The 122,756-nt window shown below is 41.6% G+C and overlaps 10 protein-coding genes and 2 long non-coding RNA genes across 28 annotated transcripts in view; 8 read left to right on the top strand and 4 right to left on the bottom strand.

The window, feature by feature from the left end:
• Positions 1–2,449: 2,449 nt before the first annotated feature.
• smyd1b (SET and MYND domain containing 1b) lies at positions 2,450–12,460 on the bottom strand. 4 transcript variants are annotated; one of them, XM_042101919.1, is made up of 11 exons: positions 12,177–12,460; positions 10,211–10,387; positions 9,651–9,864; positions 9,298–9,428; positions 8,357–8,395; positions 6,635–6,830; positions 4,661–4,753; positions 4,078–4,241; positions 3,389–3,557; positions 3,018–3,221; positions 2,450–2,981 (listed from the first exon to the last, which is right to left on the bottom strand). In XM_042101919.1, the coding sequence occupies exons 1-10, from the start codon at positions 12,296–12,298 to the stop codon at positions 3,066–3,068; spliced, it is 1,461 nt and encodes a 486-aa protein (XP_041957853.1). In that variant the 5' UTR covers positions 12,299–12,460; the 3' UTR covers positions 2,450–2,981; positions 3,018–3,065. The 4 variants fall into 4 exon arrangements, with proteins under 4 accessions (XP_041957853.1, XP_041957854.1, XP_041957852.1 ...); XM_042101920.1 differs by having other exon boundaries at positions 2,450–3,003; positions 3,040–3,221; XM_042101918.1 differs by having other exon boundaries at positions 2,450–3,221.
• LOC121715892 lies at positions 3,787–9,304 on the top strand. The gene is made up of 5 exons (XR_006033701.1): positions 3,787–3,844; positions 3,967–4,261; positions 4,533–4,769; positions 5,305–5,488; positions 7,654–9,304. It is a non-coding gene; the product is annotated as an uncharacterized LOC121715892 (long non-coding RNA).
• On the top strand, positions 10,689–11,913 carry LOC121715893. The gene is made up of 3 exons (XR_006033702.1): positions 10,689–10,796; positions 10,895–11,057; positions 11,612–11,913. It is a non-coding gene; the product is annotated as an uncharacterized LOC121715893 (long non-coding RNA).
• A 1,049-nt stretch (positions 12,461–13,509) lies between the features above and the next one.
• Positions 13,510–17,596, top strand: sprb (sepiapterin reductase b). Its single transcript, XM_042101300.1, has 3 exons — positions 13,510–13,642; positions 14,215–14,441; positions 17,389–17,596. The coding sequence occupies exons 1-3, from the start codon at positions 13,602–13,604 to the stop codon at positions 17,592–17,594; spliced, it is 474 nt and encodes a 157-aa protein (XP_041957234.1). The 5' UTR covers positions 13,510–13,601; the 3' UTR covers positions 17,595–17,596.
• Positions 17,597–17,661: 65 nt separating this feature from the next.
• Positions 17,662–27,892, top strand: lzts3b (leucine zipper, putative tumor suppressor family member 3b). Of its 4 annotated transcripts, none has more exons than XM_042101297.1 (8): positions 19,844–20,184; positions 20,594–20,943; positions 22,466–23,221; positions 23,579–23,778; positions 24,057–24,495; positions 25,461–25,781; positions 26,232–26,462; positions 26,977–27,892. In XM_042101297.1, the coding sequence occupies exons 3-8, from the start codon at positions 22,616–22,618 to the stop codon at positions 27,682–27,684; spliced, it is 2,505 nt and encodes an 834-aa protein (XP_041957231.1). In that variant the 5' UTR covers positions 19,844–20,184; positions 20,594–20,943; positions 22,466–22,615; the 3' UTR covers positions 27,685–27,892. The 4 variants fall into 4 exon arrangements, with proteins under 4 accessions (XP_041957233.1, XP_041957231.1, XP_041957230.1 ...); XM_042101296.1 differs by adding an exon at positions 21,644–21,871 and having other exon boundaries at positions 19,844–20,943; XM_042101299.1 differs by lacking the exons at positions 19,844–20,184; positions 20,594–20,943 and adding an exon at positions 17,662–17,693.
• Positions 27,893–43,189: 15,297 nt separating this feature from the next.
• Positions 43,190–52,428, top strand: ubox5 (U-box domain containing 5). 2 transcript variants are annotated; one of them, XM_042101293.1, is made up of 5 exons: positions 43,193–43,421; positions 44,254–44,321; positions 45,154–46,447; positions 47,552–47,671; positions 51,419–52,428. In XM_042101293.1, exons 2-5 carry the CDS (start codon positions 44,268–44,270, stop codon positions 51,619–51,621), a joined length of 1,671 nt encoding a protein of 556 aa, XP_041957227.1. In that variant the 5' UTR covers positions 43,193–43,421; positions 44,254–44,267; the 3' UTR covers positions 51,622–52,428. The 2 variants fall into 2 exon arrangements, with proteins under 2 accessions (XP_041957228.1, XP_041957227.1); XM_042101294.1 differs by lacking the exon at positions 44,254–44,321 and having other exon boundaries at positions 43,190–43,421.
• A 15,334-nt stretch (positions 52,429–67,762) lies between these two features.
• On the top strand, positions 67,763–69,525 carry ccl27a (chemokine (C-C motif) ligand 27a). The gene is made up of 3 exons (XM_042101154.1): positions 67,763–67,867; positions 68,583–68,700; positions 68,954–69,525. The coding sequence occupies exons 1-3, from the start codon at positions 67,804–67,806 to the stop codon at positions 69,084–69,086; spliced, it is 315 nt and encodes a 104-aa protein (XP_041957088.1). The 5' UTR covers positions 67,763–67,803; the 3' UTR covers positions 69,087–69,525.
• Positions 69,526–76,715: 7,190 nt separating this feature from the next.
• slc35d2 (solute carrier family 35 member D2) lies at positions 76,716–82,624 on the top strand. 3 transcript variants are annotated; one of them, XR_006033711.1, is made up of 13 exons: positions 76,716–76,920; positions 77,176–77,209; positions 77,304–77,390; positions 77,618–77,685; positions 77,894–77,965; positions 78,172–78,240; positions 79,037–79,139; positions 79,395–79,487; positions 80,608–80,675; positions 81,170–81,248; positions 81,862–81,944; positions 82,131–82,347; positions 82,505–82,624. XR_006033711.1 is itself a non-coding variant. In XM_042101976.1 (12 exons), the coding sequence occupies exons 1-12, from the start codon at positions 76,790–76,792 to the stop codon at positions 82,285–82,287; spliced, it is 1,044 nt and encodes a 347-aa protein (XP_041957910.1). In that variant the 5' UTR covers positions 76,716–76,789; the 3' UTR covers positions 82,288–82,624. The 3 variants fall into 3 exon arrangements, 2 of the variants coding, with proteins under 2 accessions (XP_041957910.1, XP_041957912.1); XM_042101976.1 differs by having other exon boundaries at positions 82,131–82,624; XM_042101978.1 differs by having other exon boundaries at positions 76,726–76,821; positions 82,131–82,624.
• Positions 82,625–83,797: 1,173 nt separating this feature from the next.
• Positions 83,798–89,006, bottom strand: znf367 (zinc finger protein 367). The gene is made up of 5 exons (XM_042102232.1): positions 87,682–89,006; positions 86,694–86,844; positions 86,379–86,498; positions 86,148–86,286; positions 83,798–85,597 (listed from the first exon to the last, which is right to left on the bottom strand). The coding sequence occupies exons 1-5, from the start codon at positions 87,955–87,957 to the stop codon at positions 85,345–85,347; spliced, it is 939 nt and encodes a 312-aa protein (XP_041958166.1). The 5' UTR covers positions 87,958–89,006; the 3' UTR covers positions 83,798–85,344.
• A 171-nt stretch (positions 89,007–89,177) lies between these two features.
• Positions 89,178–111,038, bottom strand: cdc14b (cell division cycle 14B). Of its 6 annotated transcripts, none has more exons than XM_042102230.1 (15): positions 111,020–111,038; positions 104,818–104,908; positions 104,563–104,638; positions 103,914–104,006; positions 101,631–101,707; positions 101,419–101,485; positions 101,269–101,331; positions 100,770–100,857; positions 100,103–100,333; positions 99,815–99,953; positions 96,061–96,232; positions 95,725–95,822; positions 93,064–93,159; positions 91,758–92,010; positions 89,178–89,743 (listed from the first exon to the last, which is right to left on the bottom strand). In XM_042102230.1, the coding sequence occupies exons 3-15, from the start codon at positions 104,602–104,604 to the stop codon at positions 89,723–89,725; spliced, it is 1,440 nt and encodes a 479-aa protein (XP_041958164.1). In that variant the 5' UTR covers positions 104,605–104,638; positions 104,818–104,908; positions 111,020–111,038; the 3' UTR covers positions 89,178–89,722. The 6 variants fall into 6 exon arrangements, with proteins under 6 accessions (XP_041958164.1, XP_041958161.1, XP_041958159.1 ...); XM_042102227.1 differs by lacking the exons at positions 91,758–92,010; positions 111,020–111,038 and adding exons at positions 90,519–90,584; positions 106,976–107,481; XM_042102225.1 differs by lacking the exon at positions 111,020–111,038 and adding an exon at positions 106,976–107,480.
• Positions 110,379–113,140, bottom strand: prxl2c (peroxiredoxin like 2C). The gene is made up of 6 exons (XM_042102233.1): positions 112,621–113,140; positions 112,320–112,388; positions 111,953–112,006; positions 111,709–111,814; positions 111,276–111,410; positions 110,379–111,132 (listed from the first exon to the last, which is right to left on the bottom strand). Exons 1-6 carry the CDS (start codon positions 112,807–112,809, stop codon positions 111,005–111,007), a joined length of 681 nt encoding a protein of 226 aa, XP_041958167.1. The 5' UTR covers positions 112,810–113,140; the 3' UTR covers positions 110,379–111,004.
• Positions 113,141–113,438: 298 nt separating this feature from the next.
• Positions 113,439–122,756, top strand: part of fbxl17 (F-box and leucine-rich repeat protein 17) — a 212,109-nt gene continuing 202,791 nt past the window's right edge. For 2 of the 3 annotated variants that reach the window (XM_042102223.1, XM_042102224.1), the window contains exons 1-5: positions 113,439–113,594; positions 114,590–115,353; positions 116,619–116,741; positions 117,465–117,722; positions 118,990–119,121. In XM_042102223.1, the coding sequence (XP_041958157.1) occupies positions 114,610–115,353; positions 116,619–116,741; positions 117,465–117,722; positions 118,990–119,121 (1,257 nt within the window). In that variant the 5' untranslated portion in view covers positions 113,439–113,594; positions 114,590–114,609. The remainder of the gene's footprint in view (positions 113,595–114,589; positions 115,354–116,618; positions 116,742–117,464; positions 117,723–118,989; positions 119,122–122,756) is intronic. The other variant, XM_042102222.1, reaches the window with a different exon arrangement.

Here is a 122,756-nt window from a genome sequence, read left to right as displayed (position 1 = left end):
TGGAGACACAATCCAAAAAAAAATGTGGAAGTGATCTGCCACAGGATCTCCAGCAGTCAGTTTGATCAAAATATTTGACCTTTTTGAGCAAAAAACAAATGGTATTACATTTTTCCAACTGAAGACTCTCCAAGAGGGTGAACTTGTGTAGTGGAGGTGAACCTCCATTGCTGTCTGCAGATTCCCTCCCACTGCCCTTGTGTTATGGTTAAATTGCCCTCTCTTTCCCACGAGCTTTAGTTGACAGTGTACTGTATGATCACCTGATAAAGCCTGAAGAGACATAACTGAACGATATTGTTTTGGTAACTGACATCTTGTCTTGCAAATAAAAAGATTTGCAAATAAAATTATCGTGATCCTGCAATACAAATTGTGTCTTTCAGCTCCTGCTTTCCATCCATTCAACAAATCCTCTGTCATAGTTACTAGGGATGAAATCAGTGTGTTAAGGTGTTTTATTGTATTGTTTTATTTAGTTTTAATGTCATTTTTATCCTGTAGCACTTTGAGGTTTCCTGAAAATGTAAAGTGTGTAAATAAATAAAATGTATTATTATATTATTAATTATAGACCCTTTCAACAATAAAAACAAAACAATGCTTGAACGTTCTATTTGGGCCCCAATCTACTTCCTCTGCATTAAGATAACATATGGAATGTTAAAAAGGAAGCCTTGTGGGGCCAACTATGATGCTGATAATGGAACTCTCTTGAAAGGGTCCATATTGTGCCATCTCTTGAGGGAGCTGTATATCCAGGGGTGGCCTAGGTCACAGAGCTGGTTAACCAATGAAGGATCACCAATCAAACATGTTGATTAGAAATCCCCCTCATTGAACATTCTATGTCATTCCACCTTGGCTTATAACTGTGTTTGCACTGCAGTGTCCTGAGTTGTGCAGCCCTATAGCAATCTTGTAAACATGGTATTTTGCTAGCTGTTGAGTATATTCTCTGGGTTTTTTCCCTGCCCAGATATATATCTAGATAAAAGTTTATCCCATCAGTCTGTGATTTATCTGTCTGTGCAACAGTTCCATCTCACTATGTCTTTTACTGGGATGTATCAGTTGGAATCCCATGAGAACTTTGTCCCTTTCATGAGATCAAATGGTAAGTGGGAATATTAATAACACATTCTTTTTTGTTTTTTTGTAATTTTTGGTAACTATTTTTGCCTCTTAATTTCTGTTGTTAACTTCTAGCAATTCTCCTGAGATTTCAAAACCAACTGAATAGTGTTTTGTGAATTGTATCTTGAAATAAACTTTTGTTAATGATAAGAATATAATTATAAGGCTGTTAGTCATTAAAAAGTATAATATGTGTCCCTTCTTCCTCCTGCCATGGGCTCACCTTGTGATTATTTACTAGACCTGATCTGTGAATGATTTTAGGGTTCCCAGATGACCTAATCGAGAAGGGCAAAGACATCAAGAGTGTCGCTGAGATGGACACTCAGTGACACAAAAGAATGGAGACCACTTCACAGAGAAAGTGACCACTGGCTCTCAGGTCCTTGTGAACTCATTCACTGCTGGCCAGGAGAGCGAGATTCATGACCATGTGACCAAAAGGTCAAGGTATATCTCTAAACAGGACAGATCTTGGGAGGAACCTGTTTTACATCATATGCCCTCAAACCAGCAGTCTAAAGGGATGGCATCTTCTGCTATTACTGTAATTATAGGACTGCTGTTTGCTGGCGCGGTTTTCCAAACTTGAGCGGCCCCGTTTACTGCACTGATTTACATCTTGCCAAAACCCATACATTTTGGGCTCATGCATTTTGTGTGTGGGTGTGAGTTCGTTCACACCTATGCAGTCATGTAAAATGACAGAGGTGACGTGTGTGTGTGTGTGTGTGTGTGTGTGTGTGTGTGTGTGTGTGTGTGTGTGTGTGTGTGTGTGTGCGTGTGTTCCACTGGCTAAAACATAATGTTTTGTAGAGTACACAACAGTGTGCAGATCTCTGTAAACATTCCATGGTGACTTATTGACTCCAGCACCTATGTGCTGGAGGTGTGTGCTTGCAAGTCACAAACTCAGAGGGATAATATTGTAAATCTTCAATCTACATTTCCCCTGTTTCTATTTCTGCCATGCAGGCTACCATCGTTATGGAGCGCAATCAACTGAAAGTGACTTTCCAAGGCATCCAGTCCATCACAGAGAAAGTTGATGATGACGCTATTGTAAATGTGAGTATAAATTCACTTACTCATTTACTAGATCATCAGTCATCTCAGATTGTATCAATAGTGCCTTTACTAAACATTTCTATGCCAGTGATTATTGGGTAATTTCCTTGTGTGTTTTGAACCATCTTAGTGCTGAATTGCATACTTGTATCTAGCCACTGAGTGACAGTATTGTGCTGTTTCAGATCCTGACAGTGGGTAGAATATCATACAAGAGGATAAGCAAACGTGTCAAAAGCTGAGGTCCATGCAGTTTGTTTGGAGATTTTATTAGTTGTAAATAAATTTAAAAAAAAAATCACTACAAATCTGTGACTGTGAAATGTCAAATATGTGAAATAGTTTGATGGATGTGTCTGCAGTGAACAAAGTTACTATTCCAAACCTGACATATAGAAAATAGGAACATCTACATTTAAAGAGCAAATTTAAATGTCAAAAAACTATATCGTAATGAATAATGTAGCTGCTCTAAATGCTAACAGGAGACATCAAAAGAAGTCCATGACTTACACTCCAGTGACAGAGCCTGTGTTTCTCTATATGTGACACTGTGAATCATTAAGACCCTCATGGATTGTCCAGGTGATGGAGGACGTTCCATGGGAACGGGTCAGGAGAGCTGCCCAAGTGCTGCGCCCCACGTCTGGAGCTCTCTGGTCAGGTGGGGCTCTTCTCCCCACCGGCCTCCTCATTAAGGGGACCACAGCTATAGCAGAGATGGGGATAGCTCTGTCCACACTATGGTTAATTGGTCTGTCCTGTGTGTTTGAACATGTGTGTGTGTGTGTGTGTGTGTGTGTGTGTGTGTGTGTGTGTGTGTGTGTGTGTGTGGTGAATCGGTGGGTGGACAGGTGTTCTCATTTCCTGCGGAACAGGTTCTTGATGCCCTCCACCATCGGTTCTGACTGCATGCTCATGGGCTGGTTCTTGAGCGCGGCCTCACGCATCTGGTGGTAGATGAACTCATTCTGCTTGAACATCCGGAGCTCCATCTCCGTCTGCTGCCGCATAGCCTACAGCAGCAACACAGACAGAACGTCAAGTTACTCACCCAAAACTCACTACATTTCCAACCAGATGTCTTTGGAACAACATACCACGACAATGCGTAGAGCTCAGGGACAAATTAAGATACAAAGGCATCAAGCAAGTGCTATGTTTTTCTATGGCTGAAGCGTACCTCCAGGTCTTTGGTGATGGGGTGTATGGAGCCATGTGTGATCATCAGGATGGAGTAGGCCTTGCAGATCATGCCATGGCCGACCTCAATGAGCCCTGCCTGCCAGTGGGTGACCCCTGCTCTCATGGTGGCCATGCCCAGGGATGCATGGTTTGGGTGGTACACCTTCCTGTGGAGAAAATAAAGACTCACCTAAGGAAGTCATTTTGCACAGCCTCATAGGATATAGCATTACAGTTAAAGTCAAAGAACTAAAGAGTCGGTTACACTTTACTTGACAGTATTGACATAAGAGTGACATGACACTGTCATGAACATGTCATAAACAGGTCATAAACGTTTATGACATAACGCTTCTGTTATTAAGTGACATTTGGTTTTTGTCATAACAATTTAGGATTAGGTTTAAGGTTAGGGTTAGGGATAGAGTCTGTTAGGGTTACGTTTAGGATTAGGGTAAGATTTATGTGGATTTGTGTGTCATGACAGTGTCATGTCCCTCTTATGTCAAGTCAAGTAAAGTGTTACCAAAGAGTTTTGTTTTAATTTTTATTTTTTTATTTTCTTTGAATCTGTAGATTAGAATATAGTCATGCAAATGTATGACAGGATGGACAAATGGAGCTGAACTGAAGGCAAGCCGAATGAGCCCGGTGAGTCTGTGCCACTGTGGAAGGTGAGACACTCACTGGTATCCCTCCACCATTTTGCGAGCGTAGGTGGCGGCCTCATCGAAGTACTGCAGGTAGGACAGCACCTCACTGATAGTGCTCCACAGCCGCAGCTGGTAAATGTGTGTATCGGCCAGCACTGGGTCTATCTTCTCCAAACACTCGCGGCAGATTTTTACCACCTGACCAGCGGACAACAGAGGTAGGGTTGGGGTTGGGTAGACAGAACACAAAAAGCAGCACTTCTGGTCAACTTTAAGTGGATTCATTTTAATCCAACCACATCCATTATTTTTTGTTACATTTCATGAGCAACTATCTTTGGAAAAAGTATACTTAAGTATATGAAACACAACACATGTAGTCAACATTACTTTAGTTCAGTTGTATGCTAATTTGATGTACAGTAACACTGAATAACTAATACTGAATGTGACCTCACCTGATTATTGCCTTTTATATTTTTACTGCAGTTCACAGAGTACCAGAGTTGCCAAAGGGACTGAGATGGACATATTCTGTGATGTCCTTGGAAGTGAGGCAAAACATCTAGCTGCTTATGTGCGCCCTACTGTGAAACTGCCATAAAGTGCAGTGGTACCTCATGGTATTTGCCATCCAAGCGAGCCTTCTCCATCTTCCTTAGCATTTCAAAGCTGTACTCTGTCATCTCCTTCACCTGCTCATCAGGCACCTGCGCATACAGCCCAGTAAGTTAAGTTGTCAAGTTAAGCTGTCAAGGAAGTTCCTACTGGAATTTTGTTCTCTGCATTTTACCCATAGGGGGGGTACAGAAGTGTACACACATTCATACACACACACCCAGAGCAGTGAGCTCACTAGGAGCACACACACACACCCGGAGCAGTGAGCTCACTAGGAGCACACACACACACCCAGAGCAGTGAGCTCACTAGGAGCACACACACACACCCGGAGCAGTGGGCTCACTAGGAGCACACACACACACCCAGAGCAGTGAGCTCACTGGAGCAGTGAGCTCACTAGGAGCACACACACACACCCGGAGCAGTGAGCTCACTAGGAGCACACACACACACCCGGAGCAGTGGGCAGCCCTTAATCCGACGCCCGGGGAAAGGTACAGCACAGCATGGCTGACAGATCAGTTCACAGTCACACCAACATCAGCCTACATCACACCATCAGACAATTATCACTGCAAAATACTGCCTCGCCATCTATACATAGGTGTCATATTGTACACATCATATTTACTCTCAGACCCCATGCTACTGTGATGTCTGATCAAACCAAATGACACCGTTGGGAGGCAAAGAGCAGTGAAAAACCCAGGCAGACTGGAGTCAGACAAGGTTACCGCTCTACCAGTCTAATCAGTCCTAACCTGTGTCAGATAATGAGACCAGAAGCAGAAGAACCTCGGGTCCAGTACCAGACTGATACAGTAAGTATTTATAGTCTTTTGTTCTCGTGAGGGAAATTTGGTCTAGTGGTGAAGCACACACTAATCCCGGCTACGACAGCGGCACTCAGGGAGCAGTGAGGGGTTACAGTAGGTGCCTCTCCTACTGGTCGGGGTTCGAACCGGCAACCCTCCGGTTACAAGTCCGAAGCGCTAACTATTAGGCCGCGGCTGCCCACATTAAGCAGTATACTGGATAACTCTGCGCCATTTCAGAATACACTTTGCATAATTATGTCTGTCTTCATGTCACATTTGTAAAGCATAACTGTCTTTCAATCTTAGTTACAGTAATCACCACATGTGCAAACGTTGTGTGTGTTTGTGCACACTAAATGTATCCGTGTTTGCTATTTTAGTCCACACTATCTTCTATCATTACTTCTAAAACAAGCCACTACAGCACCTTCTGCTTTAGGTGTTCTCAGAAGACTCTGACGGGACTAAAAATAACAGCAGCAACGCTGTCAGAATGCACAAGCCCAGTGACTGTGTGATAAATGCTGCAGTGTTTCTCAGACCTATCACTGCATCCTCTCACAGGTTTACACATTTGTCTCTTCTCAGCAGTATGCGGAACAGTTACTCGTCCTTGGCTGAGGTATTTGTACCATTGTATGTGTTTGCTGACAGAAAATATTGTCCTCAGATGGCTACTATCTTATGTTCCCTTTTCATCACACACACACACACACACACACACACACACACACACACACACACACACACACACACACAAAAGCCTGGGATTCCTCCATCATCAGAAGAATCAGCTTTTCCCTGGAGCAAGTGTGTCCCTCTGCTAAAATTAGCCCCGCACAAAGACTCCAGCGCTGACCTCAAGTGCAGCAGATAAGAGTGCTGACAGCACGCTCTCCTGATTCACCTCATGCTCTCCTACAGCTCCACCAGTCACTTGGGTCCCAGGCTTCTGTGTGTGTGTGTCTGTGTCTCTGTGTGTGTGTGTGTGTGTGTGTGCGTGTGCTTTTCCATATGCACATAAACAGTGTAAAACTTAACTCAAAACAAATTCCCAGGAATGAGCAAAAATCACTACCCTTCTGCCAAAATTCTGTAGTATTTTTGCAAATGATATTAAAGGTATCTACACATGAAGCTCAATCTCACCTTGACATCATCCACCACCTTGCCTGCCATCTTGAGGTCATCTCCAGTGCGGTTGGTGCAATGCTCACACGTGCAGTCAAAGAAGTACTGGTCCTTGAGCAGCTTTTTGCGCTCGTGAGACAGGTGCAGGTAGTCCACGTAGGAGATGGTGATCTCATCTCCCGCTTTAATGTTGCCCAGAGCCCTCAGCTCCACTCTACGCACAAAAACAGAACTCGGTATGAACACTGCAAGAGAAGACAGGGCGGACTGGTTTGGGTGTCTGACCTCAGTTCAGGTGTTAGATGACGGATAAAGAATAAGACTCTTATAGAGAATAAGACTCATTCCTCATCTCTAGATCCAACATGAAAAGCCATGACGCCTTACAAATCAATGAATTAGATAGTAATTCATTCCTCTGAACTGAACCCCTATAATTATATGGGTATTACTGCATTCAACTGTCAGCAACCAGAATTCTCAACAAGCAGATATTGGTGTGATTAGTCTATTTTTTAGTTTTTAGTTTTCTGTGATTCAACTTACAGTGTGAACATGCTGTGTGATGTTAATAATACTAGACATAAGGATTTTGTAAACAATTATGCTACTTTAAGAACACATCATTAAAGAAAGTAAAAACTTGTCAAAATAAAAATGGATAATGTCCACCTCCTTATCATAGATTATCAGGCTGAAGCACTCACATTTGACTGGTTTGCCATAAGCAGAATTGTCCTAGATAGCACCCAAAGCTATCACACAACTCATTGATTTAATTTCAGTGCATTCAAACATGTCATGATTCATTTTGATGAGCATCGCTCTGGATGTTTTACAGTGAAACTGAAGGAGTAGCAGTGAGAGAGCTCTTTGAAAAAGACAGTCAATTGATTTGGCTTTTAAGAACGGGTTAAAAAAAAAGGATTAAAAGGAAAAAGGACTAAAAGTCAACACCTAACACCTGTGGGGTAAATAGCACAATGCTTTTGGCCTTCATTTTGACCATACTGTATATTTCACACCCATCTTGCCAGGAACACCATACACACGTGTGATGAAGTGGAGCCATTGGGCAAGAAAGACAGAGGAAGAGAAGAGGAGAGAAGGACAGTCGATAGGCTACAGGCCTTTTTTATTCAAACTGCCATAAGGCACTGAGATGAACATGCAACATTTTGCCACACGCTGCATTCTGTCAAAAATGGGACAGTATGAAAACCAAAAGTGGCAAAATCCATGGAGTCACATGAGGGGATTAGAGGTGAAGAACTTGATGAGCGTTTATGACAGAGAGAGAGTCAACTTACCAACCACCCGCAGGCATTAACCAACTGAGACCCAGACTGTTCCATCACAGCACTACCATACAGCACTTTCTCAGTTCCGCACTTGTATTGGGTTATTGGCTACATCCTTTTTTATTTCTGTCAACCAATCAGTGGACTAAGGAAATCTGTGATTGGTTGAATCAGAGCAGTGGGATGAGTTGCACAGAATTGGGAACTGCAGGAGTGTCCAATGGAATCACCTGGGAAATACCAGTGTAATGGAATGGACGTGACGTGTATCTGTGGTGAAAGGGTCCTCCTGAGCGAGTAGTGGGTTAATTGTGCTTGGGTAGTTGATTGTGAGAGAGGGATGGTAGAAAGATGAGTGACGGAGACGGAGACAAATGGAAAGAGTTTACAGGGAGTGCTCCATGTGAGGAAAAGGACTGTTTGCTCTAGACTGACCCACCTCCTGTAGGAGTGATACATTTTGTTCACAGCCGACTGACTGAAAAACAAAACAACAATTGTTTTTTTTCTTTATGCAGTAGAAACACACCAGTTTGTCTCCCTCAGCTGTGGCTGTGCCAACACCCTCTCCACTCCTCCTCACCCCCCACACCCAACAACTCTGACTGAGGGACACCACCATGCTGTGAGAATCCGCACTCTTTGCAACGTGGGGATACACAATGTCTTTTAATGCGTTAAAGAGCGAAGACAGACCCTCCTCCTTTTTTGTCGACCTGGTTGTTATAGTTTGTGATGACTTTGCCACAACTGACTTTCTTTGCAATGGTTGTTTTTATAATCATGTGCCCTGGACCACAGAAAGGTCGTATTTTCATCACTTTATTTGGAATGACGCAATAATCCTCCACTAGCAGAATAACAGCTGAACTAACCAGTGATCATGAAAAAAAAATGAAACAGATATTTTTTTCATCTGGTCAGCTGTGAAGCAGAGATTATGTCATAAATCCTCTGAAACATTCATAGTATGGCACTATTTTGATGATAAGTGGGCTAAAACATCATAGGCTTATCAGAGGAGATGGCGTCCTCAGTCTTACATAATATAATGACAGTCAGCATGGGCCATTTATATGACAGCTGCTGGCTGACAGCTGACAGCTTTACCTTAACTAATATAATCTGTTAATTCTGTTTATGTTTATATTAACCATTATAACAATCTTTTTCCATTTTCTACTGTCCAGGTCAACTCAAATGACTTTCCGCAGTAAGTTTTCTGTTTCCTTTAAAGTTAATGCTAATTGTCATCACCAGTTACCGCTAATGGTCATCACCAGCCAGTCCCCCCTCGGAAGTACAGTACCACCCCAACTATCTGCGTGCATCCTTGGAATGCCAGACACAATTAAGTTCCCAGTGAAGGGTAGTACTCACTTGCCATTGTTGAGGATAACCGTGCAGTTTGGCCAGCAGTCGTGATTGACCAGGCACAGGTTGGGGAAGATGCCGACCCCTACTGCTTGCAACCCCCGCTGGTCACTGATGGTGAAGCCATTGCAGTTTATCTTGGCAAATAAAAATAAGAATTAATGTAACACAGGACAGATGTGTATTATTATTTATTTCAGTAAAAGAAATGGTCAATATGGGCACAATCTGATTTCTCTTTGTGTTTTTGATACACAAATGTGTTTGATCAAATAAACGATATTCATCTATAGTTTTTATATGTTATTATTCATTTATAGTGTGGGAAAGAGAGACAGGACAGGTGATTAAAGTCTTACCACTCCAAGAATGTGGGAGATGCTGTCCACGTTATGTGGTTTGCTGTTGCGTGGCCAATAGTCCAGGAAGTTGTGGATATCAATCTTGAGCTGCTTGAGGTCGTCCTCAGGCAAGTCTTCGACGTGGTCCTCCAGGTCATCTATGGTGGTCAGCTGATGGTCAGACACGATGCTTCCCTCCTTATCCAGCCTCCAGAAGATACGGGCAGCGAGTCTGATGCACAACAATGTACAATATGATCCTCAATCTTTAATATTTGAACTAAATAAAAGATATTTTGTGCTATGCATATTGAATAGGAGCAGTGATTTTTGCACCTTAATGCATCGTCACTTTTTTACTTTTTGCAAACTTAGACTCTAATCCTGATTATCAAAAGAAAGGAAAAAATAAATGTTGTTCACTTACAGCATGATTACTAAGAGCACATTACATTGTTCATGAAAAAATGATCCAATCTATCTCAATGTCAGTTTCAGTATCTGAATTTGTAAACACCCGATGGAAACTTGTCTTTTGCTCTGTGTGTTGAAGCCTGCGGTCAGGCCTCTGCCCTTACCGCACGCTCTCGTTGGGCACCTTGTCGTAGGCCTTGATGGCGGGACACTCCAGCTTATGCTCATCCCAGCCTGCTCTCTGACAGGTGCGGTCACAGTACTGAGCAAACTTACACGAGCCGCACCGATGCAGCTTCTGTTGCCGACGGAAGCAGCTGTGACACACGTTTGCTGCCATACTGGGTGACGACAAAGACAAATAGAACACATGTAGCCGTCAGGGACAAACAGGATAAAGACAATGCAAGTTATAGTAGTACAGTAGTAATGGAGCAATGGAGTAATTATGATGTCATATCGTAATATCAAATATGTACTGCAGGCATGTACAGTAGTAATGGAGTAATTATGATGTCATATCTTAATATCAAATATGTACTGCAGGCATGTACAGTAGTAATGGAGTAATTATGATGTCATATCGTAATATCAAATATGCATATGCTGCAGGCATGTACTGCAGTAAACTTAAAGCTTCATTTTAATCCAAAGTATAACTTCTGCACACAGTGACATATTTTTCACTGTATCTCATCTGAGACACTCAGAGCACACAGACGTATAGAGCACTGACATGCACTTCTTTGGGTGAGCTTTCTCTGTTACTGCAAATATCTTGTCACATCACCTGTACTCAAAGATATAACTTATGAAATTGAGTATGCGTTTGTTGTGTTTGTCCAAAGTCTTATTTTCTTGGGAAACTCTAATGTCCTCAAGAGTGTTTAAGACACACAAGCAACACACTCCTATCTAAGGCTTCTTCCACTGACTCTAAATCTGATCACCAATCTCTGGCATCTCATCTGGCTCTCCGTGTTTATATCTTTCCATTGCTTTCAAAGCCAGGTATGTATTATACTCTATTACATCACATGCATGATGCCATGTTGTATTTATGGCACAGTAGACATCACGTCCACTCCAACAAAGCAGGTTGGGCCATGCTACTACAGTATACCATGTGGAGTTCTACTGTATTCCATAGAAACACAACATGGAACACTTGCCTAGTAATGAAAGATCACATGAGCTGAATGAGCTGCATCTTGCAAATACCAGACACAGGAAATGAACAGTGTTGTGGGAAGAGTTATTCAATTGCTTGAGTTTGCTGGGCCCAGTGTCAAGACCATTTTAATACTGGAACAAATGCAAGAACAACTAACGCAGAGCTGTCCAAAATGTGTTGGAAAACTTGATTTACTCAGACTAAAATGATCCCAAGTCATGAACCCAGTTGAATTGCTGTGGTACCTTTAGATCATGTTACATTTCAGAGTGGGTTGCACTGTCCATTTCACCCATGTAACTAGTGGTCACCTATGTTAGGGGTAAGTCTAAACTGATCTGATGTGGTCCAGAGAGGCATTAACACCATATCCTCTCTCACACTTTACCAGATCAGCTATCTCTCACTATATTAGCAATGAATGGTGAAAGCCAAGTGTTCAGATGATACAGCAAGCAAGGACAACGTCAGTTCCAAACCCAATGTCAAAATGAAACCGAACAATGCAAAACAAAATGTCCCACTTCTTGTGAAAGACAACTGAGGAAAGTAAGTGAAGATGGTGCTTGTTCTAATACTCAGCTCAGGATCTATTAAAAAGAGTCAATTCAGCTCCACATTAAAGCAACACAATGCAGTACTTTCACCTTACAATAATGCCTTCAAACTCATTCTGATGCTACACTGACTTGTAATACGAAGAATGAAGTCTCTGACATTACCAATGTGTGCCCAGAACACTTGATATTGCACTATGTAACATTCGAGAAGTAGGATCCTGACCATTGTAGTAATTTGTTGACTAACTTTGTACCGTCTTGTCAATTCTTCCATTAAGGTCCTTTAGGACATGATATGAGAGTGTTTTCCTTTTCTGTACTTCACTTGATCTCACACAGTCCAAGCCAAAATGCCAACATGCCATGTGTCTCTATGGAGCCTGGCCTTTGTCATACCTGTCAAACACGACGGCTGCAAAGCTGGGCTCTATGAAGAGCACGTCTCCGGCCCATAGTTCCCGTACAGCCCTAAGGCCCCGGCCCTTCCCAGGTGGGTTAAACACCTCCACGTTGTCCATGATCTCTCCTGTGGTCCAATCTTAGATTCTGGACAGAGAACCCCGGCAAAGTGAGCGAGTGAATGAATGAATGAATGAATGAAGAATGAAGCACTTCTTGTGTCTCCCTGGCCAATCCTGTCCTTAGCTCTAAACCCTTGATAGGAGCAACTGTGCATTCCACCACCACTACCACACACTAAAATAGAACCCTCTCTTGAGCTGTACCATTGTGGGCACTCACAGGGGGGTGGGGGAGTTTTGGGGTGATCCCTACTCATGTGAATACAAACTGAGATCACTACTGGGCTCAGCTCACACTATCACAGGAGTTTTCCTAGCCTGCTTACTGTTTTACTTGAAAATATTTTGCCAAAACAGGGACATGTTTGGTTCAAAAATTGGAATTAGCCACTTTGGAGCCCTAAAGCTATTACTGTATATCAGCTGGGCCTGCTCATCAAATGTGAGGGGCGGAGACATCTGACAGCTGTGGCCACCTGGCAACACGCGGGACAGTGCTCATGTCTTCTGGCACTTTCTTGCTGTTTCCCTCCTGAACGTGTCCTGCTCATAAATCTATTTTGTAATGTTTCGGTTTCTAGGTGTTTCTAGACACTAACAGGACATTGTTGTTGTTTGTTGCTGAGTGTTTTTTCTGAATACTTTGTTGACTGGTTGGTTGGTGGTATATTCAGGCATCTGAAGAAATCTGTTTGATTTTAAACTCTTCTTTGTTCTGTTATTTGACTCTAAATCCTGTTCAACTACCTTGGATAAAAGCTCTCCACACGTGACTGAGACAGCCCTTTAGTCAGATCATCCTAAATCTTCCTAACACTGTGCTTATGTCAGACGTATCTGCTAATCAGCACTTCCTCTCTTGAAAGGCATTGATTTTACTTCAAGTTTTGAAAATAATACAACTCAGTTGCTAAAGAGTATGTTACTTTGTTGAATGTAATCCCATATGAACAGACAATTACATGTGTAATGTTACATGTGTGTAAATATGAATACAGTAATTCCACTACACTGCAGTACTGAAAATAGACCCTTTCAACAATAAAAACAAAAACAATGCTTGAACGTTCTATTTGGACCCCAATCTACTTCCTCTGCATTAAGATAACATATGGAATGTTAAAAAGGAAGCCTTGTGGGGCCAACTATGATGCTGATAATGGAACTCTCTTGAAAGGGTCCATACAGTGTATGGCGTAGGTGCAATTTGGAACACAGACAATATGCCTGGTTAACACAACTTTCAAACTCCCAAAGTGACAGATACCCTTCCCAGAGACATCACAAGACATCCCTCAGAATGGAAACATCAGGTGATCAGCTTGGGCCGATATTGCTAAGGTGAGCTTTCTCAGCCCTTGAAGAGTGATGATTGTATTAAGCGTGGTGAGGTCATTAAGGCATGGAATGACAACTCAACCAGGCTATCTGCTATCTGATATGGCTAGATGTGCTGTAAGCATAGGCTTGTACTGTAAGTTGTTTCAGTGATATAATTTCTGCTGACCATGAATGAGAATGCAAAAATTTTAACACAAAAACATTATTGAACACGATTTCGGAGTGCTGTTATTTCAGACCTCACTCTCAGCATGACCATCTTACTTTTACTATCCCCAGATTTTCACACCCAGGTCATGTATTATAACACACCACCTGTGGTCCTCCTACCTCCATTTGGCACCCACCACTTACATGAAAGGAGCCCTAAACATTTGTTTTCCTAACCAAGTAATTTAAAGATAATATAATTCTAAACATAATTAAGGATCTGTGTCTTCATGAAACAACCAGGTCCACAGATGGTTACAGAGAGTTCATTAGAAAAGACCAGGACCTGGGAAAGTCAAAGCAGTCATAAAGGGGACACATTACGAACAGGCTCCCTTGGGGATGTCTCTCGTTTCACTCAGAACTTCTGAGACCTCTTGTAGCTCGGCCCTCAGCCTGACGGCTAGCCTGCTGCAGGCGTTTCCACGGCACCAGGGCCTTCGGCGGACTGTGATAAACCTCAGCTCCCTCTGTGCACAGCAGGCTTTCCCCTCTTGGTTCCTCTACTGCACTGGCAAGGCCGCCCGCGACATGATGTTCCGCGTGCTGGCCGAGAAGCCTGATGCGAAGGTGCTAAACTACTCCCCCGGTAAGGAACCCTAACTTGGCCCTCAAACTGAACGCATTCCCTAACCCCAGACCTGGATGATGAACTCTAATGTTCTGCATCCCCTAAATAAGGCAAAGAATCCTGTTCAGTAATTACAGTAAGAATAGTTTTTAAAACTCCTGTACAACTACCTTGGATAAAATCTCTCCACATGTGGAAATGGAAATCTGACCGACCGTGTTTACAGTATGTCAGATTTATCAGTACTTCCACTCTTGTAGACAAGGCATTGATTGTACTTCAAAAATAATACAACTCAGTAGCCAAAGAGTATGTTACTTTGAACGCGGAGAGAGAAAAAGTGACTGCTTCAGTGGGTGACGGAGTAGAGTTCCAGAATCAGGTGCTCATCAGGATCAAAAGGAATGCATGTCAAAAAAGGAGAGAAGAGATCCGAGGCACTCTGATATATTAATAAAAGTCCTTTATTTTACTTTGGACCTGCCGACGCGTTTCGGTCGCTTCCGAACCTTCTTCAGGGCTTAATTACAATTAATGACACAGGTGCACTTAAAAAGGTAGAGCTCAGTCATGTGATATGATCACATGACTATCAACATATAACAATTGTACAATAACATACAATAGTAGCATGTAGGATTTAGGAACAGGCAATAACCACTCACATTTACTCCTTTTAAGAACAGGCAATTTAGGAACAGGCAATAACCACTTACATTTACTACATTTCAACCATGTATATATACAAACACACCAGTAAAGTTCAGTTAGACACTATGTATCATAATATATAGTAGACCTACAGTATGACAAGACAATCACAAAAACACAGAAAAATCAAGATCATCATTAAAGGAGAATTCCGGTGTGATATTGACCTAAAGTGTATTGAAACATGATACCGAGTGTGAACGTATGTCTCATAGCCCATCTCGGCTTGTCCCCTGCACTCCAAAATCTGGCGCTAGTTAGCCGATGCTACCAACATCTTTTTCAATAGTGGTGCTTCGGCATCGGGCTAGCCATGCAAATAAATCACTGTTTTACACCCATTTACGAGGCTCAATGTATCTCCACACTTCATTGGTAGACTTCCGAGGGCCCTGACATTTAAAACGAGACATTGAGAACTTTGAAAAAGCACTGGTAGTTTACTTACAAGACGATTTATACAGACAGTATCCTCACGAAGTTTAACGTTTGCAGCCATCTTGAATTTAGTCACGATAAGTCGAGCAACGAGTAAGAATGAACAGGTATGATAAGGGATCAGATTCCAAAAATAATTCAGTGGAAATGCATGGATTCCAGTTTCTTCCAGTAGCAGCAACTGGAATCCATGCATTTCCACTGAATTATTTTTGGAATCTGATCCCTTATCATACCTGTTCATTCTTACTCGTTGCTCGACTTATCGTGACTAAATTCAAGATGGCTGCAAACGCTAAACTTCATGAAGATACTGTCTGTATAAATCGTCTTGTAAGTAAACTACCAGTGCTTTTTCAAAGTTCTCAATGTCTCGTTTTAAATGTCAGGGCCCTCGGAAGTCTACCAATGAAGTGTGGAGATACATTGAGCCTCGTAAATGGGTGTAAAACAGTGATTTATTTGCATGGCTAGCCCGATGCCGAAGCACCACTATTGAAAAAGATGTTGGTAGCATCGGCTAACTAGCGCCAGATTTTGGAGTGCAGGGGACAAGCCGAGATGGGCTATGAGACATACGTTCACACTCGGTATCATGTTTCGATACACTTTAGGTCAATATCACACCGGAATTCTCCTTTAAGTCCAGGATATTTCAAAGCTTGTAGCGTATCAATCCAGTAGGTTTCCCTCTGAGCCAATTTTTTAAGTCTAAAAATCCTGTTGCTTCCTTGTTTTTTAGGTTTGGGTTTGAAAAGGCTCGCTCTCAGTTGATTTTTGACAATGCACAATTTAGAGTTTTGTTGTTGTAACCTCTTTGTTTAAAACGTTCATACATTTCAGTTGACTGTGTTTCAAAGACAGAGTCCGAATTACATATGCGTCTCAGTCTCTGAAACTGTCCATATGGGATGTTTGAAATCAGGCTGCTCGGGTGGAAACTGTCTGCCCTGAGGATGGTATTTCTGTCGGTAGGCTTCCTGTAGATGGTGGTATGAAGGATCCCCTCTGTATCCACATAGATTTTTAAATCCAAAAAGTTGATGGAAGTCATGCTGAATTCTAGGCTTAAATTTATGTTGTGGTTAATCCCATTAAGGTACTGGTGAAAGTCTTTTAGCTGTTGGGCAGAGCCAGAAAAAAATAAAAATAAATCATCTATATAGCGGCCATAGTAATGAATAAATTGTTTGTAGGGGTTGCTTGAACTTAAAACGTGCCGCTGTTCCCACAGTCCCAGGTAAAGGCCAGCATAGTTTGGAGCGTATGCAGCTCCCATTGCGGTTCCCTTGGTCTGTCTGTACAACTTGTCCTGGAATAGGAAAAAATTGTTGTTGAGGGTCCAACATGTTAGGTCGACAATGAAGTCAGTAGGGGGATTCTGATTATCAGGCCTTTCCTGTAGATAATGGTGAAGAGCCAAAAGTCCATCTGAGTGATCTATGTTTGTATAGGGATTCCACATCCATAGTGACAAGAATGTAGTCTGAATTGTAGTTTATTTCCCTTAATTGTTTCAAAACATGTGTTGTATCCTGGAGATATGCATCCAAAGATTGTGTAAGTGGTTTTATGTGGAAGTCTATGTATTTAGACGCTGGTTCAATGATGGTGTTAATTCCACTAATAATGGGCCTTCCAGGAGGAGTGAGAGGATCCAGGTTACTTTGTTGAATGTAATTCAATCCAATGTGACATGAACAGACATTCGTGTGAATGAAAAGTTACATCAAATATATGATTACAGTAGCACACTACACATACACTACACTGCAATATGCAACTTGAAACCCAGTCTCGGGCCCGTCTTCCTCAGGTCCACTGGACACAGACATGCAGGCCCAGGCCCGCTGCTCGTCAGGGGACGTGGAGCTGCGTCGCTCCCTCTGCTCCATGTTTAGACGAGGCCAGCTGATGAGCTGCCAGGAGTCTGGCGCCAAGCTCACGAGGCTCCTCCTGGACGTCGACTTCCCCACGGGAGCACACGTGGATTACTGGAGAGTAACTTGTCTGTTTTCATAGACTACCTTTTGCAAGAAACAATTCCAAGTCTGTTCTGCAAGTATGGAGAGTATTTTGATGACTGGATTTTCTTTCTCAAGAGTTACAGAACTCTGGGCAGTGAGTATTGTGATACTGTATTGGTCATATTTACCTCAAATGCAAATGTCTCCTAGCCTAGAAATCTAGACAGCAAATGTAATTTGCAGCCAGGATAGTCTAGCTACTCTCCGTTGGCTTGGGAGCTGGAAAAATGAAACTTCAATCAGGCCAATCACATCATGTACAGAGTCGGCGACGGTTCCGCATGAATTCCCTGCTTCTTGAAAACAATGAAGATGGATGCTGCTGCTGGCTCACCTAGCATTCACACTTTAGCTGTTAGTTTACCTGTTTACTTTTTACTACTGCACTGTTTACCTGTTTACATTGACTGTATTGCACTTCTTACCTGTTTACATTTACTCTGTCTCACCTATGACCTTGTGTAACGGAGGCAGACTGAGCTAGCGTGCTAGTTGCCCGTGTAAATCCTCACAGCCCTAACCTTAAGAACGCTTCTAACCGCTGAATTGGAAGCCTGGGCTTTTAGCTCAGTGGTTAGAGCGTTCGTCTCCCATGCCAGTGTGTATGTCAAGGTGGCGGGTTCGAGGCCCGTGAGCGGCGAACTAAACGACCTTGTGACACTTGCACTGCTAACACCCCATACTATCCATTATTATTGGGAAATAAGTCCCAACAGGGCGAACCGGATCCCGACGCGCCCTGAAGGGACTTATTTTCCCAATAATGACTGGCGTTCTATACATTATCCCGCTTATTACACGGCTACTTGCCAAAATGAAATAATAAACTCCCCACGATATGACTTTAGCCTACACAGCCTAGCCTAGCTAGCCTAGCTGAACTTGAATCAAACATTCTTTAGAACACAGCTGATTAACCGTCTGCTTTCACTTTTGAATGAAGTTCCAGTCCTTGCATAGTGATAAGAAATACCTGATAGAAGCACAAACTCTGTTGCCATTGACAGCGGTCAATATTTTTTTCAGAATATATATATATATATATTCCCAAGAAATAATGACCGCTAGAACTTTGGGTAATCCCATTCAAGTCAATGGAGCGTTCTACTTGCCTTGTGAAGAGCCGTGTAATAAATGTATATATATATATATATATATATATATATATATATATATATATATATATATATATATTCCATAGCCTGCCCATAAACTTGTGCAATATATTGTACATATATATTACATGTGTATATATATATATATATATACAGCTGGAAGGATTATTGGTGCTTCACTCCCCTCCCTGAAGGACATTTACACCACCCACCTCACCCGCAAGGCGACCAAAATTGTGATTGATGCAAGTCACCCCGCTCACAATCTGTTTGATCTACTGCCCTCTGGGAAGAGGTACAGAAGCCTGCGCTCCCACACTACCAGACTCACCAACAGCTTCATACACCAAGCTGTAAGGATGCTGAACTCTCTCCCTCCTCTCCCCCCTCCACCCTCAGCTACATAACATCCTGGACATTGGACCCACAATGGCCGCCTGCACTACTCCACTTGCACACTTGCACACTTGTACACTTTACAACTTGTTGTTGTTGTCCTGAAAACACAACACTTCTGCTGCTCTTACATAACTTGCACCACTATGCCACTTTCTTTCTTACTTAGGTCAAACAGAACTACCCAAGCCTTTTATTGGCCTGACTTTGCACTAGTATTTTATTGACTGTCTATGCACAATTTCAACCAAATTTTGCTGCTCTTATTTTTTCATTATTATATGTGCCCTCTTATTTACTTATTTACTTACTTTTTTGTTTACTTGAATGTTATGTTTGTCTGTGGACTTAAATTGGTAAAATATGTCTTGTCTTCACCGTGGGATAGTAAGAAACGTAATTTCGATCTCTTTGTATGTCTGGAACATGTGAAGAAATTGACAATAAAGCTGACTTTGACTTTGACTTTGACTTTGACATGTGTATATATATATATATATATATATATATATATATATATATATATATATATATATATATATATATATTAGTTATATAGAATGCCTATTTATACTCAACATATATTCTCTATTTATTACACTGTACATTATTAATCCCTATTGTATACACAACCATACTCGTATCACATACCTGCACTTGTCTTTCTGTCTGAGGCACACACACACAATAAACACACACAATAAACACACACACACACACACACACACACACACACACACACACACACACACACACAGTTAATCCACTTATAAAGTTACAGGTGCACACAGTTATAGGCTACACAGTATTACCATAGAGTATTACAGCTGCATGTGAAACAGGAATAGGCTTACATCTCTAGCCAGTCACATGATACAAACCCAAGCCTTGCATTTGATGGAAGGGTGTTTCCATGGCAACTCCACCATGTTCCTGTCACCAGTAAAATTGTGAATGGATGCAAGTCAAGACTGCAGAGTTCTGGAAACATGCACAGGAAGGCAAATGATATGTTAATTTACATTTAAAACATATTCAATATGTGAGATAACATTTAGAGACATGAGTGCTCAGGTGGGGACAGAGTCTTTTTTCTATTCAACTATAGGCTATGCTAGGCTATGAACTAACCATGGAGTCTAGTGTAGGCTATGTCAAATTATAGGACATTCTGGAAGATTTTATGAATGTTGTATCAGATTATCCTATCAATTATTTTTTATTTAATTAAAGCTACAGAACCAATAGATAGAGGCCTAACATTAGAGATCACATTCATATTAGCCTACTTGAATGAATGAAGTATATTTGAATTTAGAATGGCTAAAGGTAATTTCCATGAGGGGTAATCTCTGTGAGCTTGAAAAACATCACTAGACAACTGTGGTACAGGACCACAGGTGGTGGCTTACATTCAGTTGATAGCCTAGGCCTACTATGACATCTGACTGAGGGGGACCTTATTCCTATTTCCTATCTCTAGCTATCACAATCAAGATTTTAATCAATTAAAAATAAGTCAGTCTACACTTGGACAGCATCCCTGTGGCGCAGGCTCCATCCCTGGGAGATCTAAGGGGGCGTTTCTAGCGTGTGGCAGAGAGGCGTGGCGGAGGTGGGTGTGTATGAACCAGCTGATACACGCATCCGCTGATGCTGCCATCATCCTACTGCCGCCTCGAAGGTGCGAGTAGCCTATAGAGCGCTGGCCATCCACACTACAACCCAAGCTAACATTGGACCACGGAGTGCAGCAGGCGCCAAATGAAAAACCTGTCAGTGAAACAAGGACGAATTTGCGCATCCAAAGCGGTCTTTGTGCAGCTGTGAACAGTAAGTATGAGGCAATGGTGAAGGAGAATGGTACTAGCTCCCAGGTAGATAGCCGCTGCAGCCTAACGTTACTCGTTCTAGATTCTCCTCATCCGTCTCATCACACCGTTCGTTGCGTCTTAGTGTTTGCGTTGTAGTCTAAGTAAAGCGCTCCCCTCCACAACGACATGGAGACAATGAATCGCGAGTAGAGTGGAGGCTATGCCTGTGTCAGCGTTGTCGTGGTCTGTAAGGTAGAGAGATGCGAGGAGGAGGGGAAGGAGGCGCTCGGTTGCTGTTATTCAGCCGACTGGAAGTAAGGATATGTGGAAGCGATAGAGACAGCTCTGGGGAGCTGGCGGTTGGCGGTTGTGTAGGATGCCTTTAGCCGTGCTCTCTCTCGGTTGGAGAGGCACTGAACACGGCGAAGTGGTGTACTCTGTCGTATTATGTAATGCTATCGAGAGAAAGACAAAACGAACACGGCTCTACATTTCTCATTAGACCAGACATATAGGCTCGTGTAGTCATTGTTACCATCGGCGTCTCATGGCAATATAGAACTGCCATCATTTGGCTGTGTGCACGCGGGCGCGCGCGGGTACGTGTGTGAAAGAGGGAGATTTAAGGTAGTTGTTACATCATTGAGTGTAATGGTTTCAGAGGGTGTATTGTGTTCCTTTTATTAGTAGTGTTCTTGAATTCAAGTGTTTGTGTTCAGATTTGTAGGTCAGCTAGAAATGGTTCCACATGACAAAGTGGAACAAGTTGAGGATGTAAGCTACAAGATGTCCAGCTGAGGAGATTGCCTGATGAGAGTCAACCTTATGTCTGAGGTTGTCTGTTTGGCTTCTGCACTCCAAGGCTTGGTCTTTTTGGATTTCAAATGGTTGGGGGTGTAAACCCACTGTTCTACAAGTGGCTGTCTGTGTGAAACCTGCGTGAGAGTGTAAGTTCTGCTGATTTAAGGGGAGTGGTGATTAATGTAAGTATCTAGGGCACACTGTGAGAGAGAGGACCAAAATAGTGGACTTGTTGGCCTCTCCACATAGGCTTTACTAGACTTCAAGTCCACAGTATCCAGTTTTGATGCAGTCATTCAGTACTACTGGCTCCAGAACTGCACTTCGCAGCTGCTGCACACACACACACACACACACACACACAGACAGACAGAGAGAGAGAGAGTTATTTCTCAACCCACACAGCTCTATAAATTACACATACGCACAAGTTCAAACACAAATCGAAACACTTTATTGGTTTCTCACACACACACACACACACACACACACACACACACATTGCTCACATATACATAATATTACGTAATGCTATATGCATAATATTTCTTTAGTCTACAACTATTCTTACATCTTTGCTTTCCTTTAACTATGTAGGCCTAGCCCTGAAACTGCCCTTAAATTAAGTAGACAAAGGTATACTTTGGCCAGAAACTTGTAATATGCTGTTTTTTTACCCCAATCCTTCCCTATTCTGTCTAACATTCTTTCTCTGTTTCTGTGGCCTTCCTTCGCTGTAGTGTGTGTATTGACAGGCTGCAGTGCTAGCCTCAGCACTGGTTGTGGCTTAAACACCCTGGAGGTCCCCCTGGTGTCAGGTGCAGAGTGATTGCCATTGCCACAGCAAGGACCCCGCTCCCCTCCCCCCCCCTCCCCCCTCTGGTGTGGCCATGGGTAGCGTTGGCAGTGGAGTTGCGGGTGAGCAGGAGTTTGCCATGAAGAGTGTTGGCACCAGGACCACGCTGCCCCGCATGGCGCCTCACCACCTGCCCCGCCGCAGTCACAGTGCCGAGCGCGTACCGCCTCCACTCCTGCCCCCCCTCATCCACCCCATGTCAGAGGGCACGGAGGGGGGCACGGAGGGGGGCTCCAGCGACGGGCGCAGCAGCAGCGCCACCTCCGACCGACCCCCGCCCACCACCAGCATCGAGTCGTCCAGCGTGCTCACCTCACCGCCCACCGAACGCGCCGACCGCGCCTTCCGGGAGGTCCACAGGGGCGTGCTGGCGCTCGACCTGTGCGGGAACGTGGTGGCCGCCGCGGCCGCGGCCAGTCACGAAAAGACTGCCCACCGCGTGCGCATGGCGACCGGGCATCAGCAGCAGAGTCGAGAAGCCAGCAAGGCCAAAGCCATGGCAGGGGCCGCCGCCGCTGCAGCTGCTGCCATGGCTGCTGCCAACAACCCCAAACCCAAACTGAAGCCCAAGCCCAAACCAGAGAAGACGCCCCCCAAACTCCTGCCTGTCTCGGGGAAACTGGAGCATGTGCGGGAAAAGGTAACACACTGGGACAGGAGAGTTTGGTAGACCTATAGGCTGAATTATTTGAGTTCATAGCGACCACACAGTAGCCTTTCATTCTGAGGTAAAGCTGTTTACATGACATGTTGTTTACATGACACAAAGATAAACGTGGCTTAATATTATCTTTATTACAGTGCAATAACCAAAATAAAACAATTCCATCTCAATTTGAACTTGTAGGATTGAAGTTGGTGTGGGTTTTTCCTGCATAACTCATCTTGTAAACATTACTGCCTTGAGTTACCCCTCACTCGCTTGTTGTTCTCCCTCTCCGTCTTTCTCTCGCCATCCATGTATTTTTGTGTCTGACTTCCGTGTGTTCTGTTTCAGAATAACTCAGCCTTGGTGCGCCCCTCTGCCTTCAAGCCTGTGGTGCCCAAGAGCTTCCACTCCATGCAGAACCTGGTTGGCCAGGCTGGTGGAGGAGGTGGAGGAGGTGGAGGAGGTGGAGGAGGGAGATCTGCTGGAGGGAGAGCAGGAGGAGGAGGAGACAGCTCCAACATCCCACAGCCTCTCCGAGAGCTGGACAGGTAAGGTTCTTGGTGGCAAGAAAAACACGTGTGCTAATTCTGTAATTTGGTTTCACATACACGTATGCTAATTCTGTCTTTTATCATCACACACACACATATTGCATAAATCCTCCCGTTTGTTCATATCAGGGGACAAGTCAGAGCCGTTACTGTCATAAGTGGCAGGAGAGTTGTGGGATTTTACTGTGTTCTTTTTCCTACACAAGCGTTTGATGTGGCTCATGAGTCATGCTCAGAGAGAACTATTTTAAAACTCTCGAAAACTCTCTCTCCAGCCCTCCGGGAGACAACAATGGTAACGGCGCGGGCGGCGGAGGTCAGAGTGGCATGTCGGACTCGGGCAGCAACTCCCTGAGCAGCCTGCCCACCTACACCAGCTCGGGGCCGCCTGCCCTCGGACCCCTCAGTGCCTCCACCAGCCAGCTCAACCGGCTGGGCACCAGCGCCGCTCCTGCCGCCAGCGCCAGTGTGGGCACCAACACGGCCGGGGGCGCCACAGGCGGCGGCCCGGGAGACCGGCTGGACAAGCCGGCCTACCAGAACGGCCTGGGCCTCAGCGCCTCGGACAGCGGGCGCTCCTCGTCCGGTAAGAGCTCCTCGTCCTATCCGCGGCTCTGTCACCAGGTGGACATCCCCACCACGGTCCGCCCCTCCCCATCCTCCGATGACATCATACAGGACCTTGAGGACCGACTCTGGGAGAAGGAGCAAGAGGTATGAACAGTCAGTAGAGTGAGTGGGTGTGGTCTGTTCATATGCACATCTCACTCTGTCCTATGTGTGTGTGTCTGTGTGCGCTGGCTTGCTATAGGATTGATTTCATTTGGCAGTAGGATGTCTAGTCTCTCTGAGAACTGAGACTCCTTCCCCTCTACTTATCTTCGCTTCAGTGTTTCCCAGAGAATTGAATTCCATTTGTGGTGGTTGGTTTGTAGAATTAATGTTGAATGCAACAGTTTAACAAATTAGCACAGCGTAGTTATGATGCTAACCAGATTTAAGCACAATTTAGTACATTCTGGAAAATCATTGTGTGGTGGTCAATGTTGATATTGTGGTGGGCCGCCACAAATAAGTAAGGGATAATGTATAGAACGCCAGTCATTACTGGGAAAATAAGTCCCGACAGGGCGAACCGGACTTGTTCCGCCCTGAAGGATCTTATTTTCCCAATAATGACCGGCGTTCTATACATTATCCCGCTCATTACATGGCTACTTGCCAAAACGAAATAATAAACTCCCCACGATATGACTTTAGCCGACATAGCCTAGCCTAGTTGTTACCGTTCATCGTGGCATTTGCTGAGAAACAAACAACACATGCTGAACTTGAATCAAACATTCTTTAGAACACAGCTGATCAACCGTCTGCTTTCACTTTTGAATGAAGTTCCAGTCCTTGCGTAGTGATATGAAAGACGTATCAGAAGCACCAAACCTGTTGCCATTGACAGTGGTAATTATATGTTTGCAGCGGTATTACATGAAAATATTTTACCGTAGAACTTTGGGAAATCCCATTCAAGCCAATGGCCTTGTGAAGAGCCGTGTAATAAGTCAATGTATGGGAAACACTGCGCTTTCTCTTTCTTGGCTTCTGCTACCTCATCACTCTCCCCTTTCTTTCTTCCTTTCTTTCTCTTTCCTCGTCTCTCCCCACTGGTCACATCCTCACAGGTGCTCCACATGCGCCGCAACCTGGACCAGAGCGAGGCGGCCATCGTGCAGGTGTTTGAGGAGAAGCAGCGCGTGTGGGAGCGCGAGATGGAGGACCTGCGGCAGAACTACGCCGTGCGGCTGCAGCAGGTGACGCGGCGCGCCCAGCGATCCCAGCAGGCCCTGCAGAGCCACGTGACGCGCCTGCAGCAGGACAAGGCCCGTCTGCAGGACGAGATGGCCTCCCTGCTGGCCCAGCGCGAGGAGCTGGAGAGGAAGTGCCTGGACTACAGGAAGGAGCAGGCCGACATCCTGCCGCGCCTGGAGGAGACCAAGTGGGAGGTGAGACCAATTAGGAGGCTCTTTCAATGAGACCAATTAGGAGGTTCTTTCAATGAGATCAATTAGGAGGTTCTTTCAATGAAAGCCTTTGATTAGCTTCAACTTTATAGTAAGTGCACAGACTACCTCATACTCACCTACCGTAATTTCCCAACTATTAGCCGCAGCTTATACATTGATTTTGCAAAATGTCTTCAGCTATGAGGTTAATACAAGGGGGCAGTTAATATGTTATTAATATGGTTTTGTTTCTTTTAACTTGCATGAAACACTGTCCTGCGGCTTATACACAATGCGGCTAATACACAGGAAATTACTGAACAGGCTAGGTGTACAAGTATAAAGACAGTGACTTTCTGTGATTACATGTGAAGAACAACCGTTATGTTCCTCTGTCCATTCCATCTCCATCCTCCCTACCTGCATCCCGCTCCATCTGGGCCTGTACAGGTGTGTCAGAAGGTGGGTGAGATCTCGCTGCTGAAGCAGCAGCTCCGTGAGAGCCAGGGCGAGGTGACGCAGCGGGCCAGTGAGATGCTGTCGCTCCGGGGGCAGCTGAAGGAGCTGACGGCCCAGCTCAAGCACCAGGAGGAGGCCATCCTGGGCCTCAAGGAGTCCTACAACTGCAAGAGCCTGGAGCTCAAACGCTGTGAGGCAGAGCTGCAGAGGACTTTGGCTGAGGTGAGGATAGGAGACACAATCACAGACACAATCACACACACACATACATATGCACATACTGTAAGTGACACAACAATTTGTTTTTCATTTTGCCCTTTGCACATTGCATGAAAAGAAAAATATTTTTTCAAAACACAGTAGAATGATGTGTCTTAAAGGAGCAGTCACACCAGGTAACTATAAAGGTAACTATAATGATATTGGCGTCCCACTGTTCAATGATAAGGAAAGTCTCTCCTTGTGTTAATGAATGTGACGTATAGAATTTGATGGATTCTGACTGGCTCTCAGCTCTATATCGTTCGCAAAATCGTTCTGAAAGGGATCCCCAACGATATCACTCTTCATGTATTTATTGTTATAGTTTATGTGTGGACGGTGCCATTGTTATTAGCTACAGCAATTCTTTTTTGCCGTTATCGTTACAGTTATCGTTCCTGGTGTGAATGGCCCTTTATACATTCTCCTTATAAAACAACCAGTGCTAAAGTAGGTCCTTCTGGTCCCATTGTAGGTGTCCATGTTGAGAGATAAGCTGCTGGTGTTTGAGGCGGAGGTGCTGGGGCTCCGTCGGGCTCTGGGGGAGAGGAGCCATGGCCACGAGTCGGCAGGTGGGAGTCTCTCCTCGGGCCACTGGGCCAGCCTGCCCTGCCGGAACCCGTCCGACGGCAGCCTGATGCCGCTCTCGTCCCATCCCGCGCTGCCCCTGTCGCTGCCGCCGTCCGAGGCGCTGCTGAGCCTGCAGAGCGACGAGGCCAAGGCGCAGCGGCGCGAGGCGGGCGACCTGCGGCGCCAGCTGGAGCGCCTGCAGGAGGAGCTGCGCGCCGAGCGGCAGCAGCGCGAACGCCAGGCGCTCACCTTCGCCCAGGAGCGCCACGTCTGGCACGACGAGAAGGAGCGCGTGCTCAAGTACCAGGCGCAGCTGCAGCTCAGCTACGTGGAGACGCTGCAGAAGAACCAGGCCCTGGAGCGCCGCGTGGGCCAGCTGGGCCAGCGACTGGCCTCCTCGTCCTCCTCCTCACCCTGCCCGTCGCCCGGATCACCCCCGCCCACCACTGCCCCCACGCCTCCCACCATCCTGCATCCCCCCCCGCTGCCCCTCTCCCCACCCCCCTCCATCCCCACCCCTGAAGAGCTCAAGCTGCCCCCCTCGCTCCACCAGCTGGCTCCACCCTGGCCCGGGCCCTCCAGGCTGGAGCGGATCGAGTCCACAGAGATTTGAGTGGGCCACTGAGTGAGTGGGCTAGTGAGGGTTGCCCTCTGTCAGGAGATAACCAGCAGACAAGGTCCAGAAGCCCCTCAGCCCCACATGCTCTTAGAAGACACAATGTGCTGGTTTCTTGAGTGAGGTGGAATTTAAAAAAAAAAAAAAAAAAACCTTTGGCTTAATCAAAACTCCCATTTCTTTCTTTCTGTCACTCTCTCGTTTCACACACACACACACACACACACACACATACACACACACACACACACATGATAACAAAAAACAAAGAAACAGAATTTCAAAAGAGAAACAGTGGTTAAGAATTCAAATGTGACTGATGAACAGACAACAGACAGATGCTTTTCACTCTGAAAACACCTTTGTGATTCTCAGTTCAACTATGTGAGCATTCTGCCGATGTGATTGGTTTGCACTAGCTCGCTGTGTTTTACTTTTCTGTGAATCATGTGTTTGATATTTTACCCTTAGAGGGAGTGTTAAAAGAATATTATGGTTCTGAACCTAATCTCTGTCTGCCTCATCTGAAGCAGATGCATTGGTTTGTCTGTAGGGTGGATGTTGCAGACAATCTATGCATCTCTCTGTACTTTCAAAGGAATACAAAACTTGTTGACTAGAAGAATAACTTATCAGGCAAGTTGGCAATACAATTTGACATAATCACTGGTACGATTAATTTGAAACCACCTTAAATTTCATGCTGAAAAACATATCAAGCTGAAGTACATATGAATACAAAGCAAGAATTTAGTATTTCTGGTGCCTGTGTAGGCATTACATTGTACTACATTGTACTTTCAAAACAGGAATGTGGTCACATGTAATGCAATACGTTTTGAGTTCTTTTTTAAGTGCTGGGTAATGTGTCAATACTACTGTGTTTGGCATTGCACTAGGATTCAGGTGTAGTAGATGGAGATCTGGATGAAGCTTGAGCTGTCAGAGATCATCTGGCATGAAATGTAGGCTATACCTGCTCTTCTTTCAGTCATGCAACCGTGTTTACAGTCATGTAGCCAAATTATTCTGCACTTTTTTGGAAGCATTGGCCAATTTGTTACGAGAACCAAAAACCTGCTTACCACGGTGACCAAGCAACAGCATGGGAAGTATGAGAGTCATTGTCATCATCTACATGCACCACTGTGGCCACTGCCCAAAGCAGGTTGTCTCTGGTGTAGTGTTAATTTCGTCAGACGAGACGAGAGGAAATATGTTCGTCAACGACCTTTTTTTTCATGACTAAGACGAGACGATGACGAGACGGCAGTAATGTCCTGAAACACTGACTAAGACTATCTTAAGATGCATTATTGTTGACGAAAAAAGACGAGACTAAAATGTTTTGCATGAAATAAAAACTAAGATAAAATCTACCTTCATGTTCGTCTACAAAATGAGAAGACAGAATATCTAGCTGTTATGTTTTCAAAATATTCCGAATGAGTTTATGCTACATACCCAGAAGTTGAAGCTTCTCTCATACAAATTAACATCCCCCAGAATGTCCATACGAAAATGTTCAGCATGTAATGTCAACTATTCATCTAGTTAGACTGATGACGCAAAGTTTGCTAGCAAGTAAGCTAATATGGAAAGTTTGCTAGCAAGTTAGCTCTGGCTAAGATGGAGAGTCTGTTTGGGGAATGTGTTGTGTTTGGGCGCATATCGCCATCTAGCGAGGCGGAGTAAAACATTAATAGTTTGGCCTACAACAGTGTTTCTCAAACTTTTTCAGTTTCAGGACCACTTAACTAACCCTAGCTAAAAAAAAAAGAAAAAAAGATTAGACCTACTTCAACAGTAGCCTATAATTAGTCTACACAATAGGCCTACTCACTGAACCACCTTGCTTATTGTCTTTGCACTTTGTCAGAGGATTCATACTGGCTTAAATTGGCATATCTCTATAACTGTTTGGATTTACATACAAGTTATATTGCAAACAATTCATCTATATTATATTTTACCACGTCTGCTCGCGGACCACTTGGGATAGCTTGCAGACCACTAGTGATCCCCGGACCACACTTTGAGAAACACTGGTCTACGAATATGACAGTGGTCCAGTCAAATCTTTTACTGTCTATGGTCAAATCCCAACCGAGCTATAACTGTAGCTCGACTTACCTGTGCATGTAAACATACTGACTGACAAAAAATCAGAATGAGTAATTATAACAGACGAGTAGCCCTGTGGACACACAATGTTGTTGGAAAATTGAGATGTGTGAAACACTATTTGACTCAAATGGTAATCAGAAATAATTTGTTATAAAAAAAGACTAAAATGTGTTGACTAAAACTGACTAAGACTAAGATACCTTTAGTTTTCTTTTGACTAAAACTAGACTAAAATGACGAGACTTTTAGTCGACTAAAACTTGACTAACAAAAATGATATTTGAATGACTAAATATGACAAAGACTAAAAAGGACATTTCGTCACAAGACTAAGACTAAGACTAAATTAAAAATAGGTGATAAAATTAACACTACTCTGGTGCCCAAAACTGCAGCGGTAAGGTTTATACACTTCATTTTAGGTGCTCTCTGAGGGTAAAGTTCTGTATGGTGCTCTTAAGAATTCTGTATTGAAAAATCAAAGTTTTGTTGGGGATAATGTCATAGTAGCCGAGGGATGTTTCAAAACAAATCGTGGAATCATAATAATAGGCCTTTGGTGTTTCAGGGAAATGGAGAATCTGTTTCTCCAGTATTTGTGGCTGCAGTAACCCAAGATGAGCTCAAGAGGGCACTAGATCAGAGTTCAGGAGCTCCAACAGATGCGGGGAATTACTTGAACAAAGGTGTTCTTTTCGATAACCATTTGTTTATTTTGTTATTTGAAAAATTGATTAAAATTACAAATATGGACAATTAAGGCACACAAAAAAAAAAACAATGTCTCTGTTAAACTTTTCCTCTGTGTTTTGGTGTGTCGGGTGCTGTTTGACATCTCAATGGTTCCAGATTGGAGGGAAGGCTAGGTAGAGGTGATTGTGATGTTATGAGGTAGGAGTATTGGCCCCCACCAAGAGCATGTGGAACTGCAGGCAGGAAGGCCATGAAATTACATTATGGTTGTTTATGTGAACATGTTTATTCTAGTATTACAACATATTGTGTGTGACTATTTTGAAAATATATTATTAATATAAATAGTACTGCTACTCTTATAACCATTCTTTAATCATTATTATTTATGTGACTTGATTAAATCAGAAGTTTGAGTCTTTTATTTTTTGTATATGATGTCTATATATAAATATAAGTATGCATATTTACATATACATATATGTACATATATTTTCATTCAGCATCATCATGACTGCCCTGCTTAAAGGGATGTATCAGCCCAAAATGAAAATTCACCCTCTTGTCTGTAAAACAAATTAGATTTTTATTCCAGAGAATGTGTAAGAAAGAGTAAATACCAGCACAGATTACATTTCTGGCATTCTGCTGGATAATTAATCTGCTGTTACAAGATAATGTTGTGTGGATGACAACTGGCATGAGGTGCAAAAGATCTGGAAGAATCCTCATTTTGGGTGCCACTATCCCTTTAGGAACAGTTCCTTTTGATGTTGTCAAAAATGTGATGACAGTACTGTTATAGAGAGAAAATGCCAGCTGCGTCTTTTTATACTTATTTCTATTACATATTGTTTGTTATGTTTCTGTCAATTGTTTGATAAGAAGTAAGAAAACAAAATAATTCTGATGATCATTAAAAACATAGCTGATGAACAGGACTCACAAAGTGAGACTTTACTGCCCTCTTGTGGTATAAATCTAATGTTACACCAACAGTGTTGCTCATTCCACAAACAGAGCAAGGGCTAATGGCAAACTTGCAGGAGTGTTGCAAAGAGAGAGTAACTTTAACAGGTGCACAACACACATTTTAGGAGGCAAATAATAGGGCTGCAACTAAATATTATTTTTATATAGTTGTTTAATTTGTCAAATTTTTTCTTTCTTGATGAATCGATTAGATGTTTGATAAAATGTCAGGAAAGGTTAAAAAATGTCATCAGTGATTTCCAAAGCCCAAGTCTAATATTTAGTTGATATTATATTTACAGGAGATGGGTAAAGCTAAACATATTCTAGTTTAAGAAGCTACAATCAGACAATTGTGAGGTAATTTCCTTACAAAATTGACACAAATGATTTAAAAGATTACCAAAATAGTGGGCAATTAATTGAATAGTTAGACAACTAATCGCTTAATCGATTGGTTGGAAAATCATTGTGTATCCCACAAGAAAGCAAAACTGATTGAAAGTGGTGGATGGTGGGGGTTGGTATACCAGGAAAAGAATAACATATAATGAAGAATAAAAAAGTGTTAAGCTGCATATTTACAGCATCGATACAGATTTTAAATATCACATGTTTTTTTAATAATTTTAAAATATACTTACTACGCCGCTGTTGCTTAATCTAGAGATAATGTAGCCTTCATCTGATAGAGAAATAGGGAGTCTTCACTTTTTCATATGAAAACATAATTTTATATAACAAATAAAATGTCTCATTTCCCTTTGAATGCGAGCACTATAAACTCAGATCTTTGCAGCGTGTGTAAAACTATTGGTAATATATTATAGTTTCCCTTCTTCATCAGTATGATCATGGCTGTGCCGATGTGAATTACCTTACATTTTTTTTACTTTTATTTAAAACATAAAAAGGATACATAAACATAAAAATGTAATGAAATGATTTCATTTCTCACAGAGCCCCTAAGGGGACATGTGGTTCACCTGCAAAGCAGCAGGACAGTGTTCAAAAATTACAGCTTGTCAAGGTTCACATGAAACATAGCCTATAGCATATACTGACAGAAAATATATAATAATAATAATAATAATAATAATAATAATAATAATACATGACTTACTGATGATGACCACAAAAGGTGTAGAGGTCAGGTTCTCCAGCAAATGATTTCCTCCTGCTGTATCAATGTCCAGTTGACATGCCTGGTTTGGTGCCAACCGGCTCACAGCATTTCCCCTAGAGAAATACTACAATTCAAGAACACAGGCATGTTATGTCACTTTTTGCCCTCAGTGTAGTCAACATACTATGACATGTGATGCTCCTGACTGAGAAATTGCATCCTGTGCCATTCCAAACATCACCGCAGACGCACGATAACATTACAGGATACAGAGCAACAAAACAGAATTCTGGCTTTGGGTATTTTACTATATCTTTACTTTTTATAGATCCTCTTTTTAGGAAATCTTCATTTTAGGCAAGATGCAAAGTTTTTGCTTCCAGCTCTTTTTGATTCTTTTCCTTTAATTTTTTAGCGGTTGACATGGAGTTTGGGTCATCAGTCGTCTGAAAACAACTGGTATGGCCAGCTGCATCCTCAGTGGCTTGTGCAAGGAAAAGCTGGCTCTGGTGAAAAGCTGCCCATCACCTGGTTCACAATAACCACTGTTACACGCAGGGCATGAGAGGAACAGATGTGTGTTTCCAGAGCAGCTTTCATGTGCCGCCATTGCCATGCAGGGGTTAGAGCTCCATGTGCTCTGGATGAAGTCATTTGGGTCGCTCACTTTGCTTGGACAAGAAGGGAACAGCAGCTGATGCAGAAAAGCATTTCACAAAGTCCTCGGCAAACATGTAGGCGAACTCAAGAGAGACACTGCTGCTGTCTATCTCATTGTTTCCTCTCTGTAGTGATTGAAGATCTGTGTCTGAAACTGTTTGGTTGACAGGCAGGCTGACTCTCTGGCAAGTGCTCTTTTTCAGCAAGTGAAGCACCTGCGTTGTGAGGTCAAGTGAAAACTTGTGAATTTCCCCACTGTTAATGAAGTCTTCCAACCGTGCAACAGCTTCCACAACATCCATCTCCTTTGCAAGATCTGAAGCAGCTATGGTTGGTTTCTGGGATACACAAGTGTCCTGTTTCAGATCTGTTACTTCCAAATCCATATGCTCTTTTTTTATTCAAAAAGCAGCTAGCATCTGGCTTTTGAGTAAAAAGGTCCAGTTCATCCAGTCTTTTGAAGAACACTTTTAGAGTCTCCTCCTCTAGTCGAAAACATTGGGCCTTCCAAACATGACCAGATCCAGCGAACGGTCTGCTTAGAGCAATTCTTTCAATAGCCACAAGACAGGCTCCTTTGACCTCCTGAAGAATTTGCACACACAAGGCACGGACGAGAGGTATGTCCAAAGGAGACCTAGTAAATATTGTGAAAAGTTAGCCTATAGGTATACCAATGGGAAATATGTAACATTTTCTCTATATAAACAGTCACTTCCTTTTTTTTTTAGTAAGGAGTCTGTTGAGACAGCAGTGCCAGGTGAGTTGAGAGACTGTTGTGATTCCTCCATGTGAGTTGTACTGAAGTCCAAGATTTGGACAACTGGCATGAGCATCTTGTGTGCAGACTTTGACACGTTTGAAATAATGCATAAGCATATTTCTACAAAGCCCAGTCTTGCAATCTAAACAACAGACAAGGTTATCAGAGCCAGTACACAAAAGAACAGACTAGAACATGTAAAGAAATGTAGGGCCTACAAGCATGCCACAAATGATTGTAAAACAGTTGCTGTAAAAACTTACATTAGACATGCGCCCTGTAATGGTCATCCACTGTCTGAAAAAAATATATCAAACACATTCTTTAACATAGACAGCAGGCTATTCTGACAATGGTGAAACATAGCCAAGATTAGACCAAGAACAGTAGGTCTACATAAAAATATGTTAAGATTAAGAAACTCTATATTGAATAAGGAAGTATATCAAAGATAAGAAAGATAGCAAAATTATCCATACTCATCGTTCAGTTTCTCAATGGCAACAATAACATCACAGGTAACAGAGCTGCTGTTGTTCCACTGCCACTCTTCCGCTAAGCTGATGTGTGTTACAACGTGAACGGACATGGCCCTGGATTGGGCTGCACCCAGACATTTTTGAAAATCCTTTGGAAAGACCAATAAAGTGCGGTAGATTAGAAGTTAAATACACACAGCTAAACAAATTGACAGCTGGCTAGTTTAGGCACACACTCCCGTCGACAGTTTCTTGTCTGCGTACTAGTCTAGCTATCTTATAACAGCATCTGTCTTCTGATGTATTAGTTGTGTGAATAAGCTAATCTAATATTGATTAGATTTCATTAATATCTGGTTGAGCTCATATCTTACAATTTGTGTGTCGTGTAGGCCTATTTGAATTTCAACGTGTCTTGGCAGGGACAGGTTGACCGACTTAACTTCTCTAAGCATGTAACTTATATTGCAAAATCATGTCGGTTTATGCTTTACAACATTAGGAAGATCAGACCTAATCTGACACAAGATTCCACACAACTTCTTGTTCAGACCATGGTCATCTCTAAACTGGACTATGTAATTCACTATTAGCTGGCTTACCCGCTTGTGTAATAAGATCATTACAGCTGATTCGGAATTCTGGAGCACGCCTGGTCTTCAATCAGCCAGAGGACACATAACTCCTCTCCTAGTTACTCTCCATTGGTTCCCTATAGTAGTCAGAATTAAATTTAAATCTCTCACTTTGGCCTATAGGACACTGACTGGATCTGCTCCTAGTTATTTTAATTCAATAATCAAGCCTTACATCCCCAACCGCCCACTGCGGTCTTCTGGTGAGCGTCTGTTATGTTGACCAGTCATAAAAACTAGGTCTAATTCAAGACTCTATTCCCCAGTGGTTCCATGTGGGTGGAATGAGTTGCCCAGTGCTCTCCGTTCCTGTGGTAGTTTTGGGTCATTTAAGAGGGGTCTAAAGACATTCCTGTTCAACATGTACTTAGTTGTTTAAGCGCTTATGTGTTATGGTTTGTATAATATTGTTTTATCTTCATTAGGCTGTTGATTAATTTGACATTATTGTTTATTATTGATATTCTCCTTAATGTAGTCTTACCATGTCATTGTTTTTATATTATTGATTGAATGGACATTATTTTTGTATTATTGCTTTCCCCCTCATTTTCATTGCTTATTTTATTAGGCTATTGATTTAATTGATATTGTTGTTTATTATTACTATTCTCTTTATTATATTTGACCAACATTCTAATCTGTTCCCTGTTCAATTTTAAATATTATGTTAAATATTATATTAGGCGTCTGCCAAATCCATAACCATAACCATAATGGGACATCAGACAAAAGTAGGACTTCCTAACATTCTACTTTGCATAACATTCTAACGTTCTAACATTCTACCGCAGTGTTCCAAGCCCTGATGACGCACACACCTGTTGGCCACATCTTGTCAAGTAAACTTTATTTAAAGTAGCCTAGGACTACATTTTTGGGTACAAAAGGCTACTCAAAGCATTTTACACGTATATTAAACATGATCTGGTCTAAAGAGTAGGCCTATCATGTTTTGATAAGTCCATTTGTACATGCAAAGCCTTATGAATGGTTTCGGCAGCAGGGACAATAATCCGCCTCTTTATTGTCATTAGGCTATTGGCATTGTTGTTTATTATTGCTATTCTCCTTAATGTAGTCTTACCAACATTTTAAATTGTTTACTGTTAATTGCAACTATTGTATTGTTGTTATATGTAGCCTATGTCGCATTTGGACAAAAGCCATAACCATAAAAATTCTCAGTCCAATCATGTTTTCCACAGTTTGCAATACATTCCAGGACACTTGGTGGCAGTGATGCATCAATAAATGTGATGAGACACAGTCCATGGAGAAAGACACTGAGACAACCCAGCAGAAGTTCGTGTACTAGCAAAAGTTGATGCGCTCTTACTGGTCCTTACCAACTGGAAACAAATGTCTAAGTAACAGTTAAAAAAAAAGATAGGTAACGTTAACATTTGTTGGATACCTATTCCTTTTATTAAATCTCAAAATATTGTCATCATCGGTTTGAATTTGAGGGTAAGTTGACTGACCGTCAGCCACCGTAAAAAGAAAAGTGCTAGTTAACTGAGGCTAGGTTAACTGTTTTACCGTTAGCTTAACTTGAGTTCCTCAAGGAGATCTGGTGCTTTTGATCGCAAAACGCTTGCCACTATTCCAGTAGATGTGAGAGGAAAAAGAATGTCCTCTGTCAATGATTTTAGTCATATTTTGACCCAGGGTTGGAAATCAGCTCTTAACCACCACATGTGGGTGAAATAACTAAGATAGGTTCAAAAACAACTCACTTCTTGACTGGCAAGATGGCGGCGAGTGGAAAAAACAACTGCTAAAGTGAGTTGTTCAAACCCTTCTTTTTATACTGTAACGTTGTGCACTGGACTGTGTGCTACGGCTCCCACGAGTCCACGACGCTTCACGCTGGGGATTCTGGGAGAACTTTGGGGGGTTGTGCCTTTATTTACTGTTTATGTAGGTGTTTTTAGTGTAGCGTGAATCCCTTTTTAGTTCTGCCTCTTGTGTGACTCTTCCTGTTGGTGTGACTGTTTCCAACCCTGTGTGTGTAATGTATGAGTGTTCTCTAATGACTTCCCTAGCGTGTGCTATGCTCTGGTTTGTGTCCCTGCTCCTGCCCGGCAATAAAACTTTTGATTGGACAACGCTGTCACATCAGTCGTTACAGGGGCGGATCTAGAGATTTTTTCCTGGGGTGGTGAAGGGGTGGCATGAGGTTCCAGGAGGGGGGCCATGGACATTATTCAAAACTTACAATTCTACGGATTTCATTGAATATGTTTTGTTCTCTACATTACATTACACGAGGTCAGAGGCAAATCGGAGATGTAGCTGGCGTTTTGGATGATGTGGGTCTTTATATGTGAATTTCTTTCTCTGTGTAGCCCTCAGTCCCTGATCTTTAGTGCCAAATGTTACGTCTTGCCATTCACAATTTAGGCTACTCACTCACTCACAAAGTGGTGAATAAGGAAGTACATGTATACTGTATTAAAGTACCTTTATAAATATCCTATTAAGAAACGACCTCAAACACGAGTGAACAAGCAACATGTTTATTTCTTGAGGACACAAACTCCTGTGCTGGCCTCAGCTTGTTGGTTCATCTACCAGCAAATGATTGAAATCTATCACCCAATGAAACTGGAAGATTTAACTGGAATCTAAGCAATTACATCTCATGCACAATGCTTCATATGTGATGTGCTTTCAAACGTCTAGTCTAGTAGCCTACTCTGAGTAGGGTTTGTTTGAAAATAGTAGGCTACTTTTACTTATTGTGACTGAGTAGAATTTCAGTCATGTAACAGTAGGCTACTTTTACTTGTGTAGATTGATTTACACCATATATGAAAAGAAAGGGTAAAAAAAACGCAACCGCCACCAGCTTGACACCGATTAGATATTCTAGTTTGATTTGACATGTTGACCAAATTTGGATAGTCATAGATGCTGGGAAAGTGGATGCATGACAATTTTGAGAACCCGTGTTGAATTATCACGTGTATGGGTTGACATTGACAGCAGTATTTAGGCTACAATCAAATGTTATAAACTAGCGACACACACAAATAGACTTTAAATGTTAAACGTTAAGCTACGCATGAGCATGCCCTTATTATCTGACCTGACCATCATCAAAAAATTCGATGAGACAAAGTCTTGCGGATGTAAATGACGTAGACTAACAGTGAGGTTGTTGCCGGGTTAACTGATGGACTGACTATGGGTCTGATTATGGACTTTTTCGACTTGGTGGTCAAACTTACCACTTCGTTGTAGGCCTACAGACAGTTGACACATAATTGCATGCACTGTGCAATCTGCTGCCAATGGTGAAATTTCGCGGGGGTGATGGTGATGGGTGAAACCATTGTGAGGGGGCGGGGGATTCTAAATCGGCGATTTCTGTTTGAGAGGAGTTTGGTGCGGGTTTCACACCTTCTCACAGTCCAACATGTATGAACATAAAATATACTTAAAAAAATATTATCTGATTTATAAATGGGGTGGCAACAGGGGTGGCAAGACTGACCCAGGGGTGGCAGTTGCCACCCTTTGCCACCTCGTAGATTCGCGCATGAGTCGTTACAATACTCTGTGTACACAAAAAATGTTCTCAATGTTCGAGTTCATGTGTAAAAATACGGAAGCGTACCCTGACGGGCCATCCTATATCATTGAAATGTATAGTCTGGAATCGAACTATTCACCTCGCTTAATCCAAGGGGCAGGCAGAGAATTGTCTTTCAAACTGCCTAGGCATGCAATAGGCCAGCACTACGACCATATCCGTATCCGGTCGGCAAAACGGCAAATACATACTTCTTCGAAAGGAATGACTTAAGTGCATTGTGTTGCTCAACTTTCAAAGAAAAGCACAAGTTCAACTCCAAAGTTGACGCCAACGCCGATTCAAACAACCGCTTTTCGTTCGCCATAGCCACCTTCCTTGTTGTTCACCGTCGCAGGACTGTCGTTATCCTGTTAAGCCCGCCTTAAGACTCTAACAAAATAGAGCGCTGTGATTGGATGACGTCCACGGCGTCAGCCAATAGAAATCCCTATAGTTTGGTACTAGACGTACAGGCTGAGCAAATTAATTTGCCGCTGATAGGGTGCGTCTAGATTTCTAGGCTAACGGAAGCGTATTGCTGCCACACTAAAAAAAAGTATCACTTAAAAAGTTTCTTGTTATAATAATATTTTTATATTAAGATCGCGATCGCGTTAAGATATGTATCTATATCACGGTATTACATGTAATTATCACATTTCAACTTCAAGATAATGATATTTTCACGTTTTTACAAGATCACGTTTTCACAAGATATGTGTCACGTTATTACACGATATTATCACTGTAGTACATGAAATAATCACGTTATTTCAAGATAACGAAACAAATCCACAAAAAGACCCCAGCATTTTGGCGGGAGTTACGCTTTAAAGTCAACTTGCCACTTCAGGTAGCCTGATGGAAGAAAACAACACATGAAACAAACTGTTTTTTTACTCATTCAGAGCACTGACTCCTGCTTTTCTTTTTTCTTATAGGTCCCAAGGTCCCCAAATTTCAACAGCTTGCCCTCTGCTGCTTAGGGGTGTGGACCTAACCTCACCCAGCAACATGAGTGTCTTGCCACAAGAAGATGGTTCCGATCCATCGGTAGACATGATTAGTTCTCTTGACATTATGGTTGCAGAGGTGGTCATTGAGTCACAGAGCAGCACTGCCCAGATCCCAGAAGCTGTGTCCAGGTGCCCTAACATAGCTCAGCCTCCTCAGATGCAAAAACGGGATTTGAGGTCAGCCCATGGTCTGTCTACCGGCAAAAAGTTGAAAATGGAAAGAGAAGAAAAATGGAGAAAGAAAAGAGTGGTGTCTGATTTGTCTGTGGTCATCACTGAGATCAAACAGAAAAGTCTTATTTCTGAAAGCATTGCAGACATACTGGAGTTCTACTTCAGTGGAAGAGAAATTCAAACAGCAGAGGATCTTCAATGTTTTGCATTCTCATTACACTTTTATTCAGCCAAAGCATATGATTATGTCCATGAAAGCTTCAGTCTACCGTTACCTCCCCCTGACACAATGCGAATGTCTTATAGCAACCCCTCTAGTCCGGGTTTCACCAAACCTACATTTTCCGCTCTTAAATCTTATGTCCAAGATCAAAAAAAAAAAGGCAATCCTACAATATGTGCTCTGATGATAGATGAGATGGACATATCTTACCTTGACGAATATGTAGAGGGAAAATTCCATGGGGATGTGGATCTAGGCGATGATGTGGTGTGTGATGAACATGAAGCCAGGGCTGCTATGGTGCTCATGGTGGTGTCTCTAAACCAGAGCTGGGCGATTCCGATTGCCTACTTCTTGATCAATCATTTAGCCAGTCAAGAAATAGCCAATATAATCAGAGAGTCTCTTCACAGGCTCAGTGAGACAGAGGTTACTGTGACTGCCCTGTCATGCAGTTGGCTCTATGATTTGGACATGCTTCAAGCTCTAGGTGCCAGTCTGGACATAAAGGCCATGAGGCCTTACTTCCCTCATCCAGCTGATCCTTCACAACTGGTGCATGTCATTTTGGATGTTCCCATCTTGCTGAAATTGGTTGGGCACACTTTGGCTGAGAAAAAAGTGTTACAGACAGCAGATGGGCAGATAAGATGGCAGTACTTAGTTGAACTTGGTAAACTCCAAAAAAGAGGACTGAGTCATCCAGATGATGGGAAAATGGGACACATAGAGTGGCGAATGCAGGTGATGAAGGTGGAGCTCATAGATCAAATATTTAGTCACAGTCTAGCAGATGCCCTGCAGTACTGCAATGAAGAGCTGCACCTTCCTCAGTTCCAGGGGTGTGAGGAGACTGCTCAGTTCCTTCGTGTAATGGACAACATGTATGATGTGCTAACCAGCAAAAATCTCCTCGCCAATGGATCTAAGGCCCCAATGAAGACATCGAATAAAGATGACTTAAGAAACATCTTGCAATATGCTGAGAGCTGCCTACTTGGCCTTAAGGATAGAGAAGGAAAACCATTGCACTTAGGACCAAGGGGCAGATATGTCATTAGCCTCATAGCCTGTTGTAGGAGCATATGGAATGTCTTCGAAGATCTTGTAGACACTCCTGATGCACCATGCCGGTACCTCCTCACCCATAAACTGAACATGGATCACCTGAAAGTCTTCTTTGCAGCTATACAGGAGGAGGTTGGCCTTGGAAATAATCCCACAGCCTGGCAGTTCAAAGCCAGGTACAGGGAGATCCTCCGAGTCCTTGTAGGGGAAGGAAATGGTCTCACAGGTGGCGACCCTCCAATACTACACACATCCCATGAAACAGTGGGACTCGTTCATAGGTTTGATATTCATCCCGTCACACCCCTGAAGAAGGACCGCCTTTGTTCCTCCAGGCCAGAACTCCAGCCTGAAGCTACTTCTGAGTCAGTGCTAAGTCACTTTGTGGAGCTTGTCACTCAGAAGATCAAAGAACAACATAAATGCTATTCGTGCATTAAAGCATTAAGCGTTGATGCCTCTCCCCATTCTTTGGCTGTTGTGAATGGAAGAGCTGTGGTATGTGGGGGAAAGCCATCACATGGGGTTGTGGAGATATGCAAAGCCACAGAGCGTTGTTTTCAAAGACTTTTGAATTCCTCAGGTGGCAAACCTCCCCAGGACACCGCAGCACTTTGCACTATTGCCAGAGACATTCTGAGTGATAGTGCAGAGAAGGACTATTTTCCCGGGCTGCATAGGCACATGTTTGAGACCGCCGTGGAGGATAATCATGTCCATCTGCTGGTTAAAATGACATCCTACTGGTACTGTCAGGTCAGAACGCAGCACCTTGTGCAAAAGCAAACAGGAAAGTGAAGGCGCAAAAGCTATCCGGTTTACTGAGGAAAGTGAAGGCACAAAAGCTATCCCCTTTACTGAGGAAAGCGAAGGCGCAAAAGCTATCCCCTTTACTGAGGAAAGCGAAGGCACAAAAGCTATCCCCTTTACTGAGGAAAGCGAAGGCGCAAAAGTTATCCCCTTTACTGAGGGCACATTGCTCTCTCAGCAACAAAATGCATGGTGATGTTCCTGTCTACATGTGATTGTTTATAAGTAAAGTTTTTTCAATATAGTTTTTAAAGGTTTGTTTGTATTAATGTGTTCTATGTAAATGTTGTTATTGTGTGTGTGTCTGTTTGCACAGTATGTTACATAGATGTTTGTTGTATTTTGGTTTTAAGGGCAAATTTGCATATGGACCTTTATATTCTTTCCAGTGCCTTTCTACAATCATAAACTGTTTTTTTTTTTTTTACCATTGTGTGTAGGAAAAGCTCACCAATGTGACACATGAATGGCAGCTTACTAAAATAGTCTTCCCTGCATGGTTTGTTTAAATAAATGCTAAATAAGAAATTATATTGTTGTGTCGCACATTTTATTTGTATGTTGCAAAAAACCTTACCAGTTTACATAATTTGTTAGATAAAACAAATAATTAAGATTAAAATGTTTCTTGTAAATAGTTCAACTTAAGGAAGTTTTGAAATGTTATGTTGTTATGTACTCACAGTGTCTTGTCTTGTCATACTACCCCACTCCTGGCATGTACCTTGATGTGGTGATCGGGCTTTGAAATAAACCAGGCTTTTTGTGGTCTTTCGTGTCTCGGGGCCTTGACATGCATCCACCTTTGCCATGTTTAATTCTTTGTTGACACTGTTAACCAAATAATTATCAACACATATTAATCATATCACAAGGACATGTCAGCTATTGTTTCCCTTGTTGGGAGTCGCTTTGGGTTAAAAAGCTTCAGCCAAATGTACAGTAATGTAATGTATGTTACTCTTGGTTTTAAAGGCCCTACTGAGTCATAATAATAAGGAAGGTAAACCTTCTCAAAATACTGGATCAAACCACAATTTCAAAGTGTGGTCATATATTATTTTGTAATAGATGTAAAAAGAACATGGGCATTTTTTTAATATATATCCCGGTAGAGTAAACTTTTTGTAATGCATTCATTCACGGCCTGGAAAATATGTTAAAATCAGTTTCTGTGTAATGTATTACGTCCTCTATTAGACTTCTATTAAACTTCACTGCAATTGTAAACCATCACTCCTACTGGCGAACTCGTTAGTTTGGAATTACTGCTGCAGTACATAGCCAAGGCTCTTGGTGGCAGTAAATCCCTATACGGCACTAGATTGCGTTTGCTTTGTACTGCAGAGGTAGGATGCTACAGGAAGATCAAGCTGCTGTGCTACAACTTTTTGAGGAGGCAAATGTAAGTCAGTATGGAGTAGTGGCGCTTCTGTAAGCTTATTATGAAAAGTGTTTAAATGCGATTGTATTATTGTCGTCATCATCTTTCTCAACTAACGAGAAACGGCCTTAGCTTACAGAAAATCGCTCACATGCTGAGTCTCCTGCATTAGCACTTGAGTTGATTGGTAATAAACTGACAATTGAAGATGGCCGTCTATAATGTCATTGAACAAACTATAGTTTATGACGAGTAAGGCAACTTTTCATCCATGTAACCTCGAAATATTGAGTTCTTCATTGTCAGTGAGGGAGGCTGAGATGCTGGACAGTTAGGCAAGCTAAGGTTAAGCTACAGCCCAAGTTCAACGTCGAAGTACTTAAATGCTCCATATGATGAAGTAGATGATGATAAAATGATACAAACGAGCGAGCTTGAATAAAATAACTTCAAGTAATCTGCATTGTTTTGCGTGCACTGCATTTCACGTTCTCGCCCTGTTTAACCATGCATCCGTTAGGTTAAAGTGCTGTGCTTTGGTTTGCTTAGTGTGCTGTTAAACACATTACTTTAAAATACTTGATATAATGATCCATTTCTGATGAACATTTTATTCCGATGCTCGTGCACATTTTGATATTTGTGGTGTTTCTAGGATAGAGGAATCTGAAACGGACAAGTTTAAAATGTAGGCTACAGAAACATGTTCCCCACCCCACATTAGTGTCATTCCATCATAGTAAAGATCACAAACATTTGTGTTTTTCCAACTAAAAGCTTGTTAATCGAACTCATTTTCCTCTTCTACCTCTACTCTGGCTAACTCCAGTTTTGTTGTTGTCCTTGTTGTCAGGCCTTGAGAGGATAATGGTGGTCAACCTTTGTCAGCCACCTTTTCAGACCACTGTTCAGTGCAATAAGGTACATATATTTCACATGAAATAAAATTGTCAATTTTTAATTCAAACTTGTAGTTGTAATTAGGTTCAGTATACATTTTGCAGAGGGATAAGTAGGATCTCTGTATTTAATACATATAGATTACATATATGAATGGATATATTTAGACTATAGAAATGAAGGCTTTTGTCAAAAATGGTTTCAAAAGTAACATAGTGTTTAGTTTTTTTCCCCTGAGTTAATATTGAGACCTTATGAGTTGAAAATATGATGGTTAACCTTTCTCTACAAATTAACTGTCCAAAGAAGGTGTTTTATATTTGAGAAAACAAAAAACTAATCCCAATTCATCAACTTCTAAACCCAGCCCTACAATGCAGTGCATAACTTATGTTCTGTTCTGACCAAGGCCAGGAAGGTGTGTACATGTATGTATATGCCTTGTGGTGTTCCTTTACAGTGTAGCAACTGTATCTGCATGTGAGTGTTAGTCCAGTGTTTCCCATACATTGACTTATTTATGGCGGCCCACCCCAATATCAACATTGACCACCACACAAAGATTTTCCAGGTTGTACTAAATTGTGCTTAAATCTGGTTAGCATCATAACCACGCTGTGCTAATTTGTTAAAAACTGTTGCATTCAAGTTAATTCTGCAAACCAACCACCACAAGTGGAATTTAGTTCTCTGCGAAACACTGTAGTCTATTCCAACCCTGCATTCTCTGAGGTCTTTTCAACTTTGGTTCAGTTCACTTAACTGTCCTTCCTTTCTCCACTCACTCTGATCTCTCTGTCACTCCTCTACTGCATGTCTGTTCTCCCCTCCCTCTCTTCCCATTGTTCTGCAGCTGTGTGCTGATGGCTTTGACATCTCCAACCTTGTGTCCGAGGACCCTGCCCTCCGACGGCGTGGCTTCAAATTGGAGTACTTCCTGCGGCCGCCTGTACAGGTGACGCTTGGTTTCCGCTGGCAGGTGGAGGTGTGTGGCGTGGATGTGGAGCTGTGGCCGTGTGGGATGGACCAGAATGGCGCCTCCCGCAGGCTGGAGGTCCACAGCAGCTCGGATGCCAACGCTGACGCCACCCAGGGGCACTTTCTCCAGGTGGGCCGGTGTGACGTGCGGGACGGGGTGCTGGTGTGCTTCCGTGCCCCCCGGCTTCGCCCTCGCGCCCCCTTCCCTCATCTGCCCCCGCCACCCTCTGGCGAGGCCACGCAGTCTGACCTCTGGAGCCGGGGGCCGCAGTCCCTGGGCAGTGTCGCCCGGCTGCGCCTGACCATTCCGTTCAGCAGCGCCGGCTCGCAGCTCGGATTCAAAGCGCTGTCCGTGTGGGGGCTCCCAGCCCGTTCTAGTCCCCCTGATGCCCTGGAGGAGTTCCAGAGGGCCTATCGCCACTCCCTAGCCCCCGCAAAGCCCCTAACGCCTCCCAGACCACCTGCCCCTGCCTCCACCAACACCTCAGAGCCCGCCACCTACTCGGACCCAGATGAAGCCGTACCTGAGGAGTTCCTGGACCCCCTGACCCAGGAGCTGATGGTTCTGCCCATGGTGCTGCCCAGTGGGGCGGTGGTGGACCTCAGCTCCCTGGAGGAGTACCAGCGCCGCGAGGCCACCTGGGGACGCTCGCCCAGTGACCCCTTCACCGGCGTGCCCTTCACCTCAGACTCCAAGCCCCTGCCATGCCCACTTTTGAAATGCCGCATCGATCAGATGGTCCTCCGGAGAGGAGGGCGGCCGGGCGTCTGCGGGAGCAAAGAAAGGGCCACCACCCTGGGCCCGCAGGCCTCCAGGCTCATCCCTCAGACTTCCAAACAACCACAGATGCCCATGTTACCCAACAGTTCACTTACCTCACACACCCAGCCCGGCTGTACTGCAAGCAATGGTGCTGTGGACTGCCACACATCCTCCTCTAGTGATGGGCCGCCCAGTAACCAGGCCCTGGGTGAGGGGGTGACCCCAGCAGCAGCAGGAGGATGGGAGCGTCCGGTCCTGAGGAGAAAGAGAGGACTGGATGCTTCTAATCCAGACATGGACAGACTGAGGGATTGTGCAGTAGCTAGTAAGAGTGCGTCCAAAAAAGCAGAGAACAGTTTGCAGCCATGCAAAAAAACAAGAGCAGAACAGCAAACGCACTCCACAGGTGAGGTGCAAATCTAAAAGTAATTCCCCTTCTCTGTCCTGTGGACTTTTCTGTCTGAGCCCTATTCTGTGTACTGATCCGTGTTCCTCACTCAGACTTAGTTCAGTCTCTCTGTGCAGAATCTGCAGATGTCTTTCTCACAACTCTTCTCCACAAGCTGGTTAAGACTGATACCATGAACTGCGTGTTTATCAACACCATAACCTAACCATAACCCTAACCCTAGAGGGCGCCATATACATGAACTGCGCATATGTATGACACGCCAATGACCACTAGCGTGTTATCTAACGCATAATAGCATTTTGGCGTGTTTATCAACACCATAACCCTAACACTAGAGGGCGCCATATACGCGGCGTTGACATACACGCAGATAGCTCAAAATGCGTGCAGATAACACTGCAGTTGGCTATTTTTGAAGTGGCGTGTATGTTTGCGCAAAGCCACGATGCCACGTTGGCTGGTTTAAGTTGAACTTAGTGCTGTTTTCTGAGCGCCTCCTTTTGTGCTACACTACCCGTGTTGGTACACTACTGATGTTCTCTTTTCAGATGTCTGCACACCTCACTGAAGGGTTCATTAAATGCCCAAATTGAAATCTTGACTTCAACTTTGATTGAATTCTACTCTCTGGCCTGAGACCTTTGTATTGATTATGTACCTGCACGCTGTGTTCTTCTTTTTAGTCTAAGTTGACTTTTATCAATTCCCTTTTTTCTATGTCTTACGGCTCATACACACAGTTGCGTGCATTGCAGTGATGGAGACGCACCCCGTCCACTTTACATGGGCTTACGTCATCCGTTGCCGAACTGAATTGTGGGTCCGTTGCGTCGCGTTGTTCCCGTCGCTCGCGTTGAGAAGTTAAGCTGTTGCAATCGAGGGAAGGCACCAGCCAATCAAATTACGGTTATACTTCAAGTCATTTGCATAGCTACCGTCGGGAACACCCACTGGCATGCGTTGACGGAACGCAACTGTGTGTAGGATCCGTTACTGCTACCTCTCTCCATATGATGGTTTATTTTTGTGTGATGTTTTATGCTGTTGGCTGATCTCAGAACTGTTCTCCTCCATGTCCTGTGTGTGCTGCTCCCTCAGGCTCCCATGAGGAGCGTCTGTCGGCCAGTCTGGATGCAGCGCTGAGCTGTGCTCTGCAGGGGCTACCCTCCTACACCAGCAAGAAGAATCCGCAGGGCCACACCCCCGCCCCACACACAGGTGCAAACACACTCACCTTTCAATCAATCAGGTGGCAATCAATTATGGAAGGGAACAGAAAATGTCCTTACAAAATGTGTAATATTCTTGGTATATTACACATTTTGTAAGGAAGCTTTGCTGAAAAGAAAACTGGTCAGCTCTGTCATTTTTGCTGTAGTCAGCATGTAGACCAAGTTAATGGCCAGTGATTACATTTATTTTTGTACATTCCAAGAAAGACTTGAATCATTTTGTCAGGCCAAGGGCACAAATCAGCTCCAGGCTATAATTTAAGATGAATTATACATCTATGCGTTTTTCCAGACATCATGGTGTTCACCAAAATCAGAACAGCAATTTTCTGTCACTCACTTCCTTTACATTAAACTATACAAATGTATAGTTATATACATGCAAATGTATATGTGTGATCTAAAGGGCACAACATGCTTCTGCGTCAACTCCACGGCGTAGCTACGCCACCACTCCTACGGCGTTGTGATCCTTTTATGGTTCTGTGTCGGTTTGCTTTGCAGTGCATTTCACCGCCATAATGCTCGGTGTCGCCTGTGTCTGAGTTGCTCACCACCGAAACAATAGACTGTATGACCGAAACAGTACTCAGAATGGCAAACCAAAATATTAATCTTATTTGTTTGGCCTTTTCTTGCTTAGATTTTGTACAAAGTATCGAGAAATAGACACAGTAAAATCCATTGACCTAGTTACTTGCGAGGTCTGCCAGCCAGTTTAAGTTATGGTAGCAAGAGAACCTTAGCACAACTGCCCACAAAGTACTGCTTGCTGGCGAAGTGCTAATTTCAAAACGTTACTGACATATAGACACTTTACAAACGGATAACCCCGTCAATGTAACCAAAATATGTCTGAGTTTATTTGCAAAGCTTATGTCAGCGAACTAACATGTTGCTAACTCCCCACAGTAGGCTGCTTGAAACACCGACTATCAACACACAGGACGAGTTGACCAATCACAGTCCTTGCGGTCTGCGTCGCCTCGACGGAAAGTTAAAATTTTTTGGAGGTGCACGTTGAGCTACGGCAGAGGGGTCGGAGAGGGGTTCAAAAAGTTCAATCTTAGTGTCATCTGACCATAAAACCTTTTTCCACATTGTAGCAGAATATTCTAGATGTGTTTTTGCATACTGCAGACAAGACAAAGATTTTACTTTTTGGACTGAACTCCAAGCGCTATGTTTGGTGAAACATTTGGGGGCAACATTATGTTGTGGGTATGTTTCTCTTCAGCAAGGACTGGGCAATTGGTCAGGATAGAAGGGATAATAGATGCTGCCAAGTGCACCCAAATTCTTGAGGAAAAGTTGCGTCCCTCTGCTAGACAGCTGAGGATGGGCAGGTCCTTCACCTTCCAACACGACAATGATCCTAAACATACTGCCAAAAGAACAAAGCAGTGGCTTAAGGATGTAACAAACGCTCTCTAATGCTTTCGAAAGCGAGGGCTACAATACGCATCAAAAGGTGCGGGCGACTATTCCATTACACTTGCTGGCAATCAAAGTAGTGGACATGCGTTAAATAACCAAAAAATACAAACATGGATCGTCCTAGCAATAACCCCAGGATGTTTTACCAAACACGGTTGAATAACACAAGGACACAAACGTTAAACCTCCGTGCTTTATAGAATTATTGTACCGGCGGGAATCTACAGTATAGGCCAGCTCCATTCATTCACTCATAAACAAAACAAAGTGCGCGCATCGCGCCAGCAACCCCAAAATACCCACAAAACAACCCACAAAACAATTTGTCAAGTATATTGTTCAATAGGTCAAGACCGTGGAATAACTAAATGTCCGAGAAAACAAAACAATGTCCTTTTACGAAGTGGCAGCCTCTCCGCGAATGCAAAAAAATAAGGAAGGACACGGCGGTCCGGTTTTAAAAACCCCGCGTCTCACCAGCCTGTCCTTGTTGGCAAACGTCCGTCCAGATGAGTAATCCCCATATAGAAAAAAAGGCAAAGCATCCAACAATGTCCTTTAGAACAAAAAAGGGTAATCCGAGACCGTGCGACGATACTCCACACTCACGTAGTCCATCATGTCAAACACATAGGCCTGTTCGCGCTGCCCCTACCTAACGTGATACCAGAACCTAAGAAAACTTTGAGCCTGTCCCACGAACGCCTCCCATTGATTGACAGGCCAATTGATGGGAGTTCCTCATTATCAGAGTGAAAATCAGTCCTATACCCGTGTGTTTACTTAATTTCTGGTAGCCTATCTAATGTTCATGACTCACATAATTACTATTATACCAGCAGTAACATTCAAAACCATATGAGTACATGCTCAAAATAAAACACATCATTTTAATGGGTGACCATTACAAGGATAGGAAGGTGAATATCCATGAGTGGCCAAGTCAGAGCCCTGACTTAAATCCTATAGAAAATCTGTAGATGGACTTGAGGAGAGCAGTCCATCGCCGTTCCCCACAGAATTTGACTGAACTTGAACAATTCTGCAAGGAAGAATGGGCAAATATTCCCCAATCTAGGTTCACAAAGCTAATAGAATCATATCCAAACAGATTGATGGCTGTAATTAAAGCAAAAGGAAGCTCTACGAAGTATTAAATCAGGGGGTTGATGACTAAACCCTGTTTTTCTAGATTTCCAACCCTGTTATTCTAGTTTTTCTTTTTTTTTATTAATTTTCAGAACTGTTGCCTTTTTTCCATTATTTTGATGCTGTACAGCTAAATTTGTAAATAAAACTGGAAAAAGATTTTTTTTTTTAATGGGTTTTGATTTCAGGCTGTATGACAAATAAAGTAACCTTTTTCAAAGGGGTATGATGATTTTCTATAGGCACTGTACAACCGACAAGTCAATGACTGAGTAAACTAGTGTCTGACATTAGCCAATTCAAAACAACAATGAAGTATGGTGCTAGCATAAGAGCTAACGCAACTTGCCAGTGCATGAGCTCCATCACCAAATCAACTGTACCAACGAACAAGTCTGAGCAGCTCCAACTGCTCACTTTTGCCCGCCCACATATTTGTTACATTAGCGTGGGAAAGTTGCAGGATTAAAAAAACTGGTTGAGCACTGTAACATGAAACTACACATTTGTACTAATTAGGATTAGACTGTTAACTTAGAGATTGTGGCGCCTTATGACTGCTTGAAGTTGAAGCACATCTGAGAGTTGTTTAACAATTTACACTATTCTATAATTGATTATCTACATTCCTAAATCTGAAAATTTAAAGGAGACTGTGTAAGAAAGATATACTCATAACTGTACGGACACACCGCCGCCGACTTGAGCTTCCAAAGAAGCTCGGGTCGCCCTGTCAAGGACTCTTATCAAAAAAGTCCAGGGAAGCTTTGGACGCTTTGGCCGCTCTGACGTGGCAGCATTCTACGTTCGATCATGTTCTATCTTACTACTTTATTTAAAGGCCGTCTATTCCGATTGCTTGCTGGTCGTTGGCCGCTGAACGGCGTCATAGCTCATTACCATAAAGTTGACTTACTTTCAACTTTCTGCTTGATGCTCAAGTCGCTCAAGATGGGGAAAAACTCGACGCCGACGTATTTGCCTCTTCTTGCAGCTGAGAGAAGCCGGCTTCCATTGAAAATGAATGACTTCCTGAATCTTTGGAAGCTCAAGTCGGCGGCGGTGTGTACGTACAGTTGCACTTCTTTGAGTGAGCTTATTTTGGTGTATGATAAACTAACCGGCTCTTCTGTTCCTCCATTCCCAGGTGAGGATCAGTGTGCCCTTTGCTCTGTCTCTCTTACCCGCTATCCAACCAGCCCTGCGGCCTACGCTCTTCCATGCAGGCATCTCCTCTGCCGCCCGTGCCTCACCCGCAAAGCTCCACCAAACGCTGGAGGACCCCAGATCGTCTGCCCTACATGCGGTTCTGTTGCCGCAGCTAGTGCGGTCACACGTGTGCACCACTGACCACTGTTGACCGCTGCATAAAATTAACTACAGACAGACCATGGTACACAGAACGCAGCAGATTACTGACAAAATGTGTTGAAATGTACAGCATGAACTTTTTGACTGGCAGAGAATATCGGTTGTACTCAGTTGTGCCTCTCAGGAACTTTGGGATGGTTGAATATTTTCTCATCTGATACTCTACATTTTGACATTCATAATGTCCTGACTTTAATATTGAATTGGACAGGCTCTGTGCTGTAGTGATCTTCTGTCTCAAAAGCATCATTGTCCTCTTTTTTTTACCAACCTTACTGATCTACCAAAACTGCTCAGATGGAATGTGAAGCATGGCTATACAAACCTGCCATGCTGATGTCCGAGGTCATGGGCTCCATCTTGATCATCTCCATCTTGGCCCACTGCAGTCATTAAATGCTGTACCCCTGGTCATGTGGCCCAGGGCTCTGGCTGGGGGCCTTGGCCAGTGGAAATTGAAAATCTCTGCAAGAACTTGAGCAAGCGAGAGAGAGAATGCAGCAGAGATGAGCGTGAAAGAGATGAGGGGGAGCGTGCTGAGAGGCCCAAGGCTGACTTGCTTGTTTGAAAAGAAAGCATGGAGGAGGATGAAGGGAGGTGCAGTCCAGGCCTCTTGAGGTCAGAACGCAATGTGTCGCACTCTCCACCTCCACCTCCCAAAGGCTCATTTGGACCCTTTTGGACGTGTGAGCACGGAGCAATTCAAAGGACTTTCTAATCCACACTACTCACAACTATATTATGGTGTACTGTTTGACAACAAATAAATGGAAAAGATGTTAAATTGGTCATATTATTTCATTTGAAATGTTGCCATGATATATAATATAATACAGTAGATAAAGATTTACATTCGTAATTATTTTTTTCCAAAGTGACATATGTCAATTAAATTACAAGGGCAATGTAACATTGTTCCTGGAGCAACTCCGGGTTAAGGTGGAAGCCAGGAGTATATGTATATATACATACAATAAATATGCATACAGTACCCTCCACAATTATTGGTAAAGTTAACTAGAAACAGGTATAAAAATAGTCTTTTGGTGATTTATCTTAATCTCACAATGAAAACAAGAAAAATCCAATCTTGAAGGGAAGCAAATTTAATCTGAGAAAAAGTTAAATCTCATAACGAAATTAATATTTTTAACAAAAACACATTACCCACAATTATTGGCATCCCTAGAAAATCTTATATACAACATTTAACAGAACTATTTGCTAACAACTTATTCAAGATAACCAGAGTCTCTTTTCAGGAGTAGTTCACGACTTTCCTTTTCACCCAGGTATGGAAATAAAGTGACACAAGTGTTTAAGAACAGTTTTAAATGTAGAATTGTACCAACTGATCTGTTTTCTACTTTTGAACTACAGCTGTTTAAGATCAATGCATCTGTACTTTGTGCCTTAGCCTACCGTCCACCAAAAATTAATTGTAATTTCATTCAAGAATTTGCTGAACTTCTATCTTTTATGGCCTCTCGTGCTGATAAGTTATTAATCTTGGGGGACTTTAACATCCACATATGCTGCCCATCTAAACCTTTGGTCAATGAGTTTATAGGCCTTGTGGACTCTTTTAACCTTGTGCAGTCAGTTATGGCCCCAACACATCAGAAGGGTCACACACTAGACCTAGTGTTGTCCTCTGGTTTCTCAGTTTCCAATGTTAAAATAGTTGATACTAGTGTGTCTGACCATTTTATGATTTTATTTGAATCTTCACTGTTTTGTCCCCCTCATCCTACTCCCTTGTCAGAGCTATTAATTCCACCACAGCCTCACAGTTCACTAATACTTTTATGCTCTCTCTTTCACCTGCTGTCTTAGATTCTCTTTCCACCTGCACCGACACTGAGGATCTACTTACTCTTTTTAATACATCTTGCCTTGCCACTCTTGATTCTGTAGCTCCTTTAAAACAAAAGCGGTGTAAATCCAATAGGTCAACTACTCCTTGGCTAAATTCCACTACCTGTTCGCTCAGAAAGGCTTGTAGGAAAGCAGAGCGAAAATGGAAAAAAGATAAACTACAGGTCTCCTATGATATATTTAGAGATTCTCTTAAGGCTTATCAAATCACTGTCAAAGCAGCAAAGGCAGCTTTCTATGCTGAGCTTATTCACAAAAATGCTCACAGACCAAAAGTGTTGTTTAACACAATTAATAAAATCATAAATCCTCCTACTACAATGTCCTCTCTTCCTGCTACAACAGAAACCTGTGAGATGTTTCTCAATTTCTTTATTGACAAAATTGACAACATAAAGTCTCATATCACACCCTCAATTTCTGATCCAGCTTTGTATCAGTCTGTAGTTTGCCGCCTCCAACAATTCCAACCAGTCTCTTCCTCACAGTTGTCAGACTTGGTCTCTCATATGAAGCCCTCTTCTTGCCACTCTGATATTCTTCCATCTCACCTTTTCAAATAAGCTTTTGCGGCTATTTGCCCTTTTATCTTGAGCATCATTAATAGCTCCCTGGCTAATGGAGTAGTACCCTCTGGCTTTAAACACGCTATTGTGCAACCTCTCCTGAAAAAACCTTCCGTTGATCCCATTGATTTGAAAAATTATAGGCCCATTTCTAAACTGCCCTTTCTCTCTAAGATCTTAGAAAAAGTTGTTCTGTCACAAGTCTCTTCCTATTTAAACACCTCTAATATCCTTGACAAGTTTCAATCTGGTTTTAGACCACTTCATAGTACAGAGTCTGCCTTACTTAAGGTCCATAATGATCTATTGCTCTCTGTTGACTCTGGCTCTTGTGCCCTATTGGTCCTGTTAGATCTTAGTGTTGCTTTTGACACCATTGACCACCATTGAAGATCCTTTTAAAACGCCTGGGTGTTGAAGTTGGTCTACAAGGCACTGTATTAAATTGGTTCAGATCTTACTTAACTGATAGATCTTTTTCAGTGCATTTAGGCAATGCTTCTTCGTCATCTGCTCCCATTAAGTGTGGTGTCCCCCAGGGTTCTATTTTAGGGCCTCTTTTATTTTCTTTATACATGCTTCCCCTGGGCTCCATTTTCAATCAATTCAATATTCGTTATCACTGCTACGCAGATGATACCCAATTTTATATACCGGTGGCCCCTGAAAATTCCTGCTCATTGACAAACCTTTTTCTTTGTCTTAATGACATTAAGAATTGGATGGCTAACAACTTTTTACAGCTAAATGACAGCAAAACTGAAGTAATCATTTTTGGACCACCAAATTATGTCAACAATGTAAGCAAGTCTCTTGGCCCTCTGTCTGTTAACCATCACAGTGTGGTCAAGAACCTAGGTGTTTTCCTAGACTCTTCTCTGACTTTTAATAAGCAAGTCAACAGCGTTGTCAAGGGAAGTTTTTACCAACTTAGGACAATAGCAAAGCTCAAGTCTTCTCTCTCCTACAGTGATTTAGAAATCCTTATACATGCCTTTATTTCCTCTAGGCTTGATTATTGCAACTCACTGTATGTAGGTGTAACTAAATCTACTCTAAACAGACTCCAGCTGGTCCAAAATGCTGCAGCCAGATTACTGACTGGATCTAAGAAATGTGACCACATTTCACCTGTGTTGGCTAAACTGCACTGGCTTCCTGTGGAACAAAGAATTAATTATGACCGCCGTGCAGGGAAGCGGCGGTCATATAGGTTTAGTCAGATTTTTTCACACACATAAACATAAACTTGTACACGCACACATGCACACAATTCAAGAATTTTTCCCGTCATCTACTTCCGGAATTTTTGGTCATTGATACCCGGGACACCGAACCACCGGGGTACATGAAATTTGGTGGGTATGTAGCCCCACTAGACTTTTACGGAAAAATTTCATTTCGTCCCCGGGGACCACATATTATTCTGCTTTAATCGCCCCTATCTTCAGTTAAGATGTTCAGAACTGCACCAAATTTTATGTGTATGATTGACCTGGCATTCTCTGGGGGTATGCCAAGTTTCGTAGAATTTCATCCATGGGGGGGTCTAAAAAAATTAGGTTATGTGTACATTTAGTGACTGTACACTCATTGGCCTGTAAATGGCGGTGCACACATATACACATGCACACACACAGGCACCCACATACTATCGGTATTAGAACGGCCGATACATAATTACAAATTCAGTAGGATTAAAAGAAAGCCAAAATAAATATTCATCATCATCATCATGGCTGCATTTTCAGTATTGGCGATAAGTAGTCGTTTGTCCACTAGATGGCGCATCGTTGCAGTGAGACGTAATTTTGTTGGAAGTTAAAAGTGGGTTGGAAAAACAATGGACGCTTCCTACAAGGACTGTAATTTACCGCAGCGAACATCTAATAAGGATAGGAAGATGTTCACATGAAGTGTAATTCCCATTTCTTCTTGAAGCTGAAATAAATCTGAGGATGTTTATCGGACATGCTTGGTTTTTACTGCAGGTACGTTAATCTTGTAATATCAATAAGGACCTAGGTAATGTTACCATTAGCGTTGGTTGAGTGATGGAGGCCCATTTGATTGATTGCATTTGTAGAAAACTATAAATGCGGTTATACCAAGCAAATGTATAGCAGCACTGTTTGTATCTTTCGACTGTCATTTATTGCACGTGCTACAAAATCATTCTGTGCAATGGAAGATTTACCAACGTTGCACCGCTCTGATACAGTTTTGCCTATACATGCGTGAGACTGAGACACCTGTTTATTTTGTTTTAAGTGCGTGCAGGGTGTGAGAGGGGAATCGATGTGCTTTGATTCCAGCTTGGTAGTTGTAGTCTGTGAAATTAAAAAGCACGTGTGTGTGAAGTAGCCTATCCAAACAATGACACCTTCATTTCATTATGGCTGCTTTAGCAACACACCTTAAGCTACTGTGTAGTGGGTCCCATTTAGAAGTGGCTACTTCATTCGCGCTTTCCTTGACTCATGGAGCTGCGTGAATGTTATTACAACTTTTCGCCACGATATGGCAGTTTAAGTCCGCTTGATACTGTAAGGCGTAAGCCATTGGTTTCCAAAGGAGATTTTATTTGTGTCGCCAGCATAGCCTATTGACAATTTATGTTGTAAATAGGCCTACCTTATAGCCTAATCCTACCTGTAGCTTAGGGAAGCTAACAGCTTTCTATTAGGATCTAGTTTGTTAGTTACCGTTTTGTCATAACTCCCTGATGCATTTTTGCATTTAGAATAGCCAGAGCGTGTATATCTCAATCGGAAAATTAAACAATATCGGGTGCCTATAGACTAGGCTGGGTGAACCCAGCCTGATCTGCCCGCTATTTATTTTTTGATTTCTTAAAAGATTGAGCTTGGTCTGATGAAAGCCAGACTAGCCATGGACCTCAGTTACACAATGCAAGGGAACATGAATCAGCCTATATTTGCACGGACAAAAGCTCTTCAACTTTGGCCCGTTAAAATGTGTATGAACAGTCTAGCGACGCATTTCATCAAGGCCCATTTGGACATGTCAGTTATTTGCACCACTGGTTAGATGTAAAACAGCATTTCGTTTCAGACTACTGTTACTTCATTTGTGCATTAACAATAACGTTTCAGACTACTGTTACTTAATTTGTGCATTGACAATAAAGTATTACATGAACTAAAGATGACTAAAATCTTATGTAGAAGAAGAAACATTCACAAAAAATCCATCCATCCAAAAATGACCTTTGTTTTTGATAGCTGTTGAAAACGGCATGGAACTGACAGAGATGTTTTTGTTTATAAATACATAAAAAATAAATAAATAAATAACATTATGCTGATACCTTTTGCTTTTCCCAAATACAATGTAGCCTACAGGTGTAAGTGACCTTTCATCAATCCAGTTGTTTAGAGATTTTAAAGGTTTTATAACAATGCTACATCTTCTTTGGCTATTCTACAATCTATTCACCTTTTCAGCACCAGTAGGCTACTTTCTGTGCAGCCGCACACACACACTCAGGCATGCCAAACAAGCATACACAAAAGTTTCAAGAGTGGGGGATGGAGTAAAATATGGAGACAAATTGAAGTGTGATTTATTTTCGCGGAACGGATGTACAGGACTGAGCGGCGGTCATATTTTGTACCGCTATGCGGTACATCTAGTTTTAAAATTCTTCTGTTTGTTTTCAAAGCTTTAGATTGTTTAGCACCTCAGTATTTATGTGATCTTTTAATTCCTTACTGTCCTCCTAGACCTCTTCGATCATCTTCCCAGTGTCTTCTTTGTGTTCCTTCTGCCTCTCTTAAATCCAAAGGTGACAGAGCTTTCTCTGTCTATGCTCCCCAGATGTTGTGAAATCCTGCCCCACTATTAGTAGTTTTAAATCCAACCTAAAGACCTACCTCTTCTCCCTAGCTTTTAACACTCCCTGACTCCCTCACCTCTCCCTTTTTTTTAATATGTTTATATGTATGTATATGTATTATTATTATTATTATTATTATTATTATTATTTTATGTAAAGCACTTTGGTGCAATGCTATTGCTTTGAAATGTGCTATATATATAAATTTGACTTGACTTGACTTGACACAGAGGTCAAATATCGAGTCATTTTGTACAGTGTATTCAGGGCACAGGCAGCTAGAGGATGGTGAGGCGATGTTTGCAGTATGTGACAAAAAAATGTTTTAGCTTAGAAACCGCATAACACCGCTTAGAGTTTTATACTTTTATGGTCAATGATTGCAGTGGCCTCTTATTACCAGGTGGTTTGGTGCCTTGTCCATAAATGGCTCATAATGAATATGACGCCGAGATGCTTCAGGTCTGGGGAATTATTACCTTCACATCTATGGTCATGTGGAAAGGTGCTGCTTGTTTTGTACCAGAGACTTCGGAGGAAGGCTCCTCTCTCCTACACTCAATGTCTGACTGGGCTTCACCAATACGCCTCTTGTGTTTTCTTACGCTTTCATCGGCATGCTACATACAAAACTGTCCAAGGGGTGAAATGCGCTCGTTTCCAGCCAGTGCTATTAGACAGGTAGTGTTACTCGCTGTCTCATTAATTTTAGAAAAAGTTGCGCCCTGCGTTGCAACAGCAACATGTGTGCACAGGTTGCTGTGTCTCGGTTGTTCACATGTCCCATTGGGCATACCGCTGTTCTATTACGCATTTGTTGTTGCTTGGTGTTTAAGACACATGGTCTTTAAATATTGCCTTTTAACTTGAAAATACTCATGTCTGAGATGACAAACAATTCATTTGATTCCTTTTAAGCAGTGCCTGACATGTGGTCCAGGAGGCCGTGGCCCATGCTTTGGTCCCAGCATCTGCTGGTTGGAAAACCATGGCTGCGTTATGGGTTCCAGGAGACGGCACACTGTACCCAAGAAGATCACCTGAGCAGCCCATGCGAGAATACTGGCAAAGTCAGTTTTGGATCTTACATTTTTAAACCATTGATAACTCGAACACCTAAAGTAAAATTAACATCGGAAAGACAAGAGAATACACTAAATCTAAATAATAACAAAGCGTGTTGACATTTGTAAGTCAGGGGATGTCTATAAAAACTAGGTACTTTGTTGAAAATGCCTATATTTTGGACCTAGGAATCTGGACGATCTGGGGAGATTTGGTAAAGACGAACGGCCTTTGTGTTCTCCAACTTTGTAGGGCATCATAGGAGAATATTACAAGCTTCTTTATTGGCAAAGGGAGGCTTAAGAAGGTATTACAAGCAGGGGTGCCAATAATTCTGAGCGATGTGATTTTGTTAAAAATATTTATTTCTTTATGAGATTTTTCTTTTTCTCAGAACAAATTTGCTTCCCTTCAAGGTTGGATTTTTTCTACTTTTTTCATTGTGAGATTACAATAAATCACCAACAGATTATGTATGATACAGGTTTTTAGTCAACTTAAGCAGAGGTGCCAATAAATCTGGAGGGTACTGTAGGGGAAAAAAAAACAGCAGGGCAGTGGGTAGAGTTCATTGAAGTACATTGCAAGGCCCCCTAAAGAGTTTTTTTTTTTTACCTTAACATTTCCAAAATCATTTTGATGGCACATAAACTCTCAATAGGGCAAACGGCACTCTGAGCAGGTCTTATCACTTGTAAAACAGCCATAGGGAGCCCACCCCCCACCCGACAGATAATAGGAGATATATTTATACTTTGTTGCAGACGCATATTTAGTTAATTTATTAGGAATCTGCGCTTCTTACCTATGGGGACCCTGAGAGCAATTCTTCTTTAGTGTTGCTTTAAAATATGATGGTCGACAGTGGGCCAGATCTGTGTTTTTGCTTACAATTTGGTCCCCTTCACTTTGAAAATATCTCCTGTGCCCCTGGGTCATCGGTTTGTTTAACCATGGTATAACCATGAAGAAAACAACACCTGTATGCCAAAAACAACAAGGTTTGGCATTTTCGTTGTCTTTTATTCACCTGTAGCCCCTAGGGCCTACAGTATCTCCAGATCTGTTGTGCAGGTTCCACCGTTCATTCAAGTGCAGGGAGCCGTGTTTCACATTTGTTGCAGACAGCCAACGGAGTCTAAAAAGTAAGCATGCCTGTACAAACAAAACAAAAAAACTGAACACACCCAAATGTCAGTTAAACGATAACATGTGTTTTATTCCCATACTTTCGGTTTTATTGTAATAACGCCAGTCGTCGTGGGATTCAGTCCTCAGGCTATGAATGGCAGGTTGGCATGTGTTTTTTTCTCAAATCTTTCATTCAGGATTCATGTCCTGTCTAGTTCAGAATCGGAGACATTGGAACTTGCTTCTGTGTGCGATTGACGCCTCTTCTTCCTGTTATCCAATTCCTGCTCTCTCTCAAAAATGATTGCTAAACTGTTGGATGTGATAAAAGCCTTCATGCCAATATTAGATGAAAATAGGAAAAAGAGAAAGACTGACATGGAAGGTAAGGTATTTTAAGAAAGAAAGAGCAGTATATGACAGCTTATATGACAGAGGTTGGTGTTGGTGGTTCAGCTGGTACAGGTATCACAATCACTGGTGAAACAACATCTGACAAACTGGCGCCACATGTCAGACTAAACACTCCCTTGAAATTACAATGCAAGTTAATGAAGGAAGAAGTATCACTTAAAGTAACAAAACGTAGGAATTCCCCTTTTTTCCGTTTTCAACAAAGGCCTGCTGTCTACTTTGTGATTTGTAATTTTATTTATAACAGGGACAGCACATACAGTATTAATGAACAATAAGTGGCTAATTTCCATCTTAAGTCCCTTAGGCAGGTTTATATTTAGTGCTAACAAAGTAGCCAATCTATCTATAATCTATCTATAATCTATAAATGACAGGAACATTTGTCTGTCTGTTTGACTGTTATTCGCATATCTCTCCAACCGTTCATCCGATTGATTTCAAACTTTACAGGTGTCTTGCAACAGACAGTTTTGACCTTGTTTGGATAAGTAATGCAAAATATTGCATTACTTTGGACTATCTTTGCACTTTGAATAAACAAACGATAATTTCAACGGCAAGGTCCCAAATTGAAACAAGCGATAATGGTCCCGAATTTAACCGCATGGATTTCAGTTAGTAAGTTTTTGCCTGAAATTGCACGCCTGCTTCAGAGGTCACTGTTCCCACCTAGTTTGGCCTAAAATCAAATGCTTTCTTTGGAAAGCTGAGACACAGTTTCTTGGAAAACAATCAGAAAAACTGCATGATGTACTGACACAGTTACAGAGGCTACATTATTGTTTTTTCTTTCTGCTGGATAACAAGCATCTCTGACCTGACTCTGACCACATTTCAGCCATCTAGGTCACTTGATATGACTTAGAAACACAACTGAGCCCTAGCACCAGGTCTTGTGAAGCTGTGTGCAAAGGTAAATCAATCTAGAATGAAAATATGAATACTTTGGTTACACTTTACTTGACAGTGTCGACATAAGAGTGACATGACACTGTCATGAACGTGTTATAAACAAGTCATAAATGTTTATGACATAACGCTTCTGTTATTAGGTGACATTCGGTTTTTGTCATAACAAGTTAAGGTTAGGTTTAGGGTTAGGGTTAGTGTCATGTCACTCTTATGTCGATACTGTCAAGTGAAGTGCTACTAATACTTTAGACCATTATTTGCCAAGATATGCTCATGCGTTTTTGTAAAATGCCCTATGGAAAAACCCTATAGGACTTTTGGTTATCCGAAATGCATACTGACAATCAAATGCTTACTGCATATGGACCCCTTTGTGTAGAAGCATAATATTGGTCTCAAATGAAAGGTAACACTGAAGTTTCATGCTTGCATTTGGATTGTATGTCATGGACTCTGATATGGAATGACTACACTAAATATGGAATAATTACACACAAATATAAATCTGGGCAATTTCTATTTCAATTCAATTCATGTGTATAAGATGGGGGGGGGGGGGGGGGGGGAATTGAGACATAGTAGATCAATTTGATCATGTACTTCTCATGTTTTACATGAAAAAGATAACCATGAATTGATTCCCAAGAGTCCAAGCTTTCAAATGGTATTATTATATGACTATGCTACATAAAAATATGATGTATAAAAAAATATTTTAGGCCCCAGCCGTGGTGCAACTGGCTGGGGCACCTGCACCGTACGCCGGCGACCCGGGCTCGATTCCCGCTCCGTGGTCCTTTCCGGATCCCACCCCGACTCTCTCTCCCACACACTTCCTGTCACTCTCCACTATCCTGTCGCATTAAAGGCATAAAAGCCCCAAAAAAATATAATTAAAATATACTGATCAGCTACAGACAACGAGTGGCAGACAGAGGCCCTGTTTAGACGACAACGGAAATGATGCAACCGGTGATGTTATTCTGCGTTTGACCCTGTCATTTAGACGCAACCGGTGATGTTATTCTGCGTTTGACCCTGTCATTTAGACGCAAACGGTGATCTTGTTCTGCGTTTGACCCCGTCATTTAGACGCAAACGGTGATCTTGTTCTGCGTTTGACCCCGTCATTTAGACGCAAACGGTGATGTTATTCTGCGTTTGACCCTGTCATTTAGACGCAACCGGTGATGTTATTCTGCGTTTGACCCTGTCATTTAGACGCAAACGGTGATCTTGTTCTGCGTTTGACCCTGTCATTTAGACGCAAACGGTGATCTTGTTCTGCGTTTGACCCTGTCATTTAGACGCAAACGGTGATGTTATTCTGCGTTTGACCCTGTCATTTAGACGCAAACGGTGATATTTTTTGTCTGTGTTTGACCCTGTCCTTTAGATGCAAACGGTGATATTTTTTGTCTGCGTTTGACCCTGTCCTTTAGATGCAAACGGAGGCTTTACCCCCTCGCAAACAGAGTTTTTAAAAACTCCGGGCTGATAGTTTTTTAGGGAAAACTCTGTTTGCTCGCTTGCGTCTAAACAGGTACAAACGGAGATTTATGTGATGAGATGAGATGTAATGAGATTTTTAGTCAGTTCAAAAGATAAAGAGGAAATGATTCTGTTGCTGTGTTGCTGTTGTTGATATTTTCGGGATTCTGATTGGCTAACATGGGCTTGAGCTTCTCGTTACACTGCCACATACAGGTTTGGCATGCTCTTGAAGGCATATACCCGGGTTAGTGTAAAGGAAACCTTTCCGAAAACTGACAGGTGTGCACGATGTTATTTTTGAAAACAGAGAGGGTGAAATGAAAATAGCCGGCCACGTGTAAACGCAAGAGTGGGATATCACGTATAGGCCTAGGCTACCAGAGAGTGTTTTTGAGTCATATCGTTGCAAATTTCAGATGCATCATTCCACAAAACAATTTGTCTTCTCTATTATCAAGTTCAATTGGCTAAACATATTGCCTTAACTCAAAACAGTTGTTAGGCTTATGTCATTTTGATCTGTAAAAAATGACACATGCAGCCATGCTTAAATTCTGCTCACTGCACATGTATTATAATGTACTGGTATTATAATATAATATTCAGTAGTCATTATTGAATGCTTAGCTGAAATGATGTTTTCCCTATCATCCTATTTTTAAAGCAGGCATGTAATTGGGCTACGGGTTTTCTAAGGGAATAGCATGTCTGAAAGGGCATTGCACTAGTTTGTTTAAAACTGATAAAAAGAATCATGCGCCTACCAGTAACAATGACATTACTTAGTGTAATACAGGCACACATCACAATGCCAGTGACTTCATCAAAATACCTCATGCTGTTATTTTCCCATATGGAAAAGTCCTGTTGAAAACACATATGATTCTTATCTGTCCTAATAGAATAATGCAAGGACCATATATTGCTCTAAAACCACATGTATGGTACAGTAAGATAACACCCAAGGGGACACAGTTAGTGTTCCTCATTAAGCTTGGCAGGTGTGGGATTCTCCCAGATTTCAGCGATGGACCTTAGAGTAGTCACTCTACTTCTCTTGCTTTCTGCAGTCCTCCTCAGCACTGATGGTGAGTTGCCTTACTCAGACTAACAGGCCGTTTCACATTTCTGTCCTTATCTGTTACAATCAAAGATTCTAGAGCGGAGCTCTGTTCTAGAATCTTTGGTTACAATCGTTTGAAAACATCTTTCTGTTTGAGTCACAGTAGGGCCCTTCAAGAGCTAGCCTACTGTAAGCAAGATTGTGATCAGTTTTTGGAGCATCGGAGCCAGAGATGAAAATCTGTCAATTTCTGCCAAGACACTAAACGTGGGTCATGAAGGATCACTTACCAGGTCACTAAACCAAAATGTATGTCAAAACAAAAATGGTTCACTGAACACAAAATCAAACTTCTGCCATTGCCATATCAGTCCCCTGATCTAAACTCCACAACAAAACCGCAGGGTGATTCAAAGAGAAGAATGCACAATCTGGACGATCTGAAGAGATTTTGTAAAGAGAAATAGTCTCAAATCCCTTGCTTTGTATTCTCCAATATTATGGGATGTCATAGGAGAATATTATAAGTTGTTTTATTAGGAAAGGGAGGCTTAACAAGGTATTACATAAATGTCTTTTTTGTTAAAAATATGTATTTCTTTATGAGGTTTTTTTTGTTTCTCAGAATAAATTTGCTTCCTTTCAAGGTTTGATCTTTCCTCATTGTTTATTGGATTTACAAGCAATCACCAAAAGATAATTTTTTTGATGCCTGTTTTTAGTCAGATTTACCAAGAGTGCCAATAATTCTGGAGAGCATTATCAGAAAATCCCAGGAAATCCCTGAGTCAAAGGCTAGATGCAGATCCTTCATTTCATGGGTGTTGGGTGTTCATTCATGCCCTGTCTGGTTCAGAGAGTTGTCTATATGTGGGTTGGGGAGTTTTATAAACCCCACCTGCCCAACCCATTTTGGAAATCCAATCCACCCCCGCCTGAACCTAAAAAATATGCGTTTAGCATCGACCCGAACCCAACCGACCCAAAAATGGCACAAATGGATAAGTGACACGGTTGCATCCAAATCATGGAGTGTGGTCACTGAGGTCAGGCAGACGACTCTGCTCCCACATGGCCAAAGCAGGAAGACTGAGGAGGAGTTTCTTTCCTCAAGCCATTCGCATCCTGCACACATACAACATCAAACTACATTAGCTTACATGGACTTGCTGTACTGCGCTCACACACACTGCACTTTACCCACTTCTCTCTCAATCTAGTTATTCAATTCTTTTAAAACATTCTTTCTTTATCCTTATAAATAGTTGGTGATTCCTCAAAACACCTCTGCACAGGAAAGTTGAGCAGCTGAATGGCATTTTGAATGACATGTTTTACAACAGTAGCCTATCTCTATGTATGTGACAAATAGAAATGAACAGCAAACACGCAACTTTCCACAGAAAATGTGAAGAAATCATGACTTGATATATAGGAATGATATATGAATCTACTACAAAAATGGCAAATATCATATCGTTTACATTATTATATTAATATCTTATATTATCACATACCTTTTTATTTATATTCATTCATTTAGCAGATGCTTTTTTATCCAAAGCGACTTACATGTCAATTACATTACAAGAGCCATTGTCCCTGGAGCAACTTAAGGGTTAAGTGCCTTGCTCAAGGTTTTCAGTTCTAATGCCAGTTGAACCAGTTGTTTGGATGAAATTGGTTTAGTATATTGTGTATGCGAGCCTGTTTTTGTTTCTCAATTACAGAGCCAAGGCTGTGTACAAACACCAGAATGTGACAAAATTGTACTATTATAGAATTGCTAACTTCCTTCTAACCTGGCACACTGCATTATTTGTTTCTTTTGAGGACTAATGATAAGGAAATAATTTCCTACCTCAAACATCTACAAAGTTATTTTTTACTGAAAAGTTCTCAGACCCACTGTATGCCAGTAAGACTACGTGGACATCAAACTAGCAGGAAAATAATGCCTGCGTTACTCAGCGATTCCTGGCCCTACATCTGTTTGACAAGCATTGCCATCAAAGTGCTATTTTTCAAAACAACCAACTGTTTTTAAAGGCATGCATAATTGAAGCTTTTACAGGATTGTTTTGGTAAATATTACCAGTGGTTACAGGTGTTATTGCCCACTTTTTGAGGGATTTGTCAAAGTGAGGATTTTGAAATCAATTCACTTAAAATCTCCAAACATGAAGGAAAAGGATACCTAGGCTACACATTCAAACTTAAATAATTGTCATACTCTCATTTTGTACAGCGTTACAAATCTGGTGATCAGCAAGTGTATTAAATGAACCAAAAAAACAAAACAGCAAATCAAACACAAACATGCTATTAATTTTTTGGTTCACTAGTGGTTGTGCCTGAGCGAGTCCTCATATCCACATATCCTACTGCAAACATGAGAAGGTGAGTTTGATAGCAACAGCTGGTCAAGGCTGGCCTGGGTGCAATGCTGAACTTAGTCCCGCCCACAACATTTGAGGTCGGGAAGTTCGGTCTGGCATTGCTCCATTGTGGAGCAAGTATGCTAGCCCTAGATCGGGTGGACCAATCAAATCGGGCTTTACGATGATGGACAGGTGAGCAACAGCGCCTGGTCTATCACGTCATCTGAGCACGCTTAGATTAGGCTTATGTTTGAAACAAAAACGCTGTGGCTAGAAGGATACATGGCTTTTAAGTCAAGTCAAGTTTATTTATATAGCGCATTTCATACACAGAGGTCATTCAATGTGCTTTACATAAACAAAACCAAACAATAATAACAAATAAAAGCATAGAAGGGCAATATAGTCAAAGAATAGTTAAAAGGTAAAGATCATAATAAAAAGAAAACATAAAACACAAGGTAAAATCATTTAAAAATAAAGAATAATTAGTAAGCAAAGGCAAAAGTAGTAAAAAAGTAATAAAAGAAGACCCCATATGGAAAATGCATATTATTTAATGAGGTTTTATCACTGAAAACGATTATTTGTTTGTAAAAGAACTACAGGAAATGTTGCATACCCAGCCGTTGATGGTTATGTTTGGATTACAAAACTATGACTATGATGATTTCTGAACAGCTGCTCTTTCAGGAACAAATCATTCCCTTGAGAAACGCACTTGTTCACGCTCTCTCTCTCTCACTCTCACACACACACACATTCACTTCTTCCATGATAGCCTACTGCCTGGCAAGTAAGGCTATTATGAATGTGCACTGGCAAAGTACCGTTGGTTTCCTGGAGGCAGGAACAGCAGGAGCGGAGGGTCCGTCTCCTGCACCCATGTCAACCTCCATAATTAAGAGCATTTTTAACTTATGCTCCACGTTTGCAGAGTTTACAGATTTTTTCATTTATGCTCCACATTTACAGATAAACGAGAAACAAAACTGTAATTCAGCCGCCATTAAGAAGTTACTGTAAAGGGAAGTGATAGTGAACTGTTATGTAAGAATGTAAAGGTTAGATGAATGGAACCCCTTACTTTTCTGAAATTCCTTTTGCTTCCCCTTGCAACTTGTCTGTTCTACTATAAGACTATATTATTCCCCCCTTTGCCTGGTGGCAGTCCCTTTTTACCTTTAAAAATACATTTGCCATGCATTTCCAACTTATTACACAGGTATATGTTTTTTATGGGAGCACTACAACGGTACGTAATGTATTTGTTGAAGTGATGTTCTGTACGACGTGTGCGATCATACAGGTGTGCGCATGAGAGACAGGTGGCAATTGCTCCTCCCCAGGTGGTGTATTTATCTTCCTGTACCACAGTTAGTGCTCATTGCAGCGATGGACTTCAGAGGGATCACTCTACTTCTACTTGTCATTTCTGCAGTCCTCCTCAGCACTGATGGTGAGTTGCCTTGCTCAGACTCACAGACCGTTTCTCCTTTCTGTCCTCAGCTGTTATAATCGTTTGAAAAAAATCTTTCAGTTTGAGTCACATAGGGCCCTTCAAGAGCTACTGTAGGCAAAATTGTGATTAGTTATTTTTTTTTTTTTTTACTAAGATAACGCTGATGAACTTAAAGTTCAAAATGTAGTAAAAATGATGTCATGTTCTCATGTTAAATAGTGTGTGTCTCTGTGTGTGTGTTCAAATAAGCATTGAAATGTGTGTGTGCTTGTGTGTGTGTGTGTTCAAATAAGCATTGGAATGTGTGTGTGTGTGTGTGGGGTGGGGGGTGGGGGGTGGGGGGGGGGGGGGGATGATTGAATGGCAGACTCTTGCCCTGACAGGTATTTGCTCCCCTGCATTCAACACTGAACTGATGTGTTGAAACATGCACTGATGTACAGCACAATTACAGCATAATCCACTACTGTGTTACATGCCAACATTTTACCCTTAATTATACAGCAATTCAGAGATAGTTTTTAATACACCAGAATTATTGATATCACTCAGCGCACAGGCCAATGTTGCTTCCTAAGACCTAAGTATGTCTCTTACACAACTCTATGTAATTATGTACTAACCCTAACAAAGAAGTGGTCTTATGGTCCACACAGTAGTTACTGATTAGAGTGTTTTAACTACTTTCATACTGTTGTTTTGTGGGCCTCAGGACATCTTCCTAAGTGCTGTGTGGCTGTTTCAAAGCGCATCCCAACCAAAATGATCAGGAATGTGCAGAGGTTTAAGAAGCAGAGCAGCTCAGGACTGTGTGACATCGATGCCATTATGTGAGTGTGCACATGTGTCTGTCCAATCAACTATCAGTCATTTATTTTACAAGGCATGTTTTAAAATATCATTATACTGTATTTAACTTACTGTTGGGAAAATGTTACACAAGCTGTATAACATTGACATGACAAGATGACATAACATGTAGTGTGACATAACAAGATGAGGTAGGTTACAATATAGGCATGTGAAAACTCAATCACTCAAAACCTTGACCAAGATGTTATTGGTGTTTCCTGTCTACTTTAGAATATACGTAAAGATGCCCAGGACAAAAGGAAAGAAGGACAAAAGAATCTGCGTTCATCCAAACGCCATGAAACTGCTGAAACCATGGATGAAAAAGAAACAACTGTTCTCTTCAAAGATTGCAGCACCATGAACCCTGTATGTAGGAAAGGGCATCTGAGGATAACTTTGCCGTTTCATGTTTCTTGGCACGCTTGCTATCGCACCTCAATTACTTACAAATAACTAACCAATTTGCTGTAACTTAGTTCATTTTTTTTCTTTCTTTCTTTCATTTACTCTTTTTTATTAATAGTATTATCATGTTATTTTATTGCTTGTTTTCTCTGATTGCTTGTTTAATGGATTTAATGTTTTATTGTTGATTCTGTAAGGTGACCTTGAGTGTTCAGAAAGGCGCCCATAAATAAAATGCATTATTATTATTATTATTATTATTATTATTATTATTATTATTAACTGAAATGTTTAATGTTTGGCAGCTAGTATTAAACCCTCAAACAAGCAAAAATCAAACAAGCCTTTCTTACTTACCGGTATTAAGGGGTCTGACTGAATAAAGGGGACTATCCAGACATCAAGCCTGGGTCTCCACATTGATATATTTCAAACTATCACAAGTCATTGTTCAAGTCACTGGTGAATTATGTTCTAAAAGTGTTGCACATTTAGAGAGTCTGAACAAAAAAAAAAGAGCTCCTGGCCTAAATGCAAGAGCAAGGTCATAATGCAGTGGCAAGAATAAACAGTGGAAGAAGCTTACAATAAAAGGCATCTCAGAAGGCAGCTTTAGGGGGGACAGGTGTCCCACAGAGCAGACAGAGACACCAGGTGGGTTTGAGGGGCTTTTGAGATATCCCCTCTTAACATCCTACATCCTACTCTATGTCTATTCTACTGTTATTCCACATTTAGCAAACATTCATCATTTCAGTCATATTGTTTTTCTATGTAATATTCATATTTTCAATATTCAAGACCATACTTGTGACCAAAGACCAGAACGCTCTACTATGAGGGAAAAAGTCTGGCTGATGTAAGGAAAAGACAAAGCCAAAGAGTTTTTACTGGGCATATGTTATTTCTTTATAAAAGAATTGTTGCCACTTAACAAGCAAATAAATTCAGAGCAGCCTAAACTGTCTGTGTTATGACCATTTCATTTAGGTCATTAGGTCTTATCTCTTAAAGTACCCGTATGTAAGAAATGTATTTCAATTAATCATAAAATGGCCCTGATATGTCACTAGACATTAAGAAATCATGTTCATTTCAAATACTTATATCACTGACAATAGTAGACCGGCCAGGATATTGTCATTTAAAAAGTGAGGTTGCAGCCCTCAACTGATGTTGATGTTGTGTTTTGTCATGTCATGTTGTGTTTTGGCCTGATGTGCCACTCTCCACCTATCTACTAATCACAAAGTCAGTAGTCTTTCGGCATGTGGGTTGGCAACCTCGAGTCAGGGGGGAGGGGGAGGGGATACACCGCTCTACAGTAATTTGAAAGTGATTGCAGTACCAGTTTTGGCCACAATCTTACATATGGTTCCTTTAAGTCTGGCTTTCTTTCAATATTTCATGTAAAAAAACAACAACTGATGATTAAAGGGATCACAGGCTTGCTCCTGTTGGTGCATGTTTAGTTACGCCTGGCTTTTGTGTAACCACATAATCTCTTTGTAGTGTATCCACAGAATCTCAGTCTATTCAAAGCCCCAGCCTTCAGAGAAGCCTAAGGCAACATGCCTCAAAGGTTCCCAAACATGCAGCACACAAGCGATGACACATGACATAAATATTTAAAAACCAGTAAACTAATTACAGTCAAGTGCATGAGAAAACCAATAAAGTGTAGATAATAACGGTTACTAGTAGCCTGGCGGGCCATCCTATATCATTGAAATGTATAGTCTGGAATCGAACCATTCACCTGGCTTAATCCAAGGGGCGGGCAGAGAATTGTCTTTCAAACTGCCTAGGCATGCAATAGGCCAGCGCTACGACCATATCCGTATCCGGTCGGCAAAACGGCAAATACATCCTTCTTCGAAAGGAATGACTTAAGTGCATTGTGTTGCTCAACTTTCAAAGAAAAGCACTAGTCCAACTCCTCCAAAGTTGACGCCAACACCGATTCAAACAACCGCTCTTCGTTCGCCATAGCCACCTTCCTTGTTGTTCACTGTCGCAGGACTGTCGTTATCCTGTTAAGCCCGCCTTAAGACAAAATAGAGCCCTGTGATTGGATGACGTCCACGGCGTCAGCCAATAGAAATCCCTATGGTTTGGTACTAGACGTACAGGCTGAGCAAATTAATTTGGCGCCGCTAGGGTGAGTCTACATTTCTAGGCTAGGTTACTAGTGGAAAACAAAAACAAAATCAAGCAAACACAACATATTAAACCTTACTAACTATGGACACGAGAAAAAGTTCATATAAAGCTACAAATGAACAAACTACAACAGCTTTCAAACTTGCTGTTAAATCTCATCAAGACTCACCGCTTAAGGGCAGCACTGAGGAATTAACCTCTGATAGTATATTTTTACTACCATATTTCTCTTGAGACTCAATCAGGACAATGCAAGATCAGGATCCAGGCTTTATTCTTTTCAATGAGGGGCCAGTGGCCCTCAAGGGGAGAAGTACATGTTTGTTTCACCCCATCATGGATTTCACCAGATTCTCAGTATTCTCTGACTTCTCTGACTATACAGAAACAGTCTACCAAATTTAAGTTACACACAAAGAGAAGGAGTGACCTCTAGGTCCAACCCAGTTTGAATATGCAATAGAAAGGGAGGATGAGGATTAGGCCTTCATCAGGTCTGATGAAGGCCTAATATTTGATGAATATGAAGGCCATATTTAAACATGCTACAGTAGGCTACAGCCTCCGATTAAAAAGCCAAATCTAGACACTACAGTCCTCTCTCATTTTAGACCCATTTCCAAAACCTATCCCTTTCCAAGGTCTTGGAAAAAGTTGGGTAACACTTTACTTGAGAGTATCGACATAAGAATGACATGACACTGTCATGAACAAATGACACTGTCATGACACATGAAACCTAACCCTAACCCTAACCCTAATCCTAATCTCTAACCCTAATCCTAATCCTAATTTAACCCTAATCCTAACCATAACTCTAAACCTAAACCTAACCCTAAACCTAACCCTAATCCTAACCCTAACTTGTTGTGACAAAAAACGAATGTCACTTAATAACAGAAGCGTTATGTCATAAATGTTTATGACTTGTTTATGACACGTCCATGACAGTGTCATGTCACTCTTATGTCGACACTGTCAAGTAAAGTGTAACCAAAACTTGTGCTTACACAGCTGCAATCTTTTATAGAAACGCAAAGCATTTTTGAAGTGTTCCAGTCTCAGTTCAGGTCCAGTTCAGGTTTTAAACCCTTTCACAGCACAGAAAATGCTGTGAAAAAGAGTTTGTAATGACATTTTATTAGCTACTGATGCTGGTGATGCTGTTGCTTATCCTGTTAGATCTCACAGCGGCCATTCTTGCACCCATCCTCTTTGCCCTCTACAGTATGCTCCCTTTAGGCATCCTTAGAAAATATGAGAAAATCTCTTCCACTGCTATGCAGATGATATCCACATTTACCTTCCTCTGAAAGGTCAAGACTCCCCCTCCCCTCTTTTAGACTGTTTTGATGATGTCAAAGCCTGGATGGCCTTACATTTTTTGAATTCTGATAACAGCAAACTCCCCTGTCTCTCTTACTCTACAGCCCCCCCACCACTTCCACCACCATACCATATTTTAGATTTTAGATTATTACCTTGTATTTCATCCTTTTTTCTGTTTGTTGATTGTTGCTTCATCAACTGACTTATTTGATCACAAAATTGGCAAACGTTATGGATGACATTGCTCCATTACAATTCAAGACAGTTAAGGACAAACAGAAAGCACCATGGAAGCAAAATCCAGCACTCCTAAAAAGAGAGTGTTGGAAGAAAAAAAGGAAATGGCATAAATACAAACTTCAGATCCACTATGAAATCCATAAAGAGATGCTCCGCACATATAACTCTGAAATATGCAAGGAAAGACAGTCTTTCTTTTCTAACATCATCAGTAGAAGTTCAAATAACACTCTATTTTCAAATGTCGAAGTTAACAAATCCCCCCTCACAATTAACGTCTGAACTTCTCTCAACTAATAAATTCAATGAGTTTTCATCTTTTTTCAAAGGTAAAATTGACGAAATCAGACTCAACATATCTGCTCAATTACTAATTCAACATCCAGAACTTCCAGCTACAAATAGGAAAACTCAACTTGATGTCAGAGTTCAGCTTGATGGACTAAGAAACACTTGAAAAAACGGTACAGAATCTCAGCTCATCCACATGTGTCTTAGACACTCTGCCTATAGGCGGGTCAATGTAGGGTTCAACGTCAAAAAAATTGATGCAAAAGGTTTTTTTTATGGATTCTGGTACTGTTGGACATGCTAAATAACATACTAAAAATCTAGTAAAATCTGACCTTGGGAAAGGGGTCATTTTCAAAATGGCCGCCAAAATGGCTGTCAACAGGTTAGAATGGCTATATCTCAATTACTATTCAGCCTACAGGGGTGAAATTGATATCAAATGATGGTCAAATTAAACAAGAATAGGATTTTAAATGTTAAAATTGAAAATGTTTCAATGCTCTACCTTTTTCAGCCATAAATTAAAATCAATGCGTTTTAATACAGAGCAAATGCAATACAGGATTATTAACCATCTCCATTGCATGGAGGAAGATAAGACATGTCTTAACTGGTGTACTGTATAGGCATGCATTGTATATTTGTGTAGATCAATAATTGTTGGCATCTATCATTAGGGGGGAGCTAATTAAACTGAATCTTAAACTATATGCATAAGTAGATCAGAAATAATTATTATATCATTATTCATCATCCTCTGACTCCTCTGAAAGGAACTTGTGTGGATTGTCACATTGTTCATTTTGACACGTTCCACAGGCAGCAGTGCAAGGTAACCCATATCTTCTAAACGAACAGCGGAGTGTCTTGCAGAAATGCACACAATTAAAAACAGTTGACTGTCTCTGTACTTGGATCTAACATGAAAGAGTATTTGATTCCATTCCATTCAGTAATCAGTATCTGAAAGCTAAACTGAGGGAGCGGTACGGGAATGACATATGTTTCACAGAAGGGAAAGGTTTTGAAGGCATGGTGACACTGAGAGAGAAAACATCATGCATCCTCAGGTCCTATTATAAGAACACTAAAAAAGGTGGAGATGAAGAGTCATCAGTGACCTCTTAATCTGATAAAACATGAAAAACACTTTCCTAGGCTTTTTTATTATGATCTTTACCTTTTCAACTATTCTTTGACTATTGCCCTTCTATGCTTTTATTTGTTATTACTGTTTGCTTGCAAAGCACATTAGGCTACGTTGAATGACCTCTGTGTATATAAATAAATTTGACTTGACTTGACTATTACTATTATTTAAATTTAGGATCTACTTTGTATTGTTTTTACAATGATAATATTTTATTTTTAAATATACATTTATATTTTTTAAAAATGTGCTATATAAATAAATTGACCTCGACATTGTCATTGATATGGACAAGTAAAAGTGAAAATGGAGCAAGGCTCTCTCGATTATGGGCACAGCCTATTAGAGGGAGAGCAGCTTCACAGAAGAGAACTTCTGATGGCAAATTTGAGGAGAATTTTGAATTTGAGGGTGCTGATTCTGAATTTTTTGTTTACCAAGCTCAATTCTGAGTTCTAAGCGCATAATCAGCTAATTAACATAAGATAAGATTTGTTTTGCTTATTTTTCCCTAAATTGGATTGATTTCATAAGTAATCACTAAAACCAAATAAAAGTGTTTCTGTGTCTCTAAATACATGTGCATTAAAGAAGCGATACTATAGTTTATTAACTTATTTAATGGGAACATGATTACAGTTAACATGTAATAAACTCGGAAATTTTAATCAAAACACCACCATATTTTTATTGCTAACATAGTGAGTCACTCATGTGGTGTTTAATGCATTTCATCACAATAACAAGTTGCACAGATAACCTTCAACTCAGAATATATCCTACAGTACATATGAACTTAGATAGCGGGAATAAGCCTAATGCAGAACTGCATCTACCGTCAGCAACAACCGACAAGTAAAAAACATTTGACTTCTAGTAACACTGGATTTGGTATATGTGCTTGCCTCCATAGCTTGATAATGTGCTCTTCTAATATGCCATTGAGCAGCATCACTTGTTGGTGGTAGAGCCTCCGATCCTCCTATAATAATCCTATTTCCACCTCACAAATTACCATCGCTATCTGCAATAGCTACAGAACAGGGACATTAATCAGTTCATAGCTGAGGATTTGTCCTAGGTCCACTTCAGCATCATATGCAGTAATGATGCACTGGAGAATGTTTCTTTTTGTTGCACTATAAAGGATATCTTGTCTAAATTTTTTGCAAATAATGCAATCGCCATAGCACTCTTCAGCACTCCTCAAACATGCACACTCTTCCATTTTTCTGCATGGTGGAATTTGAATGATAGGAAAGAGCACCAGTGAGATGTTTTTAACTAGGCAAGCACAGTCGCCTTTACAGTAAAAAAAAAACAAAAAAAAAACGTGTAAATCCTCTGTAAAGACTGACAACTGTTCGTAATAGTTAGTGACAAAGAACTTTCTACAGAAAAATGAGCAGTCACCTGCTATTCTATCAATTTATTATCAAGGAATCTATTTTATTTCTAAACGTCATACTGAATTTTAGCTATTATTTCAATTTATATTTAAATTTTAGCTTGTTTTCATTTGCTACTTGAGGGTCATTGGGGTAATTCCTGTCCTGTCCTACAACATATCTGATACATTAAGAGTATATTAATGCCTTATTTTTTGCAATTCCTATGATATCTAATGGCAAAACCAAAAAGTATGTGAATTATGGTAATTATCAAGCTTAAAACTCAAAATTGAGCTTGGAATTTTTTTTTTTTTTAATTCAGCACCCTCAAATTGTCTGAAATAGCACCTTTACCGACTTTTCCTCAAATTTGCCAACAGGACTTTTTCTGAACGTTTGCTAGCTATCTGCTCTCTTGTTAGCTATGCCTACCAGCCAGAGCCATAGACTGTAGGCCTATATGTTCTATATAATACAGTCTATGGCCAGAGCACATGAGGATATGACACGGGCATTTCTTGCTAGACATACACAGTCTGCCCTCTAGTGGATATGGTAGCATCTTTCAGGGCAACACCAAGAAAGGTCTGTTTACATCTATGGTCACGCAACCACCAACCATTGTGAAGAGTAGGCTAACCTTTAGACCTGAATAGGAATCATGCAGAATATGGATTAGTCCTACTAGGCAATAAACTTTGTTGTCGGTAGGCTTAAAATAGATACTTTATAATTTCATAAACAAAAGTTTGGCATTTAATTATTATAATAATGGCCTAAAAGAAAGATGGACGGATGTGCAAAACGACAGTCACGTTTGAAAGCAATTTCGTGAACTGGGATTTCAATCACCTACAATTTTGGGCAAACGTATGTTTTCCCCCCAATCCAGCGGCACATCTGCGCAACCTTCAACACGCTCGTGTTGCGGCCTGTACAACGTGTGGTAAAAACACTGGCCAACATATCGAGTAGGCTACTGAGAACGCCCACTTGTCAAACAGTCCTTTCAAAAAAAAACGTGAACGATGAAAGCTGACAGAGCGTAGGCTATCCCCTCTCTTGACTACAGCGCGTTCAACTGCGATAGACATGACGCTGAACGCGATGCCCGTGTCTAAATGGCAAGAACCAAGATTATTAAAAGTCTTATCAGCCGTATTCTATGCTCTTAGCTCCTTTTTAATAATCGTTGTAAATAAGATTGTCTTGACGAACTACAGGTAGGCCCGTTTTACTTTCTGACCGCGTTTCCCTCTTCTCCGAAGTTTAGCCTTAAACTTCCGTAGGCTAATCGTTTCCAAGATTGGCAGCCTCATTTACGTAGGCTAATGGTCGGTAGAAAAGAGAAACTTCGAATGCATTTTGAGCCTGTAACGTTTCACTGAAGAAAATAACGGTTGGCTAATCCACTATCGCGTTGCATTTCATCTAGATTGGCTCTTCTAATAATTCCACAACGTCTCTCTCTCTCTTAGATTCCCGTCATTCATGTTCCTTGGAATTGGACAGGTCTGTCTTGTCGACTGCATTTGTTGATTTAGGTCATTAAGTGCGTACAGGTGAAACCTTTGTGAAATCGCGTCTGAATTATTCTTCTTTTCAGATGGCGATGACCATTATTATTCTGTATGCCGGCAAAGCTCTCCACTTAATTCATTTCCAAGGCTTGGACAAAAGTATATTTAGAAAGGTAATTTAGAGGGTCAGTCTATGGGGTGTGCTGGCCCCGTGTGTTTGTGTGTTCTCATGTGTGCTTGTGTAGGTCTATAATATGACTTAAGAATTTCAAGGCTTGGGCTACAAAAGAATATTAGCCCAGTTGATCAATGCCTCTTGTGATGAATGCCTTATTTGTTGTTTAGTGTAATATGCATGCAAAACTAACATGCTAGAAGAAAATCTTGCTTGTTCACATAGATATTTCCTCTTCCCCTGCTGTACATGGGGAATCACCTTACAGGCCTGGCAAGCACTAAGAAATTAAGGTGACTTCATTTAAATGTTCTTTGTTGCCACACCAACAACCATCTCCCTCTTCCTTCCTCTATGCATCTCTCCTTTTACTATGCGCTCTGTCTGTGCCTTAACTCCTGTGTCTAGTCATCTTTCATACTTGATAAAGTCACTTTATTGTTCCTTCATTACTTTTACAAAGTCCCTAAGCCACAATCCCCCTTTCTTTCTGTTTCACAGTTTACCTATGTTCACAGTACTAAGAAAATTCACTATACTGATGACCATGGTTCTGGAATCCATAATACTAAGGTGTGTCCATTTGTTTAGTAATAGGAGTATTAGTAATCTTTATTTAGCAAGGCAGTAAAAGTAATGCATTTAAAAATTAAATAAAACAATTAAATGTGTAAAGCAATAGTAGTTTGTCAATAGCAGTGCTTCATTGAACCTCTTAGTAGGTTTATTAGTTTTGTGTGTAGGTTTCAGTTTTGTGTGTGTTTGGTTCTCCTCCATAGGAAAACATTTCCCAAGAGTTTGGTGTCCAGTGTATTTGCCATAGTCTTTGGAGCTGTGGTGGCAGCAGGGTGAGTTTGTGTGTGTGTGTGTGTGTGTGTGTGTGTGTGTGTGTGTGTGTGTGTGCACGCGTGTGTGTGTGTGTGTGTGTGCGCGCATGTGTGTGTTTTTCATGGTCTCTCCCAGTCTCCCAAGAGAATGACGTTGACTTAAATGACTGATGCATTAGATCACTGGGCTGTGTCGCAGTTGAACATAGAGGCCGTGTCTCCAGTCTTCAGCGTACTTAGATAAATAAACTGTATTTTGTTCCATCCAATTCAAGCTCCTTTCCCATTACAGTTAAAGGGATTTTCCACCATTTGAGGAATTACACTCATTTTCCACCTCCCATTGAGTTAAACAATTGATTTTTACCTTTCTCCAGTTCATCCAGCCGTTATCTGAGTCTGGCAATACCAGTTTTAGCTCCAGCCTAGCATAGATCATTGAATCTGATTAGACCATTAGCTTCTCGCCTGCTAGCATCACGTTTAAAAGTGACTAAGGTTTCCGGTAATGTTCCAATTTAAAACTTGACTCCTCTCAAGTTAGAAAGTGTAATAAGAAAATGAAACGTGGCGATTTCCTAGGCTGATTTGACATGGAACTGTACTCTTATTCAGGTGCAGTAGGGGCTCCATAGTTTTGCCATAGACAGTTGACAACTTATGGTGATGCCCCAGTTTTGGTCACATGAAAACATGGCTCACTCTGGACTAATTTAGTTTTGTATCAGTGTTCAACATTTTCCATGGTCAGCTGTTTTAGATTGTTTTATGTTCTCTAAAGCCACAAAATGTTTTCTTTCCCATTATCTCACTGTAGCTCTGATCTAGCCTTTGATGCAGAGGGATATGCTTTCATTCTGCTCAACGATGTCTTCACAGCTTCCAGTGGTGTTTACACTAAGAAGAAACTAGGTTCTGAGGTGTTTCATTTATTCATTTAATTAATTGCATTTCACAACTTGCCTTAAGAACCCTTTGAATTTAGATACGGTTCTTCCTTATACTGGCATTACTCCAGAAGAAATGACAATAGTGAAATGAATAAAGTTATTTAAAGCATTAAAAGATATTTCAGTACAAATTGTGAATGGAGATTATCTTTCAGTATATTTGTAGAATATATTTGTTTGTGTCTGTTTCTAGAAAAATAAACATCCATGTCTCTCTTTCTGTAGGGTCTGGGTAAATATGGAGTGCTTTTCTACAACGCACTAATTATTATCGTCCCAACACTGTTACTGAGCGCTTACACTGGTGACTTGCAGAAGGTATGTGTGGACCAGTGAAGGGACATCTATTGTTTTGTTGGACATATTTTAGAATAAATTGTTATAGTTGAACCATTTTTAGTGGACTCTGTCCATTACATGCTCCTTCTTGTCCTTCATTCCCATAGTCGTACATCGTAAACTTAAGTTCAGTCTGGACCCGTTTCAGTTCATTACAGAGTATGTTTGCAATAAGTTATCTTTGGCCATATGGCTCTGATCTGGGGCCACCCTGCCCTTCCTCCCTGCCCATACATGGAAAGCCTAAAAGGCAAAGACAGTAACAGCAAGACCCTCCCACCCCAGGTAGGGTGGAGGTGGTTTGCAAAGTGGCTTGCAGGGGAAGTGGTAGGGTGAACCATTTTAAATAAGGTGCCCTGAACAGCTTTAGAAAATTGTAGGCACAGGAGGGTTTTAGCTGGGTGAGATCAGCTGACTGAGACCAGCTGATTGAGGCGTGATCTCTTTTTTTCCTAGCCTGTAAGCAAGCCCGAATGAACCCCACCCACAAAAGGCCCACTACAGGAAATGAGGTCTAGAGACACTCTATTGAGATGTCTATATGCCCGGTTAAGATGTATCCTGGTCAATCACATAGTTTGGGCAGGCTTTATACGATGATAGACAGATGAGCAACAGTGAAGCAGTCATCCAAGTCACTTGAGCGTGCTTGAGCTGATTTTGTTTACAACAAAATCCCCACCATTGGAGAAGCGAGATGTTAAGATTTCATTATCGTGTCTGTTATACAAGATGATGACAGTGCACCAACTTTAAAAGACAAACAGAAAATGGCAATCAATGTATTTGACAATTTTGTGGGCAGGGGAAATTTGGGCTGGCTTCCAAGCCATGTTGAGACACACCCCATAATCAAATCCAAATGGTTTGGCTATGACAGACAGCCTATATTTTTCCTTTATTCCAATTAAACATGCTGTAAAGCAATCACATTTTGTAGTGCAGATATGTTGACGTAGAGAGTGTGACAGCTGCACAGCGAATTAAACGAAGAATTAATGCTAAGTAAACCTAACCATTTACAAAAAGCTTATCTGTACTATGTTGCTGTGATACTGTGGAGAGGTTGTGTATTTCTTGATGGTTTGTTTCTTGCCAGGCTGTTGCTTTTAAAGACTGGTACAACCTGACATTCATCGTTTGCTTCCTGATGTCCTCTGTCATGGGGTGAGCCCTATCAAGCCACATGCAGAGTCATTGCTATTGTTACATGCTGTACATTTTACATTACATTACATTACATTACATTACATTTAGCAGACACTTCTTGACCAAAGTGACTTACATATGTCAGCTATATTACAAGGGATCACATTGTCCCCGGAGCAACTTGGGGTTAAGTGCCTTGCTCAAGGGCACAACGGTGGAAGCCGGGAATTGAACCGACAACTTTCAGGCTACTGCACGCTAACCCAGCTCCTTAGCCACTACACTACCACCGCCCCTTTAGCGTACATTTTTTATCATTACACACATATATATATAAATCTGACTGGTTATTTATATGGGATATATACAATTTCCTGTCAGATTCATTTGAATGCGACTTCCTGGAACTGCTGACCAGTACCAGGGACTCTATAGCAGCAGAAAAGGACAGTGAGGCTTTGCTGTTTGCGCACATCTGACATGGTGGTGTGTGATCCATGTTTGCGTTGCAGATTCATTCTGATGTATTCCATCGTGTTGTGCAGCCACTACAACAGTGCTCTCACCACAGCGGTGGTTGGTGCCATTAAGGTACATGCTGAAATGACATGGTCAAATCCTTACTCTTGTATTTCAGTGATTTTACTTGTGTATAGAATGGAACGTTTATAAATATAGTATAACAATATACTGTAGTAAGAACAAGTTGGGGTACTGCTTCAGACTGAAAACTCAAATATTGCATTCAGATGGAATTAAATCTTAGGACCCTTTAAAGACACAAAGAACAGTGAATGAGCACATTTAACAAAACAAAACAAACAAAACATGTTTTTAGAGGAGTGTGACAAATTTACTTTTTTACATTATTTATAGTGACAGCAGGTGAAAAATAGCCCATCCAGAGCTTTGATTAATGAACACTGTCCCTATCAAATAGATACCAAACATGCTTATCTGCTGCCAAATTTGGAGCTTTGTGAAGCAGTGTCAATGCAGTGTGTTTCTAATATCTGTATGCATATTATTTAAGATTCCTGGCCCTGACCGGTAGCACATTGTGTATGAAACATTTCAATAATATATGCATTATACAGTAATAGTTGATTGATTTCTTAATAATGAATTGCATAGTAACAAAACCAAACTGAAATAAGGGTATATCCCCATTAGAATTGTGATCCAGTATGACTCTCCCATTTAGAATGTTGGAGTGGCTTACATTGGCATGTTTGTTGGAGGTGATTACCTGTTTTCATGGCTCAATTTCATCGGGTTGAATATCTGGTACGTTTTTAAAAATATATATTTTCTTTATAATAATATTTTCAATAAAACATAATTAATGTTTTTTAGTGTGTTTACAAATTTGTATCTTAAACTGAATACATGTGTTCAAATAGATCTTCAAATAGCCTAGATCACATGCAACACAAATCTCCACTAAGAACAGTGGTGATCTCTTGCTTGCAGCATGGCAGGTGGGCTGGTATACTCCTACCTGACATTCCACAGCCACAGCTCAGCTGATCCCATGCTCAGTCCAACAGAAGACAAAGTTAGAGCTCAAGTACAGGAGGAGGCCAGTGAAAGCAGGCTAAGGAGGAGTGGATCTCTCAATGCCTGCTGACCTAAGAATGACCTCTCTCCACCACAGCCTTCACCCATGGAGCTGCACATTATTTATTTTTATGGACCCTTTCAAGAGAGTTCCATTACCAGCATCATAGTTGGCCCCACAAGACTTCCTTTTTAACATTCCATATGTTATCTTAATGCAGAGGAAGTAGATTGGGGCCCAAATAGAACGTTCAAGCATTGTTTTTGTTTTTATTGTTGAAAGGGTCTATAAGAGCACATATGTATGACCTTTGAACAACAGATAATGTTCTTTTATATGACTTACAGCTAAAACACTACCTTGAAAAAATACATGTCCATCCATGTAATAAATGTTTAAAATGTAATGCAACCTGAGTAGTGATTTCATTGAGAACTGGTATGCACAAAATGTGATAAACTGCACAGGTTTATTTGAACACAATTAAGTGCCTCATTCTATGACAGTGCCAGCAGCACTGTCTAATGCCAACAACCGTATACTATGCAGGGATGTGCTTAGTGAAGGATGCATAAAACATTTAAACCGTTTGTAGCAGTTTATGTTTATCATTCTGTTTATCACATAGACCCAGCGGAGTTGCTAGACATAAAACTACTGGGGCAAATGCAGGCACAAGCACCCAACCTTGACCATCCACATCGTTTTTTAAAATGTTGGCTTATATAATATAGTATTGCTTCCTTTGCTTAGCCCATACTGCCACTGCTGCTGATAAACTCCTGTTAGAGGTAGACTATAAATGTACTGTAGGTATAATTGACATTAGAGATCAAAATGAGATCTTCATGAAAATATCTACCTCATAGCCTACCTTGGGTAAAAATGGGGTACAAAAGCCTGCATACGCAAATGATAACGACAAAACCTGACTGGTCAACTAACCTATAGTCTCTCCAATTGCATGCAACCTAATAGGCTTTCATATTTGCTCATGAACATGTCCCCAGAGTGTACTACTGTAGCTGCAGTAACTTGAGTTAGGTGGAATCGATTGTTTTTGTTTTTTTCCATACAGACAGTACTCGGTGACCTTGAGAAACAGAGACCTGTGACTAATCCCTAGAATTCTTTTAACTAGCTCCTACATTCACTATCTTATTACAATTTGACGATCAGATAAACTATACTGCTCAAAAAAATTAAGGGAACACTTCAATCATACACTGGATCGGTACTCTGACACTGTTTGGTTCTGAGCACAAGTAACTTTTGAGGTTTTGAGGTGAGTGTTTTATTTTGCAAGAACTGTCAGACATTCTGTGAATGTAGTTTGAGAATGGAGAAAAGGGTGGTTTTAACAATTGTGGGAAACTGTAAGTGTTCCTTTAATTTTTTTGAGCAGTATATTTTATTAGATATGTGTATCTGATCAGTCCAGGAATGTAGATCTACTGTTGATGTAATGATAACATACAGTATTCACAAGGAATATTAGGCTGTAGTTCAACTGATATCCAATGCAATTCAAGACTCAAGAAATACATTTATACCATCTACAAATCAGTCACACTCAAAATCAGAATTAGATATAATATTTAATGAGAAGCAACAGGCACTAACTAGTACTATGTGTTGCCAAAAAGAGGGTAGAAAAAAATCCATTTACATTGTCTGGTCCACACAATAAGAGCCTTCTCTGCTTAAAACACAACAGAAATTACCAGGACCTGCATGTATTACATTCTGTCATCAAAAAAATGATGTAAGCACTTCCTAAATAATTCCGTTTTTGCTATCTCAAAGTGATTCTGATATATTAACTTTAGTTAAATGTCAAAAAAGATTAAAATCATTTTATCTTTACTTTAGCTTTAGATCGACTTCATTTGGTGTTGATTGCCAATACAAAGGGTTTTCCAGTATTAACACAAACTAACATATCTGCGCTGCTTCTCTTTCTGCTGCATGCTATGCTAGTTTTGTTGACTTTTTCCCAAACGCAGAGCTGATTCCTGGAGGCCTGTCATGTAGTGTTGCAGGGAGAAGGACTGGAAAGAGCGTGAGAGGATGTTGGTCTGGTGAAACCCTCGGTTATTGAAGTCACAGATAAGTGCCATTTCCTCACACAGCAGTAGATAATTTTCAGGGTCACTTTGCAATCAGTTCAATGAGAGACAGAGAGCCGCCAGGACGAGGCGGTGGTTAAAAAAGCACCAGTACCTCACAATCCTCAGTCCAGCAACCACTTGTTGCCACTTCTTAGGGCAAATTGAATGATCTTCCAATGAGGGCTTCAGGCAGGTAGCCATTCTGGGCGTGGTATATAGGGATTAGGGATACTCATCTACGTTATGGTGGGTTGGGTGGGGTAAGACTTGCAAAACATATCTCCTAACCACAGCAGTCCCGGTGAGCAACCAAAACAAAAAAAATCCCTGCTGACTTTCCTTATTAATGTAAAGGCCTGAATCTGACACCTCAAGCGAAAAGAAAAAAAAGGTGGGGCGTTAAATGATCCACATGAGAGTGTTAAATAATAAAGACAAACCAAAATAAGTGCACAGAAAAGATGTGTGTCCATTAAGAGATTGGTTGATTTCTGTAAGATAGCTAGCTTTTAATATAAAAGACAGTAGCCAATCTGGGACTCTCCTGGATCGCCATTCTGTTTCCTCCCCTCTATTACCACCACCTGTACGGACTCTCAACATAAATTTACCATCAAAAGTGGCCACTACTCTTCCTACTGACATCTGAACATGCCCTGTATTTTTTTCCACGCAAACTCATGTATGTACACAGAAATACACTTTGCACACTGTCAGACCGCTAAAATCACAGAACAAAACGACTGAAAACAAAGCACGAAAACTCGTTACAACAAAAAGTGCAAAATAACACAAACACACCAACCAAAACATGTTTTCCTCTCTCTTCCTACTCCCTCTCTCTCTTTCTCTCTCTTTGAAACACGGCAGAGAACATTCTTCATATAATGATAACAATAATGACATCTACCGTCATAGCAGCTCTAAAATACGAGTACAACTGGAAGCGGAAATAAGGTGCTTTTAGCTTAGGTTCCACCCTTGGGCGGGCGAGTGTACAGGGTACATTGGGGACTCATGGAGACAGGTTGTTGGCCAGCTCGATGAGGGCCAGTGCCCCATGCAGACGCTCTCGTTGCTCCTGAAGACGGCGTCTAGCTGCCCCACCAGTGCTGGACTTCTCTTCCTCTGGAGGGGTCTCATCCTCTTCCTCATCTGACTGCAGGAATTCCAGAGGGTCCTGCTGCTCCTGGTCCTCCAAGGTCCCCTTTCCGCCTGGTTTGCCCTTGGTGGGTGGGGGGACACGCTGTTCACGGGTCTGCCAATATCTGAGAAATGGGAGAAAGAGGCTTTATTACATGTGTAACAACATTTAACATTACCATTGAACTGAAAAGTAAGCACTGACCTCAAAAATCTGTGAGTGTATCTCTATGACTGAACATTGGAAACTAGGGCCAACAAGCAAAGTCTGCCACGCATTAACTAATTAAGGCTAATTTAATAACATCACAAAATCATTGTAATAATTGACATTAATACCATGAGAAAGATCCTAAGTATGGGTCAGTGCAATACTCCCTCACCCCACAAGATGACTTTGTCTTTATCATTATTGATTTGGCTGGCACTTTTATCCAAAACGAGTCTCCTAGGGGGAACTCAGGAGTCCTGCTCAAGGGCACCACCCGTGGTAACCCGTGGTAACAAAGGAATTATGTGCAAAAAACTTTGCACCTTGCTTTGCTTGTTGCCCGTCAATGAAATTAGGCCCCTGGTGTCACTCACATTGCACTTGCCTTAATTGTGTATGTTTGAGTGTGTGTGTGTGTGTGTGTGTGTGTGTGTGTGTGTGTGTGTATAGATATGTGCACTCACTTGGCTAGCCACTCTGCAACAGCCTTGTCGTCCACGCTTTGGGCCTTCCCTGGGCTCATGGTTGGTTCTTCTCTCTTAAGGCGTGCATATGGGTGTTTGGGGCAGTGCCGGTTGGCATGGGTGAAGCGACTACCACAACCTGGACAAGAGCATGAAATACATTCTGACACTCAGTACACATTCATTATTGAAAACATCACATCAAAGGGAAACAGGTGTAGGGCCCCTCACCCTTCTCTGAGCAGACAAATGGCTTTTCTCCTGTATGAAGGCGCTGGTGTGTCTTCAGCTGACCACTCTGGACAAAAGCCTTTCCACAACCCGGGTAGTCACAGAGGTAAGGTCTCTCCCCTGAATGACAAAGATTCACATAAGTTATGATGAGAAGGGGTTATTCAATTCTCATGAAAAAGCCTCTAGTGTTGTATATAGCACACTAAGCTATTACTTTGTTTTTAATAACACCTTAATAGCAATACAGCTGTTTTTATATTTAGCACTAAGATGTTTTAACCATACTTTCCACAAAGTTGTGCTGTTGCTCACCTGTGTGCGTACGCTTGTGAGCCTGTAGTGATTTCTCCCGGGGGAACACACGGTGGCAGATGTTGCAGCGGATTCTGCTAGAGGAGTTTTCGCCCTCTGAGATCAGCTCTCGTACCGTGTCAGCGCGCGGACGGCCACGGCGCATGCCATCCTAAGAACACGAAAGGGTAAAGTATGAGCAAGTCATTATGACTTGAACTACTAGTGACTGAATAATAAATAGATTCTGTGTCAGCTATATATGCATAATGGCTTATTCAACCCAAAGAAACTACCAGTAAAACAAACGCAAAGAGAACCCCGCCCTGTAGAAAATGTATAACAGCCATAGGACTGTAATTGTATTGATACTACACAGCCGATAAAACCACATTCATTTTTGTGCAGAGCAATAAAGCAAATTATACATTCCAAAGAAGGATACACTTGACATCTACACATTTTTGAGACGTTTTAAAAAGATTATTGTTGAACATTTCCGGTTGGGATTTTGGCGCGCGCAGAAACGTCATGCGAGGACAGCTGCTACAGTAGGAAGTTAGAGGGGTTTAAAATCCACCTTGTTCATATGAACGCGTTTCCTCTATATGCATAAACATATACGTATACAAATGTATACGTATATAGAGACATATAAACCTTATAACAAAGTCTAGAGCACTTTAAGGCAATAATCCGGCATTTAATTACGATGATGGAGCAAGCCTTTATTTCCCGCACTTCTATACTTTTGGCCTATAGTAGGCCTACTAAACTGTACAGCACAGTCATATCGGATTATTTTAGTCCATTCGTTTAAAAAAAATGGGCTACAATAAATGCATGTCTTAAACGATTAAAAACTGAAATCCACTCTTCGCTCTTTGTCGTTCCATATTGAATAGGCCATAATCCAATATCTTACTCTTAAAATAACATTTTCATAAGTCTGACAATAATTTCAGAGGTGTTACTGAGTTTGTCAGTGTACCATAACTGTAAAACCCACCTTTATGTGCTCAGGACAAGCAGCGTGGTCAGTCTCGCCCGTGGAGCAACTCTGGGTAGGCGAGGCGGGCCCGGCCCCTGAGCCGGGGCTGAGGGTAACGTTATGCGCATTCTCTCCCCATTTCCATGGGTATACCATAAAGTCGCTGAAACCTGGACTTGTTGGCATAAGTGAGTCAGTCTTGGGTTTTATAGGGGTGGTCTTGATGACAGACACCAGCACTCGTTTTGGTGAATCGTTGCAAAAAATCACTTGAGGAGAATTGCTCTCTGCCATCGTGGCAATCTTTACTAACTTTACTTCCCTAATAAATTTGAAGTGAAAATTAGCTTTAAAATAGCCTACGCCAATGGAAAAATAACGCTGCTTAAAAAGATTAAAAGTTAACTCTTGCAAAATTCACGCCCTCCAGAAAGTATTCTCCATCCACACAAGACGAATAGCGAAGTATTCCTGAAATCCTTGATCAGCTTCACAAAAATCATTCATTTCCAGAATTAAGTAAAGGTGCGCTGTGTATCGGGGTTTTCCTAAATGCTAGATAATAACATTCTATCTCGACTGTTCTCTGCTCTGTCGAATGAAAATTGTCCGCCGGATACTGAACCACTTTTCCCGCGTTACAAATCGCGCTCGGGCGGTCTGTTCAGCGAATCAACTTCGAGATTGTTAAAGAACACCCCTTCGCTGTAGCGGAAAGAACCTATTAAATGTGTGCTTCTGTGATACACAGTAACCAATAACAAGTTTAGAATATTCGTAATATCCGGCTTTCAATGGGCTTCCTTATCCAATGATTTTCAAATGTTCTGATACACGCCCCTTTAGATTGACAAGGGCTCCGTCCAACAGAAGCGAATGTTCAGAAAAATTAACCAGTGAACGAGAGCATATCAGTTTCTCCCGCGCAGTGCAACGAAAGTTTCTGATATTTTGGTTAATTTAAAGGGAAGGGGGATGGGGAGACGGCGCCAAAGTTGCGAAATGAAACGGACAAAATGAAAGACGGATAGTCAACAGAATGACATTTCGAGAACTGAAAGTGAACTGAATAAGCATGTGGGTCCATGCATGGTTCATAATCAGTGGCAAACAACTATACACTCTATAATCGGAAAGGTAGGCCTAGGCTAATAATAGTTCTGTTAATTCGAATATCAAAATAATAGAGGCCTACTGTGCCTTCTGATTGTGAAACTTGGTTTAAATCGGTAGCCTATAGCCTATAGAAGCGCACTCTCCATGTGATCTGCGTTGGTTGAAGAAGCACAATCTCAATCGCCAAAATGTTTTCCTCGTATTTTTAGCACTAAACGTCCATTTTATACCTGCACACAAATTCGGTGTGGTCAAGGACACATAAACGCAACGGCAGAGGAGGATGCTACAAAATGTGTCCGGTTTGTTTGAAGGCAACGCATGTATCGTGTAGGCACACGTGTCTCACGTGTAACTGAAATGAGGTATAGCCTAAACTAACAAAGATGACAACGTGGTCTGGTCAGAATGTTTTTTTTATTAAACATCTGCTATTATATTCTACACTGGACATTAGTACAGTTTAAATAACGGAAAAAATATGAGGATGTCTGACCCTGAAATCATGATTAAAAAAGGGTACAAAATAGCCTATATACACGTATTTACACCACCATTTTTTCCAGGATTATCAAATGCTGGTTATGTACAGTTTAAAGTATTACAGGTTAACTGTGGCAAAATAACAGGTTTCACCCAACTTTTTTTCCCCGTTTGTTTTAAAAAACGCAATTTACACATATAATAGCATTTGTGGGCCTACTATTAAACTTGTCGATACAATGCAGCCACACCAAGGGTAGGCCTAATCTAGTCATTCGTTACTGAGAAAGTAAAACATAAAAGGCAGTTGTCCTTTTCAAGGAAATCTCCTGGGTACAGGCCATATGCTTGTGTGTTTTTTCTTGTTTAAAAAAAGTTGTTCATGCACATTCCTTAAAAAGTATATGCCAGATGGTCAGTTCAATGCAGTTCCTGCACAGTTCATCGCAGAAGAGGTGCTCTAGCTTTGGCTATGGAGTGACTGCAAAGGAGGAGAAAAAACAATCGGGTTAAAATCTAAAGCCATTACAACAGACCTCTCCCCCCATATCCAAACGTTGTACCTTCACATTTGCTATATGATATGGTGGTTATGTGAATTTGACAGTGAATGTTAGGTTTGATGTTGAAACCAGTAGATGATTGTATAATTACAAAAACTAGTCATCCCTTGATTTGTTATATATAATAAATTTGTTATATATATAAAAATATACAGTGAATGAAGTGTTCAAAATGCTTGTCAGGATACATAAGATAATACTAGGCCTAATGGAATGCTGTTTCTCAAAGTTCATCATGCTGTCAATCTTGCTCTCTTTCAGTTAGCTTACATTTACAGGTTCCTCAACAAGTTACATACTGAAAAAATAATAGGCACCTCTCATGGAAACCTAGATCTTATTATAACCCAATTGTGTACTATTCATAATATGTATAATAAACCAATAATACTCATATAGTATTATAAGTATAAGGACAATACAAAAGGGTGGCCCCTTTTAGATTGAACAAAAACAAAAGGTATTTAAGAACTCGCATGGAAACAAGATGCATGGAAAACATGGAAATAGTGGTGAATGCGTCTCATTCAGTGCCAGTGTTATTATAGGTTTAAGCATTTCAAATGTTGTAAGCGTGATGCTAATTTAAGTTAATGGCATACAACAAGCAAAGCAAAAAGCAAACCCACACAGACACACACACACAGGAAGAATGCAGAGGGCTAGAAAAGGCCAGAAAAGACAGGAAAGTACCAGGGTCTTGCAAAGCGCACTGACTGTAAAGAGGATTGAGTTTTCCTTCGTCTGGACTCAGCGCGTCTGCAACAAGTCAAAAGTTTCACAGTGAACAGCTTCAGTAGAGTGTAACGTTTCTGTATGAAAACATACACGCACTGTGGCATATGATTCAAACCATTTGGTTTGGTGCATCACCACTTTGTTTTTTCCTCTACCAAGACAGAAATGAAGAAGCTAAATCCCATTTCCGGCCAAATCTGCTACAGAAAGTTACTATCCCCCTGGGACACAAAACACATGTTTCTTATTATTTTGCAAAATGGAAATAAGATTTTTTTGTAAATGACAACCAACAAGGACAAAATTATGTTTCAGCTTAAAAACTACTTTTTAAAGCTAGACACACAAATTTGATCAAATCATGGTGGTCAAATAGATGGTGATATGACCAGGGTGGGACATTAAATATGCTTTTAGTGATTTCTATCTAGTGCACCACCTTTTGACATCCTATCATCGGAGTACATCTTTAACCACCAGAGACCAGGTGTGAGATGGAGTCCTGACTTTCAAAAACATATCATAGCTATATTGTGGCACATATAATTTGCCAGCAACATACTGTAAGCATGTCAGTATGTGCACTAGCCCTGTCAGTATGGAGAAATACAATAACAGACCACACAGGAAAAAAAAAAAAAAAAAAAATCCCTAAAGGGGGAGTTACAACGGTATTTCTCACGAGTGATATGAGCAATGAGCAACATGAGCGATAACGCTTTATTTGGTTGTAGGAATACTTCTGGCCATGACACAAGCTTGGCTGTGCTTAGAACAAGTTTCGATACAACTTCTAGCGAACAACCTATGCGCCCATGAGGAAATCGTAGTGGAGGAAGTTGAAGGTGAGCTCAGAGGAGCTGCAGTGAAATTCAGTCGATCCACAGACCATGCAAGCAGAATATGTGGAAGAGGGCAGTGAGAAAGATTGTGTCTTGAGGAGACAAAAGTAAAATGGAGAAAAACAACAAATCAGCCCCTTTAAATTATTACTCTTCATCAGCATCCTCTACTCAGCCTCTTTCCTCTCAGGAGCACTGGTCTCATGACAACTGGACGAGCACAGCTGGATGGACATGTGTACCACACCCAAACTGTTTGTGGACCCGTGCTCATGACGGAATTGAGGTGAAACTAGGTGGAGAATGCCACTGAAGAGGCACAGAGTTGGATTACGGTCTGTGGAGGACTTACTGGGGGCTGTAAGCCCACGGCAGCCCCACAGAGTGTAGAGGCACTGAGGGGGACTGGACCAGGCTTCTGTGGGCCATGGTGCTGGTGGATGCTGTTGTTGATGATGTGGTTTGTTGGGCTTAAGCAGTTACAGTCCCATTGCTGAACAGTGATGCGAGTGGTGGCTACATGGTCAGTGTTGGCTTGATCCATTTCACTGGCCATTACGTTCAGGTTGCCTAAGGACCTTGCTAGCCTTGAGTGTGAGAATGAGCTGACAAGAGGAAAGCAGTTAGTCATCTCATCATCTCAATTGATTAAACCTGAGGACAGAACACTGGACATCTGACTCCGACAAAACTTTGCTAAAAATAGGCTTTTGTTAAAATTTCAGATATACACAGTACTATAGGTAGGGGATTTCCCACAGCGACCAATCAACAACCAAAGCCATTTACCATCAAAATAAAATAGCCAACAAAGCAACCTTTGTGGACAAAAAACATCACCAACAGAGCAGCCTTTCAGCACTTCACTAGAGTTATCAAATGAGTAGTAACAATGACGGAAAATTGGTTCAAAATAACTCTTTTTAAAAGGGAATCTTCACTGAGTGAGTACTAGGGCCTGGGATCTACATCTTGATAAATCCACAATAATTTCTCTTCTTTTACCTAAGTACTGCTTTCTTTTATGCTTCTGTTGTATTAAAGGGACACCAGGCAAGCCTGAACTTTTTCTCTACGAAGCTCCCCCTAGCGTCTGTACGTGTCGATACGTGTGCGAGCACTCGCTCGGTCTGAAGCCCTTCACCTTTTCTTTGCATCTTCCGTCAAGGGTTTTCGCTGCTTCTTCGCCGGCTCTGCCATTATACACACGTTTGCAACAATCGCTAGCATTTCGTTAGCCTGCCTCTGTGCTGGGGATGCAGGATGTAAACTGATCCTGCTTCTCGTGATGTCTGAGACTATGAGACTGAAGGTTGGCGGGTCGGATACACCGAACTTGCAAGCGGGATATTCTTCCTACAGGCAGTAGGGGCGGGCGAGAGAGTCTTCATTCGCCCTGTAATGAGTCATTTAACCATATACCGACTTGCGAAGATCATTAATTAACAAGAAAACGTTGCCTGGTGTCCCTTTAAGCAGCTGTGGCAAAGAACACATCATGATTTGTTCAAAGGTAAAAGCTAAATAAAAATATATTTATATTTAGGCTGTATTCCATTTGCTGTGTGAAGTATGTAAAATTATTGTTTGCTGTGTGTGAAGTATGTAAAACTATTCTGTTTGCTGTTTTTCACCACACTGACTGCACTCCTACTAACCTCCCAACTGTGTTCGATCCTCCAAGGGATGTCCTGCTTCTCTTCCTAACGTCCTTCTGGGGCTTTGCCGTTTGTGCACTGGACTGGAGAATTAACCTGTTTCCGAACAAGAGAAACACAATTGCACACGAGAACTAGAGAAAACAAAAAACCTCTTCTGGTCCTATCTGGTGTAAACTGTGTTCTCTTCTCCACTGTAGAGCAGATCAAAGAGGAAATAATCAAGTCCTGAAGTGAAAAATGTATAACTTCATTTTCGTTTCTGACACAAGGAAAAAGGTGGCGAAAAGTCAGGGCTTTTTATCCCTGGCACTGAGGAGAGAGGCCAAAAAGGCAAGGAGGCCAGCATGGGTTTACCAAACGTGAAAAACACATCAAACCTTGTAAGTGTTGCAATATAACCAAATCAGGAAAACAAAAAAACATGGACAGACTCCCTCATTCCAAATTATGTAGCCTGGGTTTGAGGATTTTATTCCTGTTTTACTGACTGGAGGGGCTTAGTCTTTGAGAAGATTTTGGTGAGAGTCTGTGGTCTGACCCCACAAAATGAGTCTGTAATTCTGTAATCACCGCTTCAGGAGTGTCCAGATTTATGAAGCAGTTCTCTAGACACTATCACAAATTGAGAAAGGATTAGAACTTGAGGAATGCTTAGGAGACGAAAGGTTAATGCAGTGGGTTAATCATTTCCTTCTGAATCATACGATGGCATGACTGAATATGTGAGTAATATGCTATCCATTTTTATCCCCTTTTTGCTACAGTCCCAAATATTAAATCCACCACTTCAGGTTTTCCAGGGACCAGTGTATAATAACAAGTGGTCTTATGGAGACTAGTTTGTGGAACTGGGTCCTACATGCACTCATCCAAGCTTTACCTACAATATTCTTTCATAGCAACTGTTGTGAGATTGGACAATATTTGCAAGACACTGGAAAAAGTGCCATTCTGCAATTAAGAATTTCACCGACTACTGATGACCTATCAATAAGTGGCATAGCAAAATAAACTATTTTTAAAGATACAAAGTATAGTGGTTGAATTTACGGTATGCAAATGAACTTAATTTCTGCACATGCCTGGACTGGAGACACTACTAATAGGTCTCAGGAACAGAATAAAAACTAACTGAAGCCATTTTATTACATTTCTAGTGTAATAGTTAAGATTTGGTGGAGGGCGCTGATTAAGGGGGTAGGGGGGAGTGGGGTAGAGATGAGTGGGGGTTGGGGCACTTACAGCACTGCACTCTGGCTCCTGGGGGTGGGGGGAATGGGGGTGGGGCCCTGGGTGATCGAGGCTCACCTACACTCCTAAACCGTCTATACAGAAATGGATGACAGAGGAGGGGAAGCCATACACAATCCACCACAGGGCAAGGCTACAGAGGGAAGAGATCAGCATGGCTACCAGCCATCTAGACAGAAGGATATATTAACACATCACAAAAACAATGAAGAGAGAGACAAGAAAGGGATAGGATTTCAAGACAAAAACAAAAAGAAGGGGAACATGCCATGACAAGCCAGCATTCAAGCCACTATTATATACACTCCAGGAGAATGACTAGTGTGTGTAGAGTTGTTGTTTGATTAAAATCAAAAAGCTTGTGGTACAATAGTAAGATCATAGGATTTCATGAAAATCTATGTTCATTCTGTACACAGCCCATTATTTTAGTTAATGATAAATGCCCTAGAAATGCAATACAACTTGGCCAAGAATACTAGCCAACTGAAATCGCTGTAATGCAATGCATTTTTGTTACCCATTCAACCTGGGGAATACAAGCAATCATTTGTATTAGCCTATGTCTACTCTGACCTTAATGAAATGTCATTAATCGAATTGAATTTCAGGACTTTCATGTGATCATTTCATACATTTCACATAGACCTGACTACAAATCACTCTCAGCCTAAGACTGCATTAGCGGTATATCCCGGAGTTGACTTGATCATTGGCTTGTGGTGACTCGGATATAAAGACATCACTCTGAAGGTAGAGAGAGGCCATGCACTACAAGTGTTACATTTTGTTCGTGCAATGAGAACATACGGTAACACCATTCACAGTCCAGTCATGTTAGAAATAAATCACTAAAAGACTTCATTAAGAGGTGTACAAGTAGATATATTATTGCCCACATTTCTCAAAATGAGGACATTGCTGTGCTCTACAACTCTCAAAGGAGAAGTACAAGTAAGGAAAACTAGGGACAAGCAAAGAAAAATGCTTGAGTTCAGACATAACAGAGTGGCCCCTCTAGCTTCTCAAAAAAAATGAAAAAGATCCATTTGTTTTACTAGAAAACATGTCAAACGGAACCTTTTGAGTTTTTGTGAGGACAGGATTGTTTTGGACAGGAAGACAAGATACTTTGTTTCAGAAGAATTCAAAATTGCTTTTCCAAATGGTATTTGCTGATGTCAAACACACCTACCTGTCTGCTGTGCAGTGATACACTAGGAGCTGTCAAGTTACCAGCCAATTGCAGAGCATTTATAAAAACCACACTTGCTGACTTCTATTGAAGTGGTTATAAAGAAACGTCACTGGATAATAACAGATGGAACTGCAGTATGCGATATGCGGTCCCAAGACCTCGGAGTAGGCTGAGCCAAAGGGGATGAAGGTGAAGCGGACGACACTTACGATAAGGAGCCAGTGGACGCTCTGGCCTGTCGCCTGCTCTTCAGTGCACGAAGTTTGTCCCCTTGAGTGATGGCAGTGCCCTCATCCTCATCATTGTACTGAGGAGTGGTCACAGAGGTTATTCACACACAGTCAAATACAATGGGCCATGCAGGTGTTTTCATTATCAATGTATTGGCAGGTGTACAAACTATCCACATCCGTCTCTTGCCTTCCCCTAGTTTCCTACATTCCTTCCCTTTGACGTATCCCCCACCCCCTCCACCCCATGCTACTGTTTTTGATAGCTCTTCATCACTATTCATGTCTTCATCACCTTGCCTCTCTGAGACTCACCAGCTTTGAGCCTGCTTTCCTGCTCGGCCTGCCCTTGTTGCAGTCATTGATGGAGATGTCGTCCACACCAGACAGGATTCCTGTGACGGTAGCCATCTTATTTGAGCCATTCTCCTGCTCACTCAGCTTCTCACGGAAGAGGTCGCCTTCTACCCACAAGCCATTTTGCTTCCTGTGTGGTGAGGTCATCCAGGGAACAATTAGTCAAGTTTGATCTAACATTAAGTCTTAAAGTAGCCCTTGTGTGCACTATGTGAACCACACTGACATTTCAGAAAATATGTTTCAGATTTTTTTTTTTTTTTTTCTGTCTTATAAAAAGACAATGGCGAATGAAAGACAGGGTTTCTGTAGGTTTCAAGATACATTTAAGACTTTATGAATTAAATTTAACACCTACATGAAAACGTAAGGACTAGAAGAAAGAACTACAACACACAGAACCGACTATGAATGCCGCCAACATATTTCTCCAAAAAAAAAGGGGGGGGGGAATTCAGTGGTAAATGAACGTACATATTTAACTTAACTAAATGTAATAAAGTTATCCAATGCTGTTTTTTTATGCTACGGGGCTCCCCCTGCAGTTGGGAGTATGCATTTTACTCATTTGTGGTAAATAACACTCTTGGCTAGCACCCTGGGGTGTATTATTCCATCAACCTCGCTAATGAAGACGGCTCTTAACAGAAATAGCCTGGCTTGAACTAGTGTAGACTCACTTGAGGCTGGAGCCGTTCCATTAACTCAAGTTAGCTGCATCTTGCCTTCGTCTTCAAGCAAAGCTTAGATAAGCTTAATGTCTGCTCGTGCACAAGGTAGAAAAGTAGACCAAAACAGTAGATTGACGAAAAGAGGATATACAGTATATCGTAAAAATTAAAAAGAAATCTAGGATTTCTGTTCGATTTACAAGCGCCATCTACAGGATTTTTTAAGTCATAAAATTGAACGTTGAGAGATTTGATTTTTTTTAATAGTTGCCTACAGAAATTGGAGAATAATGAAATCATAAATTTAAACAACAATGGTTTGAAATTAATTGCCAGTTTGATTGTCTTCATTCTTGAACAAAACAAGTGAATAAACAGCATAACCTCAAAACAACTTAGCATAGGTTGTTCAAAATTATAGGCTATAGCCTACATTCTTAAATCAAAAGGGTTCACTCCAAATTATTGCCTTGGTGTAGGTTATTATAAATAAAATTGGGATCAACTTAACATTGTCTCCCATAAGTCTCGTAGTTCTGCCAAAGTGTTTGCGAAATATAATTATCTGAAATGCAATGGCTTCAATGTCATTTAAAATGTAATCTTGTCTTTCTTCATGAATGTCAAATCAACTGTGTGCTATACAATCAACACATAAAGCGGTTTTATTCATTAGTAGGCTATATAGGCTACAGGATTATATATTTTTGCCTTGCATCAGATTTAAATGTAGCCCACTGGCATATTTACGGTCACTGAACAGGCTACTAAATGTGCATGACCCTTTATCAATAGTAGCTTACGACTTTTCTTTCATTAAAGAGTAGGCATAAGCTATGTAAAAGCTTTGTATAAGAAGCGAACCTGAGAACAAGCATGAACGCCTACTTTGATGTAGACCTACCGTCATGGTACACATTGCACCACCACAGAATACAGATAGCCTAGAACACGTCAACTTAATATTTTTGAAGTTGAATAATTTTTATAAATTCTTCAGATCTAGTGAATATGTAAATCAATGCTTGGTGACACTGTCGGAAAAAAAAGTTTCAACTTCTATTTTTGAAGTTGTAGGCTACAGGTAATGAGAACATGAAAGAACAGGTTGACGGAATCGTCATTTTCAGACTGATGTTTTTGCAACACAGCTTGATTAAGCTTGAGTAAGTTAACCTCCTACGGAGCAGGCTAGTTCTGTGGCATACATTCCCATAGTTACCAAGCTGGGCTTCACATAAACCACACTAATGGAAAGGAACTCTCACTAAAATTAGCGAGACTTGTCAAAATAAGCCAGGTTTAGCCTTAAGCGAAGTTGATGGTCACAGTACATGTGGATTTGTTTACAAACCGGCATAGATCATTTCCGAAGGGTCATGTTGACTGACAAGGTAATATTACACAATTTAATACAAATAGTAGGCTATTGCACAATTACAGTAAAGCAATTCATGGTTCTCAATGTTGGGAAGCAAGTTTCAAGGCTGATTCTCTGTAGCTGGCTAGGATAGGGCCAGTTGCAAGGCTGATTCTCTGTAGCTGGCTAGGGCAAGTTGCAAGGCTGATTCTCTGTAGCTGGCTAGGCTAGGGCTGCAGAGGGCACATGAGTCTCCCCATTACAACTTTGTTTACCATCAAAATTGACTTTGAAGCTGTTATATTAAAAGGTAAAAAAAACTTGCAGAGAATGCCTTTAAGACAGGGGTCTCAAACTCAAATGAGCTGGGGGCCAATTCTGCCAACGTCATCTGATTGGAGGACCGGCTATTTCTGAAAATGCAATGTTCTTTTTTTCAAATACCACACAAAACTGCAAACAGAAAGTGCAAGTGTTTTTATCTAGTTTTAGACACCTGTGCTAGCAACCTTAGCTTATAAATAAAAAATATTTTAACATTTTCAACATTTCAAAAGGCTTGAAAGTGGTCAGAGATAAAGTCCTACTGTAAATGTAAAAATCTTCGAGTAAAACAAAAGTTTATGAAGGGGGTAAATTTACCCATCTAATTTGCCACTGGATGGCAAGCACCTCAAATTATGCACCTTTCAGTAAATACCGGATGAACATATTTGAGCAGGTTTACTTTCCTTTTTTCATATTACCCACATAACAAATTAACAGGAAAACATCTAAGATGTATACCAACAACTAAGATGTATATGGTTTCTAAACCACAAGGCCTACAATAAAGTATTCTGGTCAAATCAGTTCCTATCGCGGGTAATCTGAGTACCCAGAAGTTTGCATCATATTGCGGGTGACTTTGTAGTTTAGAGCCCTATTTCTACTAGCCCTGCTGTCTGTACCACGTCCATTACGGACACCATCATCACGATTACCACTGCAACCTCCAAGCTATGTTGGGCAGAGGGTCGAAATAAACATGGTATGCTCAGTGGACACCATCGTATAGGCTACACGCAGACGCACCTCCATTCAATAGACAATGGATCATAATCTCCAAAAGGATATTCTTCTTCAGATTTAGAATAGGTGAATAACATAGCCTACCTAAGACTTCATCACACGTAAACGTTTTTCCAACATTTGGTGTAGGCCTATTTCTGCTTAATTTCTGCTTCAATTTATGCAACACTATGGCCTGCATCGCTTCCGCGTCATTACAAATGCACGTCTTTGTGTTTCTCGTGTGTAGCCTAATACAAGTATTTCCTGAAAACTTTGCGCAGCGATTTTGGGTTTGAATGAAGCTCTGGATGTCTAGCACATAGTGGAGCAGAGCACAAATGAGATTTGTCACTGTACTTGGAACTATCGTCTATTTTAATCAGTATCGTTATTTGTCGCAATTAAAAATAGTCTCAAGGGCCGGATTACATTATTATTTTGACATACGTCGCGGGCCGGAATTGGGCCGGACGCGGGCCGGATTTGGCCCGCGGGCCGGGTGTTTGAGACCCCTGCTTTAAGATCTACAGGTAGTATGCAATATCTGGATATACTCTAGACTTTTTTAAGGTATAACATTTTACTTTTGGAGATCCCACGGAAACCCTGGAAAGAATGAAAGACTCACTCTTCCACAAAATTCTGCTGTGGTCCAATGACTGAGCCAGGCCTGCAGATCCGGATCCATGCAATGGCTTCAGCAGCTGTCAGTCTGAAGTGCTTCATCAGGTAGCAACCAATCAGGGTCCCTGTCCGGCCAAGGCCCGCTATAAATAATGAGGCGTATACTCTGATTATATTAATTACTGCTCATCAATTACATGTTTGATTAGTCTTTGTATAAAACTATGAATGTCTTGTGTATGTCAAGCAACACACTCACATTCAAACTCAACTCTCTTACACACATACCCACCTTTACAGTGAACAGCTATAGCTCCCTTCGCATTCTCGCAGATGTGTAGGAACTTGCTTACAATGGTGTCAGTTGGTGTGCTGCCGTCCACAAAGAACAGGTCATGATGCTCAAAGCCCATATCGGTGAAGCGCTTGGCATCATACATCTTCTTGTTGAGCCGGATTACAGTGGTGATATTGTGTTTCCTAAAGTATGGGAAGTAGGCCTCAGGTGCATGTAGAGGATAGCCTTAAAAGGGAAAAGTAGTCATTTCCAATGTATCAGGTGCCTCGCGTATAAACTGCATGACGGTGTTTTATGCACAAACAAAAACTTCACCAAACCAGTGTATTAACTGCAGTTTATGTAACATAAAAAAAAAAATCCATGCCCATAGCCTGCCTGCCCCCGTATGAACCTAGCTCAAGACATTTTGATAAATCAATGTATAAACCTCAGTTAAGTGAGGACAGAACACAAGGGATACTGCAAGGATTATAGGAACATTAGCACAGAAAGGCTATAGTAGGACATTATAACTATACATTACCCAAAGACAAACCCTGGCTTTACAGCAGTTCCCCACTCATTACTCACCAACATGTCTTTGCAACATGGCCACACAGTCAGGCACATTAAAAAGAGCAGTTAAGAAAGCACAGAATTACACCGTTCATTTTCATACCATTCTCAATTTTACTCTTTGGATGGGGCCCACTGAAAGCCAAAAACTTCCCAGGAATAATCCAGTTGAAGTCCCCATTCTCTGCTCTCTGGGTGGAAAGAAATGGTTAAGTCAAGTCAATTTCTAACGCACATTTCCAGACACAAACTACATCATCTTTCATATTTGTTATCATTATATAATATAAGACTTGGTGAAAAAATAATATGTAGGAACGATGTAAGAGCTGAGCGTTGAACTTCATTCAACTTTCAGAACGTAACCCGAGGCTCATCAATGTCAGCTTGATATAGTTTAATATATCTTGATATATTTTAGGAACTGCTGCGGTATTATTTTGTGTGATCTCCACGCTAAATGGGGGCTCCAGCACATTGAAAATGTATGTAAAGGGGCATTCCTACATTGAGTTACTTTAATCAGTGAATAACTTTTTGTCTGTACTAAAGTCCCTGGAAAATGCACTTTAACAGATCTACACCTAACATTCAGACATTACCTCATAGTGTTCATACTCCTCTACATCAAAATTGGAGAAGTCGAGCCATCCAAACCGCAGTGCCTATAAGACAGATTTTTTTAAAATTGTCACCACGATTTCATGTCAGTCAGCAAAATAATAAAACAGTCCTTTATATTGCAAACATACCTTGTGTACAGCTCGTAGGCAGTCAAGAATATTCAGATTGTACATGCAGGTTCCAAAGGAGGCATCTCTGATCAACAGAAGGAAAAAAAAAAACAGTCAGAGCTTACAAGTCTGAAATGCAAGTTATCTGGAAAAAGGAACAGGCAAATAATATATAGCCTAATGATTTGCGATTCAGATTCAGAAGCTCAGAAGATGGAGGCCCTGCTCACCTGAAGGACATATATGTAGCATTTCTTGACATCAACAGGCTATAGGCCTCCTCAGGTGTTTTCTCAAGATGCAATACCTTCGGGGAAAGTCACCACAGACAATTAACCAAACCCAGCAGACCTTCTTTTCAGTGAGTATGTCCAATATAATGCTATGTAATGTTATGGACACCAGTTGCACAAATACAGATTAACAACACACACATGAAAACAGGATTCCCACACCATGGTTAACTTAAAATTCAAGGACCTTTCAAGGATTTTCCAGCTCAAATTCAAGGACCTAATGTGGCGATACATATTTGGCCATATCTCACACCCGGTGTAATGTGGCGCCAAGCATAACACAAGTGTTATTCATATCGTACACCCAAGTCAGTGAATAATTTTTCGCCATGCGTTCCCGCTTCCAAAGGTTACGTCCAGGCTTTCGCAAAAAATAGGATTTTATTAGGTTGAGGCAACAAAAAAAAACGAGCAGCTCTGAAAACCGTTGGACCCGGAAAGAGATTTATTATCCCTTTATTGCATCATCACTTAATAACTGAATAGAGAAAAGCACATTTAAAGCACAGCAGTGAAGTCACTAGATGTAAGCAGCCCTTAGCAACGAGTCCCAGGCAACGACTTATTTTCAGGACGAATATCCTTAAAAATTTTATTCAGCCATTTGAACATTATTGGGGTAAGTTATTTTTTTTAGGCTATGTTTTCGATTGTATCCCCTTGTCAGTCAATAGTAAAAAGTAAATAACTGAGTGTACAACTCTGTTCTGTCATTGCCTAGGAGACCTGGTGAAGTTAGTTTCAGATCAGTTTGCCTAGGAGTTCAAATAATAGGCAAGTGCAGATGCATGTAGGCTATACTCTGCTAGTCACACACAGGTTTTAGTAAAGAAAGTGGTCTATTAGTGGAATCGTGCAAGCAGATTCCTTCAGATGTGCAGACTGTCAAAATACAGACACATTGTTTGATGTTGCACTGCTGGCTCTTAAAGGGAATGATGTCACTGTCATTGGTTTAAAAGATGTTACACCCAAAACACACCCATGACTGGTTGAGAAACATAAGAGCAACCCTTTTGAACAATGGACACTCCCTTAATGTTTTTAAACCTTGCGTATCTGACCAGGTGTTTCAGAACGCTAACATAGGGCCCTTTAAGTGAAGTTTACATCATGTTAACTTGTCGACCAAGGATACCTTGTAACAGTTTTCATGTCGAACACAACTATGCAATAAGCTTTTCATTTTTATATGACAGATGTTGAATTCTACGGGTCATGTAATGTTTCTGTTTTGCATGAACCTGAAGAAAATGCAGTACATCCTATATAGCATTCTAAAATTATCTGAAATTAACTTCTGCATGGATTTGATTGGAACGAGCTTAGGCTCATGTAACCCATGCTATCTACTTTGATCGATTTACAGCAGGCTCTGCAGCAGGCCATGTGATGGTCCTTTGGATCTCTGGCTAGCCATTCTTTGAAATCCTCTTTGGTGAGACAAATATCTTGAAACTTGCATTTTCCAGGTGACATGTTACTGGCATATCCACGTTAGCAGATTTGTTTTAATGTTTCATGATGTGTTTGAAACAAACACTGAGGTACCGTTGTAGCTTTGCGCACGCATGCATTATGTCTATTTTCAAAAACTTAGCAGGGCCTTGATTTTTTTCCCCCAGAATCACAAACTTTCAAGGATTTAAAGGACCCGTGGGAACCCTGGAAAAGTCTTCAGCTTTATCACTGCAGGATAGTAACAAAGGGCTGGAATTTCAAAATACGAACACAATTATTTTTATCCATTTAACCCATATTTGTACATGTATTATCAAATTGTGAACAGTTGGAAATATATTTTGGACAACCAAGCACACCCCCCACCACCCTGCACTGGCAGTCTGCCATCTAAATACTTCTAGACAGTCTGACTGTTGGACTGACATCCCATGTGATTACGTAATATGCCACTGCTGTCTAAACAGGTCAATAAATATATGAAGCAATTTCAATGGGTTGTACATTCACAAATGTTACAAAAAGCCTCTTGCTTATGTATAACTACTGACCACAATATATTTTCTGGTATGAGGAGGTTCACCAACTAGTGGTTTGATCATTGTCTGATCATGCAGAATCACACTACTTTGCAGTCTCTCACAGAATACAATCATACTATACACAACAAAACAAAAGTCTTGATGTACATATTCAAATAATGGCACTATAGATGGCAAAAATACAACAAAAGCAGCCACACCCAGGCTTACTTACTGCATAGGAGCCAATCAAATAGGCAGCATTGGCTTGTTTCCTTTTGTCTCCACAGGAGTAAAAAATGATCTTTTTCTTTGCAAGTGTGAAGGACTGAAAATCAAACAGAAGAAATGCCACTAATCACATCATTTGAAAAAGACTTACATTTTGGTCTAGCCTTATTCTGTAGTAATCATCTTTCCCCTCAAATATCATGCAACTCAAAGGGAGCTCCAAAATGCCACATGACGTAACAATATGCGCTGCAACATAACTGCTATTAGAGCAAGGGTTATGAATTGCACACAGACAGGATAAAAACAACAACAGCACATGCACATACCTCAGGGCACTGACTTCAATCACATGTCAATTTGTGCAACAAACATGCTAGAATAAAGTTTTTAGCCCTCTACATAAGATGCTTAAACATACAGTTCACATCATTGCTCCTATGATCCTCCATGTCTATTGCATTCTTACAGTATGTGCACGGCAAAACCCCACAGGGATAGGACAGAGACTGAAAAACAAATAGAAGGAGCCACTGCATGGATGCGTGCCATATCTACAGCACTGACTACTGTGGCCAATTTGTGCCAGTCGTCAAGCAGGTTACCTGTTACACTGCTTACATAACTTGAGGTGTGGAGTTGATATGAGTTACCTTCAGTTTTTTGTTCAGCTTGCAGGAGAAGCGATAAAACATAGCCAAGTTCAGAGGGCCAAAGTCTGCATAGAAGCTAAAACAGACAATAAAGTTACTCTCACAAAGTGTCCAATACCTTCAGGAACGGGTGGTAAAGTTATAAAGGTTATAATTCACTCTTCTTTCCAGCTGAAAGACAGCTATACAGTCAAATTCAAATGGCAGAAGTTTAAAACATCATACAGAAATGGCAAAGGACTGAAGCCAACTTACTTCTCATAAGACAGCTCATCATCAATGCAAAAGCAGTGCCTCTCGGGGGTGCTTTTGACTTTCTGCTGGAGAATAGCGAAATAGAGTTGATCTAAAAGGAAATGCACAAAAATAATAAATTAGAGGAACCACAATGCAACTCCCAAATATATCCAGCTAGGTCCTATTGTAACACCGTGCACCACAAATAGGCTAATATAGTTTCAGAGTAAACTCTGCATGCCAATGCCCGAGCAGCACGCACAGCGTAAATTTGAATCTGCTTTCCGGAAGCATGCGATTCAAAATTATTGGCTGCCAGGGTCAGTGTTAGTAAACCATACAAAGGCAAATTCACAAAACACTTACCTTTAATAACTTCAATGCCATTTGTTATCTCATTTCCCTCGTTAGACATCCTTGAATACATAACTGATCTAGTTGGTCGAACTTAAAGAAGCTAGTTGCCTGACCTACTAGACACACAGCTAGTTTGTCTACGCAGCCTCCGTTATTTTTGGTTACAGACTTCTTAAGAAGTCATAATTTTAGATTAGATTAACAGCAGACTATTTTTAAATGGCGTCGCCTCTTAAAACAATGCCAACCTGTAACAGATACAAAATAGAGAGTTTACACAGCTTATACTACAGAAACAGACTTGGAAGAGTATCTGATGTTTTGTTCATTCCATTCAGTTGACGTTTGGAAACGATGTAACTATCTACAAAAATCTACAATGTAACAATTGTTGCCTAGGGAGAATTCGATGGCTTGAGGTAAAGTACCCGAGTCCCGAATTTCACTTGTGAGCAAATCTAGAAATGTGGGTAGAGCAAATCAAGTGTGAAACCACCCCCTCTACAAGAAAAGTCCTTTCGCGCAAAATAATTGGTTAGGCAGAGGGTACATTGTACGTCAATCACTCTACGCACCGCTCTGGAATTTTAAAGTTCTCCTATGGCAAAATTAGCAATTCTAATTGGAGCACTGCCCAACCCGTTGCTAGGAGAAAAGCCAGGTCCGACCAATAGAAATGCAGATGTATTTGAACAACAGTCTCAGATTTTTTTTTTATTTTTACAATGATTGTTTTCAGTTCGAACTAATGTCACAGGCGTTGGATATAATATGCGTACAGTCCGGGAAAATAAATCCTGAAACAAAGTACAAATACAAAACAAGCAAACAAAACATAGACGTATTGTGATAGCAGCCTATTCAAGGAAGTCTAAATGAATAAGCCTGTAAGTAAGTAGCCTACACATTATAGGTCCTAGCGCATTTGCACAAAGACAGCATAAACGAAGTGAAGTCCATGGACGATGGTAACTCTCTAGGCGTAGCCTAACACAGAATATCTTATTTTTTTTAACAATCAGACCAAGTAACCTAAAGGCCATCTAAAGCTCTGGAAGCACAGCTCAAGTCCGGAGGAGCAGCTTTTTCCTGGTCTAGTCTAGCCTTTTTCCTGCCTAGTCTAGCCCTAGACGCTGGAAATCCAATAACTCGCAAATCGCCCATAGCCCATGACATTATGATAGACGTTTTTTTTTTATTAAGCCCACGGCTACGACAGAATAGCCTATCAGTTTCTAACCAGAACAAACCTATGCCTATGCACATATCCAAAATGACATAACTATAGAAATGGTTGTAGTCTTGAGGATTGACCCTGGGGGGAGGGGGTAGCCTACCTGTACCAGGCTACTTTAGGCTACTTCTTTGTCTAGGGTCATTTTCGATCAGCAGAAATTGTTCAACCCTGAACTAAGATAGTTGCCACTTGCCAGTCTATAGGCCTACCATTTAATGCATGGATCTGCTGTAAACTTATGGACTTCTGGATACAATGCTTAACCTACGCTAATCGTAGCCCAACCTATTTTTCTGCTCTTTAGACGTGGCCTACATGATCAGGTCAAGGCTACATCTTGCATACGTCCCGCAAGTTGGTCTGTTACTGTTACTCCTGTTTTTACAGTTGCAACCCACCGGTGTCGCCATATTTAATTAAGAGTGTGGGGAATGATCATGTCGACAACGTTGCCCCAGTGGAACGTCAAATAGGCTAGCCTAATCTACGTCGAAGGGGGGCATACGGTTAATGTGTTTGTGCAACCATGATAGTAATATATAATATCGATTCAACATTGATATTTCCCCTGTTTCAACCTACCTGTTATGCCGATATAAATGTCTGAGGTCGGCTCCGCCTCTTCTCTCTTTGATGCACAGACTCTTTTCCCCGACTCTCGCTTTCTTTCACATTTGCGTTTCATACTTGTTTACGCATGCACAGCTGACATTTTAAATACGCAAGCAAGTGGGCTATGCTAAGGTTGCACTGGAGATAACAAGATTTTCACTGCTTAGCTCATCGTGCTTTCATTCCAAACGCTGCAGGTCTGAGCAGCCATCACAGCTGGTAGGCTATTGCAACGGCGATGTCAATTTTTCTGTGCGGCCGTGACGTCTCCAAACAGGGCAAAAGCAAGTTTCAGAATCCCGGACTGTGACGCAATCATATTGCTACTGAAGAAGAGAAAGTCATTTTGATATTCCGAGTTCTCGAATTGCAAAATGACAATTGTGAAAACTTGCAGCAGACTTTAATATGTTTTGCAGTACGCAGGGCTACTACAACATATGAAGGCAGCAGGCACCCTTTCCAAACTGGAACCCTCCGTCACGGCGTCACGCTCGCGGCAGTGTAGGGGATAGGGTCTAGCATTGCGTTCAATACAACTCAGAACTCGGCTTTTTTGAAGCCCTGGAACTGTCGCTAGTCGGAGCTCCAACTCGGAGAAAATGTATCTGCCCCAACAGTGGGGCGCCTAAAGGGGGCATGGCTCATACAACCCTATACATGGATTTCTATGCAACCTCACGAAAACAGACAAACCGAGTCTCCCGCATATTGATAGCGGCTCCCTGATGCCCGCAAATTAGATAAAATTTCCCGAATCTAGAGCGAGCGAGCAAGAGCGCGCACGCAAGACCGAGACTTCAAATCACGTATGCATCTGAGTTTAGCGCGCACACGACAGAGAGAGAGAGAGAGAGAGAGAGAGAGAGAGAGAGGGGGGGGTGGTGAGCGTGTGCCTGAAGCAAGACGCATCCTGATTGGCATCTTTTGCTAAATCATTCAATCAGTTTTCAATGTAGTCAGGCTTTTATGTATTTTATCCTGAACGAAATTACTCAGTTCAATGTATCTAGGAACAGGAACGTCATGGCAGAGTCAGAGTGCCCCCAACAAATGAACATTTAAGACCCATTTCACATCAGACCACACGATGTGTAGGCCTACCCTTGTCTCATAAGAGTAAACAATAATGATACTGTAGTTGCATGCTGCACTGTTTGTAACAGTGACTTATTGGTTAAATGCCCATGTTGAGGTGAGTTGAACAAGTGTCATTTCAAGTGCATATTATTCAGGCCTATACTAGATGGCTAGTTTTTTTTTTTTTTTTTTGGGGGGGGGGGGGGGGTTCTTCGGGATACCTCCCTGAAATTACTTTTTGTAGCTTGGGATGTCTGCGAAAACATGCGTGCGCAACTAAGAGGCAGAAAGCACCATAGAACAGCATAGAGCAGTGCCCTCCATAAAAAGAAAAAAAATTCGCACTAATTCGAAAGAATAGATGGTTAGAGAATGTTCAATGTTCAATATCCCTAAAGGAATGCATGTCTTCGCCAAAAATGAAATACGATGTTATATTAATAATGCCAATGAACGGCAAAGTCTGAAATATAGTCTGAAATGAGATGTTATTATCATTGAGACAACAGGGGTATACAAAAAAATCCGATTGTAGCTTACAGCAGGTTAAGTAATGTTGTGGACTGCCACCAAGCGTCTTCTGCCTCACGGCTGCGCAGTGCGCACGCATCTAGTTTTGTTGGTAAACGGGAAACCCGTCTATACTGCACGAGAAGTAGCTCATGTGTCAACACAAACAAAACAGCCGCATAGCCTGATTGTTGATGGCCAACAAATAAAATAAAAATACTCATGAACACACATTGTTTGTCACACATAGATACTAGCCTACTGTAAAACGTGTGGTGCTCCCAGTGTTTCCTGTGAAGTGGTGTGCTGAAGGATCACCAAATATTAAGAAAGATTAAACATTTTTAATAAATAGCCTAGTGAGTGAGAGGGGGAAATGTGCAATATGTGTAAGTGCAGTATGTAAAAGTGTAGTGCAGTTAAACATGTTTTGTGTGTGTGAGCCAGATGGCATGAAGATAGAAACTCCTCCTCAGTCTTTCTGTTTTATGTGGCTACAGAGGTGTATGGAGGGGTTGGAACGGTTGTCTTTCAAATCCCCTCTGCATGCACTAGGATAGTGCTACAACTCATGAGTCCCACGCGTTTTCCCACCAGCGGGGCTAGACTAGTTGGCTACTTGTTCAAACTTTTGTCAACTTAAAGGTGCTTTAAGCGATGCCACAGATTTTTTAGGCTAAAACATTTTATGTCACTTACTGCAAACATCACCTAACCAACCGCTGTCTGTGTCCTGAATACACTGTAAAAAAACGCAATCTCTGTGGACTCCAAAAACAGCAACAAAAACAACCTGGGCAAACCTAGCCCAAAAAAAAAAAAACATAACAAACCATTCCAGCAAATCACAGACGAGATGTGAGTTTAGGAGAGTTTCAATTGCACGGGAACAGCACGGGAGGTAGGGGGAGGAAGTAGCGAGCTAGCTCCCTTTTTTTGTTTGAAAGACAACAGAAGTGACGTTACCCAGCATCGCTTAGAGCACCTTTAAACAAAGCTTAACTCGTGTCACGCTGTTCGCCAGCAGCAGCATCCATCTTCTTTGTTTTCAAGTAGCAGGGAATTCACGCCGAACCGTCGCAACTCTGCCATCATTAATTTTAAGCCCACCTACCGACTCTACACACGATGTGATTGGCCTGGTCGAAGTTTAATTTTTCCAGCTCGCAAACCAACGGGGAGTTGCTAGACTAAGTTACATTTGCTGCCGCTAGGGTGCGTCTAGGCTACTGAGAAATGGGATCCTGGCTAAAAGGGAAAACTGTCTGGGCTGTAGGGGTTGCCAGAGAGTCCAATGTAAGGAAGAGCAAAATTACTTCAAACCCAAATTATGGATATTGAACTACAGTGCAGAGAAATGGGGATGACTTCTGAACAAGAGAGGGATTACCCGTCTTTGTCTCTCATAGGTGGAAAGGGGAGGTTGTTGTGGATTACAGGGCTTTTCTTTCAATGGCCTCATTTTATGATACAAATGCTTAGCCTTTTATTATTTCTGCCATTTGTCTTTCTTTTAGGCTACTTGCATGAATGTGTCTAATTGTAGTGATCTGTAACTTAACCAGTGCAATGTTCTCTATATATAATCACTAAATGGACTTATGAATTAGGTGCTACAATTCTTATATTGACCTGACTTAAAGGTGATAATTGCACTGATGCACAGTTGTTTGTGGAGTAATTTGTGATGTGTCTGTGAAACTTTGTACACTGGTCTCACTTCCCTCTGTAGACCATTTTGAGAATGAATGGTTGATGAGGGCCTATAACTCAACCACGTTAGCATGTTCAGAGGTGGTTTAATGGTTCTATGTTGTGCCACAACCAAGATGCAAAAAGCCCACAAAAAGCAGGTGCAAAATAATAACAATGATAAACAACTATTTAGATATAAACAGCACGACAGTATACAGCCTTCATTAAAACAGCTCTATTATCTACTGCTCTTAAGTCTTGGAGTGTGTCTTCTAGAATAACATAATAGCAGTAATTAGTAATTACGTTGTTATTGACCTATGTTCATGTACTATTGAGACAGGACAATGAGGAGAGTGACAGGGAGGGAGTTCGAAAGAGAGATGACATGGGATAGGGACCGTGTGCACTTGGCCTGTATGGAGTACAGATGCTGTATTGTATTGCTGTCAATTGGGCCACAGCGCCCTCCTTGAAAATGTTTCTTGAAAAGGGAGCCTAGTCAATTTGAGCAATAACATAACATAACATAACATAACATAACATAACATAACATAACATAACCTACTCTAATGTTATCTCATCACCTCCCACAATCACTTAATTAACCATGTTTGGCTGAGCCTACAGTACCTGCAAAAGACAGGTGCCTGCCTGGTCATAATAGCTTGTAGTTAGAAATTTAACACAGCACACCCGGGTCAAATCAGGTTATTAAATGTCAATGACCTTGTAATGGTCTCTGAAATCCAATGGCTGCAGTCCTGCCAACTGCAGCAACCAGTGGATGGGCATATGGTCCAGGCGATTGTTATCAAAATGTGTGAAATGGACTTCTGGACCTAAATGACCATGAGAAGGACAAATTGGAGAAAAAAATATGTTGTTTAATTGTGGCTGTTATGACAAATCAGATACACAGGAACATACATGCATTTGACAGCAATGTACAAAAATAGCAGACAAAACGACATATGAGGTTCACCTGGTCCAACTATAATGGTGCCTCCTTGCTGGAGTGGGTCTCCTTGGAAATCAAATGCAGGGCTGTTCATGGCACGCCACATACTTTTCAAGCTCCCCATTAACATGCTTGACTTAACGTGGGGACTAGCAGATGCTGTGAGGACACAAGGACACATCTGTGTTAATTTAACAGGTAACTAACAGACTGCAAAGGGATTTTACAAGCATGTAAGAACCAACAACTGTATGTTATCTGCATTGAATGTTTATGACGGATAACAGGCTGATTACCCAAGTAAGAGCATTCCCCGTACTGTCAGATAGCTGGACAATTTCTTGTCTTCAGTGCCACACATGTTGGCTTAATACTGAGCAAAATACTGCCATCCCGTATTGACGTTTAATATTAGGATACAGCAAAGTTGTGTAGTAAAAAAATGGCATTTGTCTACCTGACTCCATAAATATCTCCCCTCTCCTCAAGCCAAGGCGGCTGTAAATATGCCTTTCGGGGTCAACAAACACTTCATGTTGACATCCGGTCAGAGAACAAAATGGCTAGGGTGCAATGGAAATAAACGGATTGATCATACAAATGCACATTTATCTTAATGCATTATCTGCGTTATAAAAGGGACTATGTCCTCTGATGTATGATATGAGTAGGCTATGGTCCCATTGTTGGTCCAGTCTTACCTCTATGTGCCGTGGAGCTGCCTGTCCTATAATAACCATCCTTACTCCAGCAGCCTGTGTTAAAATTGTGAATAAATGTGGTGTCTGAATCCAGAAGTCAGTGACCCAATAAGGCAAGCTTACACAGGAACAGTTTAAAAAGACAGTAAGGGATGGGTGCAACGTGCATTAGTCTGAGCAATAAGAGAACAAATAATGAACGAGAAGTTGAATGTCTGTGGCAAGATGTGTATACAAGCATTAGGCCTATCAGATTATGAAAAGTCAGCTTCCTTGATAAACTTTTTTCAACTTCCTCGCTAAAAAACAAACAAACAAAACAAAACAAAACAATACAAGAATTTTCGTCAAATAACCTGTTTCTCACCCGAAGAGCGTCCTGGGATATCTTGCTGAGATCCTCAACATATTCCTTGCAGGTGTAGCACAGAAAATGCTGTCGAAATAGAACAGACGACCAAAAACCATTCATTAGTCTTCACAGGCTTGGATATCCCCACAGCATCATGAGTTTACTTTCTCGACAAATGAAGCCAAGGCATCTAGATTATAGGTGGGACACTGGAAATAGGCCACAGGGTGATAGGACCACCTGCATGCCAGTAATATGACAGTTGTACCTACGTGCGATTTAGTGTAGGCCTAGCCTATGAAAAAAGGAATCTTACCCTCACAAAAATAATGATACATTTTTGCTCTTCATACAAACTCTGGAAAGGAACGGGAACTCCATGCCGGTCGTATAAAACGCAACTTTCGACGTCCGTGATTTGAAAATCGAGTGGAACATGTGTAGGTTGGTTACGGGCAACTTGGGTCGTAACAGGAGTCTCTCTAGCCATTGTACCAAATTCCATAAAAAAAAGTGTCTGCGAGGCGACGTAAGGACTCAGCCCATGCTATTTATGGAACGTTCTCTCCTGGCAGAAAACTCATACACGCCCTGCTCCTTCTTGTTGGCTCATGAATCCACCTCCTTCTTGCAGTGTTGCTTGTGTTTGCATAGAGGAATAGGCATACGGCATGTGTTCTGCTTGTGTGGTATTAGGATATGACACATGGCTAAGACTGCCTGTTGCAGGCTATAGGTTAACAGGTGTCCATTTTTTGAAAAGCAACTTCTTGTAGGCGTAGCCTATATGAAATTTGAACATTCCAAGCTAACAATGACAGAGAGCGGAGTGAGCTCTCGATCCAGAAATCGAGGATTATATGGCAGTTCTATTACCATAACTAAAAATGGTAACTGATTTTATCAAGCCCCAGAGAGACTGGAATGAAAACAACAACAATTCTTAATTTAACCAAAGTCAAATCGAACACCTAATCATATTTATAACTCAAACAGTCTAATCTAGCAGATATCTGAGGACGAGGTGATGAATTCGTTTGAGAACGCCGCAATTCGAGCAGACAGGCAGAGGAATCCTCCAATAAAAGCCAGATTGTGCGTCCGTAGTTGTAGGCAGTACTTCCTGTTTCGTAGAAATCCCGGAAGTGTTTTCACAAACATTATGTGGATATAACTGTCTTGTGTTGTTTCATCGGATTTTAATAACTAGAAACAATTTCAGACCACTTTCCCATTGGAAACACAGAATATGAAATCGCGGGACAGAGGTGGTCTGCACCGCGCGAACTGGTGAGGGGACGCATGAGCTATGGTTTTATCGGAGCGCTTGGCTGCTGGGGGTCTGTTTGTAGCTCGGCTAAATACAATAGTGATTCACTTACTACAGCAATTTACATGAAAGTCGCGAGAAAGTGGGTCATGAAATCTTGAAAGTCTTATGGTATACTGTATTGACGATAAATATGCGAAGTGTCACAGAAGAAGTTGTCAACCTGTTCTTTAGAGCGAATGTTGTCCTCAACGTTAGCTAACCTCTGAGTTGTTTAAGCTAACTTACAGCCAGTTGTTGTCTCAATGCGATATTTTAGTACTAGTTTTTACCACAAAATAACAAAACAGTGTTAAGGTTGTAGTCCACTTTTAGCAGATGGTGATTCACTAGGTGAAATATATCGTAAAACTGATGTGTTCAATGCCAGGGTGGCTGTGTGGAATGAATGCAGCCATCATGCTGTCTTCACTCTTCTTACTCCTAGCCTGCCAGTAAACCCAGCAGGTTGTTTGTAACAATGTGTCGTGCATACAGCAACACCTACGACCTCCCCAGTTGTATGCTCTCATCTAGTTGACACATCACATCAGATATTTAACAACAACCATTTTCATTGCTAGATGCTATTGTATCTAAATTAATTTGATGGCCTGCATTAAATCACTGAGAATGTTACTTGGGTCAGTACATTTAGTATGACTAAAGTAATTTCTGACAGTCATTGACTGAAGAATGTTTTGAGTTAAGGTCACCTTGATCAATTTGTCAATCTGTGGTATTCAAGTATCATTCTTTATCTATCATTATTTATCATTTATATTAACATTTCTTTGTTTGTGTGAGATTTTGATTGGTGATATTGAGGAGTTTAGGTGGAAGGAGGTTTCACAGTGTGAAAGTGACAGAACAAAGAGACCGATTGTACCACACTATCTAACAGAGATATCTATGCTCAGTTAGATCTATGTCTCAATTTAATGTCTGTCTCTCTCTGTCCTTCTCTGTGTTTCAGAGTTCAAGTGAGTCATCTATATGGGCCATCTTCTCTCGAAAAATGGTTACCGCCTGAAAAAGCGAACGCGCAAGCTGCGTAAGAAGAAGAGAAAAAGGAACTGCCTGTTTCAAGGCCCGTGCATGCTCTGCTTCATCGTCCACGGCAGCAGTGGTAGCCCTGACGACGAGCCTCTGGAGACCAGCGGTGGCAGCAGTGGTGCTGTAGCTGCGTCGGCCGTGAGCGCATCGGCCTCCAAGCTCGCCGAACGCTACGCCTCCTCGCTGGGCTCGCCAGAGGCCTGTGCCCACTTCCTGTTGGCGCCGCATGCTGAGTTGGCTCTGCTGACCGCCTCTGTCCCTGCCAAGCTCCTCGGGCCGCCCTCCCTGTTCCGCCCGGCGTCCGCCGTTGCAGCCTCGGTCGCCGTGCCGACGCCCAGCCTCGCCGAGATGGTGTGCAAGCGCAAGTGCGCCGAGCTGCAGCGCTGCACGCCCTGCAAGCAGCCGCGCTGTGCCTTCCCCGAGAGTGCTGAGGGAACTGGGGCTACTGGCGGAGGAGGGGCCGCTGCTGCAGACACGGCAGCCCACCGCCTCCTGCCCCTCTGCTCCTTACCCTCTTCTTCCTCATCATCTTCATCCTCCTCCGGCGAGGATACAGGGGGCGTGGTGCCGCTGCAGAGGGACAACGGGGAGAGTACCAGCCCCGCCTCTGAATGCTCACGGGCCACCACTGACACGTCAGATGCCTCCTGCATCAATCACCTGCCCTCCTCCATCCTCCTGAAGGTCAGTCTGCAGGATTTGGATGTAGGGGCTGTGTGTTGAGGGTGGGGGTGTGGATGTTGTTTTTTTTGAGAGGCTGTTCATCACTGGGTTAATTTCTGAACCAGTCTCAGGACAGAAATAGCACTGCAAGATGGTAGTGTTGCTTTCTGCTACTTTTAGATATTGGGTTGTAGTTTCACACTTGATGTATCATTTAATCTTTTCTGAAACTGTCTGTGATCATTCTGAAAAAAAAAAGTATTTTTGCATCACCCCTCAACAGACCCATGTCAAAGTTGTATCTTTTAGTCAAGGCCTGTAGGAACTCTTTTTGCTGTCAGTTATGCAGAACTAAATGGTTGCCATCCCACAGTTTCCACTGTATTGGTTGTGGTCTGTGACCCAACCATAGATTTGATGTTTGGGTAGGGCTGTGGCTTGTCGGAGTAGAACAACGAACAATACTGGGAACACAGCTACATTAGCCCACAGACAACCCACTGAACCCACAATGAAAAGCTGCTTTTCTTTTTTCCACACCAGCAGTTGCTCTCTCTCTCTCTCTCTCTCTCTCTCTCTCCTTCTCTTTCTGTCACGCATGCACACACCCCCATCCATCCACACACACACTCTACTCTCCGTCTGGGTTCATTTCTTTTTGTTTAATGAGCTGGGGGACGAGTGGTCCCTCCATTCTGTTTTTAAAAGCTTCCGAGTGTGTATATAAAATGCTCACTCGGCACAGGAGTTTTTGTGATTGGAACATATTTCCCTCCCTTTGAATAGGTGAAATAATTTGCTGCTGCTCTACACGACATCAGCAGTGCTCCAACATTGGGCTTTTACTAAAATGAGCACCTTTGTAGTCTAGTATGTGTGCTCTTCTTATTAATGTTTTTTTGGGGATAAAGAGTGCATACATGAAAATCTGAGCCAAGATAAAAGAGTCAGGTTTGTTCTTTTGTTTTTGAATGCTTTTATTGGCTACCCTGATTTGATACACCAATTACAGATATTGTTTTTGTGCCAAAATGCGAGCCAATCTCTACTGGAGTGGCCTAATTGTATCTCAGAGTTTTTGTCTTTTTTTCCCTTGATCTTTTCAAAAGTAGTCTGATTGTGTGTGTGTGTGTGTGTGTGTGTGGATAGACAAACAGTGTGTGTGTGTGGATAGACAAACAGTGTGTGTGTGTGTGTGTGAGAGAGAGCTTGTATGTGAATGGGCGATTAAAGAGATCTTGCCACTTGTGTGCAGCTGACTGTTCTCTTGCGCTGTGTTGGTACAGGTGTTTTCCCACCTGACCGTTCGGGAGCGCTGCCTGGGTGCCTCTCTGGTCTGTAAGTACTGGCGGGACCTGTGTTTAGACTTCCAGTTCTGGAAGCACATCGACCTCAGTGGCCTGCAACAGGTGGGTCATCACCCTCTTTGTCTCGGATGTCTGTATATAGTAGAGATCAAGTATGCAATTCTTGAATTTCCCCTGGGGATCAATATAATGTATCTATCTATCTATCTATCTATCTGCAAGCAAACTGGGCCAAAAGCTATGAACTTTATGCTAGTTGTCAAGTCAATCATGACCATGAACTACCATCAATGTTTCCACGTCTTCGTTAAGTTAAGTTAATTTAAGTTATAGTCCTGTAGGAAGTTCCTACTGGAAATTTGTTCTCTGCATTTTACCCCTCCGGGGGGTAGTGTACACACATTCATACACACACACAGAGCAGTGAGCTCACTAGGAGCACATATACACACCCGGAGCAGTGGGCAGCCCTTAATCCGGCGCCCGGGTAGCAGCTGGGGGTTAGGTGCCTTGCTCAAGGGCACCTCATCCGTGGATGTGGGAGAGCGCTGTTCAATCACTTCCCCCACCCACATTTTTCCTAACAGTCAGGGATCGAACTGGCCACCCTTCGGTCACAAGTCTGAATTCTCTAACCAGTAGGCCACGTCTTCTCTGAATCGAATATAACGTTTTTTTTCCCATGTGGCTGAAGATATGCAACCCCAGATATATTCTAGGTTACGTGTTGGAATACATTTCTAAATCCTTAGTATATTTGTAGTGTTGAACAGTAAATTGAATGCCCTCTGTACTGCCCATCTTTCTGGCCACGTCCACTCGTAGGTGAATGATGAGCTACTGGTGAAGATCGCCTCACGCCGGCAGAATGTGACGGAGGTCAACATCTCGGACTGCCGGAACGTGCAGGACCACGGCGTGTGCTCTCTGGCCTCCCAGTCGCCGGGCCTGCTGAAGTACACGGCTTACCGCTGCAAGCAGCTCAGCGACCTCTCCCTCTGCACCATCGCCACACACTGCCCTCTGCTGGTCAAGGTCCATGTGGGCAACCAAGACAAGCTGACTGACCACGCACTCAAACTGGTGAGAGTTCTTTTACAAAGCACAGCACCAGACTGACATCCTAATTTCGATGTTACCAGTTTAACAAAAAAAAACAACCCCTAAAATAACTTTGTCTAAATAGCACCTGTAAGGATGATTCCTGTAAGGCAATTCCCAAACCTAAGCTGGCTGTGTACTTCACAGGATGGGTGCCTCTATGCTCACACTCATACAGTGAAAATGGAATAATTAAATGGTAATGGGTTTTAGTAGCTTCTTAAAAAGCTCAAGGTTCTGTATAGTATCTTTTCTATATGTAGTATCATTTTTGCCAAAGGATTTTCATATCTAGCAATCTGATAATTGGCAGTAGGCTCTGCTTAAAAATCTGGTCAAGAGTGTTCCCATTTGTTTGGAGGTAGGCTCTTAACCCAGATGAGTTCTTTTCTTTTTTTCTACAACAATTTGGTTTTCACAAATCTTGTAACATACCTGATGTGACCGCTCTCTATGTTTGTATGAGTACTTGTGTAAATAATGTTCATCTTATTTACTTGCCTACACTTTTGGTGGAGATCAAACCAAATGTCAAGTTAAACAACATAACGTTTGACGGGCAGACTAGCAAAGCTTCTTTCTGCCTCCATAAAATGTCAATCGTGCACAGAAGTTGTCTGCTGGAGATAGATTTCAGTACTATGAAGAGGGTGCTTTTAAATGGATCATTACCCAGATCTACAAATGGGGATGAGCCACAACTATCCCAGTGACTCATAGTGAGTCTGCAGCTAGAGTGAGAGGTAAGCAGCATCAGGGTGTGTGTGATCTGTGCGCTCCACAACAGCCCCCCCTCCCAAGGTTTGTGTATTAGTTACAAAAACATACATGTACACGCATAAAACAAGTATAGAACAGTTTTATGGATACGCACACGCACACACACACACACACACACACACACACACACACACACATACACATACATTAAAACAGCAGGCTCTCCCTAATCTCCTACTCTCTCAAGAGTGATTAATGCAATTGATCAGTTCATCTGTAGTCGACTGCAGGTTGCAGCATAGGCAGTAGGGGAATATGCTCTTTTCCTTGTTGCTTGAACTGTATGAAGACATACAAAACAGGCACAGGCTCGCTCTCTCTCATTGCTTTCCAAGCAAGCTGGCAAGTGTCTGTGTGTGTGTTGAGTTAAACTTTACTGACAATATTAGGCAATTTAACATTCTTCAAGCCTTGTTTTTTTTTTCTTTCAGTTCTTCTAACCTTTGTTACTGTCTGTTTTGTATTTCAGCTGGGCCAGCACTGTTCCGAGCTGAAGGACGTCCACCTGGGCCAGTGCTACAACATCAGTGATGAGGGCATGGTGGCTCTGGCCAAGGGCTGCCCCAAGCTGCAGAGGATCTACATGCAGGAGAACAAACTGGTAAGCAGCACGTCCCCCCTTCCCCCATCGCCACTGCTCCGGTTTGGGCACTGCGTACCCCTCAGGATGAGGGCTTTGGAACAGCTGCGCTGTGAAGTGTGACCTTTTGTCACTTTGTCATGATTGGCTCTTCAAGTGTTAAGTGCACACTTATAATGTGATCTATCTTCAGGCAGATACGTTCTCTCTCTCTCTCTCTCTCTCTCTCTCTCTCTCTCTCTCTCTCTCTCTCTCTCTCTCTCTCTCTCTCTCATACACACTCTCTCTCACACACATTAGCTGCTTTCAGACATAGGTGAAAATCTGCATGTTCTGCGGATGTCAAGCAGTTGGGCCGTATATCTGAACATAACCGGCCATTTGGAACTCTGAACTTAGCCGGCTGTAACACTACTCCCCTCCTAGTATTTCCGACGGACATTATGTAAATGAGCTTGTGTCTGAACGAAGCGAAGATTCTGATCATGTGCGTGTTCAACCACGTTCAACCTGTTCAACAACACAGAGATTCTGTTCATGTGCGTCAGCGTCATTCACACATAATGTCAGCATGTTAGCATCACTCTCTCTCTCTCTCTCTCTCTCTCTCTCCCCCTCTCTCTTTCTCTCTCACGTACACACACTCACACACACTCTCTGTCTCACACTCTCTCTCTCACACACACTCTCTCTCTCTCACATACATACACTCTCTCTCTCACACACACTCTCTCTCTCACACACACACACTCTCTCACACAAACACACTGCGTCTGTCCGAAACGGAAGGTAGCTGTCTGCTGTGTCATTGCCTTCAGCTCTCTAACGAGTCACTTGCTGTAATAGGCATCAAGGTACCAGCTACGAACTTTGTTTTGGACAGCCTAGCAAGATAGCAACACAGAACGGGGATTCCAGAAAGCAGAATAACGTAAAGTTCGACTGCAGCAAAAGCTGCTCACAATTAAATAGAATTTTGGACGTTGAAGGCAACATGAAGGATACATCTATGCTGCCTTCAAAATTCAGCAAAACGAAGGTATATTGGAAGGCAGCATTTCACAGCATTTCAGACATGCCTCGATGCCTTGCTCCCCTGTTATATATCTTAAAAGGCAGCATTTTTTTCCATTTCTGACACCGCCACTCTCTCTTTCACACACACACATTATCTTTCTCTCTTACACACACACACACACACACACACACACACACACACAGATGCACACACAACCACATGATTTGGCATTTTAACAATATAGCACATCTAAAATATCAATACATATAATATGTAATATTTTATCAAATTAACCAGTACTATTGCAGGTGTTATTCACTTAAAGATATACACCCATTCAGAATCAAGCGCTACCCATCACAGGGTGTGACCCTGTGTGTGTTCAGTGTATGTTTGGCCTTTGCCACCACTGGAGGTCAGTGTTGCTCTGTTCAGCGGACTCCCTCTGTCTGCCTGGCCTGAACTGGAGAGCCAGGACCTTCAACACACACACAGTGAAAGCCAAGGCTGCCAAAGCTCGAACAAACTGTCAAATACTCCTGGACAAACAAAAGGGCTCGACAGTCTATGTCTGTGTCCACAGTTTGATCAAATCCCACAGTCTCCCTGGTGTCTCAGATCTCCTGCTGGGGGTTTGGTTTTGGTGTTGAAAGTGTGCAGAGGTAAACATCAGGTGGTGTGGCTTCCATTTCTGAGCTGGTTTCTGTTTCTGTTACCTTTCCTGCTTTTAAATGTTTTTTTTTTTTTTAAAAGCAAAAAGTTTTTCTCCAGTATATAGGAGATGTGTGTGAGCTAATAATTGGAGATGTCTGGGAGAGCTTGATTTTTCTGGGGTTTAAATAATGCCATGAAGTCACTGTTGAAGTTGAGCTGTTATTATTTTCTCCTCTTTTTGCTAAAAATATACTTCTATCCTAATTCAGCTTATTGTATTGTCTTCTCCGTCTCTAATGAAGTGTATTGCTGTGTTCGCCCTTCTCTGCTCTTCCATTTCAGACCTCTCCAGAGTTTGAGAGCAGCTGGGATTCATTAAATCTGTTAGTGGTAACCATCCCAATAAAAACCAGCGTCAGCATGAGAAACATGATTAGTAGCTATTAGGTGTGAGATTTATGTTCACACAAACCCTTTCAACTCGGCCTTATCGGCTGTCTATCACCTCCAGATGGGCGGTTTTGGCATGCCTGTCACGTCTTCCTTTATTTTGTCAGTGCACCCAACATGCTTTTGTTATGTCTAGCTGTTCAATTCTCAGTCGGATCTCATGTCATAGTTGGCCCGGGGTTGGACTCGTCCAAAGGGAAGTTCGTGGCTGGAGAGTAGAATTGAGCATTGATTTCTTCCACTCGTCTTTTTGAGTTTCTTCTTGTTCTAGGATCTTAAGGGCTAATTATGTTTTGTGCTTTCAGCTCTTCGCCAGCATGACTTACTGTTTCTGGTGTGGGGTGCCTGGTTATGCCCTACATGTATAAACCCTTAAGTGTGTGTGTGTGTGTGTGTGTGTGTGTGTGTGTGTGTGTGTGTCTGTGAATATTTACTGGAATTGTGCAGCAAAAGCTCCTTTAAAATTTGCCTCAAGACTGCTTAAACTACTACATAGCAGCTCTCTTTGAGACTCTTTCTCTGGGCCTGTCTCTCTAATACCCAAATGTATGCTTTCACACACACACACACACACACACAAGCTATTTGGTTATTTGTGGTGGTGGACCTAATGCTACAGTAAATGGAGAGCATATTGGGGTCGGGAAGCAGTGAAATATTCTCCTCTGCGTGTGTGGAGCGCCCTCTCAACCCACAAATGAATGCCAAATGTACACTGCGTGTGTATGCCATATCCTCAAATGAACAATACAATTTTGCTAAAGTATCCCATATTTTTCACAACTTCTCAGGATTCTGTGGATTTACATAATGACTGAAAAGGAAATTAGTATTCAAATAATTATGCTGCTAATGGTTATCAAGATATTTGATTATCTGTGCAGTGTGCACACCCCTAGTGGAAAATGGAAATAAAGGACACAAATGAATAATGTTGCTCCAAGGGCCTAGCCTGGAAAATCCAGACCCTGGTAATCTAGAAAGATTAAGGGTCTGGCCACGAACAATGTAATGGCCCAACTCGAGGGGCGGCAACAAGCATGCATTTAAAAATCTCACTGCACGCAATTGGATAACACTAGACCATGTTTACTCTGAATGATTTCGGACTTAGACACAATCGGATAACACTACAACCAATGTGTACTGTCCTCCAATGTTGCAGCGCTGTCTTCATTAGTTTAGCTGGTTCCCCAGAATGCAAGGGGAAAAGTAACATGCATCATTGCTCATTGCCAGAGTGTCTCGCAGAGACAATTCCATTGTGCTCTCGCGAGAACTCTGGATTTCAAGGGGACCATGGAGGGCCATGGAGTAACTTAAATACAGGCTAATGCAGGCTCTTCTCTGAAGTTTATTATTCACAAAGTTTTCCATGCCTGTTTTATAAAAGATGTTGTCCTTAACACAGTGAGACTCTTCATTCCGCTTATTGTTTGTAGTCCAAGGTTATTCTGTGTTAATACTAAATACTGACTACTTGTTCTTCTTTATGTAAATACATTCAGCTCACATCAGATGAACAACAAAGAAT

Source organism: Alosa sapidissima, chromosome 8 (assembly GCF_018492685.1).
Source record: "Alosa sapidissima isolate fAloSap1 chromosome 8, fAloSap1.pri, whole genome shotgun sequence".
In the NCBI taxonomy this organism is placed as follows: Eukaryota; Metazoa; Chordata; class Actinopteri; order Clupeiformes; family Clupeidae; genus Alosa; species Alosa sapidissima.
Note: the sequence above shows the minus strand (reverse complement) of the source record. Positions and strands in the feature narration are given on the sequence as shown.

Excerpts from the sequence above, each read along its gene's own strand:
- smyd1b (XM_042101918.1), bottom strand. The coding sequence starts at position 12,298 with ATGGACAACGTGGAGGTGTTTAACCCACCTGGGAAGGGCCGGGGCCTT. Across the intron at positions 4,754-6,634 it reads AGGTGGTGGATGATGTCAAG|GTGCCTGATGAGCAGGTGAA; the intron begins GTGAGATTGAGC and ends CTGTATGCGCAG. Across the intron at positions 3,558-4,077 it reads AAAATGGTGGAGGGATACCA|GAAGGTGTACCACCCAAACC; the intron begins GTGAGTGTCTCA and ends TTTTCTCCACAG.
- sprb (XM_042101300.1), top strand. The coding sequence starts at position 13,602 with ATGGAAACATCAGGTGATCAGCTTGGGCCGATATTGCTAAG. Across the intron at positions 13,643-14,214 it reads CTTGGGCCGATATTGCTAAG|AACTTCTGAGACCTCTTGTA; the intron begins GTGAGCTTTCTC and ends CGTTTCACTCAG. Across the intron at positions 14,442-17,388 it reads GGTGCTAAACTACTCCCCCG|GTCCACTGGACACAGACATG; the intron begins GTAAGGAACCCT and ends CGTCTTCCTCAG.
- lzts3b (XM_042101299.1), top strand. The coding sequence starts at position 22,616 with ATGGGTAGCGTTGGCAGTGGAGTTGCGGGTGAGCAGGAGTTTGCCATG. Across the intron at positions 23,779-24,056 it reads CCTCTCCGAGAGCTGGACAG|CCCTCCGGGAGACAACAATG; the intron begins GTAAGGTTCTTG and ends CTCTCTCTCCAG. Across the intron at positions 24,496-25,460 it reads TCTGGGAGAAGGAGCAAGAG|GTGCTCCACATGCGCCGCAA; the intron begins GTATGAACAGTC and ends ACATCCTCACAG.
- ubox5 (XM_042101293.1), top strand. The coding sequence starts at position 44,268 with ATGGTGGTCAACCTTTGTCAGCCACCTTTTCAGACCACTGTTCAGTGC. Across the intron at positions 44,322-45,153 it reads CCACTGTTCAGTGCAATAAG|CTGTGTGCTGATGGCTTTGA; the intron begins GTACATATATTT and ends ATTGTTCTGCAG. Across the intron at positions 46,448-47,551 it reads ACAGCAAACGCACTCCACAG|GCTCCCATGAGGAGCGTCTG; the intron begins GTGAGGTGCAAA and ends CTGCTCCCTCAG.
- ccl27a (XM_042101154.1), top strand. The coding sequence starts at position 67,804 with ATGGACTTCAGAGGGATCACTCTACTTCTACTTGTCATTTCTGCAGTC. Across the intron at positions 67,868-68,582 it reads AGTCCTCCTCAGCACTGATG|GACATCTTCCTAAGTGCTGT; the intron begins GTGAGTTGCCTT and ends TGTGGGCCTCAG. Across the intron at positions 68,701-68,953 it reads TGTGACATCGATGCCATTAT|AATATACGTAAAGATGCCCA; the intron begins GTGAGTGTGCAC and ends TGTCTACTTTAG.
- slc35d2 (XM_042101976.1), top strand. The coding sequence starts at position 76,790 with ATGACGCTGAACGCGATGCCCGTGTCTAAATGGCAAGAACCAAGATTA. Across the intron at positions 76,921-77,175 it reads ATTGTCTTGACGAACTACAG|ATTCCCGTCATTCATGTTCC; the intron begins GTAGGCCCGTTT and ends TCTCTCTCTTAG. Across the intron at positions 77,210-77,303 it reads TGTTCCTTGGAATTGGACAG|ATGGCGATGACCATTATTAT; the intron begins GTCTGTCTTGTC and ends TCTTCTTTTCAG.
- znf367 (XM_042102232.1), bottom strand. The coding sequence starts at position 87,957 with ATGGCAGAGAGCAATTCTCCTCAAGTGATTTTTTGCAACGATTCACCA. Across the intron at positions 86,845-87,681 it reads CTTGTCCTGAGCACATAAAG|GATGGCATGCGCCGTGGCCG; the intron begins GTGGGTTTTACA and ends TCGTGTTCTTAG. Across the intron at positions 85,598-86,147 it reads GTTGCAGAGTGGCTAGCCAA|ATATTGGCAGACCCGTGAAC; the intron begins GTGAGTGCACAT and ends CCCATTTCTCAG.
- cdc14b (XM_042102225.1), bottom strand. The coding sequence starts at position 107,078 with ATGAAACGCAAATGTGAAAGAAAGCGAGAGTCGGGGAAAAGAGTCTGT. Across the intron at positions 99,954-100,102 it reads TATAGCTGTTCACTGTAAAG|CGGGCCTTGGCCGGACAGGG; the intron begins GTGGGTATGTGT and ends CATTATTTATAG. Across the intron at positions 95,823-96,060 it reads GGAAAGCAGGCTCAAAGCTG|TACAATGATGAGGATGAGGG; the intron begins GTGAGTCTCAGA and ends ACCACTCCTCAG.
- prxl2c (XM_042102233.1), bottom strand. The coding sequence starts at position 112,809 with ATGGAATTTGGTACAATGGCTAGAGAGACTCCTGTTACGACCCAAGTT. Across the intron at positions 112,389-112,620 it reads GTATCATTATTTTTGTGAGG|CATTTTCTGTGCTACACCTG; the intron begins GTAAGATTCCTT and ends CTATTTCGACAG. Across the intron at positions 111,133-111,275 it reads CACCATTATAGTTGGACCAG|GTCCAGAAGTCCATTTCACA; the intron begins GTGAACCTCATA and ends ATGGTCATTTAG.